Here is a 126,719-nt window from a genome sequence, read left to right on the forward strand (position 1 = left end):
TAGAGAGACACTGTAACAGGTTGCCCAGAGAAGTTGTGCATGCCCCATCCCTGGGAGTGTTCAAGCCCAGGTTAGATGGGGCTTTGAATAATCTGGTCTAGTGGAAGGTATCCCTACCCATGGCAAAAGGATTAGAATTAGAAGATCTTTAAGGCCCCTTCCAACCCAAACCTTTCAATGGGCCTATGATAAGAAGAAAAATATCTGCATGAGACTTAAAACTAAAAATCAGTCTCCACTTTTGTATTTGATGTTTTCTGTATTCTTTAGAGAAACTGCCACATTTGACTAGAATGCTCATCAAATCTGCAACCACATCTACATTTGCTTAGTTGCAAATTCTTTTTTTGTGATTCCAGATGTTTTCATCTCACAGAGCCATACTTGGGCATCACATGTTATGTGATTTCCAGCACATAACATGTAACTATAACCTGAGTCTTCCCAGCCATCTCCTACACAGGGAGCAATTCAGGTGCTTTAACATCGGTAGCTAATGATACCATAATGTTATTTTTGGTCTGAGACTTTCAAATGGCAAATACAACAAGGAATCTACAGAAGCCTGGGCTCTTTTTGAGCCAGAGAAGTTAGATTATAGCACCTAAACCACATTAGGTTCTTTCTTACTATCAAGAAAATTCATTTCCCCTCTCAGGAGGAATGAGTTTGTTGCTAATTCATCTGACAGGATTTTGTCTGTCTTTGCAGCAAGAGCCTAGATTTAGACAGACGACAGAGACAGATGACACAGAATTTCTGTGCTCTAGTCACCTAAAATGCTGATTAAAATAAAAGCAGAGAAATGGGAGAAAACTCCCTAAAGGAAACCAGAGTTTTTCAGCAGTCTGTATATGTTGATTTTCCTGATATTAACTGTGATGTCTTTAACACTGCCTACATGCTAAGTTTGCAGAGTGACACTGATTTTCTCCTTGATAAGATACACTTACATCTAAATTGTCTGGTGGAAAGATGTAATTTTGTGCAGCTCTGCTTGAGACCATGTGCAGACATGAGAGGCAGCTCAATACCATGGGATGAGATAGATGCATCTTCTAAGTGATCAAAAGTGAAATAGCTCATCATGATTCTACTTAAGCTTCTGTCTCTGAACTCAGGAGGTAATAATCCCATTGAGATGCATGAGATTGTTCACTTACCAAGGCTGTGGCTTGATGCCTCCTGCAACTTCATTAAGGCATTGCTATATTTGGTTTTGCTCAATTCCTAGGTAATCCACAGGGAGAGAGTTGGAGCATAGGTCCGCATAAGGGGAGAATCACCAGAAGCTCCTCCATGTGAAACAAGATATTAATAGAGATTTCCTGTGGTCTGTCCTGACTGTCACAAGATGTACCATGCCATGCCTGTCCCCAGCCCAAGGAGGCCCTGGAGCCATTCCCCACCTGCACAGGTAAAACCCACCCTGAGCTGCAGTAAGAGCAGACTTGTACAGAGTGGCATCAGGGCACAGCCAGGGCTTCCCCAGGGGCAGGGCTGCTGGTTCCATCACACTGGAGGGTTGAAGATCTAGGAAAAGCTTTCTATAGTAATTTTCTGAAGATGGAGGACTTTTCCCAACAGCCAGATTTCCTGAGTCTGAGCCTTCACAGGGCTTTTCCTGGGTCCACATAGGCAGCTGAGGAAGGAAATCTCATCAAACAGCAACAACATGGATATTAACTCCATCATGAATTCTTGAAGGGAACTGCTGAATACAGATGCTGTGATAGTGCTGCTGCATCGTTTCACCAACACTCTCCACCAGCTGAAAACACAGCCACAGCTAAGTCCAAGGTCACTGCTGTGGTCTTCTGAATGGATTTGTTATGACTCTTTGTTGTTGTTCCTGCAGTTGGCAATTGATTTTTCCTGCAAGGTGACTGCAAGACATAAATTTACTGTACCCATTCATTCACTGACACTAGAAGGGCAAACATCCTTCTTCCTCCTTCATGCCCACATGCTCCATCTATGGTCCCACTTTGTGACTGGTCCTCTTCTGTCACAGCCCTAGTATCTGTTCTTCCCACTACAGCATTTCTTATGTTTTTCTACCAAAAAAATAGTGTCTTCATTACATGTTCAGGAAGATAACTTCTCATGTCTGCCACCTACCCAGCTTTTGCTCTCCCCACAAAGTAAATATGCCTCACACTCCCCCAGAAGGGCACAATAGCTGTGAAGAAACAAGCACTTTCTGCTGAGATTTGGCAGTCAGATTCTCTAAGTTCTCATGTCTGCTTTTCCACCCCAGTCAGAAAACAATTACAAAGTGGCTAAAGCTGGGTGCAGCTCATGGTTTACCAGCATCTCTAATTAGACATGTTTGTCTCAGTGAGGTTACTCTGTGCCTGTTGACCTGTTTCTGATGTCAGGTTGGGGCTGTGGACAGGCACAGTGGTGGAGAAGGTGGCACATGGCATCACCACTGTGCCTCTGCTTTGTAAGCAGCAGCAGTGGCTGGGCAGGGTGCAGGAGCTACAGCTGCATTCTCTGCCACCTTGCAAGTGGAATTGCAGGCCTACAGCATGACAAGGATTAAGCTGGTGTCCCAGACATGTAAAATGCAGGCTCTTGCCAGGGTGTTTGGGAACACAGAGGTGCTGAAAGATCACATCCTCCTTTCCTTTTTGAAAGGTCATGACTGATGGAATTAACTTTTATGACAGATAATTGCATCTAATACAAGAAAAATTGAATGGTAGGGTTGTTTTCCCTCACTACATTGTTGAGCTTGTCCTGACACTTTAACAGCCTGGTTCATCAGCTGTGCCTCCACTGTGAGTGAGGGAGCCATGCCTTGCTGTGCCCACAGGACTGGGACAGGGACTACCACCTTTATGGACTACCTGATTTTGTCTCTTAAAAAGGGAACACACAGGACTGCTGTAAGACTTTCAATTAACTTTTTGCGCTCAGAATTTCTCAGCTGATTTTGAAGGAAATAGGGCCAGTTTGCACAAATGGTGAATTTGGCCCTAAGAAAATAAACAGTTACCTCAAAAAAGTTTGGGTCTGCAGTAATTTCTCTGGACATGCCCTCACAGTGAACTAGACAACACCAGAAATGATCCTAACTTTTTGAATGTCAGTGTGGGCGATGAATCCATTTTCAATAATTGTACAAGCTTTTGTTATGCATAAAAGATTATTTACAGCAAGCTATTTTAAGTTTGAGCTGTAATGGGAACAGACTGACTCACGTGCACTGCCTGTTATAAAATCAATTCAAGTATCTAAGATGGTCATCACCTCTGTACATGTTTTATGTGGAGGAGGAATATGTTTAAAACTCAGCAACAGAAGTTATTAGCTGTTAATATGATCCTTTCAGGAGTGTTTGTGTATGGAATTTATTAAGCTTATTTTAAACTTTTAAATACAACACCCTCCTCTGTGCATTATGCCTGTGTTTATCCAGGAATGTAGCTGGACTTCTCATCCTGATCTTCCAGCTATGGTAACTCTGTATAATCAAATCAATAAAGGTAAGTGGAGCTACAATAAGGAGGCATTCACATGATGATTCACAGTTTAGGGTATCAGGTCATTTACTTTGCCACTTTCAAAGGCCTTAGTCTAATGAAAGCCATGCCTTCTGAAGAATGAGAGATGCTTTTACAACACTGTTTGATGGTTTTGAGGTTCATATTTCAGGAATTTCAAGTTTCATTTCAGTTCAGGAAAACAACAGAGGATATTTGGTCAGGGTGCAGCTTTGGCCAGTCCCAGCATCCTGCAGATGCTGGGCACTGAACCCAGCCTGTTGCAGCCACGGGCCAGGCAGCAACATGCAGCAAAGCTCAGCTCTTCTGAATTTCCTGCTTTCAGTGTGCTCAGCTGTACACGCCTGCTCTGTCCTGCAAGTGGATCCATGAGTCACCACAGCAATGAGCCTCATGAAAAGAGACCTGCCTTTATTGCAGGTGGCATTTCTACTGACTTAGAGCAGAGAGATACAAGAGCCCTTCATGAGCACGTATTTCAAAGGGAATCTCTAAACAGGAGAAGAAGGAATTTTGCAGACAAACAAAGCCAATTTTGCTAAATTGTCTAGAAGCATAAATACAGCCAAAAATGTATTTAACCCCTTCGTATTCTCCCCCAATCCTTCCTGTTATTAATCCCATACTGATGCTTTAACTTTCAGCTTTCATATTATCCAGATTCTGTACTGCATTAGTATATAAGACTTCATATGAAGTGCTACCAAGTTCTCTGCACAGTTTAGTTAAACAAAACAATCCTTTTCCAGCTTGAGAACCAAGAACACTATTGCAGCTTCAGGCCCAAAAATTATAAACAGCAGTGAATTGAGGAGAGCAATCTGAGAGGATGAGACTTCATAACCTGAAGCTGTAATTGGACAATTAACCCCAACATGTAAATGGACCAAAACTCATAAAAGTGTGAAAATTCGTGACCCATCATCCATCTTGGGTGTAGCCTCAGCCAGGCTCTTCTTCTGCCCAAGGTGTGTCCTTTGAAGGCCTTTTTAATAAATACCGACTTTATTCCTGTAACTCTGTGCAGCCTCTGTTCTAAGTAGCCTCTCAAGGCATCAATATAATGAAACACTTGTATATAATCCTGCAAACATCTCATATAATTCAAAACAGTATCTGTTTTTATTTAAGGCAAAGTGAAATATGTGCCACAGATGCAGGAGTAATTTCTTCTGTTGGAAAATTTCCTTTTCCCCAGGCATGCAAACATTTTAGCTTTTTTATTTCCTGGTCCAGTACAGCATGCTTGCTCAAGCCTAAGTATCCCTCTCTGTGTAAAGAGCATCATAACACTGGAAACAGAAAAAATTCTGTCTTGCAACTGGTTTTCCTGTCAATGTTTTAAAAACAAGGTTTCCTTTAGTGACCATCTCAGTCACCCAGCAGCCCAGTTTATCAGAACAGAACTAGGTAATTGCTTAGTAAGAGTCATTTCTCTCTGTATGAGTGTGCTCAAAATCAGTCTGACATGCAACTAGATAAGCCAAGGCATATGATATTTTTATTATTATCGTGTCAGTCTAAATGGCATTTCAAGAAAGATGCTGAGCATCAGGAATATTGCAGTCATGAGAAAGAATGACATTCCCAGTCCTAAGAGCAAATCAGCTGCAGGGCCTCTGCATTACAGAAAAGGGAAATGCAGCCACAGCAGTGTTTCTCATTAAAGCCATGGCCCTAAGAATAGCTATTTACCATAATTTATTTTGGAGAGGAAATGGATCAATAACTCAGAAACTTTTTTTTGCTATCTTTCATGTCTCCCATTCAGTTTGTAAAAGTACTTATTAACCTAAAGCTTTTTATCAGCAAAAAAATCAAAAAACCATAACCAATCAAACAAACAAACAAAGGGGAAAAAAAACACAAATAAAGAAGGAAACAAAGCACACACATTTTACAGAACTTTTCAGCAATCCAGAGGGAAAATCTGTCAAGGGAAACATCTGGTTTGAGCTCAGGAAAGGCATGTGCTAAGCATGAGTGGAGCATTTCAGTGTCACGTGACTGAAATGCTCTGGTTCAGTTATGGGACATTTAACAGTCCTTGAACACAACACAACCCAACCCAACCCAACACAACACAACCCAACCCAACCCCACACAACACAACCCAACCCAACCCAACCCAACCCCACACAACACAACCCAACCCAACCCAACCCAACCCAACCCAACCCAACCCAACCCAACCCAACACAACACAACACAACCCAACCCAACCCAACCCAACACAACCCAACCCAACCCAACACAACCCAACCCAACACAACACAACACAACCCAACCCAACACAACACAACACAACCCAACCCAACACAACACAACACAGCACAACCCAACACAACACAACCCAACACAACACAACCCAACCCAACACAATACAACCCAACCCAACCCAACCCAACCCAACCCAACACAACACAACACAACACTCACGTTGGTGCACACAAACACAGATATGGCAATTGGGGTGCTCGTAATGGGGAAGAGAATATATAAATTTTCTTTTTTTATATACCACAAACAACTCAGTCGAAAAGAAAAAGGGCTTGAAAAGAGAAAAGAAGCAGAGTTACATACAAAGAAACTGTCAATAGAGCTGAGATAAAAGTACAAGTTGTCCTTTCTCTTCTGGCAGCTCCTTCTTCCATTATTAAGGAACAAGAATCACAGCAGGCATAAAACATCGTCACATAAGATCACTGCATGCTACACCTCATGCTGCAAATTGCACCTAAACCTGGGCACTGTTTCAGCTTTCTCAGTACAAGCCAGACCTTTTCTCTTCCTGTTTTAAAGACATCACTGGGCCATTTACAAAAGCATGAGTTCTGCATGTTCTCAGCTGCTACAGTCCCTCTTCTGTTCTGTATCATAAAATTTATATACCCACGCCATCTGCTATTTTAGCAAGTGAAATTTTTAGGAAGAAAGATAGCAAAAAGGTGCTTGAGAGAGAAATTTTGCATCATGTGCAGGTGTGCAATTTCTTCTTTGAATGCTGAAAACCGCACACAGGGAGCTACTACTAGAAGAGCCACAGGCATGAAAGAAAGAGAACAGGAAGAGTAGAGGTAAAGCTGATTCCTTGTTGCTTTGCAATGACAATAAGAAATCAAAGCAGATACCCTGAGAAACTAGAGCTACCTTGAGGACAAGGTAGATTCCTCATAGATACTGTTCCTGGGATGAACAACACCTCTTGGTCCTCAACCTTCTGGTGATTCACCACCCTTTACCCATCTGGTCATCCCCTGGCAGGGCTGGCAGAGGTGCACACACACCAGTGCCTCAGGCAAAGCCTGGTATTACACTGCAGGAGTTTCCTCAGTGATTTGAATTCAGACCCAGGATGCTGTGGGAGAAGACTTCCTTTCACTGATTCCAGGAGAGTGATGATCTCTGAAAAAGAGGCAGAGCAGGCAGCTGGCAGGGACCCTTTCCTAAACAGGCACTGCAAGATCTCCTACAGATGAGAGGTTCAGACATACTCTTCCCAGTTCAGGCCCTGGTCTACCTGCCTCTGTTTGAAGAGAAGGGCTTCTTACCTTCAGCATCTGAAGGTCCTAAGCCATTCCTGAACAAAACCAAAATATTTGTTGCTCCAGTACAAATGTGTTCTGAAAAGCCATACTGCAGATTTTTCATGTTGAGTTGAGGTCTCTAAAACACCAGGTCCAGTCCAAAACCTGTGAGGTAATAATAAAGAGATCCTTAAAGGCTCTCACTTGGTCCTAGAATTAATTACATGTTATTATATATGGTACAAAGCTGTTGGAAAAACAAGGGATTTCTACCCTGCAAGAACAATTATGTTCTAGTAACCGGATTTCCTGGACCTTCACAACCCATTCAGATCCACCAGCTTGCAAAAGATGTGAGGCAAAGACTTTCTCTGCACAGTTCTGACTGTCCTGTGCCCACAGACAAACCCTGCCAGGGCTCCCAGGCACACCACATAGATTCCCAGCTCTGTCAGATGTCTGGCTGACACTGAATTTGTGGCTGTGGAGCCTTCTCAGAGCCTCTGCATTTGAGAAAAAAATTATTTTGAATTTCTCAGTTGCTAAAATAAACATTTCCTTTCACCTCCCCAATATTCACTAAAATCGAAATTGGACCAAAGCCTGGTATTATGTATGATGTACGAAAAGGAAAGCAGATTTCTGAAATCATTACACATCCTCATTTTGAAGTGCAATGCCTTATTTCACACCACAGTCAAAAGTATTCTCCTGCTTCAATTTTCAAGAGTAGGTTGGACAATTTAGATACCATTTCAGCCTATATTAAGTAGGAGAAAATAGGGGAGGAGAATTTATGCTTATTTGCTCTTTTGCTTTCAGCTTATTGTTGGTTCAGTGTGACTGACTTCAGCTTCTAATATGTGATTTTATGCAATAGCCCTTTTATTTTATTTCAGCTGCTCCATATTTGGGCTACAATTGTGATATATTTGATGGAAACAATTTGTAAGAACATGTGTGTGTTCACATTTGCATATATACATGTTTGTATGCATCCTGTTCCCCACCTATATTCTTCTAAACTTATGGAGGGGAAGAACAAATGCTTGGATTTTTCTGTGACTTTATGGTAATGTCTAAGTGCAGTCCCAGTCAGCAGCTAAAGCCCAGGCAGCTGCTTGCTTATGGCCCACCAGGGAGATCCAGGGGAGAATCAGAAGGGTAAAAGAGAGGAGACTTGTGGGTTGAGATAAATACAGTTTAACAGGTGAAGACACACCCACAAGTAAAATGAAACAAGGGATTAATTCAGTGCTTCCCATGGGCAGGCAGGTGTTCAGCAATCTCCAGGAGAGCAGTGTGGGAGCTCAGCACATCACTCCTGATGTCCAGAGCTACCGAGAGAACCCTTGGGGGGGCTCGGGAGTCCTGGAATGTTGCCAAAAGCACTTGGTGGCTTGATTTTGATCCATCTAGAGATGTGCCACCGATGTATGAAGAAATAGAACCTGCGAGAATCACTCGGGTGTAAATGGTGAAGGGAAGATATCATTATAAGGTGAATCACAAATTTTGGGGTTTCAGTACAGGGGGGTTGTAGAGACAAGATGGAGGAATCAGGGTGTGCCACCAGGCTCTTCTTTCTTCTTCCTGTCTTCCATCTTCTGGGGTGGTGTTGGCACTTGTGAATTGGTCTGGGATGAGGGTGTACTTGGTGACGAAGATGATAGGTATTGGGGATAAAAAGTAAATATGATATACGTAGTTTTTGTTATAAAAGATGCGGCCGCCTTGGGGGTGGGCAGAGTGCCTTTGGCTGCCGTGCTGGTCAGATCCTTCGGGCAGAGAAAGGACTTTATAGATAAGAGATAATAAACAATTCTGAAGACCGAAAAAACCTAGCGTCCAGTCTCATCCTTTGAAGCCCAGCGTGCAAGAACCATCCTGAGCATGTGTGGGGGCAGAGACAGACAGCCGACCCCAGAGAGCAGGGCCCCATCGCACTTAATGGTTACTTGGGAAGACAGACACCATCACTCCTAACATTCCACCTTTTCTCCTTCTTCTTCCTACTTTATATCCTGAGCATAATGTCAGATGGTCTGAAATATTCCTTTGGTCAGTTTGGGTCACCTGTTCCATCTGTTCCTCCTCCCAGTCTCCCATGCATCACCAAGGTACTCACCAGCATTGCCGCAGAAAAAGCAGAAAAAGCCTTGGCTCTGTTTAAGCCCTGCTCAGGGCTTAATAACAAAAACTTCTCTATGTTATTAACCCTGTGTTCAGCACATATCCAAAACATTGCCCCATACCAGCCACTGTGAAGGAAATCACCCCAGCTGAAACCAGCACGAATAGTTAGAGCTACTGCAATTGCAAATAAAATAGAGGACGCAGTCCTTTCACGCATCAGATATATCTCTGACTGTTGTATGAGCAGCCACTAAAAAGCAATTGCCTTTTCAGCTATGTACAAGGCTATTTGTGTCCAGCCAGGGCTCAGCACTCTCTGCACAACAGGCAACAGTTTCTTCTTCCTACAGGTTTGATCTTTGTCAGCACAGGCCTCCTGCAAGACTAACACTGCTAGGAATACTTTTAAAGGTTGGGAGGAGAGGTTCAATTGCACAGTGGCTTATTCCTCTCAGCTCTGCTGCTCACTTCTGTGCCTTGCCCACTTCCCTCCTACCAGCCTGAACTTCAACAGGACTTCATCAGCCCAAGATTTTGTCCCACACCCCAAAGGCTAATTAAAAAAAAAAAAAAGGCAGATTCACAAAATGCAATGGATCTTCTCCGCTTTCCAGTACAACAAAGCAGACAGCTATCAGAGCTGTTCCTTGGAGTACACACACAACGGGGCAGAAACACACCTGGGTTTACAAGCAGGTTATAAAAACCCATCTGGGGAGGGGAAGCTGTGGGAGCTGTGTGTGCAGGTGGGTTTGTCAGGGCAGGGAAGTCCCACAGGGATGTTTGCCATGACTCCTCTCAGAGCTGCTGCAGGACTGACTGCCATGCAGCACAGATTGGTCCAGGTCCCGGCTGACAGGCCAGAGCCACCAGCAGGTCTCTGCAGTCCTACCTCACCTTGGCAGAAGAGCTAAAGGAAGCTAAGGGAGAAAGGCCCACCACACGTCAGTGTCTGGCTGATAAGAAAGCAGTCCAGAACCAGATTTGTTCAGGTAGCTCTTATTCCCCACTGTGAAGTGTAGGCAGACAGAAGTGTACAGACAGTGTGAAATATGCCTGGGAGGAAAGACTTTGCACTCGTTCTCTCTGCTGGCATCAGCACAGACATGTGAGCAGCACAGAGGTGACCATCAGGGACATCACTCTCCAGTGCCTGTGAGGATGTACCACACATATCAGCTACAGGTACAGGGTTACACCTGCCCCAGGGTGTAACTCCCCCAGTGGCTGATTCATGTGAGGTGGTTTGGTTTCTCTTTCTGAAAGCCAGGCTCTGGAAGTATATAATGTAGATTAGCTTCTGGTTTCACTTCTTTTAATACAGGTTCTGTTTTGTTTGGAAGGTAGCTCTATCTGCAGTGTGAATGAGGGGGAGGGGAAAAAGGCAGCCAGGTACTGTTAGTGTGGGACAAAACTGGGAACAGGATCTCCCTGTTGGGTGATGCTTCTGGAGGAGACTGATGACCAGTCTGCCCCTTTTCCCCCTGGCTGCTCCTTCCCACTGTAAGTAAATTTCCACTTTTTCAGAAACCAGACTGAGGAGTATGTTTTTTTCCAGCTCCCAGAAGGAGGACATCATATGCAGAATCTATTCAACCCTAAAAGATTAACAGAGTGGATGTGCAGGTGATGTGGCTGAGAGAATCTGCCTGCAAGTGAAAGACTGGGATGGCTTTTTCGGGAAGGACAAGGTCTAACAAAAAGGCTGGGGAAGCTAGACCTGCAGAAATCACAACATCCTGCAGAGTTCTACATACACACACATGCAAAAATGCACACACTCCATTCCATTCCATTCCATTCCATTCCATTCCATTCCATTCCATTCCATTCCATTCCGTTCCTCCACTCTTTTTAATTTATTTTTTTTTTAGGGAGAAGGGAAGCAAAAGCTAAGAAAGCTTATAGACATTTATAATATTTAAAAATATTTATTTCAACTGTTATTTGATTGTTTTGGAGGGCAAGTTCATTATGTGATTAACTGCTTACCTTAGTTATATCTTATGTGTGTGAGGCAATATGCCTGAATCCTTGGAAATAGGCAGAGAGTAAGGACTTGTCCACTCTAAAAAAAGTTTTAGGTAACAAAAGAAGTCAAACAACCCAACAGAACTATTGCAAATTAAATAGCAAAGTTGAGCATAATTCAGCTTAATCTGAATGTGGTTTTCCACTTTCTTCATTACAAATTTACAGTATATATCTTAATCCAATGCCTGGACTTTAAAAAGGCTGTTGGCAAATTAAAGACATTTCAGGGAACACCTACAAAAATGATTCCTGAAATTGTGCCAGATAGATTAAATTAAACTCAGTCTATTTATTTAATCAAAGAAAAACTTTGTAGATAGATGATTTGAACAGGTGCACACTTACAAGAAATGGGACAGGACTAAGGGGGGTGGAGCCCACTTTCCCAACCCCTGACTGCTTCATGGGAACTCATCATGCCCAGAAGGACCCTGGGCCATTCCACACACCTGAACATGGACAGCTGCTTCCTGGCCCTGGGAACGAGGAAAGAAGCTCTTGGACAGAGGAGCAGCAGAGCCTGTGGATCCAGACTCCATTGTAGCAAAAGCCAGCAGATAGTCTGAAGACAGAAAATTTCAGACCAGAAAGTTTTCCAACACAAATGGCAACATGCTACTGGGGCAGCATATTTATAATCATACTGGATTTTCTATCCTTTTATAATCATAAATCAGGCTCAGGTTTCGTTCATTAAAGATACAAGCACCGGACAAAAAATGCTTAAATGAAAATCTTTGGTCTCAGTGATGCAGAAAGTCAGCACAGAGGGTTGTTCTGATCTGTAGAGCCTGAGAGTCTGAAGCATTCCTTCATAACAGCACAGGCAGGCACAGCCAGGACAACATGCAGCATATGACCAGAAAGAAATAATTTATTCTCTGTGATACAGGATGAATAGATTTTCACACCATTCAGATCCATTTTTTTTAACCATCCACCATATGCCGGGAACTGGAGAGCAGTGTGCAGAGCAAGCCTGCATCTGCTTCCTCCTTCATGCTGTGCATGCTTTTTATAAAAGTCCTTCCCTGGAAAGCAGCAGAAGGCATGGCCAGCAGCACTTCCCAGGGTCTGGATGAACCCTCTGCAGGGGATGGACAGTGGTGGGAGCCAGTGTAAACACACAAGAAAGAGCTGCAAGACCATGGCATAGGTCATGATGCCTAAGTGCCTTCCAGCACAGCCATGACAGGGAAAGCTGACAAAGATGAACATCTTTAAAAACGAGAAGAAAATGTTCATCTTGATAATTCTCCTGTGTGGGAATTATTAAGTGTGAGGCTTCACTGTGAGCTGGTTCGGTGTCCACCAGATCTTTCTCTCACTGCTTGGAAGCATATTTTAAGAAGAGGAGATCCTGCAAGTTGTGCAAAGGTCAGCTTTTATTACAGGAGTATTTACTGTGCAAACTATATTAAATTGCAGTCTCATAAACAACACTTACAACTCTCACCTTTTTCTCGGCTGGAGTATTTATCCAACTTTATCCAGGTCTCTGCTCAGGGTCAACTGGAAGCCATCAGACCATCAGACTGCTTTATTTATTCAGCTTTTAAATTTCTTTAGCTTTTATCTCATGTCACTGGGCCTTATGTCAAACAATTTTCACAGGATGCTTGCAGTCAAAATTGACACATTTGTACAAGTCATAGTTGTTTGAATAATGATGGTATAATTACTGTGCTTATAAATATTAGCTTCCTTGTAAAAGTACTTCAAATTTTACTAAGAACCTGCCACCTCACTAGTGTTTTTTAAAAAGTGATGATGGTATTACTACAGCATCAGCAAAAGAACCGACGCATCATTCATAGCATTCACACTTAGTTCAGGTGACTAATTCTCAACTATAAATACTTCAAGATCAATTCATCACAGACTTCCAAGCACCTTGTCTCTGATGCTACAGCCTATTTCCCCTGGCACTTCCACAGCATCGGTGAATGGGAAACTCATCACCCAGTAAACTCAGTAATTATTCTTCTGCTTACAACTTAAGTGCATTAGTATTGCCACACAATAGACAGGATTAGGTCATCAAGTTTGCTTTCTGTGTCTGGCGTTGCATGTATGACAGGGTTTCTTTTCCAAACAAAAGGCTGTTTGTCAGTGTTACTTTTGCTCTAACGCATGTAAAGCCAACTGTATAAATAGAGCAGTATTTCTGTAACCACCTCACTGCTCTGTGGTGCTCTGAAGCTCAGAGGAGATGGCCCTCTCTCAGCTCCTAGGCTGCATCTACTGAGACAGCAATTCAAGCTGGAAAGAACAGCCTGGCTTGTCACTTGTCATCCAGAAAGTATTTGAGGAGAGTATGTCGTATTATTGTGTCGTCATTTGTTCAGCTAAATTTCTGAGCACCAAGACAACCACATGGTTAATTCTACTACTTTGTGGGTTTTTTTTTTTAATGGAGAAGCAGAGGGGAGGGAAGTCCCCTGGCACTGGGTTCTGGCACAGCAGGCTGAGCCCCAGCACAGCAGTTGGGATTGTTGACCCAGTGAATGTGCCCAAAGATCCTTTTCAGCCACACAAAACAGTTCAGTTTTTCCATTAGCATATCAGAGGTGGAGCAGTGGTGGGAAATGGCACAGGCAACAAAGCTGGGAGCTCGGAGTCTTTGTCTAGCTGTAGCTTAGGGAGGCAGGAAAAAAATTATAATTGGCCATTGGCCGTGCAGTGACAGACAGATGTTGACATTTTTCTCCCTTGGCTGATCAAACCCCACCCTCATCCCAGGGTCTGGAGGAATGCTGTTGGCTGCCCCGTTCAGGCAGGCATCTTTCTGCCCACCCTCCAGAGTGACAGGGCCAGCATTAGCATGGTATAATATACCATGCTAATGTTATGCAGGTATAACTCTATGCAGGTTATAGCTGCATAAATATATACGCAGGTCTAACCTGCACAGAGAAAATCAAGAGGGTGAGAGAAATTGTCTCTGATTTTTTTTTTTTTTTTATCACGCTGTAAATCAGATCTAAAATAAGGTTTTAATTCCAATTCAAAAGCACAGGCCACATTCATATGCTACATCCTAGATCACCTTTGAACCCATGCAATATCTACAGGAAGAGGTCAACCTGCCTTAGACAGCCTTCCTTTTTTTCCTTGCCAGAAAGAGATGTTTTAGGGCCCAAAAACTGCACCAGAGTTCCCATATACTGTAAAAATCCCAGAGGAAGAGGTTCATGAGCCGTGTCAGGCTGGTGTCTGTAAACGTGCCCTGCTGCTTTGAGCTCCACTCATGGCTGGCAGCAGCCATGAGAGCAGCGCTGGTTCTGCCTCCTCCTGACCTGACCACATACAACTCTGGGACAGGAAGGAGGCCAGATCTGAAAGAGGTGACATTTCTTTTGACTCAGCAATAAAGTCAGCCTGCATGCTCAAAGGGGAACTTTTCCACTTGTTGCCCAAATCACAGACCCATCCCTGGAGGCAGAGCATCTGCCAGTTCATTGCATATCAGACTTTCCCTAGAGCCAAGCAATATTTTTTTTTCTGACATTGAGCTTAGGTGCACTGAATATCTCATCTATCACTTTTTGAATATCAAATCTATCACTTTTCTGTATAAAGAAAGTCTGCCCACCTCCATGGCTGTTATTCTGAAAACATTTCTGTACACAACAGCCCTTGCTTCTGCAGCAGCACTGGGGCAACACATGAGGACAGCATATAGTCATGAGCACTGCCTAGGAAACCTCTGTGAATGCCTGGCAGTGTTGTGAAGACAAGCCCAGCTGGTCAGAGCTAAGACCAATACTTGCCCAGCTCCAAATCACTCGGAGTGTCCTAATGGCCCCGGCAGGGAGGAGAGAAGTGCAGATGCCAGTGTCCATGACAAAGGGTGGCCAAGCTTTGTGTTACTGCTGAAATGTAGCAATTTCCTCTGCAGTCATCACCCTTCTACTCTCCTTCATCAAATGAGCTTCCCACAGGCTTGGCTTTCACCCAGCTTTTGGCTTTTTCCAGTGACAAATCATGATTTCATAAGGTTTTGTTTCTGCTTTGAAAGGCCATCGTGAAACCTGTACCTAAAGCATCTGCTTAGAAAATGCAAATGAGGGCAATGAGTCTATTAAATGCTGTCTAGATGCAGACTGGAGCAGAAACTGTCAAGTCTGCATTTCACATTGACAGCTGAGCTTGGATTTAGAGTTTATTGCTGTCATATTCGGCTCCTTATAAGATCAAAGACCCTGTCTGTCCTCAGCCAGTCCAGTGAGGAGGATGCTCATGCTGGGCATGTTTCCTTATGAGTGGAAAAAACCTGGACCCACAGAAAGGGCCCTCTACACCATTCTGTACTTCAAAGCCAATTGACTCACCCAGCCTGGACAACACCATTCTGTACTTCAAAGCCAATTGACTCACCCAGCCTGGACAAAGCAACCACAGAGAGTGGTTGCTAACTCAAAGCTCTGCTAGCTCTTGCCTCAGGCCAGGTTGAGCTGTTTCAGAGGCTTAGAGAAGGCTTAAGTGGCCCCAAACACCCAGGGGTAGGGGGATCAGACCTGTCAGCACACAGTTCAGCTCCTAGCTCAGCAGCTACTGGCCTCTTGGGAGGGTCTTGAGATTCAGGGTTGGGGTCCAAACCTATATACAGCTTCAAAGATATGTGCACAGTTGTTAAGTCCTTCATTTGTTTACAGATATAATGCACTAAGTGAATATAAAACTAGATTTCAATGTGTTGGATACATAATTTATGGCAAATTCATTGAAAATTCATGTAATTCCTAGTAATTAGCCCAGCAAACCAAAGTGTAGCGGATATGAAGAGTCATCCTTCTTATGCCATGTCCCAAAGGAAACACACAAGCAGAGAACATAGATCTTAAATGCACATCTCTTTACCTCTACAGCCACAGCTTGGAAATGAGTTTTTATGTACAGATGTACAGGGTTCTCAGAGAAGATTATGCTGTTTTATGCTTGGTTCTTGCCCTTTTATGAGGGCTTTGCAATGTGAGCATTTCTCCAAGGAGGCATTACTGTGTGGTAATTGCTCAGCTCTTTCTACATCAGAATACAAGCTCCGTGGCCAAAAGGGCCCCTTCTCAGCCCATCCAAACCCTGGTCTGGATCAGACTTAATGCTTCTTATCTCATTATAATGGCTAAAATATGTCTTGCTCTGCTCTATAGCCATGAGGGTTATTAGATCCTCAGCCCGAGTCACTCATTACAAGAGGCTCATAGCTGTTACGTGGGTGCAAATTCGGCCTTGCAGGATTTTGGCTGTGGAGAAAAGGGATGGGAAGGAAAGAGCAGTTTGACTCAAACACCACAGAGTAATATGTAGACTCAGAAAGGAGTGGGAAGCTTGAAAGTTGACCTGATTTTCAATGGTTATTACATCTAAATCAGAACTACTTTTTAACTGTGATGGAGCCTATGATAATGAGGAACACAATCCCCTTTACCACTGCTGACCCAGTAGGGCTATTTGAAGAGAACATCCCATTTTCCATTTAAACTCATAGAGTTCAGTCTAGGTTATATTCTGTGTTGGGATGGGAATCTTTGTATTTACACAGTTTATAGGCTAAGTTATTGCCCTCAGAAAAGTAATGTAAACAAGCTTTAAAAATTTCAATAAGTAACCTTTAGGATACAACATTTTTAAAGTGAATCATACAATTCAAATTAGCAATTATGGTGATGTGACACCTAAATGTAAGTTTTGGTAGAGATTTACAGCTGCCTTCTGTTCACATTACTAAGCCAAATTTACAGTCAGACAATGCAAACTCCCCTATACAGACTCAGATACTGCAGCCTCTACTTGTTTTTTTTCTCAAAACAAGCCTGAGAACTGGAAAAAAAGATGGCAAGAAAAACTTTTAAAGTGATCTTGCAACTGCTGAAATTAACACACCTTCATTCTATACCTATAGCCATGCAGGCAAAGAATACCTTACTAATTAATTACTATTTGCTAATTAAAAATGCTGTGCTCTTCACATTTTCATGTCAAGGTTGTGTTATGACCCTATATTCTTTGCATAGGTCACCTTGCTGCAAAATAATAAAAAATAATATTTTCTAGTGATGGTAACAGAAACATTAATAGCTGGCTTGATTTGAATTCAGATTAAGGAAGGACAAGATGATTTTTAAATAGGCAGGTGCTAAAGAAACCCCCAGATCAGATCCTGGGCTTGTACATAATTTCTTTATACTTGCTAAGAGGCAGCCTTGAAGATCATTTGAAACGTGGCTGGTTTTCCAGGGCTCACCTCAATCATGCAGGGCTCCCTGCTGCTGCTGTGAGCACACCCAGACCTGACCTCCTGTGGTCTCTCTCTTCTCACCACTGGTATTACAGAATCTCCTGCTTATGGGGAGGGGTCTGGGGGCAGGGTCTCTTTGTGCAACTTTTCATAGGACTGGTCTTGGCAAACCCTCCAGCAAATGCTCAATTTTGACAGGGAGCTGGCTTGACTGTCCATCTATCCATTGTGTCCCTCTATGCCTCCCAGCAGACAATTTAGGATTTCAAGCACATCCATCAGCAATCAGGATGAAAAGTGTACAGAGCTGTTCCTTTTTAAGATGACCACCTCAATATGCATTTTGACAGCACAAAAGTTTATTTTCAGCACAGGATGTGATCTATTGCTTAAAACGCCTTGCTTGATCTACCCCCCTCATTTTCCTTGTTCCTGGACATGCAGCACAGGGAGTTGAAATACCTTAACAAACAGTGCTGGAGGGTAGAAAGGCAGTGAGTACATTAGCATGGGAGAGAACACTTGCTGTACTTGATATTCAATGCCCAAAGGCTGGTGGAAGACAGCTAAATTATCACACATGAAATTCCCATCTCCCTGGAGATGAGTTTTTCTGCTGAGGAGGTAGGAATGGAAGAGTCACACTTTGAAGCATTTCTGATACATACATGGATGAGACCAAAATCTGCACAGGGAGGACTCCTGCAACAGAAGGATGAGGTCTTCACAGAATACTCTGAGTTGGAAGAAGCCCATAAGGATCATCAAGTCCAGCTCTTAAGTGAGAGGCCTATATGGGGATCAAACCCACAATATTGGTGTTATTAGCACCATGCTATAACCAACTGAGCTAAATATTTCCACTGCCAGGAACAAGAAAGATATGATGGTTTAAGAGGAGAGACCCAAACAGCCCTTCTCAGCCCTGTGCTCCTATGGCCCTCAGCTAAAAGGTCTCCAGAACTGAGCTGCTGAAATGGTGTGATGGTGGGAGGAGAGAGGTCGTGGTTTGCATTCAATCCACTGGTCAGCCTTTCTCCAAGGGGTTCCTGCTTTACAGACATCAGCCCTGATCTGAACCACACTGGTGACCAGTGATGGTGACCAGTTTTTTTATCATGTCTGAGCAGCATTTTTCCCTTCCCACTTTCCATCATCTTTACATACATCTGTGATAGAGATTTTTGAGACCATAATGTTGAACTGTGAAAACCACAGTCTGCTGGAAAAAGAAATCCCTGCCAGCATAACTGCATTATTCCCCTTTTGGCCAAATGGATGAGGAAGTGAGAGCTTGCTCTCATTTTGACGACATACATTCTGCAGATGCCTTGATGAGGACAGGGTGACACATAAACCTTGCTCTAGCTCCATTCTGAGATCCCAGGCAAGAAGAAAGCTGCCTCATATGATTGGTGAAGCAAAGAGCACATCCAGATTCACTTGTCTTCATGGCAGCATCTGCTAGAAAACACATGCAGAGCTGAACCTCAGACATGAAAAAATATTTTAAAAAGTTTGTGGACAAATGCCATACGTTCCTTAATGTCATTTGTCTGTTAGCAACTCCTGGAATAAAAAATGTTTTCATTCTCAGTTTCAGCATTTTCTTCCTCCCTTTTGAGTCAACAGGAACTGAACCTATAAGTCAAAATAGCTTTCTGTCTCCAAACAGACTGAGTCAGTACTATGGTTTAAAGAGATAGGGAAATGCTAGTGACTGCTATGAGGCAAGAGAGAGAATTTCTGACAAAAATGGGTTGAAGAGTCACAAAACAAAACTTCAAGGCTCATCTTCACTTAAAGAAAATGTTACTGCTGTTTGAATCAACTGGGCTGCTTCCACAGCCAATACTGCTGTGACAACCTTTGTCTTTAAAGATGTAAAATGCTTATCACTTCACAAGCTCTTGCACATCACTGCTGCAGGAGCAAAATTAATGTGCCTTGATGGTAATATTAGCTCCCCCCTTCATTAAAAGATTTCAAACAAACCTGTCTCCTGCCACATGTGTATCTACATTTGAATCTGCTGTGGATGTGGGAAATGCATTTACACACGTGCATTGCAGTGTCATCTGTGTCTGTGCACAGCAGTGCTCGTGACATGTAAGAGAAGGGACTTTGCCAACACCCAAAACACGGCTGCTCACGGGTCTACACAGCTGTGCAGAGAGAGGGTAATTTTGACACAGATCCAACAGACTGTGGAGTCAGTTGGTGTCTTGCTCGTTCCAGTGAGTAAAATGGCCCAGAGGAGCTGTGCCAGAGGCAGCAGCCAATGCTGGGACAATGCTTATGGGATTGGTGTCAGCAGCTCTTGGCAGCCAGCACAGCCATGCCTGGGGCTGGCTTCACAGAAATGACATTTCTATGGCCTCTGCTCACTGCAGAAAATAGGCTAGTTAGGTCAACCTTAAAAATGAGGTGGAACTTAGAGGTGAGAGCTACATCTACTACATAATAAGAATATTCAAAGAAGCAGTTTGGAATTTGGGCTAAAATTATTTATTTTTCTCCACTTTACATATTTTCTTTCATTTACTCACAGTGACAAACCTCTCTGGAGAGCCAATCACCCCTAAAAAAAAAATAAGATATTGAAAAAACATCAGAGATCAGCTTCATTTGGAGTCAGAAGAAATAAGGGCAACAAATCCTACACTGAGTGAACTTGGGGCAGTCAACTAGGATTACTTTGATTCTGACTCCTTGTGCCTTGCTCTGCTCACTGAGCAAACAAGAAAAGCAGCATCAGTCCACCCCAAAAACCCCAGCTGATCTCAGAGATCAAGAGTGAAAAACCAGCCAGAAGATTGAGCCCTCTGACCCCTGCCTGGGCAGCAGTGTGGCAGCAGTCCTGGACCCCTGAGTGAAGAGGCTTTTAGAACAGATCTGAAAAGATCCCTTTTTAGCCAGGTGGGAAAGATTCCGGAAGAGCTCCCCATTGCCTTCTGTTCATGACCAAACTCCAGAACTGTATTCTCCTTTCCCCAGAAGTACAGCCCTCTTCTAATCAATCTCATTTTATCAGTACTGAAAGAATTCACAGCTGGTTTAGATCTAAGGACCTCACGATGTGTTTGGAAGTCAGACAACTTACTCAGGAAAAAAAAAAAAGAAAAAACAAACCAACAGTGGTGAGAAGAGGCATCCAGACCTCCAGAAGCAGCAGAAATGTTTAGGATGCCTTTTTGATGAACAGACTGCAGCCTGGCAAGGCTTCAAAGAACTGCCCAAGGGCCGTGGCAATCCCTCTGTCTGCATAAATAATGTCACCTTACACTGCAAAAAGAAACCTCAACCATTTTAATACTATTCAAAAAAAGGGCCCACATAGCACTTTAAAAAGAAACTTCCAGGATGGAAACAGTTTTGAAGCTCCATGTTGATTACCAAATTGCACTTTGGGTGATTATAGATATATTAGAAATTTAAAATTTGACATTTTTTCATTATTTATTGTATATACTTTTCTTAGGTGCCATGAGGTTAGGCAATTAAACAAAACAGTTTATCATGGGATTTCAATCAGTTTTCCTCTCAGGTTCTCATGCATTATTTTGAAGTGCTTAGCTTGCAAACACTGCAGAGTAATATTTATTTGTTTAAAAGTACTTTCATAAAACCCTGGAATGCTTTGTTAACCTTAGATCATTTACGAATAAGCAACCATCCTCAGACTATGTCCTCTTCCATATATATTATGGTTTAATCCTGTACTTAAAAGTGATTTTACATAAAGTCATATGATCCTTCAAATGCTTCCACTATTTTTTTTCTTGCTAACCAACACAGAGAGGTCACTTCTCTTCCTTTGCAGTCACTTTTTCATAGAACCCACTTCCCTCTTCCCATTTATTTTTAATACTAGTGGTTTCATCCACAGGAATATATTTGTTATAGAAACAAACCTCTCCACTGTTGGTAACCAGAAATGGCTCTGAAAGACAGTTGTGGCGGAAGAGTTTCCTGTCAGAAAATAGGTACAGCTTTAGCAGCAACCACTATTGCACACTGGCTTTGATGTGTTTCAGTTTTGTTTGCTTATTTTATCTTTTCTTCATCTTTATTTATTCCATCAGAGCACTCAGCTGTTGGAGAGAGCAGCAGGGTTATGTCCATGAAGGCTGCCACCATGGCTGGGCTTTTATCTGTGGGTGCTTTTATCTTGCTCTATGGCCAATCCTTCGTGAGTTTGTCAGCTTGCAGGTAGATTATCTTCTGGGCCAATCCTTTGTGTCCTAACATATCCTTGTCCACTGCTGCTGGCTTCTCCTGATGCCAAAAGGTTTTTGGGGCAAAATTATGGAGGGATTTGGCAGGTAAAAATGCTCCAGTGAATGTGCTGCTGCTGCTGTGGAAGGACGAAGGCCAAAGGCTGCAGCAGTGTCAGCGCGTGGGTGTTTGGGTGCTGCCGCTGATGTTCCGGTGAAGCTGACACACGCTCTCTGCCTTTCTGTTCTATTGGAAAGATGATTGATTTCCTCCTGAAACTGCCCTAATGCAAAGTGGTGCTTACCTGAGAAAGCCTCATTCATAAACCATGGGTGGGTAATGGAGGATGGGAGTAAGACCTGGTTTTTGCCCCGTGGAGAGAAGGCTCTTACAGTTTGGCTTTGTTCTGCACTGAGCGAGAGGAGCAGAGCACATGTGGCCTTCATTAGTGACGCTCCTTTGAAATGCCTCCAAGTCCTTGGGTTGTAACTTTAGCACACAAAGGGGTGGGGGAGTGAGGAAGGGAGAAGGGAACGAGGGAAGAATGAGGCTGCTGGAGTTATCCCTCTGAAATCCACACTTGGACACACTTTCTGTTTTTTCCTTCCTGCCTCCTTTCTTTCTTGTTCTTTCCTCTTTCTCCCCCCACAGGCACAGGATTTTTCTTAACCTTCTGAACTGGGAAAATATATTAATTTTTTTTTTAATCCACTGCTTTTCTGTCAAAGCAAAACCAAGATGAATAATCTCTTCTAAATTATAAGCACTAAATGACAGAGTGAAACAGTTATCATTTCATTGCTCTTTATGCATATGTGCCTGTGTATAGGCTTTTGTGGTCACATGAAGCCTGTGAGTCTCCAGCAGGCTGGAGTTTAAAAAATGCTTTTGAAGGAGTGGTTAGAGAGCATACAGGAGAGTGGGGACTGATCTGGGAAGCTGAAGTAATGGATGTTGATCTCTGCTCAGAAGGCACCATATCAAAGAGCTGCAGCCTGATCAATATGCCTGCCCTCCAACTGCGTGGTGCTTCCTCATGCTTCAAAACTGTACACCTCTACTCCTTCCCAGGAGCTAATGAAGAAGCAAGTAGTTTAGAAACAGCCATACTAATTCTACTTATGTTAATTTTCCATGATTTTGCCCATCTATTAATTACATTTGAATTTCAGCCCTCTTAAATTCACAGCTACACACACGTGGCTTTCCATATCAGAAATCAGTTATAAACAGATGAAAACTAAAGAATATTAGCAGAAGAATAACCAACATCAAATACAAAATGTCTCTGTTAAACCCAGGAGCAATTGAGATTTCACCCTGCAGCCTGAGGGAAAGGGGAATATTTCACAGCACTGAAAAAATGACATCCACATTTCTAGTACTGACAGGCTGCCTAAGTATCCCTTTAACTCCTGAGTGAGTTTGGGAACATCAGTGTCTTCAACTGGCCAGAGGTAAGGCATGAAACTCTCTCTCACACACATCCACCCACTTTTCCATTTGTGCTCCCTCCCCAGGGAGTCTGAATTTCCCAGGTAATGGACATCCATGTGAGAAGTACAACAGCTCTATCAAACAGGCTGAAATAAAAAGGTGCTGACATGGGAAAGGCTCAAAAGTCTAAGTGCAGGAAGGCAACAGCCCAGGACTGTATCAGAAACAGCTGCACCTTCATGGCAGGGCCAGAGGAGACCATCAGACCAGTCTGTAGGAAAAGCTTCTCTCTGAGGTTTTCACTGTAACTGTTGAAACAGATATTTCTGTCCAACTGCAAACACGATTGATGCTCACAAGACTGTGTGCTCAGAGCTGTGGGTAGCAGCTGTAAGCAGAGGGGTTGGTGCCACACACTCAGCCCCAGAAGGTATTTTGCCTTTTCATCTTTTTGCTTTCCACTGCTGCTGTAACACCCAGTTATCAGTGGTGTGTGATACCAAAGGTCTTGTAGTAGCTCTGGTACCAAAAGCACAGTCCAAACACTGTTTAACAAACGAGGCTTGTACAACAGAATGAGTGCTATACATAGCTATGAGCAGCTATACTTAACTGGAAAATGCTTCTCTCCTTGCCTACATAAGGATTTGCCATTCAGCATCCTCATGAGGCTGTATCATTCAAAAATGTCATTCAGCTTAGCATATGGAAATGTTGGGGCCTTCAGCTAAATTGTGTGGTGTCAAAGGGGATTGTTGGCAAATGCTGCCTTGGTCCAGCTGTATTTGTCCAGGACTATGTCCAGACCTGGCCTGTCCTCTGCTCTCTCTTGGGCACAGGGCAGAGGGGCTCCAGCATTAAGATAGAACTGAGCAAGAGTTTCATCATCTTCCACAGGGCATCTTGCTGACTGCAAAACAATCTTAGGGAATGTCAGAAAGTGCCAATGGGGTGCAGGAATGAATGGTACAGGCTATTTCATTCCTACAATACATTAATCCAGAAAAAAAGAATATTTTGTTTGTCTTCATTAAGCATAAGCACTCAGAGGCTAAGCATTAGGATGTGGGAGTTGCCTCCTCTTATTCCTATTTCTGTATAGGGTCATAAAATGCAGGAAGGTATTACTGTCCCTATAACCCACAAACTGTTTTCTACAGATTGAAATACTGAAAACCTTGTAACATTCAGGTGGGCAGATAAGTTTTTTTAAAAAAAAAGCAAAACACACAAACTTAGAAGGATGGGTGTGGTGTTTTGAAGCATGATTATGATGAATTACATATTTTAGGAAAACAGCCTCATTCTAATCTCCCAGCAAATTCACAGCCAGGCAGTTCTCCCAGTTCATAACCAGGGAGATCAGAATCAAGCTCAAGACTAATTTCTATAACACTTGGTGTTCTAGTAATGACTACAAAATCCTTAAGGGAACCCTAAGGGAACTTAACTCTTGTCTCTATACTTCTACAGATATATTTTCTGTGTAACCATTGCACGCCATTCATAGCTCTTTCTAAAAGCTTGGGCTCACTCTTGCTCCTGTAGCTCTTTAAATACTCATTTGTGTCAGAAAAACAGCTCTGAACAATACAGGGCTCTATTGCTTGCTTCTTATCTCACCTTCCCCAGTCTAATCCTGTTATAATGCTATTGGCTTCAACATTCACAGCTTTGATTAATGCCACTGTAAATAAGATAAAATCAGATATAGCCCATGTTGTTCTATGAGAATACATACAAAATAGTTGAGGACAACCAATTAAAATCTTACATTCAAGTACAGAACTAGAATTTTCTTTAGTCTAAGTGGTCAAAAGGTTGGCTTAGGTAAATGCTAATTACCAAATTGATAAAATGGATTAGTATCAATACATACATGAAAGTCAGCAAACAGATTAATACAAGCTCAACAAGTATGATGCTATTTCATTTCTGACCAGGTCACTAATGGCCACAGATACAATTTCATGTTCATTTTGGAGAAGTCTCCATAGACCATTGAGGTATTCCTTGCTCCTTAGTGGTAGGTAAAATGTGCCACATAAAACAGTGCTGCACTCCCACTGCACAGTGAGAGCTTCTGCTGTCCAAGTGACCCACTTCCCGATGCACACCTGCTCCTGTAAAAACCTGTTCCAGATTGCAAGGCAATTACCATCTCTATGGCAGTTGTCTGGTGTCCAGTGGGCAATTCTCCTTATCTCTCTCCCTGAGTGATCATAATGACTCCTCCCTCAGCAGGGGACAGCTGCTGATGACAAGCTATTGAATGTCACTGCTTACTGATAAAAACTATACCATCCCATTGTGAGACGCTCCTCCCAGAGGGAGGAGCCAAGTATTGCTGCCCAGATATAATCTGGAGATTCTGACACACCAGCACAGCTTCTCCACTGGATTCCCCAGAGGAACAGCAGCTGCTTCTACTTCCACAGATCTGCAGAGGAAGAATACCCCTTTCTCTACAGGACCCCCCTGCTCCAACAGAACCACACCTGACACTTCAGGAGGACTGCAGCCACTTTTCCAACTGGACTGCTACCAACACCCTGACCAACAGGGTGTCAGGTTGAGTTCTGACTCTGTCACTGTTGTTCTAGTGTATCACATTGTTTTATTTTATCCTTTTAATTTTTTTTCCCTTCCCTATTAAAGAACTGTTATTTCCTGCTCCCATATTTTTGCCTGAGAGCCCCTTAATTTAAAATTCATAGCGATTCGGAGGGCTGGGGAGGGTTTGCATTCTCCATTTCAGGGGAGGCTCCTGCCCCCTTTAGCAGGAACCTGTCTTTCCAAACCAAGCCAAAACCCTGTGTGTTTTCCAAGAGCCTCCTGATGCAAAGACAATCAGCTTTGGTGAGCCAGGGCTTAAAATGTTTAAAATTCAGAGGTTATAAAGTAGTTCTGCACTTCAGTCTCTCCTTGGGAGTAAAGTTGCAAACCATTCTTTTGATTCCTGTTCATTCCTGTTGTATGTAAAATAAACCAAGCAAAATGGAAAATGCATATTTCAAAAGGCTACAATAGCAAGACCTTAAAAGCTAAATAATATATATTTGTTACAAAGGTTCACAAAGTAAATCTGCCAGTGTTCTTGCAAACTGTGCTACTTACCACACAGCTGTTTCTTCCCTTCTACTTTGGATTATATCTGTAGCCTGCACAGATACACTTTAGATTGGCATGCACTGAGTGATGAATCACATTATATTTCAGAAGAGCACATATTTTTTGAGCTATGTCCATGTTCTGTTTGTATCAGAATATTGATGGTGTAATTTCTTCCCTATGTTATTTTGAATATTTCTGTTGTGCATGGAGATTAGAAATTACAGATGCAGGCAAAGATTTTTTTCCCTAAAGTTAAATAAACATTTTCCATTATTTCAACATTTGGTTTCAGGTTTCAAGTTCAAACTTGTTCTTATGTTATCCATATGTTTGCCCACTCTTCACAATAGAGACTTTCTATAAACAATATAAATTTCTTTCATAAATGCTCTAATTTAAATTTTTGTAATGTGATCACTGTTTTCACATGTCAAATGGAAGGTACATTATTTTCAGAAAGTAAAGGCTTAGCATATTCTAAAACTTCAGCAACTGATCATGTCTCAAGTGGGAAATCTGAATATTGTTAAGTGCTTTACAAAAATTTCTTCTCTCTATAATGGGGGTGTTCATAGTTGACACAGAAAAGTATTACATTCTTCAGGCATTTCAGAGTCACTGATTTTTACTACACAGTTCATGATATGCCTAACATATATCCAGTGTTTCTTAACCTGTAAGAAAACCCATTTTTATAAGCATTATAGAAAGACTGCTACAAAAGAGCCTGGAATTAATAACAATAAGCCACAAGTACCAAATAATCATTCAGATCTTACCATCCTAGCCATGAACATAGGAATAGCATATCTAATTCATTCATTGTTTTTCATGTTTCCATTGTGTTACCCATGCTGACTTTTCGTCCGTGATAAAACAATCTCGATTTTTCCAGTGTCTCTTCATTTGGACTGTAAATGTTCTTCAGTTCAGCCTCTTCACCTTTCTTCCTTTTCCCCTTCTGCAGAGTCCTTTCTTCTCCAGGATCAATCAAGGTGTCACAGCTGTAGCCACTGCTAAGTCCAAGCCCCCACAATATTGCCCCATCATGATTTGAGGTCCCCAAAATAGATGTACTGAATTTTTACAGCTTTAAAGGCCTAGCTTTTTAACCTGCCACACTGTTTGACAAATTAGAGCAAGCCTCTGGAGAAGGAAATGTCCATGTACAAAGACATGATTGAAGGTGTGGAAAGACTGGGCAGATGAGGGCAACTCTCCTCCTCCTCTCTGCATCTCTGAGGGAGATGCCAGATGAACACACATACAGCAAAGCCCTTATAGCTGCTCCCATAGCTCCTTCCCAGGAAAACCACCAAATGTACAGAGCAATAGACAGGGGAGCTGATGCTGAAGGTGAGGAGAGAAGTTTTGCTATGGTCTTGGGCTTGGTTCTCACTGACACTAAAGGGACCTTTCATACCCCAAGGCTGAGCTTGGAGATGGTCAGCAGAATGCCAAGGTTACGCATGCATGGCAGAGCTGAAAGGGAATACAGATATTGTGAGAGGGAGCAAACATTAATGTGATGAGGCACTGCACTGTTTGCCTTTACAATGGACTGTCAACAGTGAATATTCATACACAGACACTAACAGGCAATTTTCTAATACTGCTCAGAAATCACCCTTCAATTTTCCTACTTTAAAATTTCCTTAAATGTGGGAAAGAACAGCTGTCTCCTGGCTGTAAGTTTGTTAACCCTAACATTGCTAACCTCTAGCTCTCCAAGGGCAGTTAAAAATACAAGACCTGTAGGATTATCTATGATAAAAATCTACCTCTTTACAAGATGCTTATAGTGCTTGATTTTCTTGAAGACAGTAGGAGTAAAAGAGCACAAGACCTTCTCTCTCTTTGCTGTACCAATGGTCTTTCATAGTCAGTGCTCTGTCCAAAAGCTCCCTGCATCTTCCCAGCTCCCTGGCATGATCTAGGTGATAGTGACAGGCCATTTTTTCTATGCTTAGTGGTGCTGCATTCTCTTTCTAGCACTAGCCTTCTCTTTCTAGTCTGCTGCTTCATCTTCTTTCATTCTTTCCCATTTATTCATGAATCACCATTAAACAACAGCATAAGCTGTAGGGGTGTCATTGCTTTGGACTGTGTTCTTGTGCTGGGGCAGAGAGCACACTGGTTTCTAATGCCTTGTTCCACAATGATTTTATAAGCTGTTCCTTTGCACCAACCTAAAGGACAAAGGCTGCACCTGTCCACTTGCATTTTTCCCTGAGGCTCAGTGTAAATCAGCAACACCTTCCTGGGTTTTGACATCCCTGAATAAGCAAATGGAATGTCAGGCTGCTTTCCTATGCTACCTGTACTGCAAACAGTACTTATTCTGATAACAAGCTGCAAAGTGCAATGGTATGTTGTCATAATTGGAACCTCAAAAAGTAGAGGAACTCTGGCATTTTGGCCTTTTCAAGATGTTGCTCACACCCGTAGGCTGATTCTTCTGGACTACTTTTTGCCTCTCTTCTAATTAGTCTTCTGTGCTGTGTTGCAAAGCAACAAATGAGACATTGCTTCGTTGCTGGTCACATTTTACTTCACTGGTTATGTCCATTTGGCATCATAAAAAAAGAAATACAAAAAAACCTAGAATCTGCATTGGATATGTTCATTATATTTAATGATAAATTTTACTTTGGATGTTCTAGAAACTCCAGTTTTGTAACAACAATTGCACATAAAGATCCTTCCCCTACATAGGCAATAGTAATTTTTATTTACAGAGTGTACCTTGGAGGAAAATATTTCCTTCTTTTCCATTTCTCTCTCTCTTTCATTAAAGACCACTGAAGACAAAAAGGCTAAAATGTTTGAAAGGGACCTCTGTCAGTCTCCTTTTAATGAACAGTGCAGGATCCTTTGTGGTAAGACAATTTCAATTATGCAGTAATTATGCAAGCTTCGTAAATTCTCAGCTCTCCTAAGTGAGATAATGGTGCAACTTTGCAGGCAGTGATTTTCTGATCCCTGAGAATTGTATTTGGATAAGTAACTCAAAATAAAAGGTTTCACAAGTGTTGATGGCTGGTTCTGCAGCAGTATATTCAGAACCCACATATATTCCTTTCCCTGAAAATCTAGCAAACATCATGGCAGAAATGCTAATGTAAGTACCAAATTGCAAACAAATGCTCTTAATAGAGAGGCAGAACACAGATTCTGTGTTTGTTATTGATAGCATGCACCCAAGAAACAAGATTCCAGATGTTAGAGCTATGCAGTGAGAAGAAGATAAGTGTAGCATGAATGTTCACACCAAGTCAAATCAGCTCCAAACTTGACTGCATGGTGGTAACAGAGTACTTGAAATTTTTGGACTAAAGATGAAGAAATTGCAGTGGCGGGGAGAGAAAAAAAATCTGCAGTCATGAATAAAGAAATTTAATATAAATAAAGGTTAATTTGGTGATGTGAAGATTTTAAGAGCAGCTGAATAAAAACCATGATTCTAAAATGCTCTCCTTTACATGTTAACTAGATAAGGTTTAATACCAAACAGAAATGAAAGACAGTGATTCACTATAACTTACAGGGAGGTAATGTAGACTATGTTCAGATTTAGCCCAGAGTATGTATCTTGTCAAAGGTTCAATGTTTGGGCTAAAGATGCTTCAGGGCAAGAAGCTCAACACAAAATTTTAAGTGCTGAAAACTTCCAAGCATTTTCAATGTGATTCTGAGCCCTGGCAGCCCAAGTCTGTGACAATCAGCAGCTGTGGCTATTCTGTGAGTGCTTTTATGACAACACCTTGCCATTCATTGAAGAACTGAAATTGAAACTTTCTGTTTTAAAGGCCCTTTTAACCTGAGTGATAAAATCCCATAAGAAAAAAACAAGCTGGTACAGAAAATCTGAGTTCTTAAGACTTGTAGGGTATTTATTCAGTGTTCTGGGATGTTTTCACAATGAAAAATCAGTTGCCCTGATGCAATGCTGAAAAGATAGAAAGTAGCCAAGACTGCAGTAGCCAAGAAATTTCCAACTCCAAAACACACCCTGGCTGTATTTCATCCATTCTTGCACCCAACAGTTAGAGGCAACAGTGATCCTGCATACAGAACAGCCAAAAATTGGAATAACTGGAACATGTAAGAGGAGGGGCTGCCAGAGTCACCCATGGTGCCAGCAGTCTCACAGAAAATGTGCCTGTGCCAGAGGCATCCTGCTGGGCTACACCTGTTGCACCAGTACAGCAAGACTCTGCTCCCAGAGGTGCCAGAGCCCAATCACTTGTGGCCAGTACACAAAAGAAGACAGAGCAAATTGTAGACAAACCAAAACAAGTGGGAAAGAGCTGAAATGTGTTTGGTGTGGCATCATAACCAATAATGAATGAATGGACAGCACAGACTTCATGTCTATAAGAGACTAAGGTCCTTACACACTCTGAGAGTAAAGCATAATATACAACCTCATAAAAGGTTGTATATGATGTGGCAAAAGTCAAAACCAGTAGCCATGTTGATCCCCATATTTGGAAGCAGCTCACAAGAAATAAATGCAGTAAGTCTGTTCAGGCAAGGAGCAGTCCTACCCCCCCCTTGTTTTCCACTTGCAGGGATACCTGCAGTGGTCTGGTACATACAGAGCATCCTAATCCTTCTCTGCAAAACCAGTACATTATCTTAGCTGTGCAGTGTATCTAATCACTCTGAGACAGTAAATGCACCCTCCCTCCAAAATGCCTCTCTTCTTTCTCTTCCTCTCCCACTCGCAGCCACATGGTCCCACCATTTCTTCCTACCAGCTTTGGGGCTCACTGGACCTTCCATAACCCAGTCCAATTCATTTGCACAGTAAAAACTTGCTCAGGTAGGTTATGTTGGAAGGGAAGAGGGAACTGATGAGCTAACTCAAATCACAGGGAGTTGGGCTAGATTCAAGTCAGGGGAAGTGACAGAATCACTAGGATGAGAGCAGAATTTGCCATTTTTGACAGTGGGAGCTAAAGTTCAGTTCACTCTTTCTCCTGAAAGCACCAGATAATCCACATAAAGTAATTGAGTAACACTCAACTCTTAAACTCAACCACTGCTTCCACTTTGAGCCAAGGGCCTGACTTACCTTGGGTTTCTGGTCCATATCAAAATCATTCAATTCTGAAGTAAAATTGGAATTAACCTGACTGCAAGACCAGCTTTCAGCAGCAAATGGCCTCCTCATCAGGTTACAAAAGCAGGCTAACATTTTCTTATGCAGTCTTTGATTCCTGCACACTTTTATTCTTGATTACACAGTGGCCAATAGGCTTCCTCTTGCCCAAGGGGCTTTCAGTCTCAGCTGGAAACCTCAGAGTTAATTGTCTTCTAAGTGGAAGACAGTGACCTAGACAGTAAGGTCTCTTAATTCCCATGGAGTTCCATGGTATTCCTATACCACCCTTTGAGTGTTTGGAGTTACCTGGTCTGCAGCTTGGAGACTGCAGCCATCCATCCAAGGCCTTCAGGTCTCCCTATGCTTGCCTTTAGCCAAAGTTGGCACTGCATTGATTCATTCCAGCCCCAATGTTTCTGCATAGAGGTGCCCTGCAAGATGCCTGTGCCCTTTTAATTACTCGACATTTTTACAAAGAATTAACAAGGTTTTGAGCCTTGAGAAAAAAATGACTACTTTTTAACAGGTAGATAAAACCATGTCCTTGCATTTTGCTGGAATTTCCCTGCTTGTTGAAACAACACCCACTAGAGATAAGCTGAAGAGATCTGCTGTTAACAGAGACCTTTCTGTTCACCAGCACAGGCTGGGGGGCTGCTTTTGACATCACTTCCCACAGACAATCTATGCAACTGCAAAACCTTCAAGGCACTTTGTGGCTCAGGTTGAGTAAATCCAAAAACCCAGCTCAAATTCTCTGGTGAGAGCTGCAGCTAACATCAGGGCTTAAGCAGAAAGGAATTCTGTAGCAGAGGGTAACTCCTCCTTTGTAGCAGAGGGTAACTCTGCAGGGGAGAGCTCTCCTGGAGATAACGTACAAACCATGAAATGAACTTCCTCAGGAGCTTGACCACAGCAAACCACACTTTTTTTTTTCTTTTTTTTTCTTTTTTTTTTTTTTGACCTTGCTCTCGCTAAGGTAAACACATTTCACCATTGAAAACAGGAAAAGAAAAACCACTGTAAAAGCCTAGCTACCTTTTTAAGCCAAATCGCCATACTGAAACATAACACCTCCTCTGATGGCCCCCACAACTGATTTCCATCACCAAACGTCCAAGTGCAAATACTCTGATATTACAGAGATGAAGGAGAAGCAAGAAAAAGCTTCGTGCAATATCTCTGCATTGCAATATACCTGCAGTGCTAGATGTGAATTTCCATACATGTGAGATTCTCGCACACCGTAAGTATCTGTAAGTTTTAAGAAATCACACAGTGATCACAAGCCAGACTAATAACACTTTGCCCTAAAAAGAGGTGCTTTGAAATGGTCATTTCCTGTGCACAAGTGGAATGACCAGTGTTCTTCCCTAGTGCACTCTGGAGGAAATATAAACCCTTTCTCTAGATTTCCAGTACTGACAGTGCAGAATTTTATGCCTAAAAGGAAAAAAATTGTGCTTTACCAAGTTCTACTTAATACACTAAAATAAAACTAGTCTGCTTTGTTTGCTCATGGATGATGAGGCAATCTCTCCTTTGAAAGCAAAAAAGGGGGTTTTGTTTGAAAAAAATAAATTGCTACATTAATAGAGGAATGGCATTATGAGAAGACTGGGAATTAACATGTGAACTCCGACTGCTTAGGAAGGTTTGTGTTAGATTGAGAAAGAGCAAGTATAAAAGAAATGGCCCTCTTAATTTGTTTGAAAATTAGGAGTTTCTACCTTTTAGATTTTCCTTTTCTTGTCATTTTGGGGCTTTGGTTTTTTTATCTGCTGCAGCTGCATGCATGAGTTTCTTGCTTTCTATTGACAGGTGCTGACTTTTGCTAATGGATTTGTATTGCCATACTCTGTCAACACATCAGTATTACTCAGTGTTTAAAGAAATGGACTGAGACTTGGAGCCACATTCAGGGAGATTTTAATTCAAACCTCCAACTGCTTTTAAGAAACCATATCTAAACGCTCCCTTCCAAGACATTGGAATGTGAAGTATGTGGGAAATGTTATCTTATTGGCCTCATGTCTGCCAGTGATTGTGAAACAGCTTCACTCTTCTGGGAAAAAACAACCACGATTCTAGGCAAAGAGAGATTCATGTAAGCCTGCTAAAAGCTTTAGGAAATACAAATAAAACAGAATCTGGAGAAAATCTATAAAGCTTCATTGTGTGAAGGAAGGATTGGTGTGAAAAGATTGACATTTTTAATCACGTCACATAAAAACATGTAGAAATTGAAAAAAAATCCCTTAGATCTAGCGCAGCTTGTTGGACCTAATTCACCTTTAGCTCATTTGTTCTCAACATGGCCTATCTTCCCTGGAGATAACAGACCATTTCCATTGTAGAGTGTCCCATAGCCAGGTGCAAGAGAAGAATCAGCTGCTGAACCATGGTGGCCAGATTTGTCTTGCAGTGCAGCCCCTGGAGGCAAAGCAGGGTGGTATCTGCCCAGGGGGAGGTGTGTGCAGCCTTGACCCCGGATGCTCAGCACACATGGAAGCTCTCATCCAGTCTGCGGGCCTTCCCAAGGAAATGAGTGAAGTCTTGCACACACCTAAAACTGGAATTAAGTTCTGTCTACTTCTTGGCTCTTTATTTCAGTCACTTCTAGGTAGTCCCAGAGAAGGGCATGGCAGGTACATCCACCTCATCGTGCAGTGCTTGTGAAGAGACACAAGGTGCAGAGTGAGGGCTGAGGATTACCATGCATCTCTCTGGGAACTCTCAGCATCTTTCATCAAAGAAGAGCTAGAGTTCCCTGGCAGACACTCAAGCAAATACTTTTGTACAAGTATTTCCTTTTCAGACCCGGTGAAAAGAAAGAAACAGTGCATTTTTTTTTCTTAGGAAGATAACACAGGTCTTAAATGAAACAAGCTTGTCTCTGGCATAATTTTAAGGTTCTCCTAATATTTACACAACCAAGTAAAAATGATGTTATGCTGTGGAGTTATTTCCATTTTAGTAGCCTGATCTTTCCATGGTGTTAGGACATGGTTTGGAAAGTTTCCAAAGTTTGCCTTGACAATCGTGTTAAGCTCCCTATCAGCTACACAGTGTCAATACACAATGCATTGCATACATGCTGGTTGCTGGCCAGCTGACATTTTAAATGAGTAGTTCAGGGAAAAGCAATTTTTGGTGAGGGCTGACCACAGCTGGCTTGACATTAGACCAAATTTTCAGGACCTAGCGTTGCCAAGTCTCCGGAGACTTTAGGACTCACTTAACATTATTTTAAACTTTGACTGACTCAACAGCTTCAGTAAACAAAGAGGGTGTGAGGGATCCTGGCACATCAAATCCCTGCATGTGTGACTCTGTGTATTTCATTTGCTTATTGAATGCATATATTTTACACTATATCTGGTTTTTGAACAATGATTTGAGTGTCATTCTTATTCTTGTCACAAAGTGTGGTAGTTCAACTGCTTTCTTGAACATATGTGACCACCACATAATGTAAATATTACCAAATGTTGCCTCTTGGCCTTTGGAAGACCATAAGGAATATAAATCTGCAGGGAATAATGCAGTGATACAATGTAACTAAGCTTCTTGTACACCGAAAACAGTCTGAAGTTGTCAGAGAGTAGTAATTGAGAAATCAGAAGGTAGGTTACTCTAATCAGTTTTTTTGCATGTGAATATTTCACTCTCAAATACACTAAAATATATACCAGTAAAATTTTCAGTCATTTACAATATGTCCCTGCAGAAAATAGTAATTAAACACAGTTATAGATCACTGTTTTCTGGTAGGTATTCTGGAAATAATTCCAGCTTCATCTTAATTTCATGTATTTTTTTTAATGGAAAAGTGCTATTTAAAACTATTTGACTGGAATATATCAAACAAAATACAGTGTTGATAAAGACATAACATTGTTATTACTTTAATATAGTATTCCTTCATTATACAAAACCTTCTGTAAGTCATAAAACACTGGAAGAAAATCAGAACTCTATTTCTTATAGAAATAAACTGTTCATAAACAGTTCCCTACAGCTCTGGGTGCATCATGTTCTAATTGCCTCTGGTGAGCAATAATATTTAAAAGACTTCCTAATAAAAAGACTTTATTCTCCCACGCAGTTTATATCTTCAAATGTTAACTGATCCTTTTAAACTGTTAAAAGGTGATTTTTGAGAAATTGTTGTTCTTATCTACAGACTGAGAAGCAGGCATATCTTCCAGTTAATCAACAACCAAGCTGTGACAAGAACTCCCAGATTCTAAGCTCAGAGCTTGGCAGATGCCTTCTGTCCAAAAGGACAGGACAGAAAACAAATCTGAAGAACATATCTGAAAATATATTTCAAATAGATTCAGCAAAAGATAAACATGACTAATCAAGCAATTACAACTAAAGCATGTCAGTAGTTTATCCTTATAATTAAAGTGAGGCTTATGATTTGCTTTCCCAACACTGCACCATAAGAACTCACAAAAATCAGTATATTGTCATTTAGTTAATGATGCAAAGAGCCTTAATTATGACTTTTCCCACTTTTGAAGCTCGCCACCTGAGATTTTGATATTCCTATTCCAAAATCTTATAGTATAAAATGAATGAAGAAGTAAAAGTGATTGATTCAGGAAGTTACTGGTGCAAAGGAACTGTCAAGATTTAAAAAATATGCAGTAATTTGCATTCATTAGAAAAGCCATGAAAATTTCACAGAAGAATAAAAGTTGAATCAGCTCTCACATGGGTGGCCAGACATGTCAACAGCAGCTAGGTGAAGAAGAGCTCCTTCAGCCCATTCTTCCTCCAGTAGGATAGCTCACTCCAGGAGGAAGCTGGGTGATCACTGATGAACATTCTGCTACCTCTCAAAGATACCATGGCAGTGCAGTCTCAGGTATGGTAACAGAGTAGCTAGAGTAATTGAAATTTTAGAACCTCTCTTACAGTAGGTCATGTCCTTGTGCAGAGCTGGCATGGTCCGCACTGCAATTCCCCAGTGCAAAATTTTTTCTGACTTTTCCAGTAACTTCCTTGAGAAAGCAATATTGGGAAAACAACAAACAGGCTTTTCAGTTCTTGCAAACTTGGTTTAGCAGTGAAAAATTAGGAGGGGAATCAAGATGCAGTGTCAAAGTACAGTGTTCTCTGCTCAGTCTATTTTTAAAATAAGGCACAGACAGGGTTTAATGTTTAATAGTACTTTTAATATCTGAAGATTTTGATGTTAGGAATTTGATTTAACAGAGGGATACAACGTGCTGAATCAGAATACAGTAATTGCAACACACCACTGGATCACAATACACATATCATTACCATTTCCAGTCTCCCTGTGGACTCTTTCATCATGTTTGCCATCCTCAGTCACAGGGAAGGAATGCACAGGTTGAAGCCAGTTCAAGCATCTTGCTGTCTTTGAAGTGCATTTTATTGATCATTCAGTTTTCATACTCTGTGCTAAGCCAGGTATACCCTTTCCCCACACTGGTCTTGCAAACTCAAGATGACATTCACACTTTTTTGATTAACTCAGGGAAAACTCAGTGTATCAGCTGATCCACTCAACTGATCCAGGAAGTTATCAGAACAAAAGCTGTTCTGCTTGTGTTGAGATGAGCTCACTGAGGTGCAATAGCTGTGGTCACTCCCTGCATTCTTCCTCAAGCTTCATGAGCCCATCCCCTGCCTCTGAGCCCTCTTCCATCGCAGGGTTGGTCCATCACTCCCAAGCATATGATGCCAAAGAGCTCATCAGAGATTATCAGCAATTGCTACACAGACTACAGCTAACAAACCCTTGAAAATAGCAGAATTGCTCTAATGCCATAAAACCAATTCCAAAAAATAGGGTCAGGCTTCACTTAAAAGTGAGTTTGTGTGTTATTCTGGGGGTTGGGGAGCAGAGAGAGAAATGTAAAAGAGAATAGCATTTTTTTTCTATAATAGAGGAGAAAAATAATTGCATGGAATACTTCTCATTTTTTCCCCTAATTTTTCTCACTGCACTGGTGTTTGGAGGGCCAAAATGGAGCACCTGGGCTCACTGTGCTGCTCACCCAACTTTCAGAAAGCATGATTTAGGCATCACAGAATCTCCTTATATATCACACGAAGAGTAGAATCTTACTTTGGTGGGTCTTATACAGCAGCTTGACCAGAGGAAATCCTTTAGAAAGAGGATGGTACTAAACCCATACTCTCACATTTGCTAAGGTTGGGGCTGACAAAATAATTGGGTTTATAGATCCAGAGCCAGAAGAAAACACGCAAGTAAAGCAATTTGATTTGAACCAAAATTAATTAAATGTTTCTTTTTTCTTGCCAAATAAAGCAATAAAAAGAAGGTGGATTTGAAGGTTTTCCATGCAATCTAAAATAAAATCCCCTTATTGCTTTTGAAAAGAATTTGAAAAAAGAAATACAAAGGAGTAGAACGTTTAAGTGCAGAAAGCTGTTGGATAATAGCTGTAACCTTGTTCAGTACCTTGTTTGTACTCGCTGCCCAGGATTAAGAGATCCAGGTGCATCTTATTCTCTGCCTGTGGCAGTTTGGACTCACATCCCCTACCTCTGAGAAAGAGGATTTCAGCCACGAAACCATAGGATAGATGTTAGATTGCTCCCCTTCTATTTCAGTCTTTTCAGCTTTGGTCATGCTCAGTCTTTTCAGCCAGAAGAAGGTGAGAATAGCACCTCAGGCTGCTGGCAGGAGAGTTAAGGTGAAGTGGCTGGGGTGCTGTGAGGAAACCCCAGCCCCAGGCTGCATAGGGCTGTCCCCAGCTCTGCTCCAACTGAAGGAGTGTGCAAGGTGAGGCACCAGGATTCAAGATCCTGGCCAGCTGCACCTCTAAACAAGTGCACAAAGCAGATCTATTAGCACAGGAGAGTAAAAGTCTGTACACACAGGTTTACACAATTGAATTGTCCAGAGGTGTGGTTTCAAATGTACAAAAAGGATTTTAATCTAGCTTTCCCAGATAAAGAATGACTTGGTCCAAAGGGACATTCAGCCATTTTGTTGGTTTAGATCCATTTTTAATAACAAAAAGTAACAATTCTCTTCACCCTCAATTCATAACTTTTTTCACAAGACCACGTTTTTCAGAAAATCCTTGGAAAAGAGAGTAATTTCCTCCAGCTCTATGCCTGGCATTGTGCTGATATGCAAAATCACATTATACAATGCAATAGAGCAGAATATCTGATGGAGGAAAGAACCATAATGACAGCTGCTTTATAAGTTTCTCCTGATAAATATGAATGGTTAATACAAGACTGTATATATATGTATATCCTGGTTAATAATTTGCATGTCCTAGCTGTCTGTCTTCTATCTGGGGGAATATGGACCTGGTGGTCTCCCACAAAACCTGAATATTGCTATTCTTCTGCATTGTTATCAAGTTAATTAGGGAATAGAGCAATTCTCCCACTGCAATTCTTCCATCTGTTTCTGCCTTACCAGTTTCACATATTATGAAAATGCGCCAGACAGCAGCTCCATCCAATATGTTTCATGTTCACAGTAGATGTATGAAAGACAGTTTAGTATCAGCAATTAAGCATTTACTGGCCTTCATTTTAGCTCAATATTTCTTCTGTGGAGGGGAAAAGCTCCAGCTCCTGAATGATTTGTCACAGTGACTCTGCAGCATGCATACAGCATAAGGAAAATTGCATTTCAGCCCCACACTGGGGCGTGTCAGTAAATAGCTAAATGATAAAATCCTGATGCATATAAAACAGTCTTGTTTACATGATTATGTTCCTGGAGGTTCCAAAAAATCTCTAGATTGCATTATGCTATATCTTGTCCAAATATTTAGTCAAAAGCAGCCCCTACCTCAGAGAGCTTATGCCCAACATAGACAAAAGAAGGAGTAGAGGAGGCCGAAGCATGCAGGGCAGGGAGAGGCCAGGCAGCAGATTTTCCCCAGTAAGCAGGATCTCTGGCACTGCCTCATTCCCAAAGCATTGCTCTAGTGGCAGAAACACACAGCTGCTTTCAAGGCTAAGCTAACAACATTTCCAGCTATCCAGTTTTGTACACCCAGTGTTAGTTTATGTTTGAAGGGAAAAAAAGGGGAAAACCCCACAAATTTAAAAAATGGTCAATTGCTGCATGAAACATATAAAGGAATACACTGTCTTTCATAGGGCTGGAACCCAAATCATTGCAGACAGAAGGCACCTAAGCAAAAATAGTAATCCATGGATTTTTGGAGTTATTGGTCCCCAGAGTCAGGAGCTGTCCCAGTCTTACTGGTAGTTTTCTGTCATGAATCAGAATGAGGCAAAATAGTCCACAAGATGCAGAACATTTATAGGGCTATGTGGGGAAGCAGAAAAAATGCCTTCATATAATAATGAAGACTGCACTGAAGAAATCAGGTGAAAAAACAGAGACCTGGTTAGGAAGGTACATTCTTCTGAAACGCTTTTGAGTTACAGTACTTACCAGTTTTGTAATTTCTGTGATCTCAAGGCACTCACTATAATATTTTCCAATGTTTCTGGCTCATACAGAATACTTAAATTCCCAGAATTTGATGGCAAAGTGTACGTTATCATCAGCTGATAAACCACACAATCCAGTCTGAATCATCTGATGTTGAATTTCTGAGGTTTTTAAAGTCAAATTGAGACATTAAAGAATCCTCTGCTTCTTCTTCCCTACCAACTTGGAATTATAGTGAATACCTTAACAGTTTCTAGACAGCCCTGTGGGTCTGAAAACTCATACTCAAATGTAACTGGTATTTGTCAGAGTACTGTAGTTATTAAAAGTATACATTCCCTGTGTCTTATCCATATAAGGAGCATTTTTATCAGACAGTGGCACACTAATAAATATTAGGATTATGCAGGCCTCCAAATTGCAAGAGATCACCTGAATACCTATATTTACCAGAAGCTCACTCTGCAAGAAAATAACATTCATTGATATAAATGCCAGGCTGCTTCATTATGCAAGAGCCTGATGCTGCAAAAAATAATTGAAATGCATGTATTTAATAAAATATATTCAGTAATTGTAGTCTGCATCTGCAGACTGATTTGAATTCAAAATATTCTGGTTTGAGAAGTGGAGTTTTTCACCTTTGTGTATGAGGTCCCATTCAGAAGATTTAGTCTAAGACACCTGAAGTTTCTGTCTTAACTCTGCATTTGTCAACTACAGTCAGCAATATATGTTAAAAAAAATAAGCCAAAACACACACAAAAAAATCAAACAAAGATACAAAAACCCACCCAACCCCCCAAAAAGCCCCTACAAAACGCCTACAGAAGAGCAGCATGTCTTTTTTGCAAATACATATTTTATACAAGCAGTTCTATTTTACCTATTGGTGACATAAGACAGAAAAGCAGAACTTGTAAAACTGTGGATCACATGAGCACAAACATTCCTTGCACTTCAGTGAAATGTGATTTGCTTCCAGCTGCCCCTGTGCCAGTGGAAGAAGTTTCAAACCCTGCTCTTAGCTTCTCACTACTGCCTCTCCATGCAATCCATCAGCCAATCCATCAGCCATCCCATTTGCCAGTCCCACTACCATCTAAGATTTTCTCACCTGCTTCACTTAAAATCACTCAAGTTATTTAAATATATTTAAATATATGTTCCTATATAGGAATTAGAGTAATTTGACCAAGCTCCCTTCCACTATGACAGGCGGCAGCAGCATCCAGCTGAAGAGCAGAAAAAAGGAGCACCAAAGGCAGTATAGAGAGAGGCAGGAACAGAGGAGGATGCTTGCCCAGAGCTGAAGTCCCCACTCCTGAATTTAAAAACATTTATTTTCTGTCAGAAATCCTGGTCAGAAATAATGGCTGTAAATCTCTTCTGTCATCTGCCTTTTTGTATTTTCTCAGGTCCATAAAATCAGAGTGTAACATTTTATTTTTGAATGGTTGGATACAATCAGAATGTATTTGCAGTCTGAATTACTCCAAAAGCTTGTCTGATTTTGGGTGTTTTTTCTGAGCTGACGAGAATAAGCACATGCATAGTGACTTCTTCCTAAAGAGTTAGGACTTCAGGACTTCCATGGTCTATAGCTGTGGACTTCCTTTCTCTTGTGCTTTTGCAGAAGTGGCTTGCCTTTTTTTTTTTTTTCCTTTCGTAACACACATGACGCCTTTCTGTACAAAACTGTAGGATTTTAGGATTTATCTTGGAAGCCCTGGGATTCAGAAGGCATTACAGAAGATGGACTCAAGCCAAGGACCCTGCTCACAATGTGGGAATGAATGAGATTTGGTACTACAGCTCCCTCAAAATGATACACAGTCATGATCTGCAGTTCAGTGTTGAAATGAATAAACACAAACCATTGTCATGCTTTGAATAGGCAAAAGAAAACATTTCAATGAACTCCATTTTTTTAAAATAATATTTTTTCCTAAGAATTCTATCATTTCCATTCCTGGGAAGGCTTGGAAATATCTTTATTTTGTCCTGTTGTGAAATGAAAGTAGGTACTGAGATGACAGAATATCTAGTACTTCTATGGCAGCTCTAAAAGTAACATGTATAGCACTTTTTGTACTATATTGAAACAGCTCCATTGGCATAATTGCAGATATGCAAGACTAAACCTTACAAGACTAAACCCCCAGCTTTCCCAGTAAGCCACATGATGACTATGTATGTATACAACAAATCCTATGGGGGATAGTTTATTCAATATCATCAGAAAGAGGTTTTTTCATTTCTGTTTCTGGATCTTGAGCCCCATGTACTGTAATCCCAATCGCAAATACAATCCACCTAGTTATAACAAAACGTCTTTGTAGAGCACACACAGCTTTTGTTTCAGGGCCTAATGTTAGAGTATAAAGGCTACATTCAAGGCACTCCAGTGTGCAGCTGGAAAAATGGCTGGAAAATTACTTCCTGGCCCACAGCCAGCACTAAATTTGCTCAGGACATAACGCAATACAGGACGTGCAAGGCTCTGATCCATATCTGGTGTTAACCTGAAATGGGGAAAAACCTCTCCTTCTGCATCTGCAATTTGCTGCCAGTCATGTACTGTCAGCACAGCGTAAGATGCCCACATTGCAGGTCAGGATGCTGGGAGCAGCACCGTGCCCCTCCCAGGGCAGTGTCTCCCCTCACTGCCATCACCAGGCCTGGTCCTGATGGTCCATCCATGGATTAGCAATCCATCCCAGCCTTGGCCCATCCTGTTCCCCAGGGAGGGGCCCAGTGTCCGGGGCTGGGGCTGCCCCAGTGTCTCGCAGCATGCCAGCTCCTGGCTGGGGGGTCAGATGGGCCCTGGCTGCCACATCCTGCCCTAACATGGGGAAGTCCCAGGAAGTCCCCAGTCCCTGTGGTGCTCTGGTGCCGTCATGTATAGCCCTTTTGTGAGGCTTTTCAAAATTAAAAAAAGGTAAGTGATAAAATGTGCCATTTTCACCTGTTTCTCAGAGTACCTATGGAATCACTACTGAGAGTTTAACCCATTTTCAACTCATTGTAGCCTGAAGAAATGGAAAGAAATATCAGTTCCAAAACAAAACGTATTGACTGCTTGGTTATATTTCCAAAGAGAAATTGGCAATCCAGAACAAGAGAGAGGAGGTCTCATCCTAATATATCCTCAGGGTTAGAAGCATCACCTGTTTTGTGGGAGTTTATGTTTTAATTAGATAATGAAGATTACTATAACCCCTCTACAAACAGCTAGGCCTAAACAATGGGCTGTGGGATACACGAAGGGATATTTCCTGATGGCCTTTCTAGTGCTCTTTACTTATTCACTGAAGCAGAGGTCAGTGGTCAGCTGGTCTGTTGGCTCTTGTTTCCTCTGTTCACACTCCAGGGTTAACTTTTGGGCAAGAGGGTGGATGAGGGCAGTATCTGCCCAGCTTTGGGGAATCCACATCTGATTTTATTAAGCCCTCTCCTAGGCCCAGCAGATCTTCACGCATCCAGAACGAAGCTTATGCTGAAAAAAGGGATCAGTGTATACCAGGGATGTGCACCATTGGCTGGCCAAGCACAACCTCCTTCAGCAAGGGCAGACAAGGTGGCCTGGAGAAAATAACACAATGATTTTACATGATAGGGAAATTCTGCACGTCCACCTCCTGCTTCCCCTGCTGCTCCTGCCTCCCGACAGCCCCCCAGCAGAAGGAGTGATCTACTCTCCATCCCCTTTGTCGAGTGTGGCATCAGCAGCTGAGGCACCAGCCCAAAGGAGCTGATGGCCCCAGAGAGGGCAGTGGTTTGTGTCTAACCTTGGATGGGACTGTGAGGAAAGTCAGTGACTTCTGAGCCTCTCCCTGCAGGCACTGAGCTGGAGACACACAGTCATATCCTAAGCTCACCCCCAGCATAAGCATGGGAAGGATGTTTCCACTTCCTGCACCACACTCTCCCCTGCCTTCACGTTGGACCCAAGGCTGCAGGTTCTCAACACCATGAAAGATTTCACCCTGGCATTAAATGGTAGAAGGATGGAAAGATCACAGAATAAATGCCATAAATAAATCAAAACCGTTTACAAAGTATGAGATAGAATTAGAAATAGACATCAATGGTAAGTCAAAGGACAGGAAAGAGGAAGCCTCTTCTCTTCTGTACTGAGTGAATCTCATGAGAGAAAATTACCACCTAAAACAGTTTACATAACAGAGTGAAAATCAGAACTATTGAATATCCATGCCACTAAGGAAGATATTTGCTTTAGAATAATATAAAATTTAACTGCATTCATGACAGTATTGACAAGATTTCCAGGGCAATGTTGTAGCACCAACATTTACACAAGCACAGGAAACATCTGAAGATGTTACCTGTGTGGTGTGTGTGTGTGTGAGAAGAGGGAATGATGCAGTTGAAAGGTGTGCACTGATGGTGATCAGACACAGCATAGCCAGGGAGGGCATTGTCCCACTCTGCTCTGCCCTGGTACAGCCTCACCTCGAGTCCTGTCTGCCATTTTTGGCACCACAATTAAAAAAACCAAATTAAGCTACTAGAGAGGGGCCAAGGGAGGGTCACAAGGATGGTGAAAAGTCTGGAGGGGAAGCCGTATGAGGAGAGGCTGAGGTCACTTGGTCTGTTCAGCCTGGACAAGACTGAGGGAAGACCTCATAGTGAGACCTCTTTGACATCCTCATGAGGGGAAGAGGAGGGGCAGGCAATGGTTTCTTCTCTGTGGTGACCCATGACTGGAGGAAACAGCATGAAGTTGTTTCAGGGAAGGTTTAGGTGAGACATCAGGAAAAGGTTCTTTACCCACAGGGTGATTGCGCTCTGGAACAGGTTCCCAGAGAAGAGATCACAACACCAAACCTGAAAGAGTTCAAGAAGTATTTGGACAATGCTCTCAGACACATGGTGTGATTTTTGGAGTGTCCTGCACAGTGCCAGGAGTTGGACTTGATGATCTTGATGGACGCTCTCCAACTCAGCGTATTCTGTGGTTCTTCGTTTCTATGATGTGGAGTGTATGAATTGTGATTTAATTTAGTAGGTTCTCTGTGAGATTTCAAGCTCCAGTGTGACTGCAGTGCTGAGTGCCTTCATTACTGTCTTTCTACTGCCATACTTAGCTGAAATTCAATGGCATGCTGACACATTACCCTGAGAAGCCCTCATTAAAATGAAACTAGGTGGGGAAATGTAAAAAGTAAAGTTAGCTGGGGGTAAGTTTTGTCCATCTTTTTTTCAGGGAGCTGGAGCTCAGAGCACTGGAATTTCTTCCCAAGGCAAAATAAAGGAATTAGATGTCATATTGCACCCTTTTAACTAAAGTTATTTCAAACCTAAGGATTACTTTTTTGCAGGAGAGAATGCATTGCTTTTTTCAAAGTAGAATTAGCCAAGGAAAAAGAAAAATGGCTGTGTAAAGAGGAGAGATTCAAGAATATTCGGAAGAGGATCCAAAGAACAGCTACTGCCCCAAATCACAGACAATTCAGAGAGTAAAGACAAAAAGATTCTGAAAAAAAAAATCAGGGGAAGTAAGCAGAGGCATGTGTGTTTATTATTTTGTCTAGTTCTGTATCCTTCCTGTGCTAACTGAACTGGAGGATAATTGTATTTAGAAACCCATATACATCTTAGGCATCTGTTAACTTTCATCTGTCCTGTATTACTGAAGAGTAACATATAAATCCAGGACGCTGTGGGCTAGATTTAAGGAATTCAGAGTGTTTAAATCACTGTGGTGTCTGGAAGCTTAGGACAGCCTAGGGGCCATTGAGCCCCATTTCTGTGAAGAGATAACAAATATCCATATGTTATCCAAGAAGAGTCTCAGAGGTGCCAAGGCTGGGACAAAGACCAGTGGACCAAGAGAAGATGGAACTCACATGTCTGTCCTTGAGGTCCCAGGACAGCAACGTGGTTAGTGTTCAGCTAGAGTTAGCCACATCAGAGCTGAAACAATAAGCAAGAATAGGAGATAGATATATATATACAGTTATAGTAGTAACTGAGCTTGCAAATTGCATTCATCTTAAGCTCTTGGTCTCAAGGCAGAACTTCGTCATTTAAATTTTGTATTGAAATACCACTGCCCTGCCCCTCTCCCCTCCCTCAACCACCACCACCACCCCAGTTAATTAATAAAAGCCTCAAACTGAAGTGCAGAGTGAAGAGTTGAAAGAGTAGACTTATTTTGAGGGCTTTGTCCCCGGTTACCTCCTTTATGCTTCATCAGAATTATCTCTGAGTTTGGGAAATTTTATGCAAAAGTCCCTCTGATCTTGCTTGTTTCTGCTTCCTACAAAGTGTTTTCTTTCTGGTTTGTGTTCCCATGTCCCCATCAATTACTCTTCTCAGTGATCTAAACTGGTTTAAAATCTTGTAATATGGGTATTGATTCCAAGGAGGATTCATCCATAGAGGAAGAGAATGTGGAGCTTTCTCTGAGTGCCATTCAATCACATTAGGTGTTTTTTAGTCTTTGGTTTTGGTTGTTTGAGTTTGCTTTTGGTTTTGCTTTCTTAACTAGAAACTTCTAATATTTGTCTTAGCCTCTGGGCTGTAAAAGGAGTAAAGAGGAGGATTGGAGGGGGCAATGCTTATCTGAGGTGTTCATGAGCTGGAGCACAGGATCATCAGTTGATCACCACCTTGCCACTCGTGTTAGACCTGGCAGTGTTTGCATTCCATTACAGTGCTTACATTAGTCCACTCCATAGTCCATTCCCTGACCATCTCCTGCTGTGAGAGGGCACACTGCCATTTTAAAGGTGTGAAACCACAAGCTGGAACTATTTCAAGAAGGAGGCACTTCTTACACGTCCATCACCAACCATCTGCTCTGATTATCTGTTCCTCTTCATTTACTTAGTGCTTTCAAAAAGCCCACTCTTTACCACAGCAGCAAAATAGCAAGGCCATCACCACACCTATCTACTATTAAACTCAAACTTGGTTATAAAGAGATATTGCAGCCTAATTAAAGCTGTGGGTGCCTCACTCCAGCAGCAGTCAGGGCACATACTGAGCTCAGGAACCCAGGACATGAGTGGGTGACTCAGCCTAGGCCAAACAGTTAGCTAATGCTTACTGCAGTTTGCATTTGTTTGATCTTTGATAAAGTGTTTCAGATCATTTTTCAATCACAGAATGACAAGGCCATTTGAAGAAAAATCAAGTACTTTTTGTAATATGAGGCAGTGCAAATCTTGAAAGTAGATTAATTACTTTTGCTTTAGGAGGAGGAGAATATAACTACAGTAAAACTAGTTATGGCTGGAAGGGAGAGGTCAAAGGAATGAAAAAGATAAAGCACTCTCCTTTAATTATATTTTCCTGCGAGGTCAATGGTGCATTTTTATATCACTGTTCTAATATAACAGCAAGGATGGGACATAATCCAGAGTACCAGTGACTTTAAAAGAATGTGACACCATTAAATGAATTACAGTTTTAGTCATGACCACATTTATTATTTTGGATTTGTAAAATGACAAAACATACTCCCATTTTTAATATGATAGTACAGTTTTGTGCACAAACCATTATATGAAATATTGCAAGAACCTCATTCCAGATGGGCTAAATCTGCCTTCAGCAGACAAGCTGCTGGGACAGTATTTAAAGAGCAGTATTGATGGTCTTGTAAAAAATTGTGGGACATAATCATGGGTATTTGTCATTTTACCTGTTGGAAATTATCTAACTGCAACACCTTGAGACCACAGCTCAGATCACAGCACTGAGCTGAATTTAGAGTAAAAAACAACTGTCACACAAGGCAGAAAAAGCCCTTTAAAATATTACTTTTACATAAGAGCCATGTAAGATAGATACCTAGAGCAGAATAATCCATATTTTAGAGCTTTGTCAATAACAACATAAAAGAAACTACTATTACATGTACTTGTAAGTAATTTATTATTAAATAAAAGAAACCAGTCTTTTTTACACTCTAGGCTATTTTAATTTGGGATTAGCTTTGAAATACATAAAAAAGCAGCACCAGAAAGGCTATTCTACCATCTTCTCACAGTAGTGTAAAAGGCTTACTTCAGGGCTACAATAGAATAACCCATTTTTTATGGAAAAAAAATTGATCTACTTTTGGTAAAATAGATCTTCTTTTTAGTAGTAACCAAACCTAACACTTACAAGTGTGTGTGTGTGTGTAGGGAATATTTCATATATATTACATCAGTTAAAATTGTTAAATCAATGAAAAAAGAAAGCATTTCTCTACTTTTTTTTTAATTGCAGCATATAAAGTGTTAAGTGCATACTGGAAGCACATCTTGTTTGCCTGTTTGCTTCAGCAGATGTGGGGGAGATAAGGAAAAGTGCGCAGAAGGATTAAAGACATCTACGCCACCTCCCAAGGCCTTTTCTACTGCTCTCATTAACTGCTCTGCTAAACTGGCTAAAAATGCTTTGGGAGCTTAATGGAAATGGCTTTCCATAATTATTCTTCTTCTCTAAACTTCCTCTTACTTGAAGTCTAAATAATTTGGAGTGAGAGGAGATCAGAGGCCAGTCATAGGTTAGGGATTATGAGATTACCAGGGCATCCGCAGGAGGGTATAATCCTCAACAGGACCCAGCGGGGGAGATTTCTCTCTTGTTGCTCTGTGTGACCACACTGGAGCCCTTTGGGGTCTCTCTCCTGATTGAGCTCAGACATTTCTGCAGATTCTATGAGACAACTGATTTTTGTTGTGGGGCCCCAGCACGATGTGCCCACCTGACTAAAGAAAACAATGACTGCAATAAACAAACTACATGGGAAACAGGACACAAAGGCAGGAAGTCCTGGTTTGTGTGTGAGTGTGCAGTGACTGTGCCTGTAATGTCAGATGAATTTACGTGCTTTTGGACATGACAAAGTCTTCTTAGGTTATCTATTCCTATTCTATGCAGAAATTGGACACTATTGGCTTAGCTTTACTTTGCATATAGCTCCCAGACTGATTAGACTCATAAAATTTACCAACCACAGACTATCAGCCTTAAAACAGATTTGGTGAGTCGTAGTTAAAAATACCATGGTTTTAAACTCAGATACAGGACACAACAACCAGATGATGTGTAAAGAACGCTTTTGTATGACAGGCTCTGTCCATGGCTTCTGCCTAGCTGGTTTTTCTGCAGTTCAGCAATACAAGCTTGCCCTACATGGGCCCTGAAATACCCCTTCCTTACAAAGGAAGAGTACCAGGACAATGGACACAACTGGAACACAATCAGGGTGGCTGAGATGCAACTGGGTGATTCAGGAAGAAAGAGCTGCTCACCTGACCTTCAGCCCAGTCATGGTACATTTGGTACAAAGGTCCCTGAATTTGTTTTAAGAAAGCTTGTTTGGGTGCAGAATCAGCCCTAACATGGAAATATAGTTCCCTGGCATGCTTAACACTCTAAAACTTAAAAAAGAAATTATTTGGAATTCTGAAGGGGAAGGTTAAGGCCTTTGGCACACACACTGGTAACAAGCTTTGATGTGTCCCATCTTGATGTCTAATGACACTAAGTATCATCTTGGATCATGCAATACAGCAGAACCAGATGGGATGTGTCACTGAAAGTACATAGCAAAAAGCAAACAAAGAGGCTTGGAAAAGGGGAGAAAATATGCAGGGTATGACCAGCATCCATAGTTCTGCTTTCTTGCATAACCATCAGATGCTGAAAAATAAAAGAGAAAAGAAAAAAGGAAAATTATAGTTATATCTTTACTGTAGAAAGTGTGTAACATCAGGCAAACCACAACTACACTGAAGCATCAAAACTATCCAGGCTTCAGAATATGTATCCCTCTCACCAATGGCCCACGTCTGGAGAGGGACACTACCCAAGGTTCCTGCCTTATCATCATCAACACCTCTTTACTTCTCACTCATGAGAAATGAGAACCTTTTGCTCATGTTGTACATTTATTTACCCCAAGGCCATGCTGTGCAGATTGCACTGCAATCCCTGTCAAGCACTGACTGACTTGAAAGAGACCAAATCCTCCAGAATTTCTTGGGGATATAAAACACTTTGCCTGCTGTTGTTCCCTTTGCTTTCAGTCACATACTGCTTTTTCTGTCCCCTATTTTTCCCTCATGTTTTTGACCCATGCTGGTACTTTTCTTTCATAAAGCTGTTACTTTCTCATGCCCATATCTCCTAATATTCTTCAGCAACAATATCTCCTATTCTTCTTCAGCAACAAATAGAATTTTGCAAGACCTGTTCAAACTGTGACAAAATATTAGTATTCACGCAGGAGTTAAGAGAATTTTCTGCATCAGATCCAAGCTTTATGGGAGAAAAAGGGAGGTCTTAGATTTTTTTGTCATAAATAATTGAATGCTTTTACTCCATTTTCTCTGAACTGCTACATGGCATTTAGCCTTATTGTTCAGATTAACCATATAAAATAAAGCAATTCTCAGCAGATTAATGAAATCAACACATTAAATTAAATGTACAGATCAAGGTATGTGTTATTTTGGTTTTGTTTATTTTAGATGGTGGAATACTTTACCATGGCTTCTGCTGGATCCCATTCCATGCAGCACCAGCAATTAATATACAGGTGGGCTGTAAACTCTTCAAGGATGAGATGCCCTTCTTCTATGCGGTTACAAACTGACCACAATGCTGTCTTCATTTGTCTCCTATTCCAAACCAGACCATGAGTCTGGAGACAGACTGAACTGTTCAAGCTCCTCCACGGTTTGATTTGTCAGAGTGCATTTGCTCTGGGAGTTGAGACCCTCACTCTTTGCATTTGGAAATAATTCTCGATTTTGGTACAGAGCCATCTGTTTTCATATAACATCATCCACTTTATGGGATCCAACAAATCCCTGTTTGACTTCCATGGATTGGCTTTGAATTTACACACTTGATGAGAAAGACTGTGCTATTATGTATAAATATCTGTATGTACAAGTCTTCATTACAGAGCAGAAACCAGCTGAAAGGTGATACTGTTCCAATTTGAAAAAAAAATCTAATGATTATTCAAAGGAAGTGGAGTGATTTCTGAGGAAGTGATCATCTGACTATATTCAAGAAAGCATCTCTGAAGAGTATCTCTGCCTGTTTTGAATCATATTTTAGAACTAAATCATCAGTCTGTAGTGAGAGTAGTGTAAACAGACAACTGATCTTAACCAAGACACCTTACTATAATACAAGGAAGCAGAACCATCAGACATCTTTTACAAAATACATAAAAATGTTTGCATTGAAATTATAAAAATGGATTCACCTTACTGAATATATATACACTTCGAAGTTCAACTCTTGTTGAAGCCATACTAAGTTTGTTGTCCTTGATTAAAAACATTTGTATAGCCTAATTTTAAAAACTAAAGTTTCATCTTCTTTCATGGGGAACCTCTCCATATTCACACCCACTTGCTTCAGCCATGCTGGAGCCAGGCAAAGCTGAGACAGCTTTCACATGACCTGTGAAGGACATAGGTCTCCTCTCCATGGGCCCTTCCAAGCTGGTGCTAGATCCTGCCACTCAACCTAATGTTTTATCCTTTAAGAGTCTTTTAGAAACCACTCTATAAAGTAGCTTTTTTTTTTTTTTTAAAGTCTGCTCTTCAAAACAAAAACAAAGTGAAAGGGATAGATGAAAAGTCAATGTAGGCCATATTTCCACATTTTTGCTGAGACCAGCCATTTCCTCAGAAGTAAAGTTCTGCAATTTCCTCTATCTTCGATCTCCCTTCCTCTGGAGTAAGAGTTTCCCCTGTGGAAAAATGAGTTATTGGGCTGAATTTTTCCATCAGGTGACATTTTAAAAATTTGAATCTCCAAATCCAGCCCCTAAGGAAATTATTTACAAGTGAGTTAAGAAGTACAGATAAAGATGAGCCCAAATTGCTGAAATGGTCACTTCATCCTACACATGCAATTCTCTTTTCTTTGTGTCTCAGTTTGTATGGATTTATGTTCTCATGACCTTGCAGATCCAAAGTCCAACACAACTCATTAGCAGTCCTGCAAGATTCACCCTTAACACAACCATTTCCAGGGAAGTGGCAGGACAAAGGTCTGGGAGAAGATTAGATTTTAATTTGCTCTCCACAACATTCTGTGGCTGATCCTTCCCTGCAACCCACTCCCCTTTCTTTTTCTTGTCTGCTGATCTGGCAGTTCCTGCTCTAAAGCAAAATGCTCAGTGTAGTTGGAGGGGGGAAAAAAAAAATGAGTTTGTCTGTATCAAATGGAAGGAAAAAAAATGAATTGAGTCCTATCAGGCATACAACCCCACACCCCCCCTCCCAAAAACAAACCCACAGAAATTAGGAATAGTCAGCCCCCCACCCCCTGCAAACAAACAGCTGAGTGAGCTTCAAGCTGACCCAGTCAGATTCCTTGTTTTATCAATAAATTGCATTATCTCTGCCTTGATTATTTCCACTACAGAGGGCATCTGCAAGGTTATCAAGACCCAAGTGACTTAATAAGATCACAAAGAGACACAGCTGATAATTGTTTTCTGACAGGTTTATGTCGCAGCTGATGCGTCTTTTAGGAGTTTGATTTTTTGCAGACAAGTCTAAGCAGAAACATATGCAGTGCCTTACCAGGATGGAGTCTGGGGTGGGGTGGGGGAGAGGCAGAGGGGGAGGTGATGCTGATCTGAAGCAAAGAAGCCCCTTCTTGTCACTCAGCCTTGAGAACTTCTTAGTGCCTTGTTAAATACGCTGATAAATGCATTTCTCAGTGAAGCTCCAAGAGGACAACTGCCTGTTAGGAGATTTTACTTTACAGATTGCCCTATAGACAAGAGAAATTTGATTTCTGAACCTACACAAAAGGCTCACTGTTCTCTGTGTATTGATCTGGCAGCACTGCAGCAGCTGTGAGCTCAAATGTCTGCGCTGCCAGCATAATCAGAAACATGCTACATGCAGGATGCAGCAAGCTTCAAGAGCTTAACAAGCCAGAGAGGGGACCTGTCAATTCCTTTCATGGCTAACAGCAGGGTAAAGAAGCAGTGTATATGGGGAACTATCAAAGCTATTGCAAAAAAGAGATGAGGGAATGACAGAAGAAAATTAAAAAGCGCTGGAAGATACAAAAGTACCTGATTATTCCCCTACCGTACAGATATGTTAGCTTTACAGCACTTAAACAAATCCAACATGCAGCCCAGTTACATACAGTCTGAAACACAAAATCCCTGTTTCAAAATGTCTGGGTGATATCATTGTTCTGTGTTTAACTTTCTCATATTTTCCAGCAGTCCTGAAGCTGTCCTGTGCTGAGCAAAGCTTTTTATGGTAGGAAAGAATCTGCTTTGTTATTCCTAATGTTTTCCAAGCATCTTTCATCATAATAGAGCATCATATTTTTGGCTTGTGGATATATTTATACATTATTTTTATCTCGATTTCAGTACATACACGTTTTCTCCTAATGGCTTTCTGGTAAATGTATGAGCTGACTTTCCACAGTTTGCATCTTGATATAATAGTTGCACCTGACATTTTCTGAAATTATGGGTTTTGTACAGGCAATAGCACAGTGCACAAAAGAAAGGTATTAGCTGTGGTTTATAGCATGTGGATTTGGCTCTGAGGTTAGTGAGTAAGTCATTAACATATGGTCTATTCTTGCAAATGCTCACACAGAGAGCGCCTTCAGGGTGCGAGGGAGCACAATGAACCGGAGGGGAGCACTTCCTCCGCATGACTTTGCAGAATGCCTCTCAGTTTTCATTTTCCAGAGACCCACCATGGAGGGAGAAGCTGAAAACCTGTCTGTTCTGGTCAGGGTGAACGCTGCTGGAATGATGAAGTATGCTTTTTTTTGCTCTTTATGCTTGTTATTTGTGAATCATGTTAAAAGTACAGCAATCTCAGTTCTGCTTTCTCCTCTAGCATGTGAGTTTCCTGAGCGTTCACTAAGAAGGCTTTGTTAGGTAACTGCCCTCACTACACTGTCAGAGTCCTTAGAATCAAACAGACTTTTAAAACAGGTTTTGTTTGCCCTTCTTGGTGTAGAAACTGCTTTCATAATTTTTAGTTAATGAAAAGGAAGCTTCAGAGGAGGATTAAATTTAAACAGTAAGTGGCCCTGACCGCAGTGGTAACATTTGGAAACCAGCAATTATCTTTCTTGGTAGCTGTGCAATTACAGAATGTACCCACAAGTGAAAATCCTCAGTAATGCATTACTCTTCTCCAATGGCTGTGCTAGGGAAAGCATCCATTAACAGAAAGACTGGATCTTATTCATCCATCAAGATGAATCAGACCTGTGGATAGAAACATATCATTCCAGTGTCTTTGCTTTGGTAATCAAGAATTTAGAAACATGGATGCATTGGGCATTTAATAGAGATAAGTACATTCACCACACAGCTAAATATACCATTCACATCTTCATACATCAGCCTGTATTTGTGTTTGTGAGGGTCCCCAGGATGAGGTGAGAAATGAGAATCTGACTCCAGGTTCTCAGAAGGCTGATTTATTATTATATTATATTATATTATATTATATTATATTATATTATATTATATTATATTATATTACTATACTGAAGAAAGAGAAAGGATACATCAGAAAGCATAACAAGAATGATAAAGAAAAACCCGTGACTCCTCAGAGCCTCAGCACAGCTGGACTACGATTGGTTATTAAAGTAAAACAATTCACATGCTGGGTAAACAATCTCCAAATCACATTCCAAAGCAGCAAAACAGAGAGAAGCTGAAGCTTCCCAGCTTCCCAGGAGAAGAAATCCTGGTGAAGGGATTTTTCAGAAAATATCACGGTGACATGTATTCACTCTGAAAGAGAGGTATGACTAATTTTAAAAAGTATTTTCAAGAGTTAAGTGTCAAAATTGTAGCTGTCAGCCACAGAGCTCTTTTGAACTAATGGAAACTTCTCCCATAAGCTGCAGAGCCCACAAACCCAAGTCACCAAACCTTTCTGTTCTCTAGAACTCCGCTAGAGAATATGACCTATATTAAAGACTCATTCTTTAAAGGGTAAGGCATGGGTAAGGAATGGAGAAGGCTCCTAAGTTCTGGAGATCCTTGCTCAGAAAACACCACATTTAGAAGTAATTTGGACATCTCTGAACATACCACATGTGCCTTCATTTTAATTTTTTTCACCTCAGAAGTTAGCTATAACAATATCAGTTTTTCCAATCAAGAGCTAGAGAAGGATGGCAAAGCCATGGGATTTCTTCATTCTTTTTGTAACAAAGAACTCACAACCTACAGCAGGCTGGGTTCCTGCAAAGAGGAACCTGTTTGCCTTCATCAGCTCAGTATGGAAGTAAGACCCTTGCTTCAGGAGGACTGCTTCATGAGACACTAAAAATACAGATAACCTCATTCTCATTCCTAGTTCTCCTTTACTTCCACTAATGGAAAAGTAGCATTAGCTACAGAAAAATCCTTTCTTGCTCCACATGGTCTCACTCATGTCCATGCTAATCTAGACTTTGGTCAGAAACAATGGATGCAATATTTCTTATTGCAAAATCTGTGAAGTGCTGGTACAGAGTCAGGCATGGTTGAGCTGCTGACAGGCAGAAAAACAATGCTGCAGTGTCTCCTCTCTCATGGGACTGGCTTACAAGTAGCTCTAGGCAGAGTTAATGGGGGGACTGTGCCAGCCCTCTTCACTTCTTCTTCCCTCTGATAAGCCTGCACCATGCAGTTGCAGTAGCTACCTACTCACTTAACACACTGCTTCATCCGTTTCTTCTCCTTTTCCGTGCCTCTCACTGCCTTTCATCTCTCACCACATGTTGAGATCACTAGGTCACTGAGAGAAGGATTGATATTTATTTTGTGTTCATAACATCTATTTTGTGAACTGTTAAATGGCATCTGTAGGCACTTTCAAAAAAGAACCAAGCAAGCAATATAATGCCTTATGAGCAATCACTGTGGCAGTGTTAAGATGTATTTGCCCAATCAAACAAAATTATGCTTTCAGACCAAATGCAATTCCCTCTGCAATGTGAGGGGTGGTAAATCAAAGTAAGAGGAGATAAGTATTTCAACTTAGCTAATCTTTCTGACTCAAAAAATTAAAGTCTGCTCAGCTCATAGTACAATTGCTGGAAATTATTCATGTCGCTTTCTATCTCTTAATTTTTTTTACCACTGAAATGGATTGAGAGCAGCCCTAAGTAGAAGGACATGGGGTTATCAGTTGAAGAAAAGCTCAACATCAGGTAGCAATGCATGGTTGCAACCCAGGTAGCCAAAAATATCCTGAGCTTCATCAAAAGGAATGTGGCCAGCAGGTCGGGGGAGGTGGCTCTGCACATCTACTCTGCCCTTGTGACACACTGCCTGCAGTGCTGCTTCCAGTTCTGGGGTCCCTGACACAGGAAGGACCTGGACCTGCTGGAGAGAGTCCAGAGGAGGGACACAAAGATGCTCAGAGGGCTGGAACACCTCTCCTATGAGAACAGCCTGAGAGAGTTGGGGTTATTCAGCCTGAAGAAGAGAAGGCTCTGGGGATATCTCATATCAGCCTTCAGATTCCTAAAGGGGTTTTAATAAAAAAGATAAAGAGAGACTTTTTACAAAGGCCTGTAATGACAGGACAAGGGGCAACAGAGATAAACTGAAAGGGGGTAGACTTAGATTAGATATTAGGTAGATTTTTTTTTTTACAGTGAGGATGGACAGACACAAGAACAGATTGCCCAGAGAAGTTGTGGATGCCCCATCTCTGGAAGTGTTCAAGGCCAGGTTAGATGGAGCTTTGAGCAAACTGGTTCAGTTAAAGGTGTCCTGCCAATGGCAAGGGGGTTGGAATTAGGTGATCTCCAAGGTCTCTTCCAATTCACACCATTTTATGAGTCTGTGTATGAAATACCACGGATCACGGTACAGTCTGCAAGAATGAAAGCTCAGTCACATTGAGCTGGTACACAGACTTCTTACTCTGGGAATTAAAACATATAATTACCAGATTAATCTTAATAAAACATGCCTTTATGCCTTTCAAGACCTAACCAAGATCTGGAACTCGGCTCTAATATTTAAGGAAGCAGTGGGTAAGCCATTTTAAATCTTGAAATCATGAAGATCTTTCAAATCACCGAGAAATTGAATGCCTTTGTTCATGTTAGTAACTTAATATAAAATTTAGGATTGATTTATGTTGTTGTTGTTGTTTAATTTGATAGTAAAGTTACATTTAGGACAATGTAAACTGGGAAAATTCACAGGCATGCCAAATTTCATATCTGTGAAGGCAGCTGTAGCAAGAGAATGTCTTTAGACTAAAACACAGGTTTGGCACCCATATTTCCTAATACTTCAAGCAACTAGATCCAAAACATCAACTTTGAGAACACTGTGACTGATTACATTTATGACAATGGCTGCAAATATGCAAAGAGAATAAAAAACATTGATGAGCACACTTCTCTATTTTTCTATGACTATTCAAAAATGCAAAAATGTGGAGACAGTGAAAAAGATGTATCACCAATATTTTAAGTGATATCTTTAGCATATATATGTTCAATAGAGTAAAGTGACTGTCCACTCAGTGAACCTGCTTTAAATCTTGTACTGCAGTGATCTACACAAACACACTCTAAAACCACAGTCTGTAGTCATCACCTTTTTAAATGACAGGCATTCTGAGAGGGAGAGAGAGGGCATTCATTCTCTAGTCAAGCAAAGCACTTCAAAAAGGTAAAAATATTTATTTGATTCACTAGGATTTAAATGTTTTTCCAGGAGAACAGTTTCCAATGACTGTTCTCAATTTGCAGAAATGGGACTGTCATTCAGGGTTTGCCTGTGATTTTGATTGTATCTGCAACAGGGATCAGGAAGTAAAAGACTTCTAGTAAAAACACAGATATCCTTGGCTAGCCAGTTGCCCTACAGACCTTGTGATAGTTTTATATCTGGTTGTTGCTATCCAGACGGTTTTTTGTTCAGATGTCAGCATCTGTTATTTTCCCACACGAGCACACATTAAACTTCTCTTCTTACAATATTTAAATAAAACCTTTTGCCTTTCAGAGCTTTCTCACAGTTGGTGCCCAGATACACACAAAATATCAGGTGAAGCTGAAGACTGCGCTCTGAAGTCTCTGACAGTATTTATCAAGGTCTTCCAGGTCAGCAGATTTCAGAGCTTCTCTTTCTTTGCCAAATTAAGGATCTGGTCACAATGGTTCATAACCAATTACCACTCATCAGTTAAGTCATACCTTTTAGGTAATGGCAGTTGATATGAATGGATTTAATCTAAGTTCTGCCCCTTGGGTGTTATCCCTGAAGACTTCAGTAAGAACTTGACAGACCTATTAGTTAACAGTGCACTCATGGTTTCTTAATATAATTTTGGGTTATTAATAAATGAACCGTGTAAATCACATGCAATACAGTGATGAGCTGGCCTCAAATCAAATAAGTATGAAGGTCAAGAAAAGAATGTGAATAAGCTCCAGGGTTTTGTAGGTTTTGGTTGTATATGCTTTCTCTTATGCTTTGACACACCTGAATATTTCATACCAGCACTGGCAGGGATGTCTCTATCAGCATGGAAAAAGCTAGGAATCAGCTAGGAATATTTCCCTAGCTCAGAGAACAGCTAAAAATGAATCCTGGTCAACCTGCAGAAATGTCATTATAAGAAACCACCATTTTCTTCTTTCCAGATTGCAAAGGATTCATTGTGTATGCGACCACTTGGGCTTGAAGGAGATCCAAGAGCTCTCTCCTTGTGTTATTTGCTCAGCCTAGGGCTGACAACCTAAAAAAACATGGAGTTGGAGACATTGTACTCTTCAGTCATGCAAAGCAAAACAAAAAAAACAAACAAAAAAAAAGTCCATAAACACCTGTTTCAAAGGGGAATAGCATCTTCATATATAGCAGCTTACAGATCTACCAGGCATGCCAGTAGTGAGCAACAGGCTAAAAGACGGAAACTGAAAAATAAAACCATAGAAGTAAAAAAAGAAACGAAGGAAAAAAATCAAAGAAATTAGGTACAGACTGTGGATTATCAGACAAATTACAACAAAGGCTCCTAGGATTATCACAAGTACAGCAGAAGAAACAGTTGGAGCTCTGAAGAGGTCTCCTGGTGGAGGCTAGCTCTGAGAAGGGTCTGTCCTCCACAAGAGGAAGGCAGCAGCACTGCAAGGGGGGCTGCTGGCTCCCAAAAAGCCTCGTGCCCAGGAGGCTGCCTGCACCCTGGTGCTCCTTTGCACTGAAAGATCTCTTGTGGTGGGAACAGATTGAGAAGCCAAAAAGGGAATGTTACAGGAGTGTGAAAAATGGGAGCACCTGCACCAGTCCCAGGCAAAGGTAAGCCACAGCAGGTAGAAGCAGGAATGTAGGCTGCTCTTGTGTCAACACTTGTTTTCCCTGAATGCATCATCTAACAAATATTTTCCTGGAGTCTGTCTGTTACTCTGTTCTGTCTGGGCATCTTCAGAGCACACAAGTGCAGCTGCTGAGTGTGACTCAGAGCTGCCAACACGATTCAAGTCAGCACCAAGAAACATCAGCAGAGGTCATGGGAGGGAGGGTCATCCCATGAGAGTGATGTCCCCAGCAAGGCCATAACCCCAGGGAGCTCAGGGCATACCTGAGACATCACTAGCTAGGACAAGCCCATATGTATTGAAAGAATCTCTCTTTAGTCTCAAACCATTCATATGGCTATTTCACCAGGATAAAAAAATCTCAGCTTTTCTTCCCTTTTTCTGGGATTTTGGCTTGTGGAGGAGGGTTTGTAGCTTTTTTGGAGAGCAGTGATGAATAACTGGGTTGGTAGCAAAAGCACTGAGTTCCTATACTGTCTTTAGCTTGCTTGTTCCTCTGTATTTCCAAAGTGATCAACAAATTAGAGCACAAAAGACACCATTATTCACCCAGTCCTAACAAAATAATTGCTTAGCAGAGTTGTGCATGAGGCTTCAGAGTCCCCAGCAGTTGCAGAGCATGGAAAGAGAGAAAGAGGGAAAGATAAGGTTGCAGGGGAACTCTAACCCAATAACCCAGACATTTTGCAGGCAGTAAATTCTTAAGTATCACCATAGTAATTGACATCACAAATGCTCCAAACTGAATATATTGATTGCCAAGGTCAGCATTTTAGGCAGCAGCAGCAGACATCCTCATCCATTAGCCCTGAAATATTGATTTCAATCAGGAAAATAGAAACCAGAAAAAGAAAAATACTCAAGCAATAAAAAGATCTTTCTCTATCTTTGTCTCCCAGACATGGGAACAGACATTCTATTCAGAGTATATCAGTATTTACAGGATTGCTGGAGACCCATATGGATTTCCTGTTCCTCAGCCTATTAAACATGCACTCATATTCAAAATGGTTAAAAAAAATCACTTCAAATATGAAACCAGATAACAGACAAGAGCATAGCTTTAGCTTTACCATGCTTGATAGAGCAGGATGGATCTCAAAACTGCAAGTTTTCTTCTTAAAAGAATTAGAGAAGGTACAAAGTGTTTTTCAAATGAAACGTGGTATGTCCCAAAGGCTTAATTATATAGCAAACAGTAACCACTAAGAAAGTCTCCTAAGGCTAGAAACTCCCATTAAAATTACTTTCTCAATGATTATTGCTTCATCTTTTTAAGTGGTATTACTTCAAATGAAAAACAGTGCAGTTAAACACAAATAACTAGATTTTATAAAACTGGACAGAAGTAAAAAAATTTCCCAAACACTTAAACAATTCATAAAATGTATTTTTTTAGGACAAAAATAACAGTCAATGCTTTTCTGGCTAGATGTGTGACCAAATGTTATTCAATGCAATGTCATTGGGTGAAACCATGTTGTAGAAAGATGCTTTCTGAAGTTGGCTTTAATTATTTTCCAAATCCATATGTAGCAGGGAAAAGCAAGCAAAATTCTCACAATAACTGACTTCCATGAGCATGTTTTGGTCTTATTTTAATAAGTTTCCTTGTTCCCTGCTAGAAATACTTAATTTTTGCTTCTTTTCCATCACATGACAAATTTTCAGAAGAAATGTAGTGAGGCTAGAATGAAGCTGAGAAAACTGACTGCTAGATGCATATGGGTTCAGTAGCCAAAGGCAGGTGGACAAAGTACACCATGTGCACTTAAGAAGCTGGCACCTGCATGGATAGAGCCATGCAGCAAAAGCTGCAGCTCTCCTTGCTACAGCAAGCACTGCACAACTGAAAAGTGATGGTTTTATCTCAGAAAACTTGAAACACACGGCAAAACACAGCACAGCTGGAAGCAAAATTGCTGCCTTTCAGTGCAAGGGCACAGTAAAAGAAAAGGTAGCACAGTTGGTAGCTAAATAAAGTAACACTGAGATTGACTTGACTATTTTTGGTCCCAGCATTTGTGTCTGTGAACTATCTGCTGGAACCAGAACAATATACACACAGCATGTTTTCTTTTTACTCTGTTCCAACCACAAAATTAGTCCTGCTTCAACATGTGGTCTACTGTTGCATTACATCTTGGAAACTTTAGTTCTAATAAGTCTTAAATCTACGTTGTCTCTTTCTTCCTGTACGTTTCCACTATGTCTTAGCAGACTGCACGTGCACAATGCAGATATAGCTCTTTCCTAGAGAAGAACACAACAACTCAGTATGATCACAACTTGGACAGCAGCAGAGGGAGGAAATTTCTGCCAAGAACACCAGGGAAAAGCACCATGGGAACCATTAGGTTTACGCAGAGGAAAAACACATCGTTAATGCGAATGACCAGCTCAATAAAACACTGAAACATATTCCTTTATCAGTTTGTTCCCTTGGGAAAGTGAAGGAATGAAGTCATTCACTTAGACTTATATAAGCTGTTCTAAGGCTTCCAGTCTATCTGAATCTGTCTTAAGAAATTACTTGTTTGGAAAGAGGGAGGGAGGAAAAGGGAGGAAGAGGGGGAAAGTAGAGGAGACTTAACTAAATCCTGGGTTTTTTCAGAGGATATCAAACTTCAACATAATGGTGTAAACAGAATAAATTGCAGAAGTTGAGTATGAGGACAGGCACAAATGGCTCAGTGTCTGCTCTACCTGTGCTCCAAAGGAGCCAGGTGCAAGTAGATGTGCTCTGCATAGTCCCAGTGCCCACACATACAGGTAGCTGAGAGCAGGGGTGGAAGAACCACACTCATTGATGTACCAAGGCCCAGTGGCAGCTGGTAGCAAACTGCAGTGACTGGCACAGGCATGGAGAGAGCAGGGAAGCTTTAGCCTGGGCCATGAACAAAATTTATTCCATCCTTACTGAGGGCCGGGCTCACCTACTGGAGAGCAGTGCCCACATCATCAGAACAGGACCTAAAGGGGTGGGAAATTACTGAAACCTTTAATTTCAACAGTCTTTAGGACAGACTTTTCCATAGAAAAGATGATTTTTTTTCTGGTCTTTAGCATTCACAGCCTATACACTGGCTCTCAGCAGTGAGACAACTACCTACCACTCTGGTTAAATTGACCATGGAATAGTGGTAATTTTTCAAAAGTGATTTTTAAGAAAGAACTTGAAAATGAAGAGTGATGGATCAGTAATAAAAGCAGGATGGCTACCTTACAACATTCATCCCTACTGTGAGCAAACTGAAAAGAGCAATAGAAAACTGCTAACCACTATAGCTGGCCTATATGTTAAATTCAAAAGAGAAGCCCCTCAATATGCAATACAACAAGTGTCTGTATTATTATGTAATCTCTGTTATGTGTTGATTCCCAGTGCAACTGGCAGCACTCAGTACAAAGAAATCAGGCCTGCTTCTCGCACATAGGGTCAGCAGTTTCTGTCTTCCCTTCTCTCCAATTCTCCTAAATTAGATAAAGCCATCCAAAGTTATTGTTGTTTCCAATTTATCCTGCCTGCCATGGGCCAAATACTCCTATGAAAATCATCCATTCTGCTCTCACTCCATTTTTACAGAAGACATTTAGGTGATTTTAGTTATACTTTTCAAATGTATATCTTCATAAAGGAGAGCAAAATATCATCCACTGTATAGAAATTCCAGTTAACAACAGACAGAACCTAGCTGCCCTCTTTTATTAAAATATCTGCAAAACATCAAGCTTAGCAGTTCAGCATGGGTGGAAAAAAATCTTACAAGGCAATTTATGAGTTCTTCTATGTCTTCAGAAAAAAAAATATGAGATTTTAACTACTTCTTATTTCTCAGGGAGTCAGTTTAGATAAATATAGCCATCAGCAGTATTTGCAAGTGAGACAAGTAACCAATTATTAAACAGTCAATACCTTTAAATTTAAGGAATTTTCTTCAAGACAAGAGAACATTCACTTCTCTGGAGAAATTGGCTTAAACAGAAATCTCAAATTTATCAATATATTTAATTATTTCTACCTCTGACTGCAAGGTATCTAGAATTAGTGGAGCCCATAGCCTAATTTCATTGGGTGCATATTACCTAAATTTTCAAGGACAGGCATATAAAACTTGATTATTTTTGTGCACATCCCAGCAGGCTGAAAACCCCAGAAATATTGTCTCTACTCTCCACTGCATTCCTGACTGGTTAAAGGCCAGGGCTGACTGAAGAGGGCTCTTTTGCCCTCTTACATCCTGCTCTAAACCAAACATTATCCAACAACATAAAACCCTTTTGTACATAAAAAATAGGGAAAAAATTAATTGAAGTAGAGTGAATGACAAATATTGGAACTGAATGAAATCAAAATCTAACACTCAATCTATGTAGCTGCAAGTTGATCTGCTCCTGGGGTGGACTTGGAAGAACAGCTTTTGAGAAAGACTCCTGCGGAGATTCAAGGACACTTGAGGAATATACAAGTGCTGGAGGAAAGAGCTGAGCAGAAAGCACTCCTAGTAACCACAGATTTAGCTCTTCAGATGTACAAATAAGAACAAAACATTCTAGACTGGGCTCCTGCCTGCTAAAAGAGAGGGTTTTCTATCATGTTTTGCACAGAGCTAGATTTTTATGTCAGCAGTCATGTATAATGCACATCCTCTATAGATATTAGGAAATGTCTGTCCTTTTGGCAGTCATTATGGACTCTGGCTTTTTGCTTCTAGTTTAGGAAAATGCTAAGCACATATTGAAAAAAAAAAAATAACTTGGGAAGCAAAATATTTTTTCAGACATTCAACGACAAACAAACCATGATTCAAATCCAAACACGTTTACACCAGTTACAACATATATAGACATGGATATTGATTCCTAAACTCTTATTCCCTAGACCAGACTGTTGAGACTAAAGAGACTACATGGGGAATGTTTAACCTAAACCCTTTAAAGGACCAGTTCCAGCTGTGGCAGCACCTAAGCAAAAATGTAATCATAACCAGGCTGTTATTCATGGAAAACAGAGAGCCCTGTCCTGTCATTAAACATGGAAAACCACTGTAGATGCAGAATAAGCAATTCTCTTCCCTTGTGCAGATGTGTCATTTGTCAGCCAGATCCAGGAGCAGCTTAGTACTGTGATCTAGTACCACTTTCACAGCTAAAACAGAGCAGGAGTTGAAAACTACCCCAAACAAATAGAAAAGGTACTTGAAGTATTGGATGACAATTCATGTCTAGCCGTGGGATTTCTCTGCTGACCCACTCAGACCAACATAAATAATTTCTTTCCATGAGTATAATGTCACTGCACATCAAACACATACTGTGGCTGCAGGAACCAGGCCAGTTCTTTCCTCATTGCCCTTTTGCATCAATCCCATTAGCTCCCCAGCACATCAGGTCTCTAGTGCAGGAGATGAGTATTTGTTCATTACCACGAGCCTTTGTCCACCCTCCCTGACAGACTGGGATTTTGTGGTCTCTGGGAATATTTCTGTTTGCTAATCCATTTTGGATTGCCTCTCTTTTGTTTTACATCTAAATATGATACTCCCGTGGAAATTGGATTAGTAGGAAAATACCTTTTTATAAAGGAATTAAATAATTCCAGTCTTTATTGCTTAGAAAATGAGAAAGCCACAGAAACAAAGACATTGGTTATGTACTATTAAGGGGTTTATAGTGCAATAATCATCTACAAATGAATGCTTTATTATGTCAAATTTTAAAAAGGTGGCAATTAAAATTTTAACAAGCGCTGCACTACAGAGTGTTGAACACAAACAGCAGAAAATTGTGTTCTGTCCCCACATAAAATTGTGACAGTTCATGTGACATGCTAGGAATATATTTCTAAATCAACAACATAAGCTATAGTACCTGACCCAGAATCTGGAATGACTCTTTCTGAGGTATTTGGCTCTTAGGTAAGACTTTAACCCAACTAATTAGCTGTCAAACAACTACACTGCTGTTTTTGTTTACTATACTATGTTAAATTGATATTGAAAAAAATGCAAACAAAAATCAACATGTCAAAAGAGCTAACGGTCAACAAGTATGTTAATCCCATACTAGCAAAATAAATCACCTCTAGTGTAAGCAGGTGAGTTTGAAACATCTTTGTATGAGAGGGTGGTAGAATTTTATCCATTAAATATAAATACAGATACCCATCTGGTCACAATATATTATGCAGTCTTTGCAGTAGCACTAGTATTGCGTACTGGCCATTCTGCTATCCTTCAAAATAAATTCCTTTCTCTTTTATTTCCAATTTCCTTCTTCAGGCAAACATAGGCTTCCTCTGATCTGAAGAGCACTGCTGGCAAGCTCTGTGCTTTCCCCAGCTTTGCTTCTAAACACCTGCAATTCAAGTTATGACAAACTGCACCTACAAATTCTCCACAATCTCCACAGCTCCAAGAATCTCATCAGCAAAAAGACAGAGAAAATATTTTAGGAAACTGGAGAGAAAAAAAAAACCAAAATGTTCTGCAGGGAAATCAAGGCTCAGAGCCTGATGTGAAAAGGGTTTCAGCAGTTGTCATAATGAACAGCACAACACCCAGCACTCAGGTGCCTGGCCCTGGGAGCAGCAGCTTCTGTGGTGAGTCAGATGTTTATTGTTTGACACAACAGGACAAGCATGAGGAACGTGATTCAGCTGTGAAGACTGTGTTAACAGTTTTTAATTAGATTTTCTTTTTCCAAACAATCTCTTTGCATGCTGGTGCAAGGAAAAGATAAAGCTGTCTTTCTATTTTTTTTTTCCTACAAGATTGAAAGCATTTCTCCTGGAAAGGCATGGAATTCAATATTTCTGAGCATCACAAGTGAGCTATACTTCTACATTAATTAAATGCAAGATTATAGCACCAGCCTTGTTCTTTTTCTCTGGTATCACCCACTCAGTTGCAGGGTTAGAAGAGGAGCTCACAAACCCAGGTCACTCACAGTGTGCCTGCTGGCACCAGACCCCCCCCTGCTACTCGAGGTGTGAGCCATCTCTGTGCTTGTGGCACCCCACTGCCTGTCAGGAGAAGTAACTAACATCTGAAAGGCAGTGGATAAAGATTTGCAGGGCTCTTTACTGCTGTGCTGAATGAGATGGCTGGCACAGCCCTGCACCACATGACAAAATGAAAGAAAATATCATTGTTAGATATCATTGTGGAGATTTGAAGATCATACCATGCATGAAGTTATGAAAGATGTGTGAGCCATCTCCAAATCTATGCATCCTGAATTGCTTTGATTTAAGAGCTGCTTAAATAAATACTAATATCAGCAAATTATTTTTAATTGATTTTAAGTTTCTTTGAGAGAAAAAAAAAGTATTTGCAAACAGATGGTAATGAACTTCATTTTAAGCAACAGCTTGATTCAGTGCTTCAGATTTTGACCTCCTAACTCACATGGGCTGTCACTCCACAGCACAAAGGCTGTGCCCTCAAGGCTCCTGTGGTGCAGAGCAGTAAGGTTATTCCAAGAAAATTCCCTCCCTGACCCAACTTACCATGCATCAGTGCAGTCTGCAGAATGTCCCTGATACATGTAAAGCAGATTCCTTTCTGAGGAAATATAACCTGAACTTCTACTCCAGATATCTATTTGTATGTAGGTTCCTGCAGCCCCCGATGGGACTCTGAGGTCTGGACAAAGAAGTGAGGCACTTCACCACTCAATCTTGTAGCATTTATCAAACGTGCACAGATCTAAGAAAGGTCTCAAACCATGAGAACCCTCCTGCAATGACTCTGATACTGCATAAAGTAGCATGTGTTTTCTATTTTCTGATGACTGACAGTCCTCACATCTCCTCTACTGCCCCTTCCCTCCCCAAGAATTAAAGTGGATGGCAATCTTTATCTAATGTAGAGCCCTCATCCCTTTGCTGAACCCCTTTGTTTCTCCTAATGTTCTTTTTTGTTTTTCTGCTTTCTATTTCTTCCTTCTATAATAATGGCAAGTTTCAGCATCCCTGAAAATGCAAGCACAGCCTAACTCCAAGATTCAATGTAAATCTGCACTGTAAGTGCACCAAAAGTCTCTTGAGCAGCTGCACAAACCTGTGCCAGACCCAGAAGGCTGTTAAGCTGCAAGAGGATTGGCAATCCATGCCACAATAAATTAGGTAATAAAGCAGCTCTCCTAAACCTCTGTTATACCACCTCTCCTCTACCCCCTGCAGCAGGCAGGGCCATTCCATTCCCAATTTTGGCATAGAGATCCAAGCACCCCATACCCTGACTCACTCCTATGGCACCACAACCCTTATTAGCACAGAGTTTGCTGCTCCTTGGCTGCAGTCTGCTCTTAAATTTGAGGGCAACTCAGAAAATTAGAAATAAGGCGGTTTGAGCCATTGCTTCTTCAAATCTCTCTTAGAGAGGCAGCAGATTTCTGAGGAAATAGCAGTACAGATTCTGAAACCATTTGGATCAACATCAGATTAGGAATATGTCAGCAGCACAGATAAAAAAGATAACTAGGGCTCCCAGAGATCAGCTTTAAAAAAGTAATTAATTTTGTTCAGGGTAAATAAGAAAATTCACAAGAATTTTTCCTTATGGCACTGGAGGTAAAAAAAGACATCTGCCTTATGAAATTTGAATCTCCACCACAGTTTGCAAAATTATATATTATACAAATACATTAGTCAGGAGAGTTCTGTGTATTCTTTGATTTCTTGACCATTCTTACGTGCCAAAAACATAATTTTTTTCAAAAATATAGAAGTGTTGACAGGATGTATAAGGTGCTCCTAATGAGATAACAAGAGCTCAAAAGTGAAGAAAAGATGGAGAATTGAAATGAAATAGCCAAGAGTGTTCATGTGAGTCATGCATGCTCTCGTATACATCTCCCGATCCCTTTGGCAACAGATTGAAAAATTGAAACTTGAAGGCATCTAGCAACTCATCTAAGCTAAACAAACAACAGCAGAGAACATGATCTCTCCTCCTCTTTTCTCACATTAATCTGATTTACTGCATCCTGTTACAGATAAACAGCAGCTAAGGTGCAGATAATTGTTCCTAATAAACCTGAGATTTTTTTCTTATGGTTTTGGCTACGAAAATATGTTAAGCCAGACTTGAGACTTGTTTTAATTCCCCTGAGAGCAAGTGAGGACGAGGAGTTGTTCTCGGATTTTGTGGGAACAGCGAGGTTGAGATTTGCAGATGGTGCCATGTTCCCTCTTCAGCCCCCCAGCAGTAATCACCCTTGCCAGTGCCCTGTCCCCTCCTGCAGGCCTGGCTGGATATCCTGCAGCTGCCACCCCATCCCCTCCTGAGGCTGGGCACAGGCTGCAGAGCTGTTCATACACACAGGCTGTTCCTAATTAGCCATTGCAGCCTAATGGGGAGGCAATGAAAGCCTCCACTGACTCCTTCTGCAGGATGCTACTGGTGAGGGGAAGGAGGTTAAGGGTCTGCCCTGGGAGGGCATGCAGAGTGCTCAGGCCTTGAAAGTGTCCTGTTAGATTACTGTTTGTTTGTTTGTTAAGTATCAAACTAAAGGGAATAATAAAACAAAAAATAACAAAAATAGTGGAGTAAGAATAATAAGCCAGCACATGCCCTGACATCATGGGCTAATGTGAACAGTTCTTGAAAAAACTGCTTTCACCCTGATCTCTGTAGCTGCCCCTTTTCCCACCAGATCTCCCCCCAGGTGCCCTGTGCTGTGGCACCAGGTCTCCTTTCAGCTGGGCTGAGCCCAGGCTGCTGCAGCAGCCCTGCCTGGCCCTTTGCCTCTCAGTGGGGCACGGGGCTGCTCTCAGCACACCTGCAGCTTCCCTGTGTGATGCTCTGGTTTGCCCCAGCAGACCCAGACGATTTAATCATTTCCACAAGAACTTTTTGTTTCATTTCCATGATTTCCTCCACTTGATGGAAGACAGGGATGATTGCTGCTAATGTTAACATGTCACTGGGGCCTGATGTTACAAATCCTTCCTTACACATAATGTTACGCTTCAGCAGCAGTCCTTAGATGAATAATGAAAATTTAACCAAGTAAAGGAATTACAAGCTCAGGCCCATAGTGAGATTTATAAACACAGTAAATGCCTTAGATTTTCTACACTGAGCCTCCTGTTATTTTTTTTGCCATGGAAATACTGAGATCGCATGAGCCAGGGCAAACACAGGTCACAAAGATTAATATACAGATTTATCATGTCTACAGTACACAACTGTACATGCTGTATGATCCAAAAAATAGTGAAACCTAAGATGAAAGTACACACAATAAGGGAATTTTGGTAGTTTAAACGCTCTGCTTCATTTTACAATGTTCCGTTACCCCACAAATAACATAGCTGTCATAACAAATAGAAACAGTGATAGAAACTGAGGAAAGCTGGATGGTGTGCAAGACTGTGGACACAGCTCCAGTGTTCAGATCTGAATTTACTTTAAACTTCATATTTCTTGGATTGCTCAACCCTGGCCAGGGCTGCTACAGTATTTCTCAATTTACAAACCTAGTGTGTATCAAATAACATATAGTAAAATGTAACATTGCATTGACCTGAGCTCAGTTGCTTAAGGCCATATATGGCTTTTACAGATGAACTTTGGTAGTTGGGTTTCTATCTGGAAGACTTGCACAGACCTCAGGAGTTTCTCAAATACCTTTAAAAAGCAAAAAGGGAAGAATAACGTGACCTGCCATTTGCTGGTTGGATGCTGTCCATCACATCTGCAATGAGTGATCTCAGGCTCAGTGCAGCTGCTGTCAGCTTGGCAGCACTGCCACTTGTTCAGTGTGTTTAGAGCAGTAGTATCCCATTTTCAGTGGTTAGGATCAGAAGATGATAGGTTAAAAGAGGCTGGGAGAAACCCAGTTCACCCTCCTGCCCAAAGGGGCAGCGCTGGCATCGGACCAGGCTGCTCAGGGCTTGGACCAGTAAGGCCTAGAAACCCTCCAGGGATGGAGGCAGCACAGCCCCTCAGGGTGACCTGAGTGACCTCCTCATGGGGAAGGTTTCTCCCTACACTCAGCCTGAACCTCTCTCATTCCAACTTGGGGCCATTGCTTCTTGCCCTCCCATCCTATAGCATTGTGAGAAGTCCCACTCCATCTCTTCCATCTCTTCACCACCCTTTGGTGGTGTTGGGGACTGTTAAGTACCCCAAAGCCATCTGTTTTCCCAGCTGACCCAGACCAGCTTCCCCAGTCTCTCCTCATGGGGCAAGTGCTCCAGCCCTACCACTCTGGGAGCCCCACCCTGAGCTCCCTCCAGCTTGTCCATATCTTTCCTGTGCCAGGTCCTAAAACTGGACTCAGTATTTGGATGTGGCGTGAGGAGTGCCACACAGAGGGGAACAATCCCTTCCCTTGACCTTTGAGCCATACCCCTGGTCACACAGTTCAGAAGCTGCTGGCTGCCTTTGCTGTCAGAGCACACCTCAGTGGTGTTCAGCTGGGTGCCCACTGTGACCTCAGGGCTGCACTGCAGAGCTGCTCCCTGGCCCCATCCTCTGACAGCGTCGTTGAGGGGGATCATCATTTCCAGGTGCCAAGAAAGTATCTGCAGAAAGGAAAAATGCTTCAGAACCTTTTGGGTATATAATTTTAACTATTTCTGTGAACAAAGAATGAAGATGTTTTTGCCAAGTTTAAAAAAAAAATCTAGCAACATTTTCTTCAAGCAACAGTAATTCCCTAGTCTCTGGGATTCAGGGAATGCATTTTGCCATCTTCTGGGGGAGAGAAAAAAAAAAACCTTAATTGTAACAAAGCTGTCTATGAAGAATTGCAGGCTGCAGAAAGTTGAAGGGTAACATGATTGAAATGCCAGAATGCTTTTGGCAGAACAAGCTGTATCATGAAACAAAAATGTGTCATTGGAACTTGAGCTCCTGCACAGCTCTGCAGAAAAGCCTCACTGGTCTGTACCACTGTAGCAAGGCAATCCCTCCTCATCATTCTCACCACAGCACTGCGAAGTGCTGCAACCTGGGCAAAACCTAATCCAATCCATCCCTTGAAGAAATGTGGATCTGAAACTTGGGTTTGGAAGGGCATAGTTCAGGTTTCCTCATTTTCACATCAACTAGATTTGTCTTGCGTAGAAATTATATGTTTCTTCTGCTTTCTATCATTTCAGGTGCCTGAGGGCTCCTGATTCCCTGCAGCACCCACTTCAATGGTAATTCAGCCACAAGACATCATATTTTATTTATTCTTGAACATAATCATGGGTGTGCTTGCAGAGATTTGAGTGTGATTGGAGAGAGGAAAACATCTAAATCTGAGAGGAAATTGGCTGGGCATTGGCCAAAGCTGGTCCAGCCAGCTGGAACAGAGGGACATCTGCCCAATATCAGCAGAAATAATGCAGATCACAGAAACTAGACCTCTGGTGTCAGGAGCTCACACGTGCTTCAGGGATTGCTGTGAACAGCTCAACTCAAGAGGGACAGATGCATCTGGCTGAGGCTGTTGGCTTTGCTCAGGGGAACAGAACATTACCCTGTGTATTTAGACCCTGTGAACATTCATTTACGATGCTGGGAAATGTGCACAGATTATCCTAGGGGTCTTCTTCTAGAATTACTTCGTGACTTCCGCTGTGTGTATACCCTGCTTACATTGAAATGTTTGAGTAGCCAATCCAAGCTCTCAAAAGTTAGGAAATGCCAAAATTCATGCAACTCTCATTCACCTCTCTCATGCTTGGGGTCATGTTGTTTTACTGCCTACACATCAACCAAAGCACTAATTAGTTCAAGCTATGCAAATTGTTTTTAAAAGCTAAAAAGCCTAGTTTGCAATTTAAAATGGGATCCAGATGCCCTCATCACTTCAAGGGAAGAAAAAAAGGCATTAAGTGGTAACTGGATTTTTGTGTTACATGGCACCCATCCAGGCTGAACTTGCACATAAAAATAAACCTCATGAGTTCATTGTTCTGAACTTACAGCCAAATGTCCTGTTTGTCTTCTGTTGATTTTAAATGTTTTGTGACTAAGTTATATAAAACATACTTTTCAAAAAAAACCCAGTAACAGTAACTAGAGATATATAAATAATACAGTTATTTGTTTCTTTGCATGCTTCTAGACATTGCACAACCTCTGGATGATCTGATATAATTAATGTGAAAATAGCCTAAATATTCACTTATTTCTCTGTTCCCATAGAAACTCTGACAGCAATGATTCATACCTAAGAATTATTAAGTCCCTGACCATGCAATTTGTACTGTTCTTCTCCAGAAGGCTCCAATAGCTCACACATTGTACTGCAGAGAAAGCTTACCTAAAGGACAGATTATCTATTTTTGTTTGTCAGCTTCACTTTCTCGGAAATGCACAGCCTTGTTTTTTCACCATGGGGGATTTGAAAAAAAAACCTTAGCAGAAAAAACCCTAATCACAACTAGTGTGCTCTGCCATGGAGAGGAGAGGAAAGAACTGGATTTCCTGTGCCAAACTGAAGTATGTGGGCTGAATGTAACCCTGCTCTAAGTGGGGAGGGACCCTGCAGCCTAGCACAGCAACCATCTCAGACACCAGCTGGGACAGACTGAGGGGGTAGGGCCCTGACAGCCTCTCTCCTGACTCAGGCTGGTCTTTGCCTGGCTTTTTGTACTCTGCACAGCTAGAGTGTCTTCCCCAGAACAGCTGGGAAAATGAAAACAGCAACTGACAGAAAAGTGTCAAATAAAAAAATGGACCCCTCAGCGCCAGTCTGGACACACGTCCTGTCTATGTAATTAACCCTTCATATTCAACATTTCTCTGGAATTTGGACTTTAAATGTTGATAGTACTCTGGTGTTAAAGCACTTGCTGGGAGAAGTTACCTAAGAAAGCCTGCTCTGTCCCATGGCACAATTGCTGAGGGACATCACTTACCTCCTCGGCAGCACAGTGCTTGCTGAAGGAAACACAGTGAATGGCTTCAAAGGAAACACACTGAATAGCTTCTCTGGCAGGAAGAGGTGAGGTGGGTGCAGTTCATGAGGGTTTTTCACCCTCAGAATTAAAATGCAGGAGCAGAAAAAGATACATCAACTGTGCTATTGCAGTCATTTTCCACTATAAGCATGGCTGGGTCAGTAGTGCACAATGCACAGTTGAACTGAACAACTATTTTTGCTCCCAAGGCTTATCAAGTTTATGCAAAAAACACCCACAGCTGCTACCTGCCAAGTGGTTATCAATCTGTTGTGCAGTGCTGAAGATCAGCTCTGCCACTGACAATCATAAAGAAATACCCAGAAGGTTAAAATGGTTCCTAGGCTGCATGGACAAGTCAAGAATCACAAAAACAGTTACACTCGAGAGTAATCTGGAACTTGGGTGATGGAAAAGAAAGTCACATGGGGTAAAGTAATTGCTTTCCAGGACAGAAAATAAATACTGTCCTTCCATCATAGAGCAATTCAGAAGTCCTGCTGCAACACCATCAAATAAAAAGACTGTACCCACAGAAACTTCAAAAGTTCAATTTTTAAATGAAAGCAAAATAATATTCAATCATATAAAAGAGAGAAATAAAACAAAACAAAACAAAACAAACTTTTAAATTTGGTAATGATGTTCATTTAAGTAACACTACATTTAAGCATTTTTTATCAACATTAAAGTATATTTTTGGCTAGAGAGTTGTGGGAATAAATGATTAGTAAAACATACTTACATTTATAGATGCATAAGAAAATTAATCTATTTTATAATAGAAAATAAAATTATATATATGCAGGGACCTCTCCCACTTCAATATCTGTAAATGCAGTTTGGTTGGCAGCTCTCAGTTACCACAGTGGCCCACAAGTTCTGGTGGGATTGTGCCATGAGTAACCACCAGCAGGGCAAGGGATGGAGGGCAAGAGTCAAGGAGCACCTCTGGAGTTCATGAATGACCAAGAGACTGAGAGCACACCAAGCACAATGAGTGCCTAACGAGTGCTTGAGCTGTGCACATTTGGTCAGACCAGTAAAAAACACCTGGTAAGAAGTATCCTCGAGATCAAGAGCAGAACTGGAGTATCCTCAAGTATCCTCAAGATCAAGAGCAGGAGTCAGTGAGCTCCATTAAGCTTTCAAATGATATACAGAACTGCTTTGGAGTAGATTTTGCTCTTGCTATTATTAGCCCTTACTTATATACCATTTGGGTGTACAAGTTAATTTACAATAGGTAGACTTTTTCAAACACACATCATTCCCACCACACAGCACAGGGAGCCCAGGAGAGGTGGCAGTCTCAGTACAGCAAAAATAACTCAAGAAGGCACTACATGGGCTCTGTGATACACGATCAGACCGTGCTGCTCACGGCAGCAGATTGCATGGGTCAGGCAGAAGGAAAGTGTTTTCACTCAATGACCAATTGCAGAAAGGGAAGGCCCCTTGGGTGTGAGCCTGATGAATAAGTAAAGGTAATGTCCGAGTTGGAAGTGTAATTTAAAGCATTAACACTGTAATTTCAGTATCAAGAGTATAATTTAAAGTCCTTGTGGACTGCAAGCATTGCTTTTGGAAACCTAGACTAAGTGGAGGGTCAGTTACCAGCAAGGAATATCCAACCCAGATCAAACGTCTGCTTAATTACGTGGTGTGTTGATGTGGCAGTTTCTAGTGTGCCTCAGAAATCCAAAGTGAGGGTGTTTGAGACACAGGATAACAGTTACTGTAGGCTGAAAATACAGAGCTTTTTGTCTGAAATTTAGGCTGCTTGGCTATATCTACTGGAGTATATCTATTACAGTGTCAAGGTGTGTTCCTAGTGCTCAAAACTGAATCATGTGTATTGTTAATTTATTAGAACAGTTACTGGCAAGCCTTCAGAACACCCCACTATCACAATCCACAGGTGTGGTTTGGGAGTTAGCAGAGCCTTGAGACTATTCCCAGCTGCTGCCTTCCTGCAGCCACTCTGTGCTGGTGGGAGAGAGAAGGTGATACTGTGGGTGGAGGTGGCTAATCCCTGCCAGCTGCTAAAAACAGTCCTGGCTGTGTTCAGGCCACCACTGGGGATGTAGCCCTTGCATCTTGTGAAGGACGAGCCAGCTGGGAAGAACTGGAGTCAGATCAAGTTTCATTTCAGGGTTTATTTTGCCACGACTGATTTTTCAGGGAGCCAAATCTCTAAGGAAGAATAGGCTCCATCTCTTCAGTTTGGACTGATACATCTACCACTGGCAGTCAATACATTGATCATTTGGAGTTTAATTAAGTTAAGATGGTTGGACATAATGATGCCACAGAAATGGTTAGGACTTAATGACTATTAGTCAGACACAGGGAAGTACGCAGAAGATGGTGTGGCCACACCTTTTTGCATCCAGCCTAGATCTGACTAATACAGGACAAAATACAACATATTAATGCAATCACTGAGAGAAGTCCATCACGAAACTGCTCACAGGATGCCCATCTCTTGTAGGAATAGCACTTGGTATGGCCAGTCACCATGTTCAGCATGTCTCATGGGGTGGACACACAGTGTCCCTTCATGCGTTTCTAGTTCCTGTGACTCAGCAGGATTTGATTGTGAGAGCCTGAGAAATCCCAAGCTCAGCCCACACAAGACAGAGATGCTGCTGACAGGCTTGGAAAAGAGCTCAGAGCTGTCAGGGTTTGCACTGACCAGCTAACCAAGATTGTGCATCTTCACTCTGTTCATGGTTTACAGACTTTTGTTGGTTTTTATAGCAACAGATACTTTTAGTGTCACTTTTAGTCTCACCAGTGCTTTCTCACCTCTGCTCGGTCAAAAACCTACAGGCTTTCTTTTAAGGTGTGGAACTTGCTAATGATGCCCAGGCTGTAGCTATCTCAAAAGAAGGTCACTGCAGTACTTATGGCAGAGGAGGAAATACACATTGTGTTAAAACTATCTGAAGATGGAAACTTACAACTGGTTGATGATAGATGTCTTATTAGAAGCAGGAAACCAGTGATCTGCAAGAGAGACCAATTACCTTTTCATATAAATTACTGCCTCCCTCTCCATCCATGCTGCAGAAAGCTGAGCTATAGATTTCAGACTGCAGGAAGTAAGGGAGACTGACTGGCAGGCTATGATGATGGAATTCAACCTGGTGCTTTATGCAAAATCAGCTACATCCATACATACAAGTCTGCAGACCTTCAGAACATATGATTTAAAAAATTTGGATAGAGATTGGGGAAAAAAAAAGGAAAAGTATCTAAGGAGGATGGGTTATTCTACCTGATTATCACTAGGGATTTTTAGGGTTCATCTTTGTAAGCTGCTGTGTTTGTTTTAGAACCAAGCACAAGTCTTTAGGGGTAAGAAAAAAACTTTAAATGATAGCAAAGATTAGAACAGGTTTGGGTTTCTGAGGGGTTGATTTTTTTTTTTAATTTTGTTTAAATACAGTGGACAGCAATAAGAACTGGGGCTATACTAGAGGCCATACCAGACTGAAATCAGGCAAGGCTAGCAGCTTCTCAATGTTTCCTTCATTTTTGTTAAGAAACCTTGTCAAATCTCCTTGAAAGAAAGATATCAGTGACTTCAGAGCACCAGATGGTTTGAGCTAGATAGACAGATGACAGAATCACAGACTATGCTGAGTTGGAAGGGAATCACAAGTCCAGCTCCTGACCCTGCACAGGACCATCCCCAAGAGTCACAATGTGTGCCCAAAAGTACACACACACACACACACAAATGGCAAAGCTACAGTACTCTCACAGCGTCTCACACTCCAGCAAACCAACCCTCAAGCAAGAGGCTCTGAGGTTGCTGAAAGCTGTCAGGATACCTGACCCCCACTTCAGTGGCTGGGCATCCCTCAGATGCAAAGGCTCAACTCTTAGCTTGGTGTATGAAAGGTGGAAGGGGACAATCCAAACGTATATCTGTGCATGGGGACTAGGCACAGCTTCAGGACAAACCATAAAACAATGAAGAAAGAGCTGTTTTAAAAATTAACTTTGCATTGGCTCATTTTAATTTGTTCATCTCATTCTTTCCTTCATTTTTTCTGATCAGTAGTGATTAGATACATAAAATATTTTTGGGCTAGAACTGCTAACCAGCTTGCCAAACAGATTTGGATGAAGCCTTTTCAGGCACATTGTAAATATAGAATTACTACTAATAAGCCACAGAAATTAATTTTAGGATCCCTTTCCTCTTGCCATCCCTTTCACTTCACGCAGCAGCAAGACACGCCATGCTTGCTGTCCTCATAGCCAGCAGCTGCAAGCAGCAGGGGACTTCCCGTGGAAGTCCCCTGTACAAGGCACACAGGACATTTCTGAGGCTGGGGCAGTTACAAGCAGCTCCCTGGGGCAGCCACAGGGGTTATTGGATTTTCCAGAGCATGGCAGAGGAGCATTACCACAACTGGGTCACTGTGCCACTGGTGACCACAAAAAGTAAAATATGGCAATTTAGTAAATTATCTGTAATCCAGGATAAACAAAAACACATTTTCACTTAGCATATTCCCTGAAGTCTCTAATTGCTCCTTTCCAACTTTTTACTAGAATAAACACTTTTGTTATTAATGTAAAGGAAGCAATCTGTCTTTGAGTGCACTTTTTTGTTTTCTTTCAAAGGCTGTCCACAGGGAGGAATTAGCATGATCCTGAGCTAAATGGTGCCTTCATCTGCATCAGTGCAGCCCCGCTAATTTCAGAAGCCTTCAATTTCCCCGCCTCCCCCATGTGGGAAGGCTGGAATAAATTATTAAAAGTGTCATCCCTCCTCTTTCCTTTCCACTGGTGTGAGAGAAATGGGTCTTGAAGTGAACAGGCCACGTGGTCTCTTCTGGAGCTGTAATACTGTGAAAAGAATGGAAGGAAAAAGTTGGAAAAACACTCATGGATGGGGGGCATGTAAATTAGAATCTGGGAGTCAGGAAGCACTCACTGGATATCACAAACTTTGTCTCCTATGGGCTTTTTTCCCCTCCAATGCACAGAGACAGTAACAATGGTCAGTAATTCAATTAAGGTGTTGCAGACGACTGAGAGCAGGAGTCTTTGACTTCAAAAGCAAAGAAGGACAGCATTGCTATATGTCTTTTTAGGTGATCAGTGGAGCAGCTCACACAGCCCAGATTGCCTATGGATGGGGTGGGGATCACAGGCTCAGGAGCAAAGCTAGCCGCCTTAAGATCAATATGCTAATTAAAACATTAAGATATCTTGTGTCCTTCATGTAATAGTTCCCAATTTACCCCTATTGCTGCACAGTCTGTTGAATTCTATGTAAAATATTTTAAGGCCAGTTTCTGATTATTTACTAATACGTTGTAATTTGAAAAAAAACCCAAAACTGCTAATATGCTTACATTGGGCTTTAGGTTATTAACAATTAATCAGGAAAGATTCTTTATCATCCCATTGGAAATGAGGGCCAAATTCAACTTTAGAGATTCACATTTGTATTTCTGTTTGCTCCTGGCTTTACTAAAATAATTTTCTTAGGTGAGTGCTACTGAAAATTCTTTTATAGGTTTTGCTAAGGACTCATCATCATCCACCCAAACTACCCATCTGCACCTCTACTGGGATCACAAAAGAACTCTAAGGCAACTGAAAAACAAAAGCAGTACCGGGAGAATGATGAAGTTCTGATCATTTGCATCCTGCTTCGATTTTCCTTTTGTTTGCATTTGTCAGAAGACTGGGACATGCCTCTGCCGGAGGGGAGATGTGCTGTGGGTGGAACAAATGTGAACAGGCAGGGATTGGATAAGGTACACAGAGCATCTGCTCTCAACGTGATGGCTTCCTCCACCCAGTCCTAGGTGAACACAGTTACATGTAAGGAGGTTAAAAATGCAGCACAGTCTATAACCAGCTTCTTCCCAAGGTTAACTGACTGAGGTATGTATTTTCACTACATGATGCCTCTGTAAACAGGCATGTTGTGAACCAGCCTGAGCAAGAGAAGAGAGAGATGGAGAAAGCGTGGGAAATGAGACTTTGGAAAGGAATGGAGATGCAGAGAGAAAAAAAATCATGCGGAAAAACTGTCTGTCATTTCTCAGAGAGATGGATGCTGCTCAGCGACAGCACTGATCCTCATGCAAGCAGCTACTGCTTGCTGAAGGAGTCTGTAATTAGGCAGGCAAATATGTAAAAAAAAAAAATCACACAACTTTGTACCTTTTTTTTTTATGTACGGTTTTTGGGATGTTTTTAAACAACCGTGTCAAGGCCCTTGTCTGCAGACTATTGTTGACCACAGCGACTCTCCATCTGTCTCAGATGCACACAGGGAAAAACCACATTCATCATTATTGATTACTTTAGGTCTTGGAGGCCTTTGTAATGGAAAGGCTGATGTCAGTGTAAGACAATAGATATGGTGAGACCTTTCCCAGGCTTCTTTGTTTAGGCTCAGCGGGTGCCTCAGGCACTTTGTGTATATGTCTGAACCAAACATCAGTCAGAAACCTGTCATGTCCACGGGATACAAAAGCTGGTATCTCAGTCTTCAAAGAAAACTTGACCCTGGCTATGAAATTCTCTCACGCACTGTGTCATGAGAGGAGAAACCTTTTGGATTTTTTAATAGGACAAGAGTCAGTGTTGTTCATTTCCAGGGTCTCAGATTGTCTTAAAACTAGAGATAGGATCCAGAGTTGTGGTGCAGCTGGGACTTTCACATCATGAACACTCACAAACACTGGAAATCACCCATACCCACTGCTCCATTGTAAATCCTGCCCACAAAATCAGAGGGCAAAACTATTTCTGTTAAGAAAACCCCCAGCACTTCAGCCTATAGGAACAAAGTGGGATACAAAGAGATGATATGCAAAACCGAGCTGCAGTAGCTGTACCAGTTTCTGTCAACGTTTTTGTGTCATCTACTATAAGAACCCAGAAAGCAGCTGTGGTCAGATACCCTGCATTGTAAACTGATGCAGAATAAAGGTTAAAAGGCTTTTTACCCTTTGCCATCTTGTTTCCATATAAACAGTCATTCCATTTTGGGAAGGCAAAGGGAGTGGAAAAACAGGAACAAATACTTAGAAACATACAAAGAGATTTAGCAAAGAAATTTTTTGCAAAATTTTTTTTCTTTCCTTTTTTCTTTCACATTGTTCTTTCTACAAATAAACACAGCATATGTATTCCATCTAGCTTCACTATCAGAGAAAGTTTTTAACCATTTCTTTCTTTCTGTATCTGATTTTATCTAAAAATAAAACATTACATTTGCTATATTGAAATTTCAGCTTGAGCTACTTATACAGAAACTAGGAAAAATGTAGAAACAGAAGAAGATGGTAACTTAAAGACATCCCTTAAGCCTACCTGTAGGACAGACAACTAAAAACTATCTGTGGATTACAACAGGCTTTTAGTCATGAGGAAACAGCTGAAGAAACTCAAGAGTTGCACCTTCCAAGGTTTTATCAGTTCACTGAAAAAGTCAGGTTTCTGAAGCCTGCACCACCACCCCAGCTGAATACTAGAGAAATGTAAGTAAACAGTGTTTCACTAACAGCAGCTCCATGATTCAGAATTTCTCCAGCTGGATTCATCAGAAGTTAAAGAGGCCTACGCCACAGACTGACCAGGAAAATTCCCATATTAGAATGCCTTGCCACATCATGGCTGGCTCACAGACATGTACTAGCCTCCCATTGAGATGAGGGATGCAGCCTCCAATCAGAAGGTAAGAGGAGGGCTCTACAAAAATGGAAAAAACTTTGGGGTAGTTTGGTGTTCAGTAGTGTTCCTGCAGGGTGTTCTCTGAAACACCATTTATGAGCATTTGGCTGAGTGCTCCCACTGACACAAACCCCACAGCAGTGCCTAAAGCCAGCATTAGCAATGCAACATGGTCCTGCCTCTAAGCTTAGTCATTCCTCTTCAGCTATTCTGAAGTGCTTTGCACTACTATCACTGTGAAACATTCTTGGAAGAGCAGTGAAGCCAAGGACTTCCAGGGTTGCATTTAGGTACTTGCATCCAGGAAAGAAATTTGTACTAAAAAATCTCCTAGAGTCCATTTTTATTTGGAAGTGGCTAATGGCAGGAGTTTTTGTAACCATTCCTGCCCAAAAGTCATCTTGCCTCTGCAGGACACCTCAGCACCTTGGGGCTTGCTTGCTTTCACCCTCATTTTCAGGGTTTTCATTGGCAAATGAAACAGTGCATGGGAACATTTCTGGTCAGTGGGATAACTTTGCCCAGACTCATGAACTCTGAGGATGGCCCACAGAATTAGATATGTCCACATCAACCAACTTTGTCTCAAGCAATTCCTGAGCACAGTTTGGGAGCTGGAGGGCTATAGGGACCTTTCCCCATAGGCACCATGCATGTGATCTCCCAGCTGTGAGGTGAAAAAAATTCCTGATATAGATGTGGGCTATTCTGTGAGCCAGCTGACTTCAGCATCCGGGAAGATCTTCATCCATTTAATCCAGAAATGCAGATCTAGCTGGAAACAGCAAATCCAGTCTGTGCCTGGGTTTACCTGGCTCTCACTGGTGCTGGTGTCAGTGCCCTGGAGCCACATCAGCTGCAGGAAGGAGAGGAAGATCAATAGTCACAGAAAGAATCTGCATTCAGCCTGTGCCCCAGAGTGCTCTGTGCCTTGGGGAGAGGGTTCTTACTCCCACTGAGGAGTCGATTGTGCACTTTTAATGACTCTTTAATGGATATACAATCCCGAGGAGCTGGAACAGGAAAACAACTGTAATTGTGTTGCAACAAAACAAAGTCTATGGAGCTCTATTTCCATTTAAAGAGAGGACTTTTAATGATTTTTATGAAGGGAAAACCTCATGCATGCCATTAATTGCTCTAGTCAATGACTAAAGAAAGTAGTACATAATTCAAACATACATTTGAAAAAAAATATGGGTGAATCAGTACTAAATTAATTTTTCATAATGGCAAACTTCCAGGACTAATTAACTGCCTAGGCTGATATACATGATAACAAAGACTGGTATATCCAAACTAGAGATGGAAAAATTTTAAAAAAATAATTAGAAAAATAATTCCCCCAAATACTGATTTAAATCAACTGAAGTCAGTAAAAAAAAAAAAAATACTGATTCAGGAAATATTTAATCTCTTTAATAAGGGGATTTTTTTTGGTTTTTGTTACAAATAAACTCAATGGTTTAAAATAAATGGTAAATAAAGATGCATAATCCCAAGAGAAAGAAAAATTAGGTCTTACATATCTGCTAATTGATTTATTATCAAAGCTTATTCAAGTTTTAATTTTGGAATTCAAGCAAATGCTAGAATTGTAAAAAAACATCATGTCACATCCTTTTTTCAAACATGCTAATGTATTTTATTGTGACTTTTCAAACATGTGTTCAAAGCTACTTTTGGAAGACATGGGAAGACTAAAACATGGGTCATGCTATATTCCATTTCAACATACTCAGATGTTTGTATTTGCACTAACCATTATTTTTAATAACTTATATTTTCCCATATTTTTAAATGTTCTATTATTAATGTTTTTTCTGGTATTATTTTTCTAAGCTGTTGATCAAACTAAATTGTGCACTCAAAAGTGCACCTTTAATTACTGCAGAAAGTCATGTCTGTGTTCATGGCATCCGCTACTGTAAGATCAGACACAAATAAAAATGATATCCTCATTCTTAAAAGGCTGAGACTTTCAGTGGTAGAGCTGTGAGAAAACAATTGAGACTCGGTGTGGACTTTTCTGTAGAGTAAGGTAACAGTCAGGGTTAGTGGAGGGCACCATCAAACAGGTGAAACACCTCTGAGGTGTTTCTACTACAACTACAGAAGAAACACAAGGGACCACAAGGTTTCCAAATCCAAAACCAAGCTGCAGCTGTAAGATCATCTATCAGTCAACAATACATTTGAGGATGCTTTTTTTTACCCTTCCTTTTTTTAAGCACAGACTTGAAATTCCTACCTTTGTCAAGAATTCAGGCTTGAACACGTTCACCTCAAAATTATGACAGCATTTATTTGACAAGCTGCAGCTTGGTAGAAACGAAAAATTTAAAAAACCCTTCTAACAGAGTGTCTGTGATTTTAGCTCCCACTGAGTACCAAAATAAATGAAATAATTTAGTTTCCACATTTGTTACCTAGACGAACGCCAACAAGCATTTATACTAATTTCTCTGAGCTATACCAGCATAAAAACAGAAGGAAGCTCTAGGTGTACTCACAAATGAATCAGTAACTGCCAATGAGGACAGAATCAATTTTTTCTGAGTTTGCCTCATGGCAAAATTGAAGTACTTTGTGTTTACTGATTTTTTTCCAAAATTACAGAAAAGCACAATACCTACCCTGAAGTAAAAATACATCTCTCTTGGTAAAAAACATCCCACATGGATTTTACATTGAGTTCTCAAAATTATATATCCCTTCTCATGCTTTCCCAGCCATTATATTGATTGCTACGTAAAATTACTGAGTTATTTCAGCTGTCGCTGTCTTTTGAAGGTTAAAATAGTTAAACTAACCTTTAGTTTGACCTTTGTAAGCCATCAAAATATTATTGGAAGCAGCTCTGTTTAACCATTGATGATTTCTAGGTACATTTGAAGTAATATGTGAAAACTGAAGACCAGTGTAACTTTTGGAAAGATTAAAGTCCACTTCCCACACAGTATTTTCTAACATTTTAAACTTACTTTGCTGACAGTAAATCAGTCATTGAATGAAGAACATTTTCTACTACTCATGAAATGAACAAGCAAACAAGAAAAAACCTTTAGATTGCCACAAACTTCCTCATCCACTTGACCCCCACCATGACAGATTCTTTTCTAAGGAATTTAGATACTATACAGCCTCAGAAGCAGCTTGGTAAAACAGCTGTGAGAGTGAATGTAGATAAAAAGCATGACGAAAGAGATCACACTGTGGTGGGGATAAACTGGCTGTCAAAATGCAAACCCTCATAACTTTAACAAGCTCTGAAGAAAAAAGGCAAAATTGAAGTATCATTTCACTTGTGGTACCACTTCACTTGAGCAGGGCAAGAAGGGAATCCATCTGACAGGCTGAAAATTTTGTTCATATAAACAAGTTCACTGCTTATTAGATGTCTGGTAGTCATAACACATTCTTGCAAAATGGAAAAACCCCAGCCAACCACTTTAGATTTGGTCCTTTGTGCAGTGATTTAACGGGAAGGGAGTGGTGACCCTTTGCAGAGCAGTGATCTGGAGCTGTGGAGCTGACCAAGGGAGGCTGGCAAGGGCTGTGGGCTGAAGTCATCGCTGCCTGACAACACATTCCTGGCTTGCCTTGGGATTTCTCGCTGCACTGACTATGTTCCAGTTGTCAGAATTCCTGGACTTGTGCAGCAACAAATATATGTACAGTTAATTTTCTCATATTATATACTTAGCCTTACAGTGTCCTAGTTTGCCTTATTCTAGTGCTATTGCTGGTAAAATGCATTTATTCTGCTTCCTATCCGTAAGAGTGAATGTAAAGGATTTTTTAAAGAATACCATTAAGCATTTTAAGCCTTGATATACAAACATTTTCAGAGAAGAGAATAATCATGAGTAGTTTTCCATTTCCCCAGTCCAAAGCTCCCAAGTCTCTTACAGAAAATATCACAAGGTTAAACCCTACCTGCACTAAACAGGAGAAAATGTCTTAATGAGATAGATATTATAAGGGGAGGAGACATATTTTTCATCTTTGCTTTCATATTGAAATACTTTGTTAAAAAATAGAGCTCTGAGATTACTTTAAACTGTCTGAGCTAACCACTCCTCGGTGATTATAAACATAAGACAGTCTCCTTGCTCTCAGATATGTCCCACAAAGTCATCTATAGCTTCCAGCAAAGGGTAACCAAAGCCTAAACAATGACTTTGATTACTCTTCAATATGAGTACATTTGGTCATTTTAAAGGACACGTTCCCTTCGTTTATTACCAACAAAGAAGATGTAAAGGAGTAAGAAGATAACATTTGATCCAGTAAGGTATAATTTCCATTTGTTCTTTGCTCTGTGCAGGTGAGGAGAATTATGTGCATCAGAACTTGCCAGTTCAAGTATGTTGCAAGGAGCAAGATTGCTTCTCCATGCTGCTCCCTTGCATACATTAAGCTTTCCTGCCAAGAATTATATAACTGTGGATTTGCTGTCACAATAGCTCTGGTGGACAAATAGATCTGCATGTGCAAAGCAGCCATGTGTACAAAGTGGCACAATGTTTTGGTTTTTTTGAGCCCTGTCCTACAGTTCAAACATGGAGACTTATCTAAGAAGATCCTACCTCTTTGCTACCCAGTATCTCTCCTTCACTGATTAAAGTCAGTGTTTTAACTTGGACTCAAATTTCTACAGAATGCTCTTCACATAAAACTGTCCACATCAATGAGGCAGTTTTCTACTTGGTGGAAGATCAGGAGACAGACCCAATATGCACCCACAGCATATGACAGCCTTTGTTCCCTTTATTTCACAGAGAAGTTTAAACTTTTTTAAAGGACAGACACACCCTTTGGCATTTAATACCTAGATGGCCAATGACAACAGATATCTAATTCAAAACCCAGAGGCATTGTATTTGAAAATGTTGAGTACCTAGCTATGGTCAATAGGGAAGCTCTGGAGGCAGGGAAGTATTTTACTTGGTAAAATAATTTAGTTTGTACAGAGATAGAGCAAAAAATGTACTGTGACAGAGGGAAGTTAATTCAGCTTTGGGTGGGAGTAATTGAGTTTAGCAAGAATTCTATTAGTGATGAGAAAGGGACTCAAAACACTGTGAATTATCTCAGGTTGTAGTCCTGCAGCTCAGCTGCTCCATTCTCCGTTCTCTGTCTCCAGTGCTGCAGTATTAACACTAAAAAGACCAAATACAAAACAGTGAAATTTCCACAGATTTGTCTGCAACCAGTTACTGTGGTAGCCAAGTAATAACTGCAGTAGCTCAAGTGCATTTCTCTTTCTACAGAACAGCTTCTGACATACAGAAGCCTTATGTGCTCAGGCCTCTGCTAGGAAGGTGGGATTTACTCTTTGTACATCAGAGGCAGCATTTCAACAAGCTGGATAGAACTGAATTATATAAAATGAGTTTATGCCATCTAAAGAACAAACAGGTGGAGTTTGGTTTCTTATTTTCTTTGTCTTTTAAAGAACAGGAAGAGTGCCCTTTAGTCTACAGAGGTTCTTCAGCCACAGGCAGAAAAAGTGGAGCTCTAAAGCAGCTGGCTGTCCAGCGAGCCACTGCGCAGCCACGGCCACGGCCCTGGCACAGGACGTGCTGGCTAACTCGGTCCCAGCGGAGCGAGGAGGGCCAGCCACTGCCAACATCACCGAGCTGTTCTGCACCCAGCTGTCACCCCAGCAAAGCCCCATCCTTCACACAGTCAGGGGGTCCAGGGGGAGCCATTGGCAGCAGATCACTGCTGGATCAGCCCAAAGGATGCACCAACCCAGCTGTGAAGGAATTTGGCTTCGTGGCCATACCGTAAGAGCAGGGCAAAGGGAAGACAGGTTTGAGCCTCCTACATACAGTCATCCTCCTTGCCAGAAAAGCAGAGCTCTGAAGTCACAGTAGTGATCAACACGCTATGACTGAGCAATCTAAATATGTGTCTATTCCAGACGACTGAACTTGAAAATGTTTCTTCTGACCTTTCTCAAATGCCGTTCTTTATTGTTGCCAAGTAGAATTCCAAGAAGTTTAATCAGAGATAGATTTGGCATGGTAATGGATGTGTTTGGGTGTCATCATGACTGTTTTTCAGTGTGGTAGATGTTTTAAGCATAAGCTGAGCAATGTTTTTTAAGGCTCCTAGAACTTCTGACCAACTCTGAAAGTTGTTTCCCTGCACCATGCCATCCTCATCATGTCATGGAAGTTGCAAGAGGCTTTCTCTTTTATTCCAGGCCAGTAGCACACATTTCATCTTGTCACGCAAAGGAGAGCAAGGCAGAGGAGGAGGAGTGTGAATTTCCTCCGCTTGTCTAAGCTCACAGGTAGGTCATGAATGTTGTGATCACTGGAACGTGACCTGACATGGGACTGGAGTGAAGCAATTTAGCAGGTGGTGGAACTGTGGTGATGTGAAGCAAACACTGTATCAGTGATTTCAATTTGTGTCTTCATGCGCAGGTGCCATGGTTAAGCCCTTCCATTTCAGGAGGCACTTCTGATCCTAAGGACTCTTCATTCATCAAAGCTAATGAGTAGAAAATGTGAAATGCAAGTTAGAAGCTAATTGCTGTAACAGCCCTTCTTATAGACAAATTGCCAATGACATAATCTGTCTTCATCAGGGCAACAGAACAGACCCAGTTGCAGACACAAATGCTTTTCCTACCAAACAGTCATCAGACACCTATTTCACCCCACAAAACTGAGAGAGAGTAGCTGCTTATGCTGTTTACAAATGAAGTGTACATCTTCTCCCCATAACTAACTGGGTAAACAATCACAAGGGTGCCTTTGCTATCCTGGGCTCCAGAACTGACCTCTGGATGTCAGTCAGCACAGACCTGAGAAAACTGTGCACTCCCATCCAGGAGCCCATTGATATGCTCAAATAAGCAGCACTTGACACTGCTCTTCTAGCTCCTGTCTGCATGCCTGTGTTGGGAAAATCTTTTTTATGGAAGATGTGGGTGCCCCTCTCCACACTACAACTGTTTTTCTGAAGCCCCTATAGGTTTTTACAGCAATACCTCTCTTTTTTGTCTCTGTACTCACAAAGGCTGAGGCAAGACACTTCAATTGCAGGCAGGTATCTCACTATTCAAAATCACTTCAAAGGTATCTTCTTCCTTTGACTTAAATCTGAATCCCAGACTCGTTAGGCACTTAACAACCTAGGAGACAATTACAAGCTTCCCAGCTATCTGTCTGCTATCAAATGCAGACAGAAGGACAATCACTCTTATTCTAGAGCACTAGGAGCAGCATTCTTATTTACATTCTTATTTACAGTGTTAAGAGCAGTCTGCCCTGTGAATTCTGTTCTGATCGTGTCTATCAGTCATTACACTAGCAGAGAAATTGTGTATGTGCCATCTCTTTCAGGCAGATTACTCTTCTACAGTTTGTTGTCCTCCTGTTGAGCTATGTTGAGCTACTATAACAGAAGGCATATTCAGTTGAAAAAATCTCAGAAAAAAAGTGTTTACTTTATCTCTCTTGTTGCCTCTTGCAGACCAGAGGGAAAGCCATGACAGTAAGAAAAAAATGTATTGTGATTATGAGAGCCTTTGTAGATCCTTATTTAGGAATACGAGTGTGATTCAATACCATGGTGTACAATGTGCTGCCCACGTAAGTCTCATTGGGAGCCACTGGCTCCAAATGAACAGCAGCAATTCTGCTGACTCAGAGAGGAAGAAAAAGACTTGAGGTTAATACTAAGAAACTACTTTTAAAGGAATCTGTATTTCTTAAGAAAAAGGAACTAAAGTTGTAAATTAACTGCATAACAAATTGTAGGCATTTTACTGCTAGGTGGTGTACTACTTTCATGGCTTATGGCTCTGTTGTCTGTGTAAATCACAAAAGAGTGGAAACATACATATTTATATATAATAGTAATAAATATATATATATATATATCTTTCTTTTAATATATATCCAACTACAAAGAAACAACTAATAAGTGAGCAATATATGAAATTCTCTTAGTAGAAATGGCCTTTCCAGAGAACATGGAGTGAAATCAAGCTTCCTCTATTTGAGACCAACAGTTAAAAGAGGGGTTTTAATTGAGGTGCTTTCTTGTGTAGGCTTCCTTGTACTTGCACACAAAACAAGTCTTGAAGAACTCCTTTTTAAACATACAAAATGAAATCTTCATCTTGCATCAAGTTCTTTATGACTGGGCACCCTCCAAAACTGTGTAGCTATCTCCCAGCATCTTGATTTGCATTGTACCTAGCCTGAAGTGTGGAGCCAGAGCAAGGAAAATGCAAGCCAGAGGAAGTAATACATGGGGAAGTTCTTTACCTGGGCCTTTTTCTTCTGTCTTCTCAACAACTGCCAAAACAAGCATTTCAGAAGAACTTGGAGAAATGGAAAGGGGGTTTATTCTCCTGTGAATTTAAAAAAAAAAAATCATTTTCTTAAACACCGCACAGCTATCACTCAAACTTCTACAGAAGGATAATAATGTGTGTGATATTTTAGGAACCAGTGATCCTGGCTCCTAAAAAATCTCCCACCTTTTTTTTAATAGCTTTTTGAAGTGAAAATTGTGTTTTGCCAAACCCACACTCTTGTCTGCAAAGTTCCTGATTTTATTGGTGTTCTCCAGATCAAGTCTAAAAATATCCATTTGTTTTATTCACACCCTTCACTTTTTTCTTTCATTCACCAGAAGGAATTTGCATTTGCACCGGAACAACTGATATTTAAGTTTTCCTTTTTCCAATCTAATTCAGGGGCCAAAATAAAAAGTAAAGAAAAAAGTTTTCTTTATTGATCAATGACTCATGATATAAATTTTTGTGTGCACTCTCAGAATAAATTCATGAGCCACAGGAAAATCAGGATTAAACTATTTAGTAATCAATGGAATGCCCAGCTGTGCTGGGCAATGGTTAACAGACCAAGAGCAACCATAATTTAAAGGAAATTTACCAAGTGAAATCAATCAAGTTTTGTTTTCAGAAGCTGCAAGTTTCAATCAAAAAGCAAGTATGAAGGCTTCATACTCTTAGGTAACTGCCCAGCATGTGATTTCATATTCAACTTGTGCCATTCTATATTAACTGTAGAAAAAATGCAATCTTCTAGCAGTCACAGGAGGATATGTTAGGTTAAACAAGGACTGGTTGATTCAAAGATCTTTAAAAACAGTGGGGAAAGTGCAGAATCATAATTTTTATTAATCATCTAAAAATACGTCCAGAATTGCTGAGAAAATATATAGGTATCACAAAGGTTAGAAGAGCAGTCAGAGCAATTTGCCTCACCTGTACACCATGCCCAGACAAGCAAAATGTGTTTTCAAAACAGAAGCTTGGGCAACTGGGAAGAAAGAACTGAGATCAACTCTCCACAATGGGGAACTGCCTTGGGGCTCTACAAGACAGCTAATTGAACAGAACATCTCATATTTAAAAGCTTAAAAGATTTTTGGGTGAAGACACAGGGAAATAATACTGAATGGCAAAGGGAGGGCACTTTCTCTTCATATGGCATCCATAAGCTCACTGCTAGAACACAGTGTCCTTTGAGGAGATCCAGCTTCAAAAAAGGAGGCTGAAAATCTGCAAAGAGCTTAGGGATGGATGGCTAGAGCAGGAAATACAGCTGTTTGCTGGAGACTGAAAAATCTTATCTATTTATGTTCATTCAAGTGGTTAAGAAATTGCTTGATTACAGCCTACATACATTTACAGTGAGGGAGGGCTTGAACAAAAATAATGCCTAATGAGAAGTACTTGGAAGATGAAATGAAACAAATTCAAGCCTTGTCCTCTAAAGTTCAGTGATGATAACAAACCAGTAGTTAATAGATGTGTACCAGATTTGCCATCTGCTAAAGTTTTGAGGACAAAAGTGAATGGGGATCCAGGTTTCCTCGCATGCCCCACTTTGGACCATGGCATTGCAGAAACACAAGAGAATGAGCCCAGAAAAGGGGTTCTGCTTGTCCACACCACCAAACCCTCAACTCACTTCCTGGCCCTCCTTTATGCCACTGCAAGCAGCTCTCCCTGAAACAGTTACATGTGTTGTGGCCAGTTCAGACACACTGCAATACCCTCAGGAGATGGAATGATGCAAATTTCCCACAGCTGAGGAACTACAAAAAAGAGCAAATAAATCCATCAACTTGAGCCTGGTTTCCCTTATCTCTGCTCATAATAACACCTCCCCACTATTTTACACTACTATACCTTTCACAGCTTTAACTTACAGCACACAATATGTCAATTCTTACAACCATTCTGTTAGCCATTCAGACACAACAAATTCAGAATTATCAAAAATGCTAAATGAAAATGCCACTGCAGCAAGGAACCCAATACTATAATATACATATATAGTACATAAAGCATATGGTAGTATACTATCATGGTATTATATATTCTAAATCTGTTTTATATACTGATATTTTTATTTGTATGATGATATATATATATAAAAAATATACATCTGTAATATAATGTGTTAGACAAAACACATTATATTACAGCCTGCCAAAACCCCTTTTTCTGTTGCAGGCAACGTGTCTCATCTTTTAGCATGATATCAAGTGTGCATTTCCTTTCATGCTTACAAAATTTATTAATGAGCTTTGAATCAGCCAAAGCTTCTGCAAGTAAAAATATAGCTTCATATCATCACAAGGCTGGTAAAAGAACTTTTCTTTGAAAAATGCAAACAAAAAGGAAACATATATAGATACCTGTAAACTCTCACAGATAACAAGCAAGCAATTTTTACATTCTTGCTTTTTAGTCCATTCCCAGGTGCATAATATTTGTCCCATGAGCTCCCTGAATGCTGATCACCAGCCACGTGCCCTGATCTCTACACACTGCACTGTATCATCATTAACATTGATATGCAAATTATCTTGACCTCAGGTGGCCATTCATCCCAAAATCACTGACATGACAGAGTGTGAGAATTGAAACTCACCTCTTTCAAGGAGCACAGAGCCCTTCATCTTCCAGCTGACACACATTGACCAGTAACTGCTTCCTCCAAGAGATGACAGGCTATCTCCTGAGTCCATACATTTACAGATTAAATTGGTGGATCATCACTATGATGGGGCAGGGAGTATCAGAATTTGTGTTATTAATTGCTTAAGGTAACAGGCAGGACAATAATTCATAACATGGCAGGGACAGTAAAAGTCACCACAAAATACATTAGTTACCAGAGGTGTCTGACTGTCAAAGCTGGTTGGAGTATCTTACTCTGTTGTTATGGCAGATATATAGCAAGACAGAGAAAGGTCTTGAAAGTCTCACCCTGAGTGGCTTCTATTCAAAGCACTGTGGAGTGTTGTATGATGCAGAATTTCTGGCCAAATAATCATAACATGTTTGCTAGTATCAACAAAGCCCAAATTCATAGGCATAGAGATGTAAAAAATCACAAAAGAAAAAATATAATCTAAACATGAAAATAATGATTGACACAGATGCCATCTTTTAATTTGTAACACCTACATATGCTTTAAAGGAAGATCTCTTCTGAGTGGGGAGCACTGCATCCAGCAGTGATGTCTGAGGTTCAGGACTAGCTCTGCAGCTCAAGAAACAATTTAGGAAAGTTGGTTTCCTATGAAATTGCATTCCTCATTTCTTTCTTTCTCTTCTACTCATGCAGTAGGAATTTCTGCCCTAATGTGTTTGCTGCTGTCTTCTCACTATGGCCCTGCTTAGGCAGTGCTGGCTCAGCAGCCCATGGGCACAGGCTGGGCAGCTGGCTGAGCTCTGGCTGCTTCTCCTTTCCCAGGAGCACAGATGTGTATCACCTCCTCACAGAGCAACTATTTTCATACAACTCTAAATGCACAGACTGGAATGACTCTGAGACTGTCACCCCTCTGACAGTTTGGACTTAAAGCGGCCAAGGATTCAGTAAGGTATGAGGAAAAGAGTGGGAAGGTGTTAGACAGACACTGTGATGATGTAAGTTGCATTTCCTTCAGAAACCATTTAGTAATTTCATGAGAGTGCTTTAAAAGGCACAGAAATTATTTCTCAGCCCCACTAAGACACCTACAGAGCTCGCTCTGCTCAAGTCACCAAAATGGAGACTAAGAGGTAACACACTTATAGGTGAATAAATGCGCTCTCAAGAAGATTTTTTTTTTTTAATGTAGTAGAATAAACTGTAAAAAGAATTAACCATTTCAATGTATAAAGACAGACAAATCTGAAAAAAACCAAGTAGATCAGCAATGAACTGAATAATTTCTGGCATGTAGTGGACAAGTTTTGGGTTCAGCATGCTAAGCATGCTCAGATGAAGGACAGTGACTTTAAGATAGGACATGACTTGGTCAGAGACACAACACCAGGCTCAGTGTAAAGGCTGTCTAAGTAATAAATGAGAGTCCAAATAACTGAAAATGCCCTTCTGAAAATGCCCCTTTTTACTTTAAAAGTCATTGAGTAAAAAATTAAATGCCAAGTTAAAGTTGTCTGAAATCAAGATTTATAATGACAATGACAATATGCACTTAGGGGTACAAGAATTAGTTGTACACTACATTACTGAATTACAATAGCATGCCTTCCTCCCTTCCTTCTAGCTGAAGTATTACTTACAAGGGTTCATAAAGTGACAAATGTATTAAAAGCTTAAAGTTTTGGCCACATTAGTCATAGAAAGGTTAGAGTGAACATTGCAACAATGGCCATTTTAGAACATAATTTTTCTATTTTAACAAATCATGATGCTGCAGCTCACAACAGCAATAAAACTGCAGTGCTTATAAATCACTCCATAAAAGAGAGTGATATATTTTTTTCATGATAGCAAGGCTAGGAATATTTCAGTCCCAAATGACTAAAACAATTCTTTGTTTAAATAGGAAGGAAGCTTGGGGGAAAAAATGAAGGAAAGCTGGATATGCTATGCTTAGAGGGAGAGCCTTATAAGTCACTAATGACAATGTGTTATTTTGAATGAGGAGAGGAAAGGGAAAACAGTGACATAGCAAAGAGATATTTTAACAATAAGACTTTGGAAGTCTCTTGAATAGACTCCTGACCTTTACTGCAAAACACTGAGGCACAAGGCTCCTACAGAGGTCTGCATTCATTTCACAAAAATAAATAGTATGAAGGCATTGTTTTAACCAGGCAGAGCAAACACACATACGAGGATTTGTGTTTTAGTGTCATACTTTGGGCAAACATGAACCAACCCAAGAACAGAAAGAAGTGAAGCACAATGGAGGGAGTTTCATTCAGACCCCCTGATTCTTTTTACTTTAATTAACAGGTTTTCCACGTTTTTTGAGCAGTGATGGAAAGAGTTTTAGTTAATACTGTTTCCTGAATGTGGCTTGTGTGCTGTAGATGTCTCACAATAAGTCTCTCCTACTCTGACATAGCACACGGTGTCTGCCTAGTGTGTGCTACACTAGATAAGGTGGGGAGCTGTGTAACAGCAGAGCTGAATGGTACTTGCAGAAATAATGAGCTACATTTCCACATGCATGTAAACACCTCAGTCATCAGTGCACCATGGCCATTGATTTCTCTAGACAAGTGTCAGTTAGATAGACAAGCTGCCCCTGCTGCTTTTTAGATGCAGGCAGTATTAAACTGTGTGGGCTCAGGGACACTTCAAGATGCAAACCTTACAGGCCAGACCAACATGTTACAAACAGTAGCTGTTCTTGTATGAAGTAGCTTCCTTGGCTGAAGTGCTACCAGCTTCCAGGAACTACAGGGCCACACTGCTGTAAGAATGGGACAAAATGTGATACAGGAATAATTTGCACTGTACTCACAGCTCGTATTCTCACATCTGGTAGCCCACAAGACACACTCTGATATGAGTTCTACAGTCTCCAGATCTTTAGCAAAGATCTGACTTTTCAAGGTGAGAGAAGACAAAGCAAAAGGCGATATTTTTAATTAGCAATACAGTCACAGTCGACACATTCTGTACCCTTTAACATAAATAAGGGGCCATAGGGGAAGAGTTTGTGGAAAGCAGTACATTTGTTTTAACCACAGCTGAGAGGCAGAGCTGGCAAGCAGCAAAGCAAGAGCATCCCTGCACAAGGCACAGAAAGCTCATTGTAATGACAGCAGGAGTGACTCAGGGCACTGGAATGGGACACTTCACCTCCAGGTCACCCGTTTGCATCCATTTGCAGCTAGCTGGGTCTAGAAGTTATTACCATCAGAGGGGCATCCAGTGAAATGGCTCCGTGCAGCCTGGAAGGGACAGCTGCCCAGACCCCACACATCAGCCCCACAGTTATTACCCTGTAAGAACACATACTGTTCTCCCAGGCTCCAGCCATGGCTATCCAATAATCACCCAAATGGCCTGAAGCTCTGAGGGCCACCAGGAATACACTGCTGCCTTCTGTTTCACACAATAACAGGCATGCTGAGAAAAAGACAAAGACCTTCTCATGTCCCCTTTGTTCCTCACTTCTCTTTCCTTAGCCAGATCTGCAAGAAATGTTGTCTACACTTCTCTGTAGTTTTTCTAATTTTGCCATGTCTAAGCATTGCAGAGTGATTGGCCATGCTACAAAAATCACGAGCATTAAAAAGCATATTCCATTTTCTATTGTTCAGTTCTCTTTCAATTTTTACATTTGATTCATATTTTCAATTTATCTTTCCTTCTTTCTCTTTCTTTCTTGCTTTCTTTTTCTCTCTCCCTCTCTCTTTCTCTCTTTCTTTTTCTTTCCTTCTTTAAGGAATTTTGAGATAGTCATACAGACCCAGAAGCACAGACTTCAAGAAAAATTGTGATTATTTCTTCATAAAAAGCAGGAGCTGACAACACTACATGCTAGTGCTGATTTAACACACTAATACTACATTCCATGCAGTGCAAATGTCAGTAACTGGCTTCCAGTGGAGCTCAGAGGAGGTTAGTAAGCTGGAGAATCAAGTATAGCATGCTTGGTTTGGGGCCAAAGAGACAAATATTGGGTCTTTGTCTACTGCAAGTCTCACAAAAAAGCCTGTAAAGAAACAAGATTCTCTGGTACAAACTCAACACAGCTGTGGTCCCAGTTGCTTCTCATCTCTCCCTGCAGAGGCAGTTGGAGGCTAAGTCTTTGCATTCTCTTATAAAGCACAAAAGCCGCTTGGTCATGTCACAAAAAATATTTCAAAGGTTTTGTTTCTAACTCTGAAAGTTAATTTCCCTCTTTGTGCCATTATCCATACTACCAGGGGATTCATATACAAGATCACAGTAAACAGCACTTCTTCAGTGTCACTGTCTTCACCTTCTTGCATTTTCACATATCCCACTCAATTTATTTGCCCATTACCTGTTTGCTCCATACCCCTGTGCTTCCTGTACTTGCAGGCTGCCCACTGCAGCTTCCCAGGGCTGCTGGCCATGGGCCAGGACCACAGCAACTGACTACATCAATCACTTCAGCAATTTAATCACAACCTCCCTCTAGTTTCCCCCTTATATCAAGGAAATGGCCTGCAAATCTCAGAGATGACACATTCAGGAATGAAAACCTAATCACTGCTCAGCCAAGCTGTGACAGGGCAGTGCTCAACCTTTCTACTCAGCATTGCAGGGCACTGCTCTGCAGAAATACACCAGGGCAGCAAACCCACTCCTGGCTACTCTGGTCATGCAAGGTCCCATCTCAGATGTCCTTTGAATTCAAGCCCTGAAAGTTGTTCACTGAAAGCTTTGTCTGATATCAGAGGAAGCAAAAACATTTTACTTTCCTTTTGACTCCAGAGACACACACCAGGCAGGAACCATAAAAAGCTTTAGACATTGGATGCTAGGCGTGCATGTCATAGTCTAAAATCCCTACACAGTGTCAAGCACTTAGATATTTAGTTTCATAATATGCAATATTTGTCAGTGAAAAACAGAGTGGAAGGAGGGATGAAGGATGTGACTTCTTTCTGCCACCCTGTAAGAGATGCCAGTGAAGAAGAGTCTTCACAAAAAGATCTACAGATGTGCTCAGATACCTGGTATCTCTCTATCTATACATATTTTTACATTTTAGAACATGGCTCAAGGAGGAACAACTGCCATTCACATTTAAGCTCCCAAGGCAAATGGTATCCAGAAGACTACCTGGTACTTTAGAAGACATACATGCCTTAGCCACCTCCTTTTGCACTCTTTTGGGTAAAGCAGAAGGCGAAAGACAGCATTCAATCCTTTTGAAACTGGGCAGGAATGCAAGATTCAAAGTATCATAAAGAGAGGATAACATCAGCAAACCTGTAGCCACAACCAGCAAAGAACTGGTGTGTTTTATGGGCTTTAGTCCAGGAGTCCAAGGACTCTGGGTGGGTTTGACGATCATTTGAGGTGATAATGGAAAAAAATATCTAAGGTATTATATGGATTTTTTTTAAATAAATCACACTCACAGAGGTGTCTACAATGAAATTTAAATCTTGTGTGTCTGAGTCTCAGTCAGTAATAGGCCTTGTATTTATCACTATATTATACATAAATTGTGCATTAATGGATGTTTCTGTGCTCTCTCGAGGCTTGAACGAGCACTTGAACCAAAATTGCTAGGATTTTGCAGTCCAGTATCCTGCTTGAATTAATTATTTCAGGGTGACCAAACATGAATACTTTTTTCCTGACTTTCCAATAAATGGAAATAACTAGATTTCCAGCTGACTTAGATAAAGCTCAAAAACTTGAGGTGTTGTTAATGACATTCTTCTGGGCTGTAGGACACTTCAGTTCAACCGTTTCTGCTCCCTGACTGATGAATTGGGGAAATCAAATCTCTCTCATTTAAACAAAACATGCAAGCAAAAAGAGCAAGCTAAAATATAACTCACTTTTGGATTTCAGATTACCACCTACTTAGTTTAAAAAGAACTGCTGTATATTTTGAGATCCACTTATTGCTAATAGAAGTATTGGGTGGTTTTTTTTTTAATTGTACCACAACCGAAGCTAAATTATTGTTTCTAATAAAATAGAGCTTTAAACATAGCAGGTTATTTTCTCTACCCTGTCTGACATAAACTATAATCTGGGAGTTTTTTTCTCCCTTTCATGGGCACCATCTGTTTGTGACCATTAAAATCCATTTTCCATGCTGAAGGGATGGGAATTCAGAGGGATGTGTTCAGCCACTGTCCAAACAGTACTGTCATTCCTAAGGGATCCATTACAGTCTGACACACCCAAGTATTTATGAGCTATAAACTGCCGGCCTAAAGTGGCGATTAATCACCCTGTGCATGGGAGACACAGACGGTGACAGAGCATCTTGTAGCTTCGAAGGGAGAGGGGCTGGAACGGGCTTAGGATTTTTTTTTTTTTGAATGAGCAGTGTTATACGGCATTAGGTTTTTCCCCCTCCGGCACCTCGTTTCCAAGCCATTTGCTCCGACAGTTCTCACAGCCAATGTTAAATTAGCAGATGTCTTGGAACTGGACCCTGAATGAGACAGCTACGAGGCCACCACTTCTCTGCAGCATTGTGTCTCTGGAGTCACCACCCACTCGGTGTCTCACTGCTCTTCTTGGTGCAATGCTCCTTTCAGGGCTGTTTGAGAGACTGAATGTAGCTCTGAACCAGCTTTGACTGAGCACTCTCATCACATCCAGGCACAATCAAAGCATAACAGTCATGTGAATGAGAATTCTTGCAGACTTAGTTCCGTGTTATCTCTGAGGAAAATTGTAACACCCCATTACAAAACTGATGTTGTTATAAAACTGATCAGAAGCAACACTGTCTCTGAAGAAGTCAGAAAACACAGCAAATGGTGTTTTTCAGCTGAGATTTAATACAGAAGACAGATAATTTCAAAACTTTTGCTCCATATGGCAGGGGAACACATCACATAGTTCTCACACCCACATGAGAAACTGCATAGGGAACAAAGAAAAGGAAATACAAAAGCTGGTAAAAAAATTTAAGTGCAAAGACAGTCAGAAAATTGAACACTTCTGAGGCTTTGTGAACTCAACAGACTACTGTAAAATTTAGATTGAATTTATATCAAAATACAAAAAAATCACAGCCACTGTAGAAACCATCTTATTTTTATACTTGCCAGCCTAATATTGTAGTTCTGTGCATGCCCAGAAACTGTCTTGTCTAAGCTGTGCTTCTCAGTGCCCACCACCCTTTGGTGATTTACAAACAAGGCTCCTGCTGCTTACCTGCCCAGGGGACCCAAGCTCACAGGCATGCTCAGTGAACACCAACCACATCCACAGCATTTTCTTAAGCAAGGCATCATAGACACAATTCTGTCACATGAAATACAAAATAAAGTAATGGGAAAACCATGGACAAGCTGGAGAAGTAGATCTTAATTCTGATAGATTTAATAACCATTGTGCATTCAGCGAGGCATCAAATGACAGATGTGCACAGATCTGGGACTGAAACTGCACTCCCCATTCCTTGCTAAGTGTTCTCACCAGTGGATTGCAGGGCCTGAACTATTAAGTCTGTTCCCATGCATTCCTCATCTCCAAATCTTCAGCTGCTTTTTTTCACAGTAGGACAGCCTCAGCAGTGCCCCAATGGCAGCCTGGGCGTTCCTCACCAGCCCCAGCTCTCCCACTTTCCAGGTAAGTTCTCTCAGGCAAGTAGAGAAAAGTTACATAAAAACACTGTTACCAGTGACTACCTTGGAAATAAATGCATGCTTTTATCATCTGCATCCAGTGGGATGACTTTTAGCCTCTTTTGAGTCCTGTTTAATCTGAGCATCCTGCAGGATGTGAGCTGGCAAAAGGCTTCATAGTTTCTACCAGCTTAAATTCAGGTCCCTTCCCACTTACTATGCAATTCTGATTACCATCTCCAACCACCTCCCCTGTTACCGATACTTGCAATTTAGGTATCCAATTCATAGTAAAAAATCCCAGGCCCAAACCCAGTGATCTAAGAGGTCACCTTTCTTTAGTCCTGTACCAGATCTGTGCCCTTAGAAACTTAAGGCTATACACCTCGAACACAAATAATACCATAATCTTCCTATCTTCCTAAGGCCATGAGATGTCATCGAAATGGAAGTATCCTAAATGCCAAGAAAAAGGAGTCAAAAAAAGCACACAATGCTCCTTCAGCAGACTACAGGAAAAAATGTTTGCTGGCCTGATGCAGCTAATTTATATCTCAGTACCATTCAGCCACACACAAAAGAAACATGGTCCAGAGAGCAGCTTACACATTTTCCTCAAATTCTAGTACATAGAATTGTTGAAAAATTTTTAGGCATTTTCTCCCTATTCTTGGGTTACACCTCATGGACAAATAACTGCAGATCCATACAGCAGCTGCATTATAGAGATCAAAAAGCTGTATGCCAGTGAGCCTTAGTAAAGAGGGGCAGTGCGTTCCCTGGTTCCTCCCAAATGTTGTGAGCACTCTGGTTTTCTCTGCTGCATCAAGCAAACGAAGACCAAGTTACACAGTTCACATCTATCTCTACAATTTCTCCATTTCAGATATTCAGAGGTTTGGGGGGTTAACCCAGTTACTAATGAGGCTGTTGATCTTAGGTAACCGGAAAAATACTAGTATATAGCAAATAGGGAAGTGCTTGGTAATCTTAACAAATGCTGTTCAAGGGCACAGTGTAAATATATCGATAAAAGAGTCAGTAGTTAAAAAAAAAAACTACCCTGCCACCTTGTAAAATACGCAAACTATTTGCTTTCGGGGGCTCTAGCCAAAGATGTAAACAAAAGTCTGACGGAATTCGCATTAAAAATTGTTCCTCTTCTTGACATGCTTAGCACAGTGACACGATGGAAATCTCTCACTCGGCAAAGAAGGCGGCTCGCGAAGCTTTGCGGCTTGCTGGATGTTGGCAGGCTGACAATGGCCACGCCGAGGCCGTAGGACGGCAGGCAGCGATGGCAGCCGAGCGCTCCGCGCCGTGCGCTGCTGCGGAGCCGCTCCAGAGCGGGTGGAAGCGCTGGGTGCGGCCGCTGGGGCGAAGAGCTGCCCGAGAGGGCACAGCCCACCGCAGCGACAAGCGCCGGGGCTTTTCGGGGGATGTCTGCTGGATTCTCTGTGCTTCTGACAGATAAAAGGGAGGCCACTCACTGCTCAAAGGGCTTTTTACTGCGTGGTTGTGATTTCCCTTGAGCGCAGGCTCTGCCTCCCGCCCCGCACGGGCGCGTCCCGCAGTGCGCGGGCACAGCCGCTCACGCACGGCTCCGCACGGGGCTTGGGCGCTCCCTGAGCCGGGAGCTCCTCCCAAAATGTCCCCGGACGTGCCACAGCGGCTGCTACGGGACGAGCCGGTGAGGCGATCGGTCCCCTTTACCCCACAGGCACCAGCTTCCTTCGCTCCCTCCCTCCAAGTTCATGCCGGCGGAGCCGCGGAGTAGGTCGCAACCCTGCTCCTACAGACGGCGCCCGACCGCAGCCGAGCATCTCTCCCTCCGAACACCCACACCGCCTCCCGCCATGCGCAGGGGCGGTTCCCTTTGTCCAAGGCTCCGGAGGTGCTCTCCCCGCCCGGCCCGCTCGGAGCGGGGGGGCCGCGGGCGCGCACCCACCCCGGGCGGGGCGGGACCCCGGCAGCGCCGCGTCCTCGCGCGCCATCTGCTGGCGGCCGGCGGCGCTGCAGCGCTGCTCCCGGCAGGGCGGGGCCGCCGACCCAGGCTCAGCCCATCGGTCCGGCCGCCGGCCCAGCCCTCGGCCCATCCCCCGGCCCGGCCCCCGGCCCGGCCCCCGGCCCGGCCCCCCGGCCCGGCCCCCCGGCCCGGCCCCTCGGCCCGGCCCCTCGGCCCAGCCCCCTGCCCAGCCCCTCGGCCAGGCCCCTCGGCCCGGCCCCTCGGCCCGGCCCCTCGGCTCGGCCCCCTGCCCAGCCCCCCGGCCCGGCCCCCCATCTCTGTCGAGGAAAAGTCGCTTTCCGGGGCATTTGCGAGCTGCGGTTTGGGCTCCCCCCGTTCCCGTTCCCTGTTGTCTCAGCCGGGCTCTGCAGCCCCGTGCGCAAGGCGGGGCGCGGTGGCTCCCGTTGCACGTGTCCGTGATCCCGAGTTTCTGCAGCACGGGCTGCTGCTGCTGCTGGAAAGTGCCTCTAAGGGGTGGCTTTTCTTAAAGGAATACAATAGGCTTTTCTTAAAGGACGACAATATGTCTCCTGCCGGTTTTTGTGTAACCCATGATGTGTGCATCCCCCTGAGGAAGGAGGACATGGGGTAAGGACAGCAGGCTGCCTCTGTCACCTGTACACACTTCGTGGAATCAGCAATGCTGAATTTTATCCAGAAGATTTGCGTAGCTTTAAGTGGAGGCAAGCTGCCCCATCCAGGAGGAGCTGAAACAACAGGGAATTCACATCCCGAGCCGTCTGCAAAGCTAGTTTTCTTTTCCAGACGTTTCCTCTGGAGTCACAGAGAAGCCCTGAACAGCGAGCACCAAGATGCTGGGAAACACCCCTGTTCTTTGCAAATAAAGATGTATCTCAAAAATAGTCTGAGCTTAGATTCTCACCTCAGAATATTCAGTTCTTGCTTTGCTACTTACAAAACATCTTCTCTGTCTGAAAGCAGGAGCTGCATAGCCTTCCCACTGGGAACAGTCCTTGGGCTGCCACTTCAGCAGGAGACCTAGGAAGCCTGCAGCAACTCTCCCCAGCTGAGCAAACACAGGAACCTCTTGATATGGGAAAATGAAAAAAGCAGAAGGACAGCTTTTCCCATGCCCCTCCCTGGCTTTATGCCTAGGCATGATGAAGATAAATTACACACATACATGCAAGCTGTGAGCAGGAGCAGGGAAGAAATTTTCTGTGCACCAATGCATGACAAGGTCACAAATGAAACATTCCCTTAGATTACACAGACAATATTGCTCAGCTGTGCAGTGCTGTGGATTCACCAAAACAATCGAGCAGTCTCTGTTTGAGCAGTAGCCTCCTCTGTTTCATCCCAATCCAACTCCCACTTACATAAAGAACAGCAACACCCTTGAGCTATTTACTCAAGTGTTCTTGGAGAGGAGGTGATTATTATTGCTGGTGGCTCTCAGAAGGAATGTATGTGAGATAAGATCTAAGGAGAAAATGAAAATGAACAATGGTCATTTGGAAACAGGCTGTTCTCTGAGGGTGTTATTTTCAAGTGTTGACTTGTGGGGGTCAATGAGAAGCTGAGTGGGAAGAGCATTGATACAAATAAAATACACACAATGCGAGGCTTGACTGAAGTTGAAAAGTTTATGGGTTTTCTCATAAAATTTCCGCTGCCCCTGTGTTACAGGCCACATTGGAAAGATCATATGAACAGCTTATCATCAAACAGTTCATGTCACCGTTTTGTCATCCTGATAGAAAGCAGATGAACCCATGCTTATTTTAAGCAAAGTTTTGAACCCAAAGGTGGAGGGAAATTTTAAAAGTAACATCTTTGATGAGAATGAAAGAGAAAACATCATTGCAGAGTGGCATCATGAATGCAGAAAACAATAGCTGAAATATGAACAGTTCACAGCTGTTAAACCAGGCATTCACTATGGATTCTTCATTTTCCCATTTTCCTTTTTGTACTAATCTCATCTGCCTGGCTAGGGCCCGCAGGGTGCCTCACACACCTGTGCTGACACATTGCATCCATCCTCCCGTGTTCCTTGAAGGCTCAGCTCTGACGGAGAGACCGCTGCCTGCTGCCAGGACAGCAGTGAAGGGGATGCCTGCACAGATGGGCTCCAGCCTCAGCCAGGGCATGCACAGATGAGGGGCAACCAGAAAATGTTTCTTGAACCCCATCTCAGCTGTGATTTGCCTTTCAACCCACAGGCAGGTAACTAACTTCCCTCTGAGCTCCAGGAGCTCTGGGTGGGCCCCAAAAACAAGTAAAGGAATGTCATGGAGCTTTGGGGTTTGCATAAGGCTGCAGGGGGGGATTTAATGTTCACACAACCTTTATCAGCCTTCAACACTGCAGAAGGACCTGCCGAAAAACCTTTGAATAAATTGAACAGTAAATTCACAGAGCAAGATATTTGTGTTTCATTACTGGGTCTTCTGTATTGCTCTCTGACCTATTTCAGCCTCTGAGCTTCAGTTTAGCCCCAGAAAACTGCAGAACAATATTTCTGTTCATCCTTTTTTGCATATGGCATTTTCTTAATGCAGTTTTCAAGGATCAAAGCTGTGATCAGAATTCCCAGTATGGCAGTGTTCTTTTTTGTTAAGTACCTGACATCACACCTAGCACACATTTTGGCTAGGTTGACATCCACTTTCTTCTCTTTTGTGGTGGAATATCAATTTGATCCATGTGAAGCTTCAGGATATGATTGATCTAAATGTTTGTTTTTATAGAGCATGTGCACTACTGCAATATCCAGATGTTATGGGCAGTAATTAGGAATTAATTTGAACAAGCTATAGTGGAGTTTTTTAAAGAAGTTATTGGAGTGGTTTGTAATTAAAGTAATATACTCATACAAATTGAAAAAATACTTTTGCTTTTTTTTTTAATGAAACAAGACATGGCAAACACCAAAATAATCAGCTTTGCTAGATCATCTTGTTTGTACTAAAACATTAATTAAAACCCAACTGTGTTCTTTATATCACTAATGGGAATCTTCAAATTAATCAGATGGGGGGTTTTTGCCTGTTTTGCAATGCAAGCCACATAGTCAGATTTTTGAAAACTGAAACTTAATTCTGTCTTTCAGTGGCAAAGATGGATGAAATAAAGACAGATGGGTTTTCTTGAACTGAAAAGTTTATTGAACACCAAACACTTTTTCAGCAGAGACACATTCATATTTCCTGGCTGAGAGGCAGAAGCAATCAAAATATGTAATAAGCCAGGCACTGTTGTTTAGTGAAGCTTCTGTTGATTTGAGTAGGTTGTGTATGATACTGTTAGGCTATTTATGTGTGAAAATTACGTAGCCTGGCCACTGCTTAAAGACATATCATATTTCCAAAAGTCTGGTTTAAACATAAGCAAAAGAAAGGAAGTACAACAGGGATATTTGGAATAGATCTATATTTTGGGGAGATTTTTGAACCTTAGTTTTGTGACCAAGAGTATGGACATGCTCCGGTCCAAGCTGCTTATGAGCAGCTTCATCCAGGATATCATCATAGCCAGGGAGGCAGATAGGAGGAGGAGACTGCCAGTGAAGAAACAATCAAGCTTGTTATTTTCTTTTATTTAGAAGTGTTAGCACATCTTAAGACAGCAGACAATATCTGTGCAGTGCACTGCAAATGCATGCACCATGCCTCATCTGAATGGATTTCTTCTTCCAGAGAAGCAAACATAGAAAGTAGGGGTCCTTAGGAGCTCAGCTGGACTCTCCATGGCCAATGGCTTTTGTATGACTGTAGCATCTTATGCTCAAGGACCATGGTAATGACCACATTTATTTGTTTGATAGAAGAAAAGCTTTTTGTATTAAATTAGATGGCTAACGTTTAATGGGGCATGTTTAATGTGCTGAGATTTGCCCCCAGTTGCAGCATCTGGAAGTTAACATTACAGAATGAGTGAGACTTAGAGGTGCCTGGCTGTCTCTGCTGCCAGTGAGAGCACTGTGGGCAGTGTGACTGGTGCTGGCTGGTGCTCAGCACACACAGCTGGGAACTACGTCTCCAGGCATCCATTCAGGTGCTTGTCAACAATATATTCTTCTTGCTCCTCTATTGAGGGATCATTTCTTCTTCATTCTGCTAGAATAAGGCATTTATTGACCAACATAATCTAGTAAATGTTCCTGCTCATTGCAGGGGTGTTAAACTGGATGACCTTTAGAGGTCCCTTGGAACCCAAACTATTCTGTAATTCTAGGATTTACCTTCTTGCACCACCTCCAGATTTGTGGGCATTGCAAAATCTTTATTAGAACTGCTGTAACTTGCAATACATTAATAGTGTGCAACTCAAATTTCTTCTGTTTAGGATAGAGTGTGGACTGGAAGCCAAGGAGTGAGTAAAAGTACATTTCAAAACAAATAAATCCATAAATGTAAGTCAAGAAAATTAATGCTAAGGCATGATCAATCCTATCTGACCGGTGAATAAACTCACTAAGCAGCTAACAGAGAAGAAACTGGAATTCTTTTATGCATACAAGAAGAAATCTATTGCATAGAGGTTATGGAGATTTTCTCCCTTTGGGTTTGTGAAGGAAATAGCCTCACACTAACTTCCCATACACTACTAAAGATTTTCTATTTCATTTACACATTTATATTCTAATCTGATATGAGGCAATTACCCTAGGAAAATAACCCAAGTGATAAATCTGGGCAGAGAAAACTTAACCTACACCTCAGTTTTCTTCAGTAGGAATCATAGTGTTTACTGCTCTGCTAATGCAGGAGCTGAGCTGGAAGAGGAGCTTTGAGCATGTGTATGAGATGATAGCAAACATTTGCCCTTGCTTGGGTCAGTCCTCTCTTATCCCTGTATTTTAATAACTAGGCTTCCAGTGGGGCAGGATTTCTGCTAAGATAGAAGATCTTGTCCATATGTTTGTTTTCCACATAGATATTCTCTTTTCTTGGGTATTTCTTTTTAAGATGGCTTCAGATTTCAATCACTACAATATGTAAGGGTCTTAGATTAATTTTTTGGGGGCTTCTATATATGGGAAAGACTTTGTTGTTTTGTTTTGTTTGTTTGTTTTGTTTTCAAATCCCAGTTGCATGGGGAGAGACCAGAAGCACAGAGATTTTACAGCTCAAACACAGTGAGCTGCCCAACTCCTACATGGCAGAAATTCCTCTGTGTGTTGGAGGGTCTGAGCATGACTTGGTTGGAATCACACAGAGAGCACGTGGCTGACTGGGGAGTCTGGACAGTGAATTGGCCTCCTGTGTCTCCAGTGAAAACAGGCTTGGTGTGCATGCACTGAACTGCCCTCCAGCAGCAAGAGGTGAAGATAAGTGACCAGAGGGGTTTGGAGAGCATGCTACATCTCAGCCTAGGGCCTTTAATGAGTCTAACCTGATCCTCTCTTTCAGCATGGCAATACCTTATGGCATGAATTATTAGATTGTACTGAGTGGAGACCGTTCATTGGTAGAAATTAAAATCCAAAAGAGAACTGCATTTTCAGATTTGTGAGGCATAGAGAAAGGAAAGTGTGTTCATAGAAAACAGTTTTTAAGACAAACATATTGATGTAATTATTCTCTGTTTCTGACTCAGTGCCCACAGTCTATGTGTACGAAGTGATGAATTTTTCCTGACTGCACTTGCTGAAAGAATTTTTTTAATCTTCACTTTAAGCATAAGAGCACATCTGCAACAGTCTTTACACATCTTGCTTTTCCTTTTAACCCACAAAATGTTCCCTTTAAATTTTAATTCTAAAGACTACAGTATAAGAAACCTTTTTTTAAATGGGACGTACCTTTTGGACATTTTAATGAAACAAAATCTTTGCTAAAAATCTGCTGTAAAGCTGGTCCTGATTTATTTAGCAAAATAGACACAGCATTGAGTACCCATTTTTGGGTTTTTTTCTTTGTAGCACAAATAGCTCAAAATTAAATTCTTTGAGCATTAGTGTGACAAGGGGACAAAAATGCACTATCAGTCGACTGCTACCCACAGGAAACCTACAGAGAGGTTTATTTAAAAAGAAAACACCTTGCACTTTCAGAGGCAAAGCCTGAATGAACAATTGCAGTCTCAAAAATACCTTAAACAGAGGGGTTTCACATTCCTTAGGACCACTAAAAAAGTGAATTTAAAAAAAAAAAAAAGCTCACGCATTGAGACCATTCTGCTACAAGGTGCCCAAGACACAATCAGGACTGTTACCTCTAGGTCACCAGCCTACACAGACACTCATCCTGCTTAGACAGTGTGCCATGCACTTGATAAAGGTCTTCTTTCATCCCCTGCAGTCTTGTGTAAACTGTCACTTCTCCAGAGCCTTGCAAAGTGTGAATCCAAGCATGCAAACTCCCAATGACACCACAGGAACTTGCACCAACACAATCTGGCCCCACGTTAAGGTCAGGCCTGGAGTTTCCTGTCCTACTGCTGGGGACACCAGTCACCAGTAAACTCCCAAATCATCTGTTCCTTCAGGGACACAGTAAAAGAGAGTTCACTTGAGTGACAGGAGATACCAAGATTTACATATATTCCAGTACTATCAAGTACTGAAACGCAGTAAAAGCCTTTGGAAATGAGATATATAGGGGCCTTTTCTCCACCCCTGAATTTGTGCTGAGGTCGACAGCTCTCTATTGAGTCTGTAATGGAAAAAGGAATAGAAGCCCTTACCTGCTGTGCCTTCCTGATATGCAACTGCATTTGCTCTGTCCCTACACATGAACACCCCCCATCTGCCCACTCTTACCCACACTGTGGGGGAAAAAGTAGTTGTGCCACTTGTGCTAGTTCATTTGGCTATAGCTTGGTATCAGATATACTTAGGATGGTAACAATACCCTAACACAGTTCTCTACTACCTTACCCCAAATCCTCAGATGAGGATTCATTTATTCTCTGCTTGGACATGTTTACTCAACAAGTAGCAATGATTCTGTACTGCCAGCCATCCATGACATTTGTGACACAGGTCAGGAAGAGGGATCATCTTTTCTGAAAAAGAAACTGCCTCGGGAAGAAAATCCCCATTTTGTGATTGTATTTGAGATTATTTTTCTCAACAAGAAATTCTCAAAGTTTTCAATTAAATAAAATTAAGACAACCAATGATAAATTTTGGGACAGACACAAGCTTTGTGCTTGTGGTATGCAGCAAGGATATAAGAAGTCAGTGATTAGTCCTGGAAAAGAGACTTTGGATGCTGTCTTTCCTCCATTCCTCCAAAAGTCTTTGCAGCCCTGTGTTTAGATCATTCACATACAATACAGGAGAGTCATGTTCAACTCGTTGATTGATGTATGTTTAAATTATTTAAACATAAAAAGCTCCAGCAAGGGCAGTAAAAGAAATCTGACACACTAATCCCTAACCTTTGCCATCCCCCCCTTCTCCTCCCTCCCCCTCCCCGCCAGATGACCACAAGTCTTTGTGGTCAGAGTAACTTCTATTGCCCTTTGCAAACAGTGTCACAGCAAGTGTTGGGTGTGGAACTCACCCCAAGCAAATGTGCTGTTCACCATCTCATGTGGCTGTAAGAGACTTGCTCCTACCTGGATATTCCAGCATGGAACGAAGAAACCCTTCCTGACTAAACTGGCCAAAAATATTGATATGTTCCCATGAAACCCTTCTTTTGAGATATGAACCACTTTTAGTTTTTACAAGAGAAGCCCTGGGTCAGTTCTAATCACCACCTCTTTGCACACTTGGTGTTACACAAAGCACATCTAAAGGGAACCCATCTTATCAAGAATTCACATGGTTTCTGACTTTTTTGGGTGTTTTTTTCTGTTCTCACTATAATTTTCCCCTTATGCCAGGTGGGGTCAGCTTCTCATTTCTCCCACCATCCAGGAGATGAGCTTAGCTCCTGGGACACTAACACCCTTCAGCTTTTCACTGTTGTCCCTGCAGGTGCAGCAGACCCTCTGCTGTCACTGGTACAATGACATAAGCTTGCCTGCACCCTGCACGGTGTTCATTCAGCAGGTGTCAAAGTGGTTCAAGACCCAACATGAGAAGCAGGGCCTGTGATGAGGGGACTTCTTCCATTTTTTTAATAAAAGCCTTGTTCACCCTGTGTTCTTGACTTGGCAGACTATAGAAGACTCCTACCCCTCTGTCTCCTTTGTGACTTCCCTCCTGATCCCATAAACTGATCCCAGAAACATCTTTTCCATACCAAAGCTCCATGCAGCTGAGCTGCCTTGCTGTGCAGCACAACCCACCAGAGCACTGGAGTCTGGGGGGATATCCCACAGCATCCTGGCAGCAGCACTGACTGAAGAAGCAGCTTTGATGCAGTGCTGCAACTGGGCAAATAGTTCACTGCTCAAAGGGTTTTCTTAGAGGTCTCCTGCTTCTCAGCTCTGACCCAGAGATGATCAGTCTGGTTTGATAGAGCCATGCAGAGAGATGGCACTGTTCTGCTTCCCTCTACTTACAGAGCAGAAATCAACTGCTGTTTGGTCACTTTTTAGGCAAGCAGCTCCTACAGCCATTCAACAAATGGGAGATGTTCTGATGAAGAGCAGACTAAGTTCGCTCATTCTGTAGCTAGTAGAAATGTAACTTTTCTCAGTTGCTTTCAGGTGGTGAAGTCACTTTTTAAAAGAGCATCTTAATCTACTGTTTGGCATTGCAAGTTTCACACATCTGCCTCTTGTTTATCCTCTTCTCTCTGGTCCTTCTCTTTCATTCTCACCTCATATTAAATTTCTGGCTGAAGATATGCTGAACAGTTGGTCTGAACAGCAGAGCCACCTGACATCTGCCTTCAGAAAACAAAGCTAATCAATTGACAACTCAAGGACCAGACCTTTTGGGTTTTTTATGTACACTTCTGAGCAGCTACTGACAGCAGTGTTGCCAAAAAATCTGGACATAATGCTTTATAAGAGCAATGTCTCATTAATCTGAGAAAACTCTTCATGACCCTATGCTAAGCCCTCTTGAGCATTACAGCTGTTACACTCTTACCAGTATTAAGGACTATTTACAAGTCCTTCCTTCTTCATATCCTATAGAAAATAGCACTCTGCATCACCCATTGAAAATAAAGTTAATTTTATGTTGTAGATGATATTGTATCTGTAATCTCAGTGTGCACACAAATGCATATCAATAGCTTTCTGGTCTCTCTCAAAACAGGTACAAAGGCATACATATATGCTACAGGAAAAGAAGCCTTGGGAAAGTATTTGTTCACAGTAGCTTTAGAATACACCCAAAATGTCTGTGTAATATAAGGAAAAATATTCAGAATTTCCTAACGAGACATAGCATACATGGAAGAATAGGATACAAGAACTTAAATTTAGTCCTAGGTCTGACTGCTCTGACAAATAATTGCCTGCCTGCACAGCAGGTACTTCAAACTACAAAGCTGACAAAACACTTGGCAAGACTCTTGAGGACTGAGTTACTTGGTAAGGCTCAAAGCCAGCAGAGTGCCATAACTAGAGCTGGGGAGTTGCCTTCCTTTACTACATTAAATATGTATTGCCACCTACTGGCTACATTGCCATTGTGGTGATTTCAAGTGTAGTACAAAATGAGCCACCTGTGTTCCCTCCTTATGAAAATTATAGACACTAATAGTAGAATAATTAAAAGTTTGTTTCCATCTTTTCTAGTGAGGAAAATATACTTGATAGTTTTTTCACCTTTTACAATGTATATAAATAAAACCCGTTTTGTACATTTAGAGGTTCCATTATGTGGCCATATTTGGCTATACTAGAAGGTATAATGTGAGGTATAATGTGAAGGTATATATGTGTGTGTTAATAAATGTAATTATTGTCCTGGTCTGCCTGTACCTGCCTCTTTCCTTAGACAAACAATATGTCTCAGGGAAGAGAATACATTTTTAGTCTGTTTGACTAAAGCAGAAGAGATCCCAGTAGAAGAGCTGGCTGGGTGTAAGCACTAGAAATATAACCAGATTTAAGCAAGGCTGTGGTCACAGTCTAGCTGAAGAATGGTCATGCATCAAAAATCTACTGTATAATTTCTGCTGTTAGCTATCAGTGAATTAAACTCACAAAAAGCTAATTATCCTAATCTATGAAGCAGCAAAGAAGACTGGCACCATATCTGGAGAAAAAATTATAAATAATATAGTACTGCAGTAGTGCTTTTTTCCAAGAAAATCCAAACAAGATCTAATTCAGGGACTTTGGTAAATGGTAAAGACAAGATGCATTTGATTCTGGTCCCACCCAAGCTTTGCCAATAAAAACCCAAGAATTGCCCAGGATGAAGAAAATCACTTTCATTTACATTGACTGTCAGTTTATTCTGCCACCTTCCTCCAGCTGATTGATGATGTATCATATAAATGTTATTCTATTAATTGAGCAAGTAAGGGTTTTTTTCAAAGCTTTGATGCAAATTATATCACTTTAAAAAAAATGTTCAAATGTGGTTTGCCTAAATTTATGTTGAAACGGGTCAGAGAGTGCTCACTGAACCTGCACCAATTGAATGGATAAAAGGCAGTAACCTTTGGCTACTAATGGAGAAAAATAGTTGGAGAAAGGAATTTTTTAGTTAAGTGTAACCAGAATCACAGGAGGATGTTTTTCACACTTCCTAAATTATAGCCTATTACATAGTGTTGAAAGTAATTTTGCCATTTAGCTCAGTCTGCAGTAAACTGAAATATCTCTACTCAAACACGAGATTTTCTAAAGAGGAATTTCAGATACAGTCATTTAGATGTATTGACTTTATATGTTCAGCTGATTTCCTTACATTTATAGATTCTTCCTGTGCAGACCACCCCTCCTAAATTTCACATATGGCTATGTCTTCAGATTTCATTAGTGTCAAGCAGAATGCAGTGAAGGAAAATTACATATTCAGCAGAAATCTGTATTAGATAACTACATAAATGCTTTCTTCAAAAGTTGGCAGCAGCAGTAGCCATTTCTAGTGGGACACGTACCAACAAGCAGCCTCAAACAAACAGCTACTTGACTTTCATAAACAGAAAACTGCTCAGTCCTTTCCTCCAATTGTTGGGGTTTACTTTGAGGATTTCTATTGAAAACAGAAACTGTATTCTCAGGTTAAGAGAGCTCTGAAGCCATTCTTCAGAAAATACTTGGAGAATGAGCAGTTGATGTCAACTTATCTTAGAAAGCATCTGTAAAAACATCTGTGAAGGATAATCTATCATGGGTCCCTAAACAACATTAGGCATTAGACCATCTCCTCTGAGAAGCTACAGTGTGCTGAAGTACTGTGCAAGCACAGAACTACTGCAGCCTCCCAGTCTGCCTCTTTACCAAGTACCAGTAACGTTCTGGAAGGACACCAGGGTTAGATTAGATATCAGAAAAAATTCCTTTACTGTGCAGGTGATGAGGCACTGGGACAGGCTGTTCAGAGAAGCTGTGTATGCCCCATCCTTGGGAGTGTTCTAGGCTAGGCTGGATGGTGTCCTGAGCAAAGTGGAGTGTCCCTGCCCATGGCAGGGGGGTTGGAACAAGAGGCTCTTTAAGGTCCCTTCCAACCCAAACCATTCTATGATCCTATGATAGCTCTGCTGCAGCACTTAGCTTGACAAGCAGCAGCATCCAAAATACTTCTTTCAGGATGACAAAATATCTATATTTTTTATCCTGGGGGTCTATAATACCAGTTCCTTTTAATCTCTCTATGCTGTAGATTAAAGGATTAAAACTTCTGTTTTAATCCTTTCCCTGTGCTCTCTCACCCTTTCCACAGTTGTGAAAGTTACCTGTTATAGGCAACTAAATGTGCAGATTTTTGGCAGCTGTGAAGTTTAACACAGCTCACAGCATGGCAAAACAGGATATTTAAAATATGGTGTGGACAAAGTGCTACCTTTTGTTTCAGTAAAAACACCTTTCAAGGAGAGACGGTGAGGGGCGCAGCTGTGTGCCGGACTTCCCGTGAAAACTAACCTGTGAGCAGCCATGGGATGGCGATCTCGATCCACACAACCACAGCTTGAACACCAGCATTCTGAAACACTTGCACAAAGTACATCCAGCCACTTCCTCTTCATCCAAACCTATGGCAAGTAGTGCCACTGAGAACTACAGGCTCAGTCTGATGTTTCTCCACCACGCAACAAGGAGGATTTTTCAGAAATAGTTTATTAGACAATTCAGAAGCATTCAAAGAGAATTTAATACACTGAAATAGTTTAAGGTACATCCAGTGGCATAATGAATAATGGGACTTATAAAAACCAGTGATCAATTTTATATTCAGATTGTCTGTACTATTTAAATTCAAATTTGTACTTTTTTTTTTATTTCAGTTTTTTTTTTTCTTCAGGCATCAGATTAAAGTTAGGGTAGCTATTGTAGTACAGACACAGTCATAGATATTTTATCAGGGAGAAAAACTGAGTTGTATTAGAAGTGACAGCAAAAATAAAAGACAATTTTTTTAAAAAGTCAAAAATCTTGTCAGACAACCATGGTGATAACCTTGTAGTCCCTGAATCTGATTTGGATGAGTTTAATAAAGTGGGAGCTGAATTTTCTTCAGGCATAATACAATCTGATATCTCTATGCATAAGCAGGAGGTCAGGCAAATATGAATCACATCAGCAAAACCACAGAAAATAGAAACTCACACAATGCACCTTAAAAATATTTCAAGTTGCAGCTCTATGTTCTGAAATCATACTAAGTTTTTCAAGTGCTTTCCATCTTCAGACCCATTTGAATCCAAATTCCCTTTGTGGAAGAATAGAAGACATCAGAACAAGGAATGAAAGCCTACAATTGTGTGGGGACAGGCCAGCTCTCATTAACTGAGTATAGCATTACAGTATATTATACAAACTTCCAAAGGATAGCTCAAGCATAAAAGCCCAAAGAACAGCCAAAGGGGTCTCTCTGAGAGCTGTTGGGCACTGGTTGTTGCTGGTGCTGCAGCTGGATTTTTAGAGGACCTGCACCTTTGAGAAATGCTCCCACAATGTGTATGCAGCTAATTCCACCAGTGGACTGTTTTTTTCCTGTAGCATACTACAGTTAGAGATCATGTTGAAAATAGCAGAAAGGCTGAATTTCCTAGTCATTACCTGGATGTTTAATTTTTTGTTAAGCTCACAAATTCTTAGAGAAGTATTATTTTTGGCTTATTCACACAATAAAGTAAAATACAAAGAAGTCTGTGGATTTACAGCCAGTTACCCACTGGAGTCTTGGAGCAGCTCTCTGTATGTTCTAAGGTAAGAACATATGTGCTTCATACAATGCTGTGTAGGTCTTCAAGCAGAGAAACAGCATAAGATGTCTGGACAGTCATTAAGTTCACAGCTTCATTTACTGTGCACTGACTTCTCTAGGCAAACAAGCTTGGCTTGAGCAAGAGCAGGAGAACAGAGTGTCTAATGGACAAGTTACCAAGGAACAGGAAAAGAATGGAAAGTAGCAAAAGAGAAAGTTGTGACTAAGTTGCAAGGGGGTAGTGTTCATCTTGTGGCCTTCTTAAAATGTATTTTTCATGTGGCAAGTGGCTGGCTGCTTCTCAGACTTTCAGGCTTCAGTGCCATAAACAAATGCAAAAAGATTCCCTGATCTAATTCTTTGAAGTTTTCTGAAATGCAAACCACCCCTAGCAAGCAAGTCAAAGGCTTCCCCCTTACCAGGGAACTGGAAAGCAATGGGAAGGGGCAAAAGAGAAAGTTACAACTAATGCAAGACAGAGAAGGTTGCCCTGCCTCTCAGCACTGAGCAGCATTGGCACAGAAATGCACATGTTGTTATATCCTATGGCATCTCCTGTGTTTGGGAAAGGGGGAATAGCTCTGGAAATATTCAGGAAGGTTCAGTACAGCTTAGGCAAGTTAAGTTACGGCAGAGGCTTTCACCATGTGGTCTGTGAAATCAAGAAATAGCTCTGCAAACATATCTGAGAAGAGTGAGCTTAATAATGTTAGGGGGCTGCAGCTTATCCTCAGGTCTGAACTTCCACTGGGCAGTCTGCAAAGCAGCACTCCGTGGCTGGGGAGAGCTTCTTACAGGCACTCGGACACTCCAGCAGCTGCCTAGCAGTAACCTGTGAAATACCATCAACAGGGCCTGCATGGATGTGGTCAGCAAGGAAAAGCAGCTCTGTGCTTGCTGTGTGGGGTCAAGAACACAGCCAGCAGCCAGTGCTTTACTTCTCTCTTGGCTGCTCATGCCTTCACTTGCTCTCAGCTTACATCTGCCCCTTGCAGCCTCCTCTGCCTGAATGGTTGCACCATTGCAATAAAAACGGTACAGTTTTAAAACTGCTGACTTTGCAATCTATGCAGGATCCCTCTGACCAGGCAGTTCTGTGTCAATGGCTAAATGGACTCACAGCACACATGCAGACTTCAAAAAAAGCTTCAAAAGGTTTCTGGGTAAGGAAAAAAAAGCAAACTAGGAAAACTTGAATATATGATACTTCTATTCATACATCAATTTCAATTTGCCATATCAGATTATGTTGCACCTGGATGTTTGATGTTGTCAAGGATGATTTAAATTAGAGTACAGCTTATCTGTTAACACAATCCCTCACATTCCCTCAGACTCTTCAGTGCAAAGATCATATCTTTGACTTTCATGAAGTGCCTGGACAAGAGCCCTAAAAAGCAATGAAAAATGTATTATCTCTGGAAACAGTGATGTGATGTATTAAGTGAAATAACTTTGAATATATAAGGAAAAATTCTCTATATTTGAGAAGATAATAAAAGCAAATAAAAACAGGATGATTCCATTTTCCCCATGATTTCAACCCATACACTGAAGCTATTTTTCCTCTAAGCTGATGTCAAAATTTTCAGTGCAGAAAGAGAAACCGCAATTTTTAGACATTAGATTAAAAAACTGATACTGTAGAAAAAACTGATACTGTAGATGAAAAAAATCTCTGCTTTAATCTGGTGATTCTAATTATTAAAAACTCTGCTTTAGTGTGCTTTTGTCTGTGGAGACTAGGAGAAAAATCACACTAAATATTCATTACCCTTTACACATATCATGTTTCAACCTCTGAAAGCTTAATCCTCACATTAAAAAACCTAGTCTCCCCCAAAATTCTCATCCTTGAGGCCAAAAACCAGAAATAATACAAGAACTCATGGAGCATGATATGAACATTAGCATATTTAAAATGTAAGACTTTTGATGACCATAGTAGATGCCATCAAAAGCAAGCTGTGTATAGTAGTAATTGAACAAACACTTCCCTATCTGGAAGCAGTTGTGATTTGTAGAAAATCTGTAGCAGCTGCTTTAGAACAGGTTAATCATCCTGCTAGTCCAGATCCCCTTCCCACTGTATCCCCATGCTGTTATTTTGAAGTATTCAAAACAACAAATTCTCAGCAGCCCCTTCAGAACCTGCTGGACCTTCACAAGGAAACACAAGCAATGTTGATGGTGCTTCAAAGAAAGAATTCCACCACAAGAATCCCAGACTCCTCTTGACACTCAAAATGCTACTGACATCCCAAAAGGCAGCTTCTTACACAAACAAGGAAAAGACAGATATGGAGTAGTCTTTCAGGAGGAAGGAATGCTTTTTTGGCTTTCCATGTTGAATAGGAAACTTAATTGTATAATCTGTTATGCAATGCATCAAAAATTGAATAGTAGAATATTATGGGAAAGATTTTAAGTAAAGGATATTTTCCTTAAGAATATGGCCACAATATCATATTCCAAGAGGTATTCAGGTAGTCTGTAGGGTGAAAGCACATAAAGTAAGAGGAATGTAATTTGCTACCCTAGTAATGAATTAAAAATGTCTCATGGGTACTTGAACAGACTCGTGCAACTTTTGGTGAAATCAGAAGCAGAAAGGAAACAGGGACCACCCATTTGCTCCTGGAAACTTCCTCATTTTCTTGATTTTTGGTCTTTTTCTCTTTTTTTAATATGAGTGAAATTTATGTCTTTAGGAGAGGCCATGGAAAGAACGTGAAAGCATCAAGTGTCCTGACGTCCCACACTAATCAGGGACTCTGTCTTGTGGCCACCTCAAAGATGAGGGGTGACGGCAGCAGCCAAGTCACATGAGAGGTCATCATGCACTCACATGATATCCCCAAAATCTTCTCTAAAGCTGAATTCTTCCCTTCCCACAATTCTGGAAAGAGTGCAGCACTAGGCTTGCCTTAGAAAAATTGAGGCTGAACTTAAGATGATTTAGGGTTTACCACCCATGATTCTTGGTATAAGTTTTCCTGAGGCTTTCATGAATTCTAGAATCTCAAGCAATAGTAGCCTTCTATCCAGGACTATAATTATCTGGGAGAAATATCAAAGGTGTCTTTCACTTCCTACAGTTACCTTCCAAGAAAATGACTGCTTCCAGTAAAAGTTTGTAGTAACACAAGAGCCCTGCTCAGCCCCTCCATGAAGGGATTAAAACTTGCACAGGGAAGAGGCAAAGGGCAAATTGTGTCAGCTGCTCCTGCCTCTGAGCAGGAATGCTGGGGGGCACAGGCTGAGCACAGGACCTCTGGCAGGGGGAATGTGGTGGGTTCAGGAGTGGGGGAAGAAACTGAGCTTCTCACAAAACTGTCTGCTCTTAGCAAAAGGAGAATAGAGAAAAGCAGGAAACAAGGAAGATCAAAGACAGGGGACAGACCCAGTGTCTGGCACTCAGAGCATCATCCTTTACTCAGAGACAGTGGGGTGCAGCCAGGGAGCTCGTGCTGTGGGAGGCTGAAGGTGTGCACAGAGAGAGGGTGGGCACAGAGAGAAGGTGGGCACAGAGAGAAGGTGGGCACAGAGAGAGGGTGTGCACAGAGTGAAGGTGTGCACAGAGAGAAGGTGTGCAGAGAGTGAAGATGTGCAGAGTGAATGTGTGCATAGAGTGAAGGTATGCACAGAGTGAAGAATTGCAAAGTGAAGGTGTGCACAGAGTGAAGGTGGGCACAGAGTGAAGGTGTGCACAGAGTGAAGATTTGTACAGGGTGAAGATTTGCACAGAGTGAAGGTGGGCAGAGAGTGAAGGTGTGCACAGAGTGAAGGTGTGTACAGAGTGAAGGTGTGCACAGAGTGAAGGTGTGCACAGAGTGAAGAATTGCAGAGTGAAGGTGTGCACAAAGTGAAGGTGTGCAGAGAGAGAGGGTGTGCACAGAGTGAAGATTTGTACAGGGTGAAGATTTGTACAGAGTGAAGGTGGGCAGAGAGTGAAGGTGTGCACAGAGTGAAGATTTGCACAGAGCAGGCTCTTAGTGAGCCAAGAATGTGAATGCATTTTCCTTTATGTCAGCATGAGAGGAGGGCTGTAGCTGAGGTTGTGTTGCCATGGAAGCAGAGAAAAAAACAGAGCAAAGCAGCCCTCCTATGAGATTGGCTGTTCTTTATTTGAGGTGCTGGCCAGCAGACTCTGCTGTGTTGTACTTCCACAGCAGTGCAGCTGCTAGCATTGCATTTCAGGAATACTCAGAACTCCATAAGGACCTCCTGGGTCTTTCTCAATCCAGTTTACACTACTCATAAGTGTGGGAAATGTTGTGGGTTTGGATCTTATTATTTAACTAACATTTGGAAATTAACTTATTGACTTACTGTACCTATTTAAAGCAATTATGGCAATTTAATGCACTGTGAAAACTCTTGAGAGTTCTCACTTTTGAAGAGCCATATACAAAGCTCCTCACTGGAAGAAAGTCACATTTTGGCAAAGTTATCATGCAGAGTTATGTTATTCTGCAGAGTTATGGTTAGTGGCTTTGTTTCATCATAGAAAATGGAACCAGAGACCTGAGATAAAAAGGTCTTTTAATAGCAAAGCAAAATGAAAGCTGGGAATTGCTTCTATTCCTTATTATGCTTTCTTTAGTCACTGTATTTTCTGTTACTTCAAGTCCCATTAGTTTCTTTTCCTCTCATATTAGTTTGTTTCAGCTCTGTATCCTTCTTAGTTAGACACAGGATATTTTTAAACAACACTTTTGGAGACTCCTAATCTTTGCATTGCTGTGGATGAGCCCATTTCAAGATGGACAAACAAACCCCTGCCACTAGATGAACCCTCTAAATACATTTCCACTTGTGCTATTTCTTTCCCTTTCATACCTATCTATGGCCCATTACTGCTCCTGGCAAGGGAAATGCATCCACTACCATACCAACAGGTCCAATATGCATATCTGTAGATTATGACTTTCTTTTCTTATATAAAAAAGGAAGCTACTGGAGTAACTGGTTATAGTGGAGTTAGGTGTGTGTTCCTTTAGTCATCATTCTAATATGTATGATCAATAACTGCAGCTATCATGAGGTGTGTATCTGACTGACAAATAGCCATCTCTGAATGCAATAGTTCACACATTTCCTAGATAAGGAACAGTTAGAGAAAAGCATTTTCTTTTGAGTACAGAGTGGCCAGAATGAAGAGACTAAACAGCTCAGCTTCATTAAAAGGCCTTTCATAGACCTTTTAAATCATTATGCTTTGATCAGTACCGATTTTCAGCAAATCACCATTTCATTTAAACTGAAAGGAGCTGTACAAATAGAAGAAAGAAAAATTACTTTTCTGAAAGCTGAATTGCGCATCCTTGCAGATGACAAGTGCTGACACTCAGGAGCTTCTTCTCTCCTTCCCATTCTTTTTGATTCTTGCACAATTTTCCTCTTAAAATTGCCTCTGACATAAGCTTAGCTCACTGTAAGAGTTGTGGTTTATGCTTTGACAAGATGCAAGATTAAGATAAATAAGTTTTTTAGATCTTGTTTTCTAATTTCCAGATTACTGGTCTTAGGATAAATTCTGAAGTCTGTGAAGAGCAACCAAAAATTAGGAAAAAGGTAAATTAAACAACCAATAGAACAAGAGTATTCTTTCACATAGCACTAACAAAAATGGATACAGCAGAAATTAAACTGACATAAGATAAGAGTTTTTTTTCAGGACCCTAAGGGAGTCTAATTCACTTATTTCCAAAAATAGAATAGAAGCATCATACTGATTTTACTGTCAGATATTTGGCTAGAAATCAAGAGCTTCAAAAGACATTAATGGGCAAAAAGGTAACATCTGACAATATTGCAGACAGGCTCATATAAACTTTGGGCTCCTTAATTTAAGAATTCCCGAGGACATACTGAGAGCAGACAAATTATGGCCTGCAAAAAGGTATCTGAAATAAGTCCCAAAGATTAATCATACCAAAAATAGATGATCATCAGTTTCCTTTCCATGTAGTAAGAGCTACCAGCAGTCTGAAAAATGAGCAATAAGGCTGAGAAAATAGGTTGCAGGGTTTGCTCTGACCTGCTGTGGCTGCTGTAGGATCCAAGCCATCAGCAGATCAGCATTGCATGCAGGTACATGAAATCATTCCTGGATAGAGGCACACAGACTCCTCATTTCCATTTATTACTTTTTCTGCCAAGGTCATGAAACAGTACCTGATGAATGTGCAATATTCCAGATGATGTTACAACTGACAGAGCAGGCCACATGCAAGCCTTCATTTATTATTGCTAACAAACTGATGCTCTTTTCTTTTCTCAATTTGGGTTGGTGTTAATTTCTATGATATTCTACCCTTGATTAGCAGTGTTGCCAGTGCTGCCTCCTACAGGAGGAAATGGTCCATCATCTTCAGGAATTTACCATAGGTAAGCCAGAAAACTTAAACCATGTTTTTCCTTTTTCCCACAAAAATATATCAGAAGGGGAGAAGATTGTTAATGGAACAATATGCAGTTCTCCTGAGACAGAAAGCTTTCTAAAGGAATGATATCTATAAATATGCTAATTAGATCTGGTAAAGTACAGACCCTTTCCAAACATATATTTAAATTCTCTAAGGAGAGTAGTTTTGGGGGTAGAAATTCCAAACCCAAGATATTTCAGAACTCTGATGGAGATACTGTTGGTTTCACCAATATTCTACAAAGAAGCACGGAACAAGGACCACTGAATATTTCAGGTTTCAACAGATATAACTCTATTTTTAACATTTATAATTTCTAAATAGTCCTGTTGTTTCAACTATAGCTGCTATGATTCTCTCTCTGCTCAAAATTGTTAGCCTTTGGAGCAATGGAATACAGAGATTATGTAAAAGAGGATCCCTTGAGACCTACAAAGTCACCATGACTGCAAAGCAAAATTCAGAATAACACTCAAGGAGAGAACTTAATGCAAATGACCATTGTAAATGTCAGAACATTTCAGTAAGTTGTTCTCTAGAGATCAATGTAATGACTCTAAGAGAAGAATGGGAATGAGCATCCTCAGATAAAATCACTGTGAATGATTTTTCTCTTTCAGGAAAATGAGACTAAAAAAATGAAAAAAATATCACTACTCTCTTCTTTTAAGACAGAAAAAAAAAAGGGATAAATACCCAATACTCTTACTTCATTTATTCCTCAGCATTTCTTCAAGGCTAAGATGGTATGCAAGATAATTGCAAGGAAACTGGCTGACTACTCAGAAAAAATAAATCCTCTAACATCATCTGAGTGTTATGAATGTATAATTCCTCCCAGTCTGATTCTTCAGCACAACTACAGCATTTTTGGCAGACTCTGGCACTACAGACCAGCTGAGGAAACAGCCTTGAGCAGTGCCAATTGTAACATTTTTTTAAATGGTGAAAAATTTTAAATATTTCCCAGGTCTAGTGCTGAGTGAAGCCACACAAATCCACTGTATGACTTTCCTTCTCTTTCTCATCCTGTACACAGGACAGAGGTTCCCAGTGACATATCCAGACTTACAGCACATCTTTCAGCAGAGTAAGAACCAAAGGCAACTTCTTCTCAAATTCCTTAAACAATGGCCAGTTCTTTTTTTCCAAGGCAACAAAACTGCAGTTTCAAAAGCACTTAGCCTTGAGCACCCCTGGACACTCTGCTCTGCACCTGGAGCTGGAAGGCATTTGCTGTTCCAAACTGCATTCTTTCCAGGCTTTACATTTCAAGATGATGTGAACAGTGATAAAAGATAAGAATGCATCTGTGAGTAACTGACAACTACTAACCTTGCACCTGCAAGAGATACATGAACATACATACATGAACACAGAGTTGAAATATATGCCATAAATTCCCACATGTGAAATATTTCCCAGTCCACTCTCACCCCTCTCCAGGATCCAGACATGGCTAGGCAACAGTATAAAGGTAAGGTGAGCTATTCACAGATTGCTGTGGGGAAATTAAATTACATCACATTTTTCTAGCTAAACTATCAATGATCTTTCTAGTCACATGCACAATTCCAGGACCATTTTTAGATTTAACTTGTCCACTTTATGCCAGGAATTCTCCTCTGGATTCCTGTGATAATGACCTAGCATCTCACAGGGCTATTGGTATCCTTGCCTCTGAGCACGGCTCTGAATGAGCAGATTGCCAAGGTATCTGACAAGAATAAGCAGGAGATGGTTTGAGTGTCACAGAGGTCACTGTTTGGAAGTTCCTAAATTGCCACATCTGTGTCTTGTCGGAACTCAGGACATCCCCCTGGGAGTCCAGAGTTCCTGGGACCCTTGCCAGAGGGCTCAGAGACCCTGGCACACAGCCCAGAACACCAGTGGGTTCGATTATGAGCCACGGAGCAAATTGCCACCTTTATAGAAAGAGATAAAAGCCGCCATAGTGTAAATAGTGTAGGAATAAAATAATTACAGAGTCTAAATGTAGGGTTTAGGATTTTCTGTATAGGGGTTTCTGGGGACAAGATGGAGGGATTTGGGCATGTCTAGCCTTTCTTCTTCTTTACCTCCATCTTGACTGGTCATGTTGGTACTTTTCGGTTGGTCTAGAGTAGAAACCCACTGTCTAATATAGATGATAGGTATTGGAAAATAACTGTAAATATTGTACATGTAGTTTGTAGGATATAAAGATAACACTGCCCTGGGGGCAGGGGGAGTGCCTCTGACTGTCCTGCTGAATGGATCTCTGCTGGACAGGAGAAAGACTTTTATAGATAAGATGCAATAAACAACCTTGAGACTGAAAAAATGAAGAGCCCTGACTCCTTCTTCAAGCGACGGGCTGGGAAAAGAGACTTTGCAACTTTTGTTGGGGTTACTCTGACCAGCTAGAGAGAGACTCTGACAGTGTCTTCCAGTCCCATGACCTGTGAGCTGCTTTCTGCAGTGCTGAAAGCCAAAGAGAAGCAGTGTGGAGGTGGCTGGGAGAAGACATTCACTGGAGAAGACTTTCACATTCTTCAAGTGGGCAGTTCTCTACTCAGGCCATGCACAGCAAAGCCACAGTTTCATTATAAACTTGAATCAAAATCAACAAAATTTGCAAAGGAGTCATTCCTCTGGCTTTAAGAAGGATCTTTGTCTTAGGAACAATCCTTAAAAAAGTATTAAATTCATCTTTCCAGATCTGATGACAGTCAGCTGATCCAAGAAACTCAAAGTATTCAGTTTTATGTGTTTGTACAGTATTCAGTCCCCATCTTGATGGGCACCACCATAATAAGAAAGATCTAATAAAGTCTCCCTCAGCCCAGTTATTTCACACTATGTCTGTTTCTTACAGTTACACAGTAAGAGGATACTTGTTGTAAAGTGCAGTTATCTCCAACAGTTTGTCAGGGGCCTACAGCTGTAAAAGAGAAAAGCTGTTTGGTCTTATCAGGTCATTTGAGTGACCTATCTGAAATCAGACTGCTGCACTCAGACTGGAAGCAGGCACCAAAATGCATAATTCTTGATAATACCCATACACACACTAGCTCAGGAAGCTGGTGGGAAAGGCAAATGGGAAAGGGAAGGGTGAAAGCATTTAACTTCAGAAGAGATGTGCAGATGTTTGCATGTATTTCACACCAGTAAGGAAGCCTCAAAGCTGAGACTTATTTTTCAGACCATGATTCTAAAATATTACTAGATGTTTTATAAGCTGAACAAAAAATATTTTGTCAACATTTTCTTTGCTAAAAATGCTAAGCTAGATGAAAGACACATCTCAGAATTTGATATGGCTCACAAAGGAAGCACACTCCCAAATTCAGTAAGGTAAACATATTGTCCATGCTGTACAGTCACTTTTTATGATTATTGCCAGAGTATTTTTTCTACAGTGCAGATCATAATATCTTCTTTGTTAAAAATGCTCATCACTACTGACATCTTCTCAAAGCATTTGATATGAACTGTAATAAAATGTTTCTTTAGATGTAATTCTGCACACTCAGTAGAAGTTTGTCTTTTAAATGTTGTAGTTTGAACTATTTTCCTCTGGTAAATTCAGTTGATAATTTCCCACTGCCCAAGCTGTTTTCAGGCAAGGACAACTAGCCAAAAAAAGTATTCAGTGTCAGCTGGATAGAATATACATGTACAGATGTTGCTGCCATGCAACTGTGTAAAAGTATTTTCAAATAATTTCACAAGTTTTGGTTTCCCAAGCTCAGGAAAACTCAAGGTTTGTTGATTGTTTCAAGCACCATTTTCTGACAGTACTCAGTTCAAATGTCCTTTCTCTTCTTTACCCTGCTCCTAGACAAAATGCTTTTTGCACAGTCTTTTGGGCTTTTTGGGCTCCTTCTTTTACTTTTTTTGATTTTCCTTCTCCCCCTTCACAAGATTTTACTTGCAAGCCAACCTGGACTCACTCACTGTCCATTAGTGTGTTATATACTCATGTCTGTGGTCACTCTTGAGAATCATATTTTTTCAGATATTTTATAAATTTTCCTGTATTTACATCAAGAGGCAGGATATGTTCACATCCAATCTTTAACAAAATATACTGCTGAAATAATGAGCAGAAGGCATACAATTGCAGGTCATCCCAAGGTTCTGGCTTCTTCTTGGCTCCTAAAAAGTCCATTTGTTGTTAAAATTTCATGATACTCCTTTGGGTCCACAACAGTGTGAAAAAAAATGGCCTCCACAGCAGTTCATGTGTGTGACATGAAAACTAAATTAAATATCAGGCACATCAAAAATATAGAATTTTTGCATATTTTACTATCATCAAATCAAAAAATGCTGACAATTTACATATGACTGAAAATAATGATGCTAGTAAAGACATTTCTTTCAGTGAAATAAGACTATACCACTTCTGACATGGTCACTAAGGACTATTTTGGGTATAGTCACTTCATTTGCCACTTGTTTTAAGTTTACATTAGTTAAAAGCTGCATTTTGAGCTACTGAAAATCCTAAATAACTCTATCACAAATTAGGTGAAAGTCTCTGATGCCTGGAAAACTGCTGTTCTTTGGGGAGACAGTAGTTCCTCAGCAGTATAAGTTTGTTGTATTTTATCGGTTAGGGTATATTTGGAAACATGTTAGAAGCCTGCTTTCTTCTGTGGATTTTAGACAGACATTGCCCAAAGGGCCAGGTGAGACTACTTCATTTACTAATGATCTGGATTATGATTGATTCTACGAGAAAGTTAGAGGTAACTGGTATGTGTGAGGAGGTGCTTTGGACATTTTCTGTAGAACAGTGAAGGACAGCGGCAGCTGAGAGTCGTCTGCCCAAGCTGGGGTGTCTGAAAGCCTGGGCACAAGGAAGTCATCCTTCCTTCACTTTCCAGCAAGGACCTAGTCACCTTCAGAGAACCACATGTCCCAGCCTGAGACTGGTCAGATAGAGTTAGGTGAGGTAAATCTCACTTTTCCCAGCAATTATATGTTTCCATATCACTTCATAACAACCAAACCACCACTCATCATGCAGAAGTGGAGGCTTATTTAACAGAACATTTGTGGGAGCTCAATAACTAATGCCAGATGATTATCTGAGTGATTATCTGATCATTCAGCTGTTACCTCAGTCAGCAACTTCCAAATACTTGAAAAATAAGTCCTCAGGAGGCCCCTTTCAGAAGGCTCCTTCTTGCTGCAGTACAAGAAAATTCAAAGTTCTTCAGACCGTGCATCTCTGCTTTCAGCCTTTATTGTACTGTGGACTTATGCAGTGATTTCCTTCAGCTGTGCCATTGCTGACTGAATTATCTTGTCTTCAAGTGTGTTACTTAAGTGCTTGACTCTGCATAACTAATTTGCTTAATTTAACCTCAAAGCCAAGATGATGTGACTGAAAAGCTCAATATGCGTTCTTAATTTGCATTTCAACAGAAGAAAGTAATTCCTATACTGCTGCAGGGTTTTACATAAGTGGAACTTTTCAAGAACGGAATTTCAACAGGCTTTTATCACCAAAACCAAGGGTAGGACCTACATTGCCCATAGTGACTAACCAGCTTCAGCTCTCTTTCCTTGGTAGTAGATTTTTTTTTATAATACCTCACAGGCTTATTACACTTGCAACCAATTACCTTTTCCCTTTAGCCACAGTATTAAGGTTCAAGACATATTCTGACAAAATCTTGCAGGATTTGAGATCAAGAAAGTGCTTCAGTGCTGCAAATAGTCACTTCTATTTATTGTCAAGAAAAGGCTTGATGAATTTAGAGCTATGATTGTGGCCACCCTG

The 126,719-nt window shown here is 41.3% G+C and overlaps 1 long non-coding RNA gene across 6 annotated transcripts; it reads right to left on the minus strand.

Annotated features, from left to right (window-relative positions):
* Nucleotides 1-47,204: 47,204 nt before the first annotated feature.
* LOC132323935 (uncharacterized) lies at nt 47,205-102,568 on the minus strand. 6 transcript variants are annotated; one of them, XR_009485472.1, is made up of 5 exons: nt 91,682-93,809; nt 90,713-90,839; nt 89,036-89,121; nt 70,472-70,646; nt 47,205-49,441 (listed from the first exon to the last, which is right to left on the minus strand). It is a non-coding gene; the product is annotated as an uncharacterized LOC132323935 (long non-coding RNA). The 6 variants fall into 6 exon arrangements; XR_009485473.1 differs by lacking the exons at nt 47,205-49,441; nt 70,472-70,646 and adding exons at nt 75,727-77,888; nt 78,665-78,767; XR_009485474.1 differs by lacking the exons at nt 90,713-90,839; nt 91,682-93,809 and adding an exon at nt 102,225-102,568.
* Nucleotides 102,569-126,719: the final 24,151 nt, after the last annotated feature.

Source organism: Haemorhous mexicanus, chromosome 2, assembly GCF_027477595.1.
Source record: "Haemorhous mexicanus isolate bHaeMex1 chromosome 2, bHaeMex1.pri, whole genome shotgun sequence".
Classification (NCBI taxonomy): Eukaryota; Metazoa; Chordata; class Aves; order Passeriformes; family Fringillidae; genus Haemorhous; species Haemorhous mexicanus.